General features: G+C 40.8%; 3 protein-coding genes and 2 long non-coding RNA genes across 6 annotated transcripts; 2 read left to right on the top strand and 3 right to left on the bottom strand.

Annotated features, from left to right (window-relative positions):
- Window positions 1-20,160: 20,160 nt before the first annotated feature.
- On the bottom strand, window positions 20,161-51,368 carry Tcea1 (transcription elongation factor A1). Its single transcript, XM_027398934.2, has 10 exons — window positions 51,162-51,368; window positions 42,352-42,414; window positions 36,082-36,187; window positions 32,061-32,148; window positions 29,482-29,627; window positions 28,361-28,417; window positions 27,272-27,426; window positions 24,546-24,692; window positions 22,825-22,896; window positions 20,161-21,174 (listed from the first exon to the last, which is right to left on the bottom strand). The coding sequence occupies exons 1-10, from the start codon at window positions 51,222-51,224 to the stop codon at window positions 21,166-21,168; spliced, it is 906 nt and encodes a 301-aa protein (XP_027254735.1). The 5' UTR covers window positions 51,225-51,368; the 3' UTR covers window positions 20,161-21,165.
- A 12,968-nt stretch (window positions 51,369-64,336) lies between these two features.
- Window positions 64,337-93,087, bottom strand: Lypla1 (lysophospholipase 1). 2 transcript variants are annotated; one of them, XM_027398931.2, is made up of 9 exons: window positions 92,929-93,082; window positions 92,388-92,419; window positions 77,425-77,490; window positions 75,805-75,852; window positions 75,043-75,113; window positions 71,698-71,771; window positions 68,888-68,989; window positions 67,542-67,718; window positions 64,337-66,048 (listed from the first exon to the last, which is right to left on the bottom strand). In XM_027398931.2, the coding sequence occupies exons 1-9, from the start codon at window positions 92,995-92,997 to the stop codon at window positions 65,995-65,997; spliced, it is 693 nt and encodes a 230-aa protein (XP_027254732.1). In that variant the 5' UTR covers window positions 92,998-93,082; the 3' UTR covers window positions 64,337-65,994. The 2 variants fall into 2 exon arrangements, with proteins under 2 accessions (XP_027254732.1, XP_027254733.1); XM_027398932.2 differs by lacking the exon at window positions 68,888-68,989 and having other exon boundaries at window positions 92,929-93,087.
- A 3,193-nt stretch (window positions 93,088-96,280) lies between these two features.
- LOC103163036 lies at window positions 96,281-107,965 on the bottom strand. The gene is made up of 3 exons (XR_003481942.2): window positions 107,795-107,965; window positions 103,571-103,666; window positions 96,281-96,778 (listed from the first exon to the last, which is right to left on the bottom strand). It is a non-coding gene; the product is annotated as an uncharacterized LOC103163036 (long non-coding RNA).
- A 43-nt stretch (window positions 107,966-108,008) lies between these two features.
- On the top strand, window positions 108,009-117,422 carry Mrpl15 (mitochondrial ribosomal protein L15). The gene is made up of 5 exons (XM_027398930.2): window positions 108,009-108,171; window positions 109,626-109,780; window positions 110,447-110,612; window positions 115,132-115,255; window positions 115,865-117,422. Exons 1-5 carry the CDS (start codon window positions 108,061-108,063, stop codon window positions 116,200-116,202), a joined length of 894 nt encoding a protein of 297 aa, XP_027254731.1. The 5' UTR covers window positions 108,009-108,060; the 3' UTR covers window positions 116,203-117,422.
- Window positions 117,423-139,008: 21,586 nt separating this feature from the next.
- Window positions 139,009-141,078, top strand: LOC113833793. Its single transcript, XR_003481941.2, has 2 exons — window positions 139,009-139,865; window positions 140,444-141,078. It is a non-coding gene; the product is annotated as an uncharacterized LOC113833793 (long non-coding RNA).
- Window positions 141,079-144,179: the final 3,101 nt, after the last annotated feature.

The raw sequence follows: 144,179 nt of genomic DNA, 5'->3' as shown, positions 1-144,179 counted from the left end.
AATTAATAAAATTCTAATTACTTAGACTCCAGAAGCCCAAGTAGAAAAAGGAAAACTCTTAAGCCTCTCTGAGTTCCCCAAAAGGCAGCCCAACAAATATGGCTAAATAAAGAGCTGGGTACAGAGATCTGGGAACAAATAAATAACACACTCCAGCTGTGTCAACATTTCTCTGTCCTAAAGATCAGATAGCTGTCAATTCACAGTTGTAAAAGTCCCTGGCCCAGGAGATAATTAACAAATTTATTTCCTCTACAGCTTCCTGCTTAATTGTATCCTGCCTAAACATACAGTTATTGTTTCATCCTATGTAAACATAAAAGCTTTGTAATCTCAAGACATCCAGTCTTTTGAATTTTCCTTTTTAAAAACCCCTCTCAGCCAAAAAGCAGAATTCTGCCTGTTCCCAAATGGGCAGGATCCAAGCTGCAGCTCATAATAAAGAAACTTTTGTTTTTGCATTTGGTGTGTCGCTTTCTCGGTAGTGAATTTTTGGGGTTCCACGATCTGTGCATACAGTGTGTGTGTCGGGGGTGCAGACCATAGCACAACTGATGCCTTGATAGAAGTACCATTCAGGTTGTAAAACTCAGTACAAAGACTAACCCACCTACCAAAATGAAAAAAATATGCCTACTCTAACAAAGTCCATAGTTCTGTGAAAGTCTCAAAATATACTAACCTTGCTTTTCAGCTTTGATAGTTCTGCTTCTAGCCAACTGTTCTGGTTAACTGAAGTATATCAATACAGAATGTGATTTTGCTTAATCACCCTGAGAATGGCTTGGTGCTATACTGGCATCCCAAACACCCAGTGTAGCTTCAGCCAGCTAATAAAGACTTTCCATTAGCTTAAACCCATGACCAAACAGTCTTTTCTGGTTGTCACCCCAAAACAACACATGTGTGTGAGTGCATATATACACATTATATATAACTCCATAACACAATAGCAAGTAAAGCACCTGGCTAAAAGTGGGTTAAGGGTAAAACACCTGAATAGTCATTTCTCCAAAGATGAACACATAAAAAGAAGCTCATTGTCACTAATTAGAACTGTGAGCATCTCACACATGGGAAGATAAGCGGCTCTCAGAAAAAAAAAAAAAAAAAAAGAACAATCAAGTGCCAAGAGGAAGGCTTGTAATATAAGCTGAAGCAGGAGGATAATGAATTTAAGGCCAGCCTGAACAGATCTGCTCTGAAAGAGAAGAAAACCAAAGAACAAATAACAGGTTTTGGGACAAATGGAGGAGAGGATATAATCTGTACATTGCTGGAAGATATTGGAAAACATCACAAGATTTACTCAAAAATTAAAAATAGGATCACTATGAATATAGAATTCAGCAATCCTATTTCTGAATATTTATCCAAAAGAAATAAAATTAGGATATCAAAAAGAAACACAAACATCCAATTATGACATTAGTATTACAAGAATTAAGCTGTGAAATAAATATTCAATGGTTGTGTAGTGGAAAAAGAAAATGTAGTCTGTAACACAGAGAGAGAGGCTGGGGAGACGGGGAGTATTCATGCATAGAAAAGGAAATTCTGCTATGTATCATAATGGGTGAAACCCAAAAATGAGATGCTCAGTGAAACAAGAGAGTCATGGGACAAACATTGCATAGTCCTGTGGCAGGGTCTTCAGAAGTGTCAGGTCTCATAAAACTGGCTCCCTTTTATCTTGACTTAAGGTCAGAGAGTTCAAACCCACTATTGCTCTTTCGAGGTTAAACAACAGAACAATTGGCCTAAGGTGTCGCTATTGTGGGTCTTGCCTTGACAACAGGATATTTGGCCTAACGAATAACTAATGGATGTCTTGCTTGGACAACAGAATACTTGGTTTAGAGTGAGGTTACCAGATGTTTGGGGTATTGAGAAGGTAATTCCACTTGCTTGTTCTTTGTATCATGGTAAGGAAATCTTTTACCTCCCCCCCCACCCCCGTCTTGATTGGAGTATATAAGAGCTTTGAGTAATAAACTTGGGGCTAATCCTAGTAGTCATCAGGTGTCCTCCTGACTCTACCTCTTGTCTTTTGCCTATTTCTTTCCTCAATCCATACTCTCCCTCTCAGGTATAGACCAGATAAGTCGGCTGGACCCGACAGATACTCCACAACCTGGGTTACTACCCAGAGGCATCACAGTAAATACAGGAAAGAAGTCAGCTGAAAAGAAGGCTAGAAACCCTTCTCTATCAGGACTGCACAAGGGACAGAGGCCACGCCAGAAAAGCCCACACTCCAAATGTGGGAGAAAGTAAATGGCCTGTACAGACTCATCACTGTCATTGAGCCCTGATAGTGTCTCAGGCCTGCTGCCAGCCTCTGAAGTAATCTCTTTAATAACTGTCTTTCTTTCTGCCTTTATCTAAGTGTTCCTGGTCCAGTTTGTCTCTGGGCCCAAGAATCTGCATGTTTTAGAGAGTTCCCTCCAGAAGTAAGCCACACCTATAACTTCTGGCAAGACAGCTAGCACGCAAGATTCAAGTCTCTAATCTCATAAAAATAGCAACTTGAAAACCATGAGTGTATTCCTTTCCTTGTTTCTTTAACAAGGGTACCCATCTCACCAGCCAACTTATTTCTTCCTTCTGTTCTGCCTTTTTCTTTTCTCAGAGCACTGGAAAATGCTGGGCAAGCTCCAGTGGACAGCAGCCTGGAGCACCCACTCCAACCTGTCGCTTTTTACCTTTTCCACCTTGATGCTTGTGATACTCCATGGCCAACAGCCAAAGATGCACCTGGACCCCCCTCTCTGGTGCCCTACTGGGATGATGGTGGAGTTTGTGCTGGATTTACACTGTGGCAATGAAGTATGTGGTTCAATTGCAGCCAAGTAAGGCCACATAAAAACTAGGAGGCAGCTGCTGAGCAAGGTCTATGTTTAGATTGGGAGGCCTGCATGAATCCATGGGCTTGGCTGACACCGAACCAGGCTGAAGACTATGCATTAGGGGGGAGGGGGGTAGGAGGGTTAACGCATGCGCAGATCTGCTTGCTGACCACAAGCAGAGGTCAAATGCATTGACTAAAGATGGCAGCGACCAAGTGGGCAACCAAACCACAAGAAGACATGATGGTGTTGATAAAAAGTGATGGCACACGGATGCTGCATGTCAACAGCACATCCAGCCACTGAGTTCCCCTCCCACCACCACATTTGCAGACTGCCTGTGCTGCAGGACATTTTCTCACCTCCTTACTTCCTTCTTTCCTGTCCTTGCTTTTCATCTTCCTTTGGCCTTCCAGGATGCCAGGGCATGATGGGCCTAGGCCCAGACTGCTGTAGTAGCAATGGCAGCTCTCACCCATGCCCTTCTGTTGGGAGCACAAATGTCCTTGGGCCCACAAATCACCAGGAAAATAAGGAATATTATAAACAGCAAGGTCGTCTTTTCAAAAGAAAAGATGAAAAACCTGTTTTTTCTATCCAGAAGACTGGAAATCCATATCAAGCTCCCACAACCAGGACTGGAGACACCTAATGGCCTAAATGATCCTTACATTATCTGTAGAGCCAGCGGCTCCCCCAACCCCCGACAACCAGGACCAGGGGTGGCTAATAGCCTAAATGACCTCTATGCTATCTGTATGACCAAGACTATGCCAGAGCCTTCCCTAGGCCCTTAAGATAATGCAAGTAGCCTTTCTCTAGAACTCATCTTCTTGGAAGAAATGACATGTACTTTGAGTTTCGATGCAATCATGCCTAGCACGCAAGATTCAAGTCTCTAATCTCATAAAAATAGCAACTTGAAAACCATGAGTGTATTCCTTTCCATAAATCCCCTAAATCACTGGGGATTTATGACACTGGAAAACTTTTTTCCAAATTGTATTATGTTTAAATACGATTGCTATAAACTGCCTGGCAGCAGACTCCAGAAAATTTTGATCCAGCCTAAGTCAGGCTGAATCAAGTTTTCCTTCTTGCCTCTTTGCTGATCATTTTCCTCCTGGTCATGATGCCTGCAGGGACCCCCACATCCTTCTCTCTCTGAGGTAACTTCCTAAGAGAGAAGATTGACTGATGTGAGCTGGGATTGAGGGAGACAGATGCTACCCGCAGTCCCAACACCCACAGGTTTCTTATGCTCTCACAGTCCTAGAGCACCAAGTCCTGGTTGCAATGGGGATTTGAGATCTATGTCCCTGTCTCAGTAGGATAGCAAAACTGTAAAACTGGTATGGCTGGCTGGCTGGAAAGCCACACACCCACCAGTGTGCAGGGCTAACAAGAGCTGGCATCCCCATATTACTGGAGACAGTTTTGGAAGAGAGAGAAAGCAAACGTTTGGTTCAACCCCTGGACATGGTAACAACAATCAGAGAGTTGAGTGTTCAAACTTGTGTTCAAATATATTGTGGTCACCTGAAGGCTTGCCAAAGGATGGCAAGCCTCCTGACCTCAATGCTGCAGGTCACCTAGAGGACTCTGAAAATGGAAGGGAGGGATGCCTCCTTCATGCTAAAGGCCTCTGTTCTTTTCTCTCCTATAGAACCCTTGGACTTCTTGTTATCAGGTGTAACAGGCTTTCTTTTTCAGGCCACCAACCTGCTCTCAAATCATGACAGGGAGACCGATTATTAGTTAGTAATGATCAGTCTTACCTTAGGCAGGTCTCTTGCTAGCTCTTCTAACTTAACCAGTGTCTCTTCATCTATGTTTTGCCTCAGGGCTTTTTGCCTTTCTTTCTCTCTGTACATCTTACTTTCCTGCTGTCTCCATGTCTGGCTGGTGGCTGCCTGGTTTCTGACCGTGGGTGTGGCCCTCTTTTTCTCCCATGTTCTCTTTCTCTCCTTTCTAAATTCCTCCTCCTATTTATTCTCTCTGCCTGCCAGACCTGCCAATCCCTCTCCTGCTTAGCTATTGGCTGTTCAGTTTTTTATTATACCAATCAGATGCCTTAGGCAATCAAGGTGAAATAAATGCAACATATCTTTGCATAATTAAACAAACACAGCATAAGCAAATGTGACACATCTTTACATTGTTTTTTGTGTTTTTTATTTCTTACATTCCAATCCCAGGTCCCCTCCCTCCTCTCCTCATGCTCTCCCTACTCCCCCCTCCTGGCCCTGCCACCTCCCATCTGCTCATCAGAGAGGGTAAAGCCTCCCCTAGGAAGTCTACTAAGTCTGTCAATCCTATCGTTAAGGCAGGACCAAGGCACCTCTCCACCCCCACATCCCTGTTTCTAGGCTGAGCAAGGTATCTCTCCATATAGAATGGGCTCCACTAAGTCAGTTTGTGCATTAGAGTTAGATCTTGGACCACTGACAGTGGCCTCATATACTGCCCCAGTCACACCATTGTCACTTACACTAAGGGAGTCCAGTTCGGTCTTATGCAGGTTCCCCATTTGTCATACCTGAGTCAGTGATCTCTCACTAGCTCTGGTCAGTTGATTCTGTGGGTTTCCCCATCATGGTCTTGACTCTTTTGTTCATATTATCACTCCTCCCTCACTTTGATTGTACTCTAGGAACTTGGCCCGATGGTTAGTTATGGATTTCTGCATCTGTTTGCATCTGTTTCTGGAAGAGGGTTCTAGCTTCTCTGGGGTTGTAGATTGTGGTCTGGGTATCTTTTGCTTTATGTCTGGTATCCACTTATGAGTAAGTACATACTATATTTGTCTTTCTGGTTTTGGGTTACCTCATTCAAGATGCTTTTTTTTCTATTTCTGTCCATTTGCCTGTGCATTTTGGGATGTCATTGTTTCTTACCTCTGAGTAATGCTCCATTGTGTAAATATACCACATTTTCTTTATCCATTCTTCAGTTGAGGGGCATCTAGGTTGTTTCCAAGATCTGGCAATTATGAATAGTGTTATGTACATAGTCCTTTCGGTATGAAAGTGCCTCCTTCAGGTATATGCCCAACAGTGATATTGCAGGGTCTTGAATTAGGTTGATCCCTAATTTTCTGAGAAATTGCCATACTGAGTTCCACAGCAGCTGTACAAGCTTGCACTCCCTCCAACAATGGAGGAGTATTCCCCTTTCTCCACATCCTCTCCAGCATAAGCTGTCATTAGTGTTTTTGATCTTAGCCATTCTGATTGGTGAAAGATGGTATCTCAGAGTGGTTTTGATTTGCATTTCCATGATAACTAAAGATGTTGAGCATTTCCTTAGGTGTCATGCTGCCATTTGAGATTGTTCTGTTGAGAACTCTGTTTAGATCTGTACCCCATTTTTAATTGGATTATTTGGTAGTCTCAAGTCTAGTTTCTTGAGTTCTTCATGTATTTTGGAGATCATCCCTTGTCAGATGTGGGGTTGGTGAAGATCTTTTCCCATTCTCTAGGGAACTGTTTTGTCTTGTTGACTGTGTCCTTTGCCTTACAGAAACTTCTCAGTTTCAGGAGGTCCCATTTATTAATCATTGCTCTCAGTGTCTATGGTACTGGTGTTCTATTTAGGAAGTGGCCTCCTGTGCCTATGTATTCAAGGGTATTTCCCACTTTCTCTTCTATGAGGTTCGGTACTGATGGATTCATATTGAGGTCTTTGATCCATTTGGACTTGGTTTTTGTGCATGACAATAGATATGGATCTATTTGCATTCTTCTACATGTTGACTGATAGTTCTACCAACACCATTTTTTGAATAGGTCTTCTTTTCTTCATTTTATATTTTTAGCTTCTTTGTCAAAAATTAGGGTTCATAGGTGTGTGGGTTGATATCAGGGTCTTTGATTCAATTCCTTTGATCTACCTGTCTGTTTTTATGCCAATACCAAGCTGTTTTCATTACTATAACTCTATAGTACAACTTGGTTTCAATACCAAGGTAATTGTAGCCTTGTAAAAAGAGTTTGGCAATGACTCTTCTGCTTCTATTGTGTGGAACAATTTGAGGAGTATTGGTAGTAGCTTGTCTTTGAATTTCTGGTAGAATTCTGCACTGCATTCTCAAGATTGGGACTGTGGGGGCTGGAGAGATGGGTCAGCAGTTAAGAACACTGACTGTTCTTGCAGAGGACACAGGTTCAATTCCCAGCATTCACATGGTGACTAACAACCATCTGTAACTTCAGTTCCAGGGGGCCCCACGCCCTCTTCTGGCCTTCATGGGCACTAGGCACATATAATGGTGCAAAGTTATACATGCAGGCAAAATGTCCACATACATAAAAGTTGAAATATATAAATCAAAAAAAGGAATTGGAATGCTTTTGGTCCTGAGAATCTAAAGAATAAGACATTGTCATTGGCCTCAACGTGAACCTGGTGATGGAGAAGTTTAAACTACTATGCCACCCTGTAGCTCTACTCATTTTTGTTTTTGTTTTTAAATCAAATGAAATAGTCTGAAGTACCTCTCATTTAAGCCTTCATGGTTCTCTACTGGGATAAGGGGTTATTCTATAAAAAGTCAAAAGAGGGCACCTCTGATATTCTGGATGAGCCCTGTTGTAACTTTTAAAATTGGCTCATAAGAGAAAGACACCGTGTGACAGAGCTTGGCTGGAAGGGTTTTATACTGTGAGAAACTGAATGAGATAAAGAGGAAGAGAGAGGGGAGACTGGCCTCTGGGGACAGGAGTGGCAGGAGAGAGAGAGGGAGAGAGAGGGGGAAAGAGGGAATGGGAGAGAGAGGGAGAGAGAGGAGAGAGAGAGAGAGAGAGAGAGAGAGAGAGAGAGAGAGAGAGAGAGAGAGAGAGAGAGAGGGTGAGGGAGGGGAAGAGTTGGAGAGAGGAAGAGGGAGAGAGACAGGCAGAGAAACAGCGAGAGAAAAATGGGAGGTGGACAGAGCCCTTTGAAGGGAAGGTAGTGACTGTGCACAGGTGGTACTCTCAGTGGCTGCAGCTGAGGATGTATCCTGTCAGAACTCCAAAGGCAGGCCAGTACAGATGCCTGAATACTAACAAGCACAAATTGTTCCCAAATGCTGCTTTGCAAATGGAAAGCAATGCACAATGGGTCTCAGAAATGTCTTCTACTGTTTACAGAGTTCATCCAACCTCCTCACTTTCCTCTTTATCCAAGATACCAGAAAAGGGGGGCACTCAGCTCTATGAGGCATACAGGAATTGGAATTTCCTGTCATCTGTCTACTGCTACTCCTCAATACTCTCCTTTAGTAGAGGTGCATGAACAGTTAGAGTCCATGCCCCCTTTTCAAAAATGGACCTTCAAAAATGCAAGATGGAAGGGAGCTTGGCTGAAGGTTCATCTAACTTTCCTGTGGCTTTTAGACCTTACTCTGGTCTAGCTTTTCCATGGAAGGGTTTAGAGTGGGTTGTACTTGCTGTAACCCCTATTTAACAGAGGCTCAGAGCAGAATTAAAAAGCATGCAGATACAGAAGCTATTTACTCAATACTTCTACTGCCTGTTTGCCAGGAGTGTGTAAGTTCTCCTAGATCAAGAACTTACTGCCTGAGACTGTCACACACCATAAGGGAAGTAAGACATGTGATAATGACAGGCTCATTACAGGAATGAAAATTGCATTAAACATGTTCACAACAAGACCAGAGAGATTCCTCAAAAAAAAAAAAAAAAGAAAGAAAGAAAGAAAGAAAGAAAGAAAAAGAAAAAGAAAAAGAAAAAGAAAAAGAAAAAGAAAAAAGAAATCTCTGCCTTATTTTTCAACAGGCTAGCTGAGGCATTCTGGAGAGTTACCAACCTGGAGCCCTCATCTCCCAAAGGCAGTCAGCCCTTAACATCTGTAGAGCTTCAGCAGGTACAGATGGGATCCCAAACAGACTCAGCTGTGAGACACTGAGTATTCAGCATGGAGGAAGACTATGAAAATCCTTAAAGGCCGCATCAGCCAGGCCCATCCAAGGGATCTCTCTGATAAAACTGGGACCAAAGAAATCGGCTTGCTTCAAACATAAGAACCAGGCAACAAAACACATAAATACTGTTCCATCCCCTCCCATGGCCTTGTCTGATATCTAAGAACCCTGATCCTAGCAAAGAAAGATGATTGTCTCTGTTCCTAGAAAATGAAGGGGCCACCCTCAGACGTGACTTCATTAGAGGACTGAAAGCAACTGGCTAATAGCAAAACAAAACGGACGTTTACAGACTCCCCAAGTTAACCTATTCCCTCCTTAGATAAGTCTTTTCATTTTGTTGATGGACCATGTGTTCATGGAAATTGTTTCCATTTACATCAATCTGTGTCTAATACATGAGACAAAACTCAGTACTCCCCTAGAATTCTCTAAAATAATTGATAACAAAACTTGTAGCCATATTGTTTTCACATTGCTTTTATTGTGTGCTAAAATTATTCTTGGTATGCCTAATTTAAAATGTGTGGTGTGTGTGAATATCTTGAGGATATATTCAAAAGCCTGAAAAATATAAACAGGTACTGTTAGCTTTTAAAAATCTATTAAAATGACATGGGGGGGTCTGTTAGATATGTTTCAAAAGATCTTAAAATGATAGTTGCTGGTTTATGTAAAACATTATTCACTGGACTTATGAGCATCCCATCAAGCTATGAAATAATATAGAATACATAGTGTTAGACCCCCGGAAAATTCAGGTATCCAGGGTCCCAGGCCACGACTGCGGTCCCCCCAATCACCAGGCGGATTCGAGAGCTTGCTGCAAACTGCATGAGGCTTTATTGTAATTTAACGAGCTAACCCCATGTTAGCTCGGGTCTTTCACCCACCCGCCACGGCGGATGGCTCGCAAAAGACAGCTCCTAGGGCCTCCCAAGAGATCTTATAGGGCAGCGTAAGGGGAGTGTCTAGGGGTACGCACAGGCTCACGATTGGTGTGCCTCCAGGCTTAGAGGCCTTGCCCTGTGTTGATTGGCCAATTGGTTGTTATGGCCCATAGGCCCTCCCAGGGTGGTTGCTATGCTTTGTGCGTCATTGCTGTGTACTTGTCCGTAAAGCACACCCAGGGTCATAAAGCATAGCGCCACCAGCTAACTTCTGATTGGTTCCTTGTCACGAGGCAGGCATCTGACTTTCTAGTGTCTAGGACAAGGTCATAGAAGCACGTGTTCGGCTGCTATGACTGCCGAAAGGGGAGCTGGTCCCTTCAATAGAATTTGATAAAATTTCCTTCCAAAATAGGTTTTCAATTTTTTTTTCTTTTCAAAAACAGGGGTGGGGAGCACGAGGCATGGTGGTGCACATCTTTAATCGCAGTACTTGGGAGGCAGACACAGGCAGATCTGAGTTTCAGAACAGCCTGAACTACTTAGTGAGTTCCAGCCCAGCCGGGGGGGGGGGGGTGTTGCACTGGACTTGTCCCCTACAGGGTCAGGTATTTTAACAGTTGGTCCCAGTTGGTGGTGGTGCTTGGTGTGGTGGTACAGCCTTGCTAGAGGAAGTATGTCCCTGGGGGCAGGCTTTGAGAGTTTATCCCCTGCCCCACTTGCAGTTGGCTCTTTTTGCTTTGTGCTTGTGGTTGACGATGGAGCTTCCTGTTCCAACCACCTATGGTCATGCCTCCCTGGAATTCAAGGGCTCTCCTTCGGAAACAAAATAAATTCTTCTATCGTTTGCTTTTGGTTGTGGTGTTTTATCACAGGAACAGAAGAAACTAATACACAAAGATACTCTATCTCCAAAAAAAATTTTTTCAGAGGCAAGGGTAACAAAAATAAGAGGACATAAAAGTACTGTGTTAAAAAAGAAAATCCAATTAATGTAAATTAAAAATGCTTTTACTAGGGCTGGGGTGACAACTTACTTAGTATACTGCTTACTGAGCAAGCCTAAGGATTTGAGCTTGATTTGCTTATGTGGAAAAAAAAAAAAAAGAAATCGTAAATATGTGCTTGTGAAGCTGCTGAATCAGCAAGCAAGCTCAAGTGAGACACCCTATCTGAAAAATAAAAAATGGCCTTAAGAACAATAGTTAAGGATGACTTCTGGCCTCTTTGTGCATTCACATATGTGTACATGCACAAATAAATTCCTTCTGTTAAGATTAATTGCTACAAATTTCTTTTCCAGAAACATTCTTAACATACAAGTGATGAGTGCAATATCTATCAATCTAGCTTTCTATCTATTATCTATCTACGTGTGTGTGTGTGTGTGTGTGTGTGTGTGTGTGTGTGTGTGTGTGTATTTGTTCTTCGAGACAGGGTGTCTTTGTATAGTCCTGGCTATCCTGGAACTCACTTTGTAGAACAGGCTGCCTTCAAACTCACAGAGATCCCTCTGCCTCCTGAGTGCTGGGATTAAAGGCATGTGCAACCATTGCCTGGCTAAGCGCAATATTTTTAATATATTATATTAAGGCTGTAATACATGTAAAATGATTGATATAAGTCTTTATTGAACATTTTTATGTGCAGCTGGGTCTGGTGACATACACCTTTGATCCTGGCTCTTGGAAAGTAGAGGCAGATGGATTTCAGTGAGTTCAAGGACAGCCTAGTCTACCTAGTAAGTTCCAGTCCAAGGCCTACACAGACTATTCTTAGAAGACACACCTTTAATTCAGATCTTTTGGGATTGGGAAGACCCACCCTCAATCTGGGCCTCACCATGGTGGACATGGGATAAAGAAGCTCTCTCTCTGTCTCCTTATTCCCACCCTCGATAGCCAACCCATTCCTTCACTGATATTAGAGCTTATTTATTTGGAATCCCAACATCTACTGAAGACCAGCTGAGACATCCAGCCTTGTGGACTGAGCAACTACTGAATTCTTGGACATTCTATACAAAAGCAGTCATTGTTTAATTAGCTGAACCACAGCCAGTAAGTCATTCTAGTAAATCTGTCATAAGCAATTCATTCTCTAAGTTGTTATTCTAGAGAACACTGACTGATACAGAGACCCTGTTTCAAAACAACAAAATAAAAACAAACCCACCAAAAAACAAATCGGCAGACTCAGAATCTGGGTAAACTTACTTTACACACACACACACACACACACACACACACACCCCACCACCACCACCACCACCACCACCACCACCAAAAAGCTAGTATCTTACTTTTAAAGAGAATTTTAAATTTAGAATTATGACATTAATGCATAGCAATGGTTAGTCAACTTGTGCTTTCCTCTTTTATCACCACTATGACCACCACCAAAAGTACTCCTTAATAACAAAACAGTCCACACTTTCCAGGGTCCTTTTCTGCCTACTCCAACATGAAAGAGGAAAAAGGTCATTTTAAAATGTTGTTGATGCCTGTTAATCCTACTTCTCACTGACTATCAAATTAAAGCTACAGCCATTGAGGCACTTCAGGTGGTTCTTTTATTATTTGAGATTTATTATGTATATGTATGTGAGACTATGTGCACATGAGTGCTGTGTCCACAAAGGCTAGAAGATATTGGATCCCCTTGGGCTAGGGTTAGATAGTTCTGAGCTATCTAACATTTGTGCCGGGAACAGAACACAGGTCCTCTGCATGCAGTCAGGACATGCTCTTAACTGCTGTCATCTCTCTAGCCCCACCTTGGTGACTGTCGATATGACAAGTTTAAAAAAAGTGGTTTCTCTCCAATAACAAAACTTCAATAACTGAGGAACTTCTATAGTGACTAGTGTTAACAAGCATGCCCCAAAGCCAAAGAAATGATAGCTGTCAATCCCAGGCTTGGAATTGCCACCATGTACAGCCCAATATAAAGCATAGCTTTGGGGAGTCCTTGCCTGAAAGTTAGAGAATGTTCCTAAACCAAAAGTTTATGTCATGTCTTAGTACTTGTGTATTGCTAGAATAAAAAATTTATAAAAGAATGTAATTTGAGGCTCACAGTTCCAGAGGGTTAGAGTTTATGACCATCATGGCAGGTGAAGGTGAGGATGTAATTATATCACTAGACCCAAGAGAAATGATAAATGGGTGCTTACTGGGGACAATTACACAGAAAAATACATAGAACTGCTGGACCATTTTCCTGCTCTTCCTACCAGATCCGCTGACCCAACAGAAAGAGCATGAAAAGGAAAGCCATGCCTCAAGCTCCTCTTTCGGCTTCAGTCTGCCTGGAGCCACACCCAAAGGGGTGTGGCTGCCGTTTCAGGTCCACAGACCAGATGCCTACAGGTAAGGACCATGGCAGCAGGAAAGCAGGCATGGAACTAAAGCAGTATCTCTGGGTTCACATCTTGATCCACAAGCACCAGGCAGAGAGAGCTCACTGGGAATGGCATATGTTTTTTGAAACTTCAAAGCCCAGCCACAGTGACATATCTCTTCTAACAAGGCCACACTTCTTAATCCTTCCCAAACAGTTTCACCAACTTTGGACTAAGCATTCAAAACATATTAGCCCATGGGGGCCATTCTCATTCAAACCAGCACAGTTCTCCAGCCAAAAGTTGTAATATGTGGCTAACCAGGATATTTATAGTAGCTAAAGCAATGACAGATGAGCCTAGTCAAAAACATACATATTCTAAGGTTTGCTGACACTGTCTCAGGGTAAAGGACTATTCCACTTAGACCAAAAGAACTCATTATGTTCTAAAATAACCACCTTTATCTTTGTGAATCTCTACAACCTCAAAAACAAATTAACCTGTTGAAAGGCGGTGGTGGCACATGCCTTTCATCCCAGCACTTGGGAGGCAGAGGCAGGACAGCCTCCAAAGCCACAGAGAAACCCTCTCTCGAAAAACCAAAATAATAATAGTAATAATAAATAACCTGAAAATTTATTCATGTATATGGTTCTTTTGTGCATATGACTATGCACTGAGTATGCAGCAACCTCAGAGGCCAGAGGAAGGAGTCAGATCCCTCAGAAACTGGGGGGTTACAGAAGCTAATGGCCACGTGGATGCTGACACTCAAATCTGGATGGACTGAAAGAGCAGCCAACTGCTGGGCTATCATTCCAGCTTCTGTCTTAATTACAAACATAAACCTTTCAGTAGTTGTTACTCTTTTGTTTTGGCTTTCTTATTTTGCTTTTGGCACTGTACTCACTGGTTACCACCTCACAGGTCTTCTTTAATATACTCTACCACTGAATTCCTTCTTAAAGTTCTTTTGCATTTTCCCTTATTCTCAATACATAATCATCAGTATGCTCAGTATGTTTTGTGTGTGCATGCATGCATGCCGCTGGATGAGTTACTTGGACTTTGTGCACACAGGTACTTGTAGCGGCTAGGAGAGGGTGACAGATGCCCTAGATCATGTTAGAGTTATAGGCAATTGTGAGCCACCACCCAGTGTGGGTGCTGGGGATCAAACTTGGGCCCTTTAGAAGAGCAGCAAGTAATCTTATCCACTGAGCCATCACCTCAGATCCACACCAATGTTCTTTAATTAAGCTGAAATACTCAACTTATTTTTTAAATTACCTGTGACAGAAACCTATGTGGACTTATTTTATACTAGAAGGAAGTCTACAGAAGCTCTAATTCTATGCTCCTGGCCTGGGTCCAGGCATCCTCAACTTCCCGTTGCTTCGTCACAAAAGGTTCAATTTTCTTGCCAAAAGGAGCCCTAGATAAAAGCTCATGTTGGCTTGGTCATCACTGTTTTTCAGCAATCTCAATATAGTGGCATGGGGTGGGACAGTGAATGTGACTCTTGAGGGTTACTGATGCCTCAAATAAATCAGAAAAGTGTATAGGAACCAATGCCAATGAAACAAAAGCTAGGTACTTGCCATTCCAACTCCAGGGTTCTTAATAGTGTTTTTTCTTCTCCAAATGTCAACTAAGTTTCACATTGCATCATTACACAAATAATTTTCAAAGCAAGCAGGTTCAATTTTCCAGCTAAGGACAAAACCCAGGCTAATTCTGTCAGAGTGTGTCACTTATGTACCTCTAGCTTTGAGGTCACCAGAACAGGTGACTCATTCAAGACAATTTCCTGTGTTTTCATTTTCTGTACTGTAGTTGGACACAAGGGTACAAAAGTTGATTTGGGGAAAACAAAACAAAACAAAACTTGGATATTAATACTGCTGCAACACTTTTTAGAATCAAAGCACCCAAAAGGGGTTACTTGCCCCTAGACTCAAGCTCATTTTTTCCTTGGGTGTCTAAAAGGTTACTCAACCAGTAGTTCTCAGATTCCCTGATCCGTAGAACACTTAAAATCTAGACCTAACTTCGACACACTGGCAGTACTATGACAGTTCCTTCCAGGAACTCCTACTTTGTCAACAGGAATTCTAGTTACAAAGACACAGAAAACAAATCTGCTCCAGGACTTCCTGAATCCTACTTGTCAGACCTCAGCTACTGGTCCTGGAAACAGTAATGGTCTTGATGTCAGTCACTCAACACTGCTCAACATACATCAGTTATTCTCCTGTTTTCGTCTAGGAATTTCAGTGGGCTTGGCACTTTGCTTATTTCTCCATATGTACTGTTCACCTTTTAGTCCCCTACCAATGATTAGTGTATCACATTTCTTGGTAGGACACGCCTTTATTTTTAACCTTTTTTGGAGATAGGGTCTCCTGTAGCCCAGGCTGGCTTTGGACTCCTTATGTAATCCAAGGATGAGCTCCTGACTCTGCCTCCTAAATGCTTAGATTAAAAGTATGCATCTCAATTTCTGCCAAATGACGAATTTTCCTTGGCTAAATAAGGGTAAAAGGCAGGAGATATTTGTTGATTAAAACTTCTCAAATGAGGAGGCTGGAGAAATGGCTCAGTAGTTAAGAAGCACTGGCTTCTCTTTCATAGGACCCAGGTTCAATTCCCAGCACCCACATGGAAGCTGTCTGTTACTCTTGTTCCAGGGGACCTAACACCCTCACACAGACATACATGCAGGTGAAACATCAATGAAAATAAAATAGAAATAAATAATTTAAAAAACAAAACCTTCTCAAATGAAGATGGGCATAGTGGCACACACCTTTAATTCCAGCACTTGGGAGGCAGAGGGGCAGAGGGGCAGAGGGGCAGAGGGGCAGAGGGGCAGAGAGGCAGAGAGGCAGAGAGGCAGAGAGGCAGAGAGGCAGAGGCAGAGGCAGGTGAACCTCTGTGAGTTTGAGGCCAGCCAGGACAGCAAGAACTACAGAGACCCTGTTTCGAAGGAAACACTAAACACTTCTCAAATAACAACTCTTCAATTGTAGTTTTTATTTTAAAATTAAATCCCCAAATCACACTTTTGAGTTTTCCTCTTTTACTGCCCCATCACTCTCTCTCTCTCTCTCTGAAGCAGGGACTTTCTACATAGCCCAAGGTGGCCTGGAACTTGCCATGTAGACCAGACTGATTAGTGCTGGGATTGAAGGCATGAGCCATCACACCTTGTGCTGATTTCTTTTATTGTTTTGTTACTACTTCAAATACTTATCATTTCTAAATTATATATACAGGTTTGGATGTTGAGCTTATATAAATATTTCATAATTTTTGTCATGGTCTAGCAAAATTTATAAACCAATGCTCACCAGCACTCTGAGAGGCAAGGAGGATGTTGTTACTTTGTCTTTGTATGATGGTTATGGCTCTTCATTATATGCAAATGTATTTCTCCAAGTCACTTTCCCATGTTCACTTCAGTTACTCTGTCTAGGAAATAATTATAAGATCCCTAAGATATTAGGATTGCTACACCAGCTTGTTTCTTGGGTCCATTTGATTGGAAAATCTTTTCCCAACCCTTTACTCTGAGGTAACGCCTGTCTCTGAAGTTGAGGTGTGTTTCTTGTATACAGCAGAAGGATAGATTCTGTCTTCGTATCCATTCTGTTAGCCTGTATCTTTTTATAGGCAGGCTAAGACCATCGACATTGAGGGATATCAATGTCCATTGATTATTGGTTCTTGTTTGTTTTGGATTTATTGGTGATGGTGTCATTGTGTGTGGATTTCACCCTCCTGCTTCTTTTCCTGTTTGGTAAAGTTGGGTTACCTATTATTTCATATGTTTTTGTGAGTGTAAAAGGAGGGAAAAGTTTTCCCTCCAACCCAACGAAGATAACATCAAAAGAGATGAAGAAGGGCATTTCATACTCATCACAGGAAAAGCCCATCAAGAGGAAGTCTCAATCCTGAACATCTATGCCCCAAATACGAAGGCACCCACATTTGTAAAAGAAACATTACTAAAACTCAAACAACAAATAAAACCACACACAGTTATAGTAGGAGACTTCAATGCCCCACTTTCACCACTAGACAGGACCACCAGACAGAAACTTAACAAAACAAAGGATCTAACAGAAGTTATGACCCAATTGGGATTAACAGACATCTTATAGAACGTTCCATCCAAACACAAAATATACCTTCTTCTCAGCACCACATGGAACCTTCTCTAAAATTGACCACATACTTGGCAACATAGCAAACCTCCACAGATACAAAAAAATTAAAATAACCCCCTGTATCTTATCAGACCACCACACTTTAAGATTAGAATTCAACAACAATACAAATTGCAGAAAACCTACAAACTCATGGAGATTGAATAACACCCAATTACACCATTCCTGGGTCACGGAAGAAACAAAAAAAGAAATTAAAGACTTCCTAGAATTTAATGAGAAAGTAGACACAACATACCCAAACTTATGGGACACTCTGAAAGCAGTGCTAAGAGGAAAGTTCATAGCACTAAGTGCCCATATAAAGAAACTGGAGAAAAGTCACACTAGTGAATTGACAGAACAACTCAAAGCTTTAGAACAAAAGGAAGCAAACTCACCACGGAGGAGTAGACGCCAGGAAATAATAAAACTGACGGCTGAAATTAATAAAGTAGAAAGCAGGAAAACATTACAAAGAATCAATGAAACAAAGAGTTGGTTCTTTGAGAAGATCAACAAGATAGACAAACCTCTATCCAAACTAACCAAAAGGCAGAAAGAGCATGCTAATTAACAAAATCAGAAATGAAAGGGGGGACATAACAATGGACACTGAGGAAATACAGAGAATCATCAGGTCATACTTTGAAAACCTGTACTCCACAAAATTTGAAAACCTAAAGGAAACGGACAATTTTCTGGATAGATATCACCAAAATTAAGCCAAGAAGAGATAAGCAGTTTAAATCCACCTATAACCCCCAATGAAATAGAAACAGTCATCAAAAGCCTCCCAAAGAAAAAAAGCCCAGATGGCTTCACTGCAGAATTCTACAAAAAATTCAAACAAGAGCTAATACCAGTACTACTCAAACTGTTCCACATAATAGAAGCAGGAGGGACATTGCCAAACTCTTTACGAGGCTACAATTACTTTGATACCCAAGCCACACAAAGATACAACTAAAAAAAAAAGAAAACTACAGACCAATATCCCTCTCATGAACATTGATACTAAAATTTAATCCAAGAAAACATCAGAAAAATCAGCCACTATGATCAAGTGAGCTTTATTTCAGGGATGCAAGGATGGTTCAACATATGAAAATCCATCAATGTAATCCACCACATAAACAAACTGAAAAAGAAAAACTACATTATCATCTCATTAGATGCTGAAAAAGCCGTTGACAAAATCCAACATCCCTTCATGATAAAGATCTTGGAGAGAACAGGAATAACAGGAACATATCTAAATATGATAAAAGCAATATACAGCAAACCAACAGCCAACATCAAACTAAATGGAGAGAAACTCAAAGCAATTCCTCTAAAATCAGTCTACATACCTCTCCAATGTTGTACTTGAAGTCCGAGCTAGAGCAATAAGACAACAAAAGGAGATCAAGGAGATACAAATTGGAAAGGAAGAAGTCAAACTTTCACTATTTGCAGATGATATGATAGTCTACATTAGTGACCCAAAAAACTCTACCAGGGAACTCCTACAGCTGATAAACACCTTCAGCAAAGTAGCAGGATACAAAATTAACTAAAAAAAAATCAGTAGCCCTACTATATACAGATGATAAACACAATGAGAAAGAAATCAGAGAAACATCACCCTTCACAATATCCACAAACAACAGAAAATATCTTGGGGTAACGCTAACCAATAAAGTGAAAGACCTGTACAGTAAGAACTTTGAGTGTTTAAAGAAAGAAATTAAAGATACCAAAAAATGGAAAGATCTCCATGCTCTTGGATAGGTAGAATCAACATAGTAAAAATGGCAATCTTGCCAAAGGCAATCTATAGATTCAATGCAATCCCCATCAAAATCCCAACACAGTTCTTCACAGCCCTTGAAAGAACAATACTCAACTTTATGGAAAAAAAAAAAAAAAAAACAGGATAGCCAAAACAATCCTTTACAATAAAGGAACCTCTGGAGGCATCACCATCCCTGACTTCAAGCTCTATTATAGAGCCATAGTCCTGAGAACAGCTTGGTACTGACACAAAAATAGACAGATAGACCAATGAAATTGAATTGAAAATCCTGATATTAACCCACATACCTATGAACACCTGATTTTTGACAAAGATGCTAAATCTACACAATGGAAAAAAGAAAGCATCTTCAACAAATGGTGCTGGCACAACTGGATTTGGAAATGCAGAGGATTGCAGATAGACCCATACCTGTCACCATCCACAAAACTTAAGTCCAAATGGATCAAAGATCTCAACATAAATCCAGCCACACTGAATCTTCTAGAAGAGACATTCTTACAGAAAGTCACATGTGTAAATATGTGCATCTAAGTTGAGATCATGTGCCTAAAAGCCACTGTTCTTCATCACCAGGGGTTCAGGCAAAGAACAGAAAATAATAAGCTCTAACCACTGTTTAATACCAGTTATGACCTGTATGACCAAGCTTAAGTAGAACAGAACCTAAGAGTACTGCTAATAGTTGGGGAAGGAAAGGAAAACAAAACTTTTAAATAAACTTTCAACAGCTAAATAAAATGACAAAGTATGATACACATTTAACAACAAAAAAAATTTATTGATTTACAAATTTTAAAATGGATCACTTAAAAGTGGGACTATTTTAATCTTATTATTGTTAAACTAATTCTTTCAAAATGTACTTTATTTTAAAGTGACAGAAATTACCCATGGACCAATCTTTTTTAACATGGACCTTTAAGTGTTTTCTATGTTATGTCAAGCAATCTGCAGAGTACAGCAGAGTGCAAAGATTGTGCAGTGGTCTTTACACAGACATCTGACCAGATGCAAGCACATAAGTTGTAAGCTTTGCAACAGTGGCCTTTACTATATTTATCAGAATATCTGTATCAAGAAAGCTATGTGAAAACCACTGCTTATTACCAGCAAAACAAGTAGGACACACTTAAACAAAGGTAAAACTTAATTGTGACATATGTATTGTAAAACTACTTGCTACAGCCTACATTTCAGTGGGCTCAACATCATCATGTAAGAAAAAAAGCACAAAAGATTCAGACTAAAAGATTTTCTTTTTTCTTTTTGCAACCTTCATAAGCAAAGAGCACAGCTTAATGATTAACACAGTTCTTAGGCTTAGTCCTTAGTCAGTAGATTCCCAAGTGCAAGTCCAGTCATGCTGCCTCAAGGAACTCTACAAAGATGCTGACATTTCCTTCCTAGCATGTCTTCTTATGGGGGAAAAGTCACCAGAAGTATGCCTGTGAGTGGCTTTGTGAGAAGCCTAGAAACTTTAACAGAGTTCTGTGAAACTAAAATAGAGTGCAAAGTCAAATAAAACCAAACTGATTGCAATTAAGTCAATTCTCAAAGAAAAATCTATTAAAAACAGTAATATACATAAATGAGAAATACAAGAAATGATCACTGCTGTTAGTCACAGATGCAAATCTAGGGATCCGAGGCTTTGTGAGCACGGTAATTAAGAGCAATTCAAATACTATTTCAAATAGCATACACAATTTTGATAAGCTTGTCAAGTACTACTGGAATACATATTTTGTAACTCTGATGTTTATATTACTCCTTTTCTTCTCCATTAATATTTTAGGTACATACCGATGAGAAAAGCAATTTGTCTTTATGCATTAATGAAGAACAACAGAATTTTTGTGTGTTCCAGACTCAAAACATTAATATTTAACAAAATGTAACATAAGCTTACTTATAAAAATAAAAAAATGCGACACATTATCTAATTCTTCTATGGTCTCCTGGCTGAACTGAAACCACGGAACGCCTTTAAGAAAGATGTTAGGCGAGAAACAAAAACCAACCCATGGGATGTGTACTGTTTACAAATATCATTTGCAGGGAAATAAGTTGCCTGGCCTAATTTTAAAGCTAATTATAAAATCCCATTTTTCTTAATGGTCCAGATACCTTGCCGATTCTTCCAACTCAACAGAACTGCAAAAACAAAAGAAATAGATTTTAAAAATACAAGTAGTGAGTATATATCTCAGCTTTATGTACTGTGTGAAAGGAGTACCTTTGAAAAAGACTTTCTATACCCAGTAGTTCCTTATTTTAATTCCACCATAAAATTACAAGGACTATGTAACTAAAGAACAAATGCAACATTTTGAGCATTTTTAAAGTACTTCTCTTAGTGTTTCTAGGTTAAATAACACTTCTTATCAGCTTTCTGCATTAAATTGAACTGTCTTAATTTCATTAGGTATCATATGGCACAACCTGTTTGGTGAACTGCTTGTAGTAAAATAAACAACTATATCTGCTCATTGCAGTGATACAACTATCCAGCATGTATAACAGACCTAAGAGAGCTATCTAGAAAAGTCAAGTTTGTTCAACAGGACTGAAAAAGGAAGGGATGACAGAGGGGGAGCTCAGGTATTATTCATGCCTACTACATGAGGAAACAATAGACCAGTGAGGGTAAGATGCAAGGGATTTCCAATCATTGTGTGACTCCAAAGAGTTAACCCTACCATGAACATCTATCTCCCAATCCCACACTACTAATAGCTTCCTCATTATTAATAATAAAAGTGACCTTGGGACTTTTACTAATAATGTGCAATCCTAATTTTATATTTTGTTTTTTGGAGCTCAAAAAAAAAATCATTCAAAAATTAGCTTTCCACTGGCCTGTACAGAAATGGGACTGGCATCAGAAGTTACTCATGAGTCAGGAGGGTTTCATTGCTCCACTCGTTGCTTAACTGTTGGAAGGTTGTTGAGGAGGACCAATGCAAACACCAATGGACAGTTCACAGCCCTTAGTCACACAGACTGCTCTGGTTAAACTCATTGCATTACAAAACACAACAGGAATGTGAGAAAGGGACTTGTAGAGAAGGGTGATTGCCAGGTGTGGGGAGAGATACATGTGAATCAGCAAAGAAAGCATACAATAAACATCATAATAAAAAAAAAAAAAAAACACTTAAAAACAGGTAACTTGGGGCTGGAGAGATGGCTCAGAGGTTAAGAGCACCAACTGCTCTTCCAGAGGTCCTGAGTTCAATTCCCAGCAACCACATGGTGGCTCACAACCATCCGTTATGAGATCTGGTGCCCTCTTCTGATGTGCAGATATATATGGAAGCAGAATGTTGTATACAAAATAAATAAATAAAATCTTAAAAAAAAAAAAAGCAAAAAAAAAGAAACAGGTAACTTAAAAAAAAAAAAAAACAAACTTGTAACCGGCGTTGGTGGCACATGCCTTTAATCCCAGCACTCAGGAGGTAGAGGCAGGTGGATCTCTGTGAGTTTGATACCAGCCTGGTCTACAAGAGGTAGTTCCAGGACAGCCTCCAAAATCACAGAGAAACCCTGTCTCGAAAAACCAAAAAAAAAAAAAAAATTAAAAATAAGTAATAAACATACACAACTTTTCTGGAAGAACAAAATTGGAAATAATTTAATTACTATACATATATGTGTAAAGGTAATTTAATATTGTTTCTTGCCATTCCTGCATTAAAACACATGTGTTGTTAAGATCAAGCTTAGGAGGGTACATGTTACTATCGTAGAAGGCTATGAAGAGACAGTAAATTATGGTACACAACCAAGGGGGTGCCATACCTTCCATCGATTTCCACATTCATTACATACAACAAACGTTGTCATTGGTTCATCAGCACTACGAGTCTGCACCTGTAGCAAAATTAATTGAAAAAAATACTACTACTTACTACTTTCCCACTAAAAATAAGCCAACTTATGTAAGACATACTACATAAAGATATACAGTAACTCCAGTGACATCATCCTAAGATGTATAAGAGCATTATACAAGTTCAAATATACTACTGGCAAAGGAGCATATATTTTCAAATGTCATTTTTCTAAATCCTTCTGTTTTATCTTTCATGTGTAATTTTATCCAATTAAGTGAAAAATCTTCTAAAAGTCACCCATTACATTAATGATTAATAAATACCATTAATTAACATTTTAATGACCTAAAGATGTTAATAAAATCTAAACCATTTCTTTATGACACATAATTGACACAACCACTGTAAAAGCAGGTTAAATACCCATATCTCTGCCATAGGAACGTGGCATTCTCATCTACTCTGATATGTAATTAGAAATACAAAGATCTCAGCCAGGCAATGGTGGTGCAGGCCTTTAATCCCAGCACTCAGGAGGCAGAGGTAGGTGGATCTTTGAGATCCAGGCCAGCCTGGTCTACAGAGCTAGTTCCAGGACAGCCAAGACTACACAGAGAAACCCTTTCTCACAAAGCCAAGAGGTGGGGGGACGGGAAGAAATACAAAGATCTCTGCATACGGATATTGAAGAATTTCATTTAAAAACAGCATTTATATTGGAAGCAACACAGAAGAGTAAACACATCTGATTGAAAACTGTGCACTGACTAAGATGTTTAAGAAAAAGCTGGGCATGGTACAAAAATGCCAAAGAAATGAAGCCACCATCTCAAAGACTTACTGTTCACTCAAGTATCATTCAAAATGGTCAATGGCTACCCAGTTTAATGGGAATGGAGTTTCACTTTTGCAAGCAGAAAAGTAAAACCAGAAAACATTGAGACCATGTCTTAAATGCCCCTCTCCCTGCCCCCAAATAGAACACTTAGGAAGAACGGGGCTGAGGATGTAGCTTAGCTGTGAAAGTGCTTGCCTCACATGGACAAAGCCCCAGTCTATACCAGGTATGTTGGTACTTGCCTGGAATCCCAGCGTCTGGCAGGTAGAGGCAGGAGGACCATAAATTCAAGGTCATCTGTAGTTACTTAAGAGGCAGACATTGTGGGAAATGTAATCCTGTAATCCTAATACATGGGAAATGGAGGCAGGAGGATGACATTTCAAAGCCAGCATCTATTTCACCGTAGGCCCTGTTTCAATGCTGCACCTCAGCTATTCTTAAGTTTATTAAGTTACAGCATGAACAGGGATACCAACAATATTGCATTGTGAACAAGATATATTTAAATTTAGCAATGATGAAATGCTAATTTAGCATCACTTCAAAACCAGAAATTTCTGATAAATCATTAACATGATTTTAATTCAAAGCCCACGAAATAAAAAACATTCTAAGGGCTGAAGAGATGACTTGACTCAGCAGTTAAGAGCACTGTTCTTGCAGAGGACTAGGGTTCTATTCCCAACACCTACATGCTACTTCACATCCTTCTATAAATTCAATTCCAGGAGATCTGACACCCTCTCCACATCTTTTCTTGAACAGTATCAGGTTCTGTAATTATCTTTACTCTGAAACAGGAGTGAAACCTTAATGTACACACGAGACCACAGTCAATCACAAACCTGTGTATAAGTGCAGTTCTTCTTTTTACATTTGCCACACGTGAACAAGTCAGTCTGGGTCCCACCTGTCTTGGCCATCTGATGCTCTCTGATGGCTTCTTTGGTCAGGTTTTTCCTCATTTCTTTGAGCTCATCACTAGCCATTTCCTATGACAGAAATAGCAATATCAATGAGTTACAGATACTTTTGGCAGCTGCTCTATATACTGACTGCTTTCATGTTCACAGAGTTTAACAAGAGTCAATAATAAAAGTAAAACCAGCTTATAAAATTTCAAGTTTGAAACTAATATTTTTCCCTCGGGAGATTAATGTTTCCTTTCAAAATCTCTTTAAAGACTCATAATTTTTTATGTGAAAATTAGGTGTTCATACTGTTTATAAACTAACAATGAAAACCTAGAGCAATCAGCACCTCTGGTATCCACAAGGGGATCTAAATATTACCACCACCATCCTCAAAGAAGCCAGGGGCCTTTGGACGAACATTTGGATTTGTTTAGTGAAGGCAGGGTTTAAATGAGTTCACCAGACCCAAGATAAATGATAATTAGGTGTTTATCAGGGAAGGACTTACACCGATAAGAGTAAATTTACTGCAGCATTCTTCCTGCTCTACAAGATGCAGTCTCTCCCGATGCTCTCCACAACCCAAGAGAGCTCCAGCCAGCCCCTCCTCTACCTTATAATGGGTCAAGTCTGTACCAGATAAACCATGCCCAAAAGGTGTGGCCACCACTACAAGTTCACTGGCAAGGCAAGATGCCACTACAGTTTAGAGCCAAGTACACAGAATATGCCAGGGTTATTTTTGACACCAGAAAGCACAAAGACTCTCATGTATGGTCAAATGGGCAGAAGACTAGCACCAAGCAGAGGATGGTGGTCCAAAATAAGACAGCTTCTTCAGTCACTGAAATAATTACTGCAAGGAAAAACCCTACAAGGGAGATAAACAGCCAAATCCCTGATAGTACTTAGTAGAGGGAATGTACAAATGAAAGCAAACAGCAGCTAACATTCTGATAATGGTTTAACTAACACAAAGAATTTTAAGTTTATCCTTTCTTATTAAACCAACCGGGTAACTACAGTTAAAAGAATCCTAGCTATAATGATATTTTAGAAATTGCTCTCTTACAGTGATTATTCTACTCATGTAACACATGATCATCTCACTGATGAACTCACTGATGGAGTACTTTACAATGGAAAAACTAATTGACATTACCCAAAGCCACTAACAAACCTCAGCATGCTACGAGGAAAGCAACAAGACACTATGTGCCTTCTCACAGAATGTACCTGAAGCAAAACCCATCACTTAAGTAAAAGGAAGCTTGAGTATAATCAAATTATACAGGAAATCAGGGGAGAGGAAATTTAAGGAATACGACCTAATGCAGTATTCACAGACATTTATAATGGGGGGTGGGGGGTGCTGCTGGTCCTTCAACACAGCAGCACCAAAGAGGAAAAAGGTAGAGGAGAGGAGAGATGTGAGAGGCAAAAGAGAATGCCTTAAGCCAGGTGTGGTCTTTAATCTCAGCACCCGGGAGGCAGAGGCTGGCAGATCTCTGTGAGTTTTGAGGCCAACCTGGTCCACAGAGTAAGTTCCAGGACAGGCAAGGCCACACAAAACCCCCACACACCCAAAAGAAACTGCTTTAGCTTAAAAATCAAAGGTATGTGCTGACTTCAGCTCCTGGTACACCTAATGCATAATCAGGAAAAGGTGAATATGAGTTTCATAGCATGGCAAGGGCTTATTGTTAGCATTGTTGGCCATGGTGATAACAATTTAGTTATATAAGGAAAATTATTTTAAATATATTTAAAAATATGCATACACATTCATGCATATAGAGTTGAAAGGATAAATGCCTGGGATTTGCTTGACATAAATTCAATAGAAAAGAAGAAAATAGAAGTATAATTTAAAAAAGGATGACAAGTCAGGCAGTGGTGGTGCACACCTTTAATCCTAGCACTCAAGAAGGCAGAAGCAGGCAGATCTGTGCTTGAGGTTAGCATGGTCTACAAAGGGAGTTCCAGGACAGCCAGGGCTACACAAAGCAACTCTGTGTTAAAACCCACCCTTCTAAAAAAATGATGACAAATTCCCAAAAGTAGGTGAAAATGAAACTCATGACAGACATATGGATCTGATTACACTGTGTTCTCTGCTTGCTCTGTGGAAGTTTTAGATTTTTTGTTTCTTTTATTTTTGAGTCAAAGTTTCTCTGTGTAGTCCTGGCTGTCCTCAAACTTAGAAATCCACCTGCCAATGACTCCCAAAGGCTGGGATTAAAGGTGTGCCACCCCTGCCTGGTAGTTATGGATATTTTAGTATGATTTTAAAACAAAATTTCTTAAACACAGCACATTTTATTAGCAATGAAAAAGTTATTATTACACTGTTGGATGATTAATAAAATAAACAGATTGTAGGTATAATATAGCTATTGTTAACCCCCCACCCTCCAGACAGGGTTTCTCTGTGTAGCTTTGGAGCCTGTCCTAGAACTCGCTCTATAGACCAGTCTAACCTCAAACTCACAGAGATCTGCCTGCCTCTGCCTCCCAAGTGCTGGGATTAAAGGTGTATACCATCACCACCCAGCATCTTGAGTGTTTTCTAGTATACACAATATATCATAGTTATGTTTGTAGACATTTTCCACACATGAGATATTTATACAGCACTTATATACAGACTTGCTCACCTCTGCTGTCATTCTAGCAAATAGGTCAGGAGGAATATTCCCACACAGCACATTTTTCCTTAAATTTGGATTCTTTGCATCTTTAAGATTTGATATCCTACTCCGTACTCTGTTTTTGTATTTCATGTCTGTATTCCGTATTTCTTGATATATAGGTACTTGGCCATTAAGGAAAAAAGATTGTTATAAAGATAACTTTTTTTTCTGCCAAATTCATAATTCATTCTTAAATTTTTTGAACCAATTCATGAAAATGGTTTCCAAACTAGATAAATAAGAAAAAAAAAAAGTATTTCTTTCAGATTCCTTCATCTATAACTGGTCAATAGTGCTAATCTTTACAACCATGACTAAGTGATGCTTTTTTTAAATGCTTAATGTCAGAAGCATGCATCAACATGATTTCAAAGAATAACTCTGGCACAACCCAAGTAGCAGATGTTTGAAAAGGCGTTCTAAAATCAAACAAGCTTTAACTCGCCCAAGTCTGAATCCCACTAAGGACCTCAAAATCTATGGCATAGATAGATTTGGCCATAGCTCCCTCAGAGGTCTTATGAGAAGAGAGCATTTGAGGCAGCACTGGAGGCTCATCTCATCTACCAGCTCAGCGAGAAGACCACAGAAGGCCTGGTCAAAGCAGAGAGCAAGGCCCAGAGGGCTCACTTTTTACAAAGGCCGGTTCTTCAAAAAAGACAGTCCCACTTTATACTGCCATGTAGGTACATTCCATGCAAGACCTCTCCTGAAGAGTCTTTTCTATGGTGCCAGGCACGAACACATGTCCTGGCAGAAGGACCAGGGACTGAGTACCCTGATGAGGCCCTCCTCCTGTGTGAGCTTCACATCTTCCCTGCCATTTTACGTAACTTAAATTCAGATTCTACACTCCCAATATGCAAAGGCAGAAAGACAAAGCTACCATTAACCATAGGCGATTTAGTATTGAATGAAATGAAAACTAAACATGAATGCCCTTCTCCTTCCTAAGAAAGTACAGATAAACCTCCGACTTATGTAGCAGAAGGAAAAGGACAATTAGCCTCACAGATTACTACACACAGTTTTGGATGTGAACACAAAGGATATCTTCCTCAATCTGTGATCCCAGTTCTTCCTCATCGGCTCCAATAGCAACGTAGTCATCTACAAACAGGAATGAAAAACTCATTATTGTAAAGTGTAAGTAAACCACTCCTATTTCTTCAACCCCATTTGCCTCTTCTACAAAATCTTTGAGTTTGTTAGGACCTCTTATCTTACTGCCTACTATTCCTTTGCTCTGGGATTGGTCTAAGATCTGTGCCACAGTATACTCTTGTCTGATAACTCCTTTTCCTGAGGAAGTAATTCATATACTAGGCAATTCCTCACTTCACAACACTATCAATTCTGGGTTCTTCATCTGAGAAGAGTAAGAACAGACATTAGGAAGAAATGCCTTCCCTCCTGTGACACAGGCTTCAACACAGAGAATGTACTCATTTTATCTGCCAATCACATACACAGATGCACTCGGAAAACTATCACAGATGCTCAAAAGGACAGGAGAAATAAATAGAACTGCCAGATAGAAAAAAGAAAAAATGCAGACAGAGGCAGTAAGAAAATTCAAGTAGAAAGGGCCAAGTAAGTAGCAAAACTGGTCACCCTAGCTATGCATAGTTCAGCATAACTGAAAAGAAAAAGGGTTAGTTTGTGTCAACCATTCTGCCTTTCAAACTTACATTTTACACATTTTAGGGATACTATGTGGTGTTTCACTATATATGAAATCTTAAAGTCAAACATTTGCATGTTAAGTCTAAGGATTAGTATTTCTTAGATTTTCCCATGGAAGTGTAAACTGTAAATTGTATATTGCTTTTAATTATTAATATAAAACTTAAATACTGTATATCACACTAACATTTAACACCTCATGTTGTTACGGCTCAACCTAAGTTCAAAGTAATGAGTTTACAGATCAAAGATTTATGTGGGAAAAGCTTAAATTAGCATGAATCAGGAGAAATATTAACACCCTAGAAGGCTCTGCTTGTTGGGAGTCCCAGTGTCCTGTTTCTTACTGCCCTCCAAGAACTGCTACTGGAAACAAACTCCTAAGCTAAACAGTGGGAGCTACCAGCAAGATGATACTATAAAACACCAACATGAAGGTGGAGATGGCATGGGAATGCAAAAGGGTAAAGAGCAAACACTAAACTTACCTCCCGTCCGGAGAGCTGCAGCTAGCATCTCCCTACATTTTAACCGCACAGAATCAGAAGTGCTTGGTGCCCGAGGAAAAGATGAAACATAAGTGTCTCGAGCATTTGTCTCATCCTTTCTGCTGCTTACATTGCTGCTGGAACTACTAAAATACACATATGGGGTACACGGATCAGAAAACAATCAGGAAAACCTTCTAAATAGATTTATCATTGCTCTCTAAAAATAAAACTTGGGTCTAAATGAGATAGTATTTCAGTCACTACTACATTTTTAAAAATTTCAGTTCAATAGCTCAATCTCATGTCTTAAAAACACAAAACAACCACAAAGTGGTGGTGCACACCCTTAATCCCAGCACTCAGGAGGCAGAGGCAGGTGGATCTCCAGGTATAAGGCCAACCTGGTCTACACAGTGAGTTCCAAGACAGCCAGGGCTACCCTGTCTCAAAAAACCAAATTAGAAACAAAAACAAATATTCTCATTTTATTTCCCTCTAAACATTAACAGCAATTTTTTTTTTCTTTTGTGAGAAGGAGTCTAACTACGTAGCCCTGAATAATTTGGAGGTATCTATGTAAACCAGGCTGGCCTCAACTCAGAGGTCTTCCTGCCTCTGTCTTGTGAGTGCTAATGATTAAAGTGAGCACCATCACAGTCAGCCCTACACTATTTCTAACAGGAAAAAATATACATTATAGTTTAGCACACTACACAGACATCAAGGATCTTGGCTTGAGGAAAGGGATGAGGCATGGAGCCAGAAAACAGGGCAATGCAGCCAAACTAGAAAGAGGAAAAAATTGTTTCAAAACCTCCATACTAGTTAAGACAACAGCGCTCTAGTGAAACTTTAAGAACAAGAGCAGGTAAAAAGACTGTAAAAAGATTTCTTCCTAGAAATAGTACCTTAATCTGAATAGTCTAAAAATTTTCTAATCTTTCAAAACTTTAATTACATCTGATTAACTTCTTATACCGGATATTCACCCAAACAAGTTCTTTTCAAAATGTTTCTGTGAAATCTCAATTAAGTGTTGCAACATTAATGATATCTATCACAAATCTTTTTCAAAGATTTATTAAGCTGCCCATCCCTTACTATCTACCGTAGAACTAACTTGCTGTGTTTGCTGTCAAGAATACATGTCCTCCACTTCTCTCCAGGAAAAACTACTATTAAACATCAAAACAGGTCACTATGGACAACAGTCATCTGTGTCATCTAACTCTAGTTTTTTCAGAGGCCATCTCTTATGACCCCCTGAATTTAGAAAATATTGTCTATACAAAGGTTTGCACATAGCTATTCACATGCTCCCCTGCAAGACCAAGTTTCTCAAAAGCAAGAACTAGGATTTCATCCTGTGTGTATTTTTAACTGTAGCAGAGCACCTGTCTGTAGTAAATGAAAAAAGAATAGTTCATTTTTGAGATAGTTTTATGTAGCCCAGGCTAGCTTTGAATTCTCTATGACCTCAAATTTCTGATCTTTCTGCCTCTACCTCCCAAGTACAGGATTACATATGTGTGCCACTATGTCCCATTTTATGGGTTCTGGGAATTGAATCCAGGCTTCGCATATGCTCAGCAAGCACTATACCAACTAAACTACATCTCCAGCACCCAACCAATGTTCAAAATCAAAACAAAACTTAAATACTTTAAAGGCTTTTGCCTTTTTGCCTATGGACAACAATTAGCTAAAGCACTGAAACCTGCCTGTGTGTACTGATGGAGCCTAGCTTCACTATTTCCAACCCTACCTCTTAAAATGTAATGCCTAGGTTTGAAGTATTTAAATCAAAAGTTTTTCAAATTCTTCCAAAATGTAAACCCTTGCTCAACCTCAAGCCACTCAGATCTGACTTACAACTTCCTTTATATTATACATCAGACTAGTCTACTTTTGTAGACTTCTGTTTTTCTTCTAAAATTCTAAGAAATCTTGCTAAAAAATTTTTGAGGGCCATACATGTGTACTAGTTCCATCTGACTAGATAGTGGAAAGAGGAGTGCAGGCACAATCAGAAGACCAGAACAAAGTGATGGAGCAGGTAAACTATCTAGTTATCCTGGCTGCTTGTTTGTTTTTGTTTACTTGACACAAGCTAGAGTTGTCTGGCAAGAGGAACCTCAACTGAGAAAATGGCTCTACCAGTAGAACAGTCTGTGGGCATTTTTTGATTAATATTTGATACTGGAGGGTCCAGCTCATTGGGGATGGTGTCACTATTGAGCAGGTGGTCCTGGGTTGTACAAGACAATAGCAAGCAAGCCACAGGAAGCAAGCAAGTAAGCAGCATTCATTCCTCCATGGCTTCTGCTTCAGTTCCTGCTTTGGCATCCTTCAATGAGCTGTGTCCTGGGATATGTAAGCCAAAAAAGCCCTTTGGTTCATGTTTTTTTTAGGGTTTTTTGAGACAGGGTTTCTTTGTGTAGCCTTGGCTAAACTGGAACTCACTATATAGATCAGGCTGGTCTTGAACTCAGACATCTGCCTGCCTCTGCCTCCCGAGTACTAGAAACCCTAAAATAGCAACCTCAGCAGAAATTAATTTTTATAAAGTAAATTACCTTTCTTCTCTTGCTTCAGGGCTATTCTGTGATGAAATTGTAGGTTCTTTTTTCTTTTCTTCAGGGTCTTTATCAGTTGATGGACCATCTGAAAAATTTATCAAATGCCTAAACAGTCTACTTTTGTTAAAGATGAAAATTAAAAAGTATTGTACATTAATAACCTATACACACCAAAAACAAATAAATAAATGAAAATAAAGACTCAAACCTGTTCACCATTAAAATCTTCAATTTCCCACAACTGTATATAAAGTATAAGCAAATTACTATGTTAGCATATGTACTGGAGTATTTTTCACAACAGCTGTACAAACAACACTCTTAAATTGTCACTTGCAAAGAAATAGAAATTCGCATGCCAATGGTACCTGCAAGTTTAAAAGGAAAAAATAAAAAGGAAAGAGTGTGGACGAACACACCCATCCTGAAAATGAGAGCCCAGGCACAGAGAACAATAGTATTTGAGTGACCTTTCAAGAGGTTAAAAACTTTAAAATACTACCTAACGCACAGTTTATGTTTCTGGGCCAGTAAATGAAGAACATCTTCATAGAGACCATTCCAGTATCAGGATGGTACATCCAAAACCTCCTTTTACTCAATAATCTATGAACAGAGCAGAGTCTGCACCCTTTAAGACTTGGAACAGTGATTCTCAACCTGGGGTGTCATATCTCAAATATCCTGCATAACAGACACTTACATTATGATTCATAACAGTAGCAAATTACAGTTATGAAGTAGCCACAAAATAATTTTATGCTTGGGGTCACCACAACATGAGGAAGGAAGTGTATTAAAGGGTCGCAGCATTAGTATGGTTGAGAACTACTGACTGAGAGGAAAGTGACCAGACATTGTAAACAGATATAACATGAGTTAATGCAATCATTGCCCTGACAAGAAGCATTCATCTTATGCCAGTCAAAATTGTCCCTGAGCTAGGTTTAGATAACATTTAGGTCCACTGTAGAAATTATTTCACTTATCTATACTTTGCTCTCTGGGATATCTCACTTTCTGTATAAAACACTGCAAATACATATGAACTGTAATAGATTGCATCCCATCATACAGAATAAGAATCCACCAAAGAATATGTTTCCTAACAGTTTAATGATGACTTGAAGAATAAAGAAATTAAAATTTGTAACCATAAATATAAAGAGGGGGTTAGGGAAAAATTATGATACTAAATTGGAGGAGGAGATCTGATAAAATGTAAGACAGTTTTGGGATCTTAAAACATCTCTCATAGACTGTTACAAGAAGGACAATAAAGTATACACTTTGACTGGGTATGAGACGTAAGAATCTAATACACTTAGGGAGTATTCCAACTGTGGATGTAAAACACGATCTAATCACGAGAAAACAGTAGATAAAACAGAATAAGGGAACATGCCAAAGAAGCAAGAGAGGCGTTAGGTCTTAAATCTAGGACAAATGGCTGAGGTGCCTATTTAACATACTCTGATAGTTTGATATAATTGGCCCCCATAAGACATAGGGAGTGTCACTATTGGAGATGTGGCTTTGTTGGAGCAGGTGTGGATTTGGTGGAGGAAGTGCGTCACTGTGGAGGCGAGCTTTGAAGTCTCACATATGCTTAAGCCACACCTAGTATCTCAGACTACTTCCTGTTGCCTACAGCATCAAGATTTAGCTCCTTCTCCAGCAACATGTCTGCCTTTATGCTGCTATGTCCAGCCATGATAATGGACTAAACCTGTGAAAATGTAACCTACCTCCAATTAAATGGTTTTCATTCATAAGAACTGCCACGGTCATGGTGTCTCTTCACAGAAACAGAAACACTAAGACACATTATCAAAATGGACCTGAACGTGGGGTTCCCCCTGCACCTCTCAGTTTGTTCAAAACTGTTACAGGACCCTCCTGGTTGGTATAACCCATTCCCTATGCTAAATTCTCCAGCCCAGAGGCTGGGCTGTCCTTCCTCCAGATGCTCCTCCCTATATAATCCAGTCATTTTGGTTAGCCCTCCTCCTTTGGGCCTCATTTTTCTCTCTCCCCTCCCCTACTCCTCTCCACACATGGCTTAGGGTCATGACCACTCTGGACTCTCCCAGATTTCTCTGCCTCTAGCTATGTGTCCTGTTTATCTTCAATAAATTACCTCCACCAACATACCTAGGAAAAGTCATGTACTCCCTTTCCTTCCTTCCTTCCTTCCTTCCTTCCTTCCTTCCTTCCTTCCTTCCTTCCTTCCTTCCTTCCTTTCCATTCATCTGGTGCCAAAACCCAGGAGTGGCATAAAGGAATTCCCTCCCAAGAAACTTGGCTGCTCCGTAAGCAAGTTGCTGATCTGAGTCTTCTAAGTCATGTACAGATCATTTGTTTCTGATGGCTTCTGTCACCCACAAAATTTGATTCCAAATTCTACAGTTCTATTTCCCAGCTGCTATTTCTCTCTACCTGCTTTCTCTGGACTCTGCTATGTCCTCCATGTGGGCACCTTTTTCTCTGGCTCTTGTAGCCTCTCACACCTCTGGCCTACATGCCTGTCATCTTAGTACTTGAGAGGCATAGACAGGAGGATCAGGAGTTTAGTCCTTGGCTACACTGAGTTCAAGGTTAGCCTGGATTATATGCTCACCTAAATAAATAAATAAATAAATAAATAAATAAATAAATAAATAAATGGATAAATAAATAAATGTCAAAACAGAACAAGAGAAGGCTATTATGTTCTCTAAAATGCCATCATAGATGAAAAATTGAAGGCTTAAAGAATTGTTCAGTTTAGAAAACTAAACATGATTCTAGACTGGATATTAGAGGAGGTAAATTTAGGACATTATAATGTATCCTAGCTTGCTTCTCTGTTGCTGTAATAAAACACCAACCAAAAGCAACTTGGGTAGGAAAGGGTTTATCTGGCTTACCATATATCACTGAGGGAAGCCAAGGCAGGAACTCAAGCATTGTAAGAACCAAGAATCATGAAATGAAGCAAAGACTATGGAGGAATGCTTGCTCCCCAAGGCTGTTTGATATCTTTTATAACCCAGGATCACCTGTTCAGTGGTGTCACCAACAGTGGGTCAGACCTTCCCACATTAATTATTAATCAAGAAAACATCACACACAGTGGCATACAGGTCAATCTTATGGTGGCATATTCTCAGTTGAGGTTCCCTCTTCTTAGATAACCCTAGCTTCTATCAAGTTAGCAAAAACTAACAAGTACATAGGGAGAGTAACAAACTAGAGCATGGACTCTAAACTAAAGTATTACACCGATGCTTGCTTTCCTTTATTACAACTACATGAGAAAATATGCTTGTGCTGGGAATGCTAGCACATGCCTATAATTCTAGCTACTCTGGCGACTGAAGCAGGATCCCAAGTCCCAGGCCAGCTTATACAACATAGTAGGAGCCTATCTCAAATAAATGAAGGGTACTAAGAGAGGTATACTTAAGTATTATAAGACATATTTAACCTACTCTCAAATGATTTTTAAAAAAGAGATCATTAAATATGAAAAAAAAAAAAAAACACTGTGTGGAGGTAGCACATGCCTCTAATTCCAGCACTCAGGAAGCAGAAGCAGGTAGATCTCTGAGTTTCAGATCAGTCTGCCCTATAGAGTGAGTTCCAGGACAGTCAGGGCTACAAAGAGAAATCCTGTCTTCAAAAACCAAAAACCAAAAAAAAAAAGAAGAAAAAGATGGAAAATAACAAAAGCTGATCTGGACAAAGGTATTATATAAAAAGTGTTATTTTAAAATCACTTCAGAAAAACAAAATCACTTCAGAAAGCATGCACAACCTTTCCCTTGGAAAAAAGCCCTGAAAGAGCTTATCTACACTTACAACTGTCAGGGACCACTGAGTTTATTTGCCACTTTCATGCAAATTAAACCAGGCCCCTCATCCTTACTGCAAAGCACTGATTTCACTAGGTCTAGATTCATAGACAAAAAAATGCAGCAATCATTTGAACAAAACCAGGACATCATAAATATATGCAAGCAAAGATCAATTTTACCTAATAATTTTTTCCAGGATTTGATGAGTGATTTGGCTAAAGATGTGACTTCTTCATCTGTACTCTGCTTACGAATAGCATTGACAGACATCCCAATTCTCGTGGACTGCAAGGCAACAACAAAGTGTCCATCAATGCTGTTTCAAACAATTCAGCATATTAATCACACTTGTTTCTTTTCAGACTTTTTTTTTTCTAGTTCAGATTTTAAAATTTCAATTGTTCACATTCTGGTCAAAGCACACATTGCAAACATGAAGTACATACATCTTTAGATCAAACATGGAACTCACCAATGCTTCATCACTGAGACAACAACCTGTAATGTGGTATCAGGGGGAAATGAGGGCGAGATGTAAAACGTATGTGTACAGAAGGTAAGCTGAGATACTCATGGCCAGCATCTGCATGATCTCTCCTACGAAGATTACCCCCAAGCACTGCCTGAAACTTATAACAAAGCCAGCCAAACACAAACTACCACCAAGAGAAGATTAAGAGGCATCTTTATTTTTTGATTCTATGTAAGGAGCACATAATTAGGTATTAAAATGGATTTCAGAATACAGATAAAATTTAACGTGCAGTAATATTATATTAAGATTATACTAGAATAATTAGGTATATAAATCTTCCCAAGAACCTTTCAACACTGAGATCATTATACCTATTTTTAAAGACAAAGAGACTGGAAATACCAATATAACCTGCTCAGCATTATACGATTGCTCACTGGCAAGACTCGAATTTTCATCTGTGCTTGACCACTTCTAGAATGAATGTTCTTTCCAACTCAGTAGAAACCATAAAAGCTATAACAACTCAATTATGAACAGTAAATAACAATGGTAAATTATTCATTAAGTTCAAGTTGTTATAGACAATCTTTCAAAACATGGTCTATGAAAGAAAAACACAATAAAAGAAATTCTTAGTTGCTTAAAAAATAAAGGAAAATCCCTGCTGACACCTTTGAGGTACAACAGTCAGTAGGTACTTAAAGGCTTCCTTCTAAATTATTAAATGTTCAGCACAAACATTGAAGAATTTAGAATAGTAGGTTGCAGTAGCCTGTGTTAGTCTCTCAGAAATCTAAGAAAAGCAGGTGAAGTTCAACAGCAGAAGAGTGAAAGGGGCCCCAAAATTTCCACACCTACCCCCAATATTTAGGGTTACAAAGCGAGTTTTCTAAAGAAAAGCTAACTCTGGATGCATGGAGGAAATAACTTGAATTATTCAGTTGTTAGAAGTGTGGACTGACACACAACAGTGTTGGAAAATGCATCCTAGAAGGTCCTGCAGGAGACCATAATATAAGGAGAACAAACTGCACTGTTAAGTGATGGCTGTTTAATGATCACAGGATGCTTTCGTTATTAAAACCAACCATTCCTTGCTTGACTCCTTTTCTAAGAATGCAGCTGTCAACAATAAACATGCTTCCTTAAAGAGATTATTGAGCTGCATAAGGAGAACAGGACGCTGAGGTGGAGTGACAAAAAGACCACAGCTTGGGGAAATGGAAGGAAGCAGAGGATGGAAACAAATAGGAAGCTATTTACTTGGGCAACTAACTAGGTTTGCATTTCTCTCACAAGACTTAAACTGGTATGCTAAGATTTAAAAAGTGGCTTATGATACTATAGCAATTACCTAACTTCTACCAAGGTTTCTATTTAAAATCAGGCATGCAGGAGAAAAGGCAAGGAGGAAAGAAAGGAGGACTAAGCTGAAGACAAGAGTGGTGGAGCACAGTAAGCGCACTCAGGAATTGAACTGCACCTAGACCAAGTGGCTCCAAATCAGCTTGTTTGTTTCAGTTTCTGGGGACAGAACCCAAAGTCTTGTATGTGCTAGGCAAATGCTATATTCCTAATTGAGTAATTAAATTTTTTCCATATAATTTTTTGCTTATCTTTTTCCCTTATCCTGCAACTTCTCCCAGATGCTCTCTACCTCCCTACCCACCTAACTTTATGTTCTCTCTCTCTAAAACCCAAAAACTAAACAAAAATTGCACAAAATCCACAGACGTGAAAATCAAGACAAATAGGCAAAAGACTAATAAAACCAATAATGACAAACAAAATGTAATAAAGAGTACACAAAAGCACCAGAGATCATTTTCTATTGGCCAACTACTTTTAGACAGAGGGCCTGCTCTGGAGTGTGGTTGATGTACCCAAGTCACACTCCATTGGGAGGGACTGACTTTCCCTTTCCCTCCAGGTACCAACTGCAGATAAATTCTTGGTTAAAGGTAGAAGACTGTGTCCACTTCCCTTTCTCAGTGCTAGGATCCCACCCACCTGGCCGGAACCTGTACATGCTACCAGTCTCTTTGCGTTAGTATGTGCATCAGTTCTGGTATCTGAAAGACACTGTTTCCTTAGAGTCATCCATCACCTCTGGTTCTAACAATCTTTTCACTTCCTCTCTCAAGTCTTGAGAAGGATTTGATGAAGACAACTGGTTCAGGACTGAGTACTCCAAAGTCTCTCGCTCTACATACTGTCCAGTTGTGGGTCTCTGTGTTAACTAACATGTATTACAAAAAGAACCTTATCTGATGTAGGTGAGTCATGTGAGGAACACATATAAGAGAAAACATGCAATACTTGTCTTTTGGGATCTAGGTTACCTTCACTCGGGATGATTTTTTTCTAGATCAATACAATTACTGACAAGTTTCATTTTTCTTACCATCTGAATAACACTTCATGTGTAACTATAACACATTTTTATTACCCATTTAATGAACATGGACTGTGATCAGGAACTGCAAGCTGAATTAAATCCTTTCCTCCCCAAGTTGTTTTAGGTCACAGTGTTTGTCATAGCAATGGAAACCCTAGGACAAGCAGCTCCCAGTACATTGCAAGGATTTTCCTATCATTAACCATAATGAATTTCTGAACATTTCTGTTACTCTTTACTTTCCCACCCCCCAAAACCCTGCCTACTTTTTAACAGTCATTCTTCATATCCCCTTATATGGGTCCTTCCATCTGCCCTATACAACCAATACCTGCTGTATAGAAGAGTTCTTATAAAAGCAATCATGTAATACATGACTTTATATGTCTGGCTTCTTTCATTCAGCATGTTTTCAAGATTTGTCTGTGTTATAGAATATATCAAAACTTTACTCCTTTTCACAGGTGAATTAATATTCCATTGTTAGACACACACACACACACACACACACACACACACACACACACACACACACACACACACCAGTACGTAAATAGCACATTTATCTGCTCGCTAGTTAATGGACATTTGAGCTTCTTTTGGACTGTTAGGAATCATGTTCTATATACATGCTAATACATAGATTTGTGTGAATTTTTTTTGTTGTTGCTCATACTCATACACACACACACACACACACACACACACACACACACACACACACACCCCTAGGAATAGAATCAATACATCATTAGAAATTCTATTTAACATACTTTCTTAGTAGCAGTATGTAAGGGCTCCAGTTTCTCTATATCCTTGCTAGCAGGTGCTAGGATCTTTGGCTATATGCATTCTAAGGAGCATGGAGTAAGGATTTAAATGTGGTGTGGCTTTCCATGTGGCTAAGGATCCCGTGATGCGGAGTATCTTCTAACGTGCTAGCTGGCTTTTCCTTCTTTGTTTTTCTTTGAGTCAGGGTCATCCCTATGTATCCCAAGCTGAACTTAAACTCAGAAACTCTCCTGGTACCACGGCCTTCATGTTGGGATTAGTGTCTTTTCTCCATTTTATTTGGAGGAATGTCTTCCTTTGCCACTTTTAATCTGGATTGTTTCTTACTTAGTGCCATGTAGTAGCTCTTAATATAATCCTTGTTAGGTAAGATTTGAAAATAGTATTTCCCATTATCCTCCAGGCATTGAATACAGGACCTTATACATAACTGAGCATGTAACACCGCCCCCAAACAGTTCTGTCTCAGCCCTGAGTTATAGGCATGAACCACCATGTCTATCTTTTTACTTTCTTAATGATATTTTTAAGCATAAAAGTTTTACATTTTGATGTAAATTATTTACATTTATGGTTGCTTGTGTCTTAGGTATCATATTTAAGATAACACTGACAGAAGCTGTCCATGGTGGTACATTCTACTTGGGAGGCAGAGGCAGGAAGATTCAGAGTTCCAGGCCACCTTGGGCTACATAGAGAAATATCTCACAGCCTATAACCCTCTTAAATCCTCTTCTCTCTACTTTTACTGTCAGTATCTGTTGACTTCCCTATCAGAGTTCACCTGAATAACCCCACTAGTCAGCCAGTCTTCTGTCTTTCAAGGTGCAGATCTGGTTATATACTCTCCTAACACCTTCAGGCAGTACTGCTCTTAAGAGTATATGAAGCTCTATGCCAACCTGCCTCTAGCTTTTCCTTGCCCTGTACTACCCAACATGCCATATTGCTTCCTCATGCTACTTCTGCTGAGGGAGAACCTGAATGTTTTTGGAGACCACCTTCGTGAAGGCTTTCTGGAGCTTCTTTCATTAAGCCAAGAAATCAACTTCTAGGGCTGGAGAGATAGTTCAGTGGTTAAGATCGTTTGTTGCTTTTGAAGAGGACCCAAGTTCAATTCCCAGCATCCACAAGGTGGTGCCCAAATATTTGTTAACTGCAGTTACAAGGGATCTTAACCCTCTCCCCCCAACACTTCTGGCACACAGTGCACAGACAAGCATGTAGGCAAAACATCCACACACATAAAATAATAAAACTTTATAAAACAGTAAACTTCTTTCTACTCTGACCCTATCCACGTATTACCTGGGTACCTAGGCTGTTCTTTTTAAATACAACTTCTTCTCCTAGGCTTTGAGTTCAGAGGGAGAAAGATTTTAATTTACTGACATTCACAAATCCAGCCATAATAAAACTTCAAGTATGTGTTATATAATTAGACTGAAGAGAAAAAAAAATTAGACGTGGATAGAAATGCAAACCCTACCTAGTCTCCATACTTTTACAACTCTACACATCTCTTAATTACATGCTGAGATCACTAAAATTGTTCAATGTATTTTCCCCACATGAGCCTACTAACTCTGCTAAGAAGGGTTACACCTAGGTAGGAGGTAAGGTAATAGCCAAAAGGAAATGGCTGCTGATCCTAGAACCCAGAATTTCAACTTCATGGGCAGCTTCCTCTTCCTTGAATCTGCATATAAAGTTCTTTTTATTTGGTTTTGTTTTCTACTCTAGATCTTTTTAGCGATCAGGTGAAACATTTTCTTCAGAAGTGCTTTAAAGCACATTAAATAAAACATACAAGACTGCAAAGGAAAGCAACTATAGTAAGTACAGTAATACACTCACTTCCTTATTAAAGCATTAAGATGGAGTACGGAACATAAGCAGCCATCAGGATGAGCAAATGAATTTTAATACATCTGTAATAATGTAAATTAATGGAAATGAAAATATTTTGTGATTTCTTTTACAGTCGTAAATGGCTTTAGTTTGATCATCTTTATAAATGCTGTTTCAGTTAGACATTCCTTAACATAGATTTTCCCAGTGAGGTTCACTCACCGTTCTAATTCTTTCTTGAATTCTGACTTAATGAAACAGAAACATCAAGGAAGAATGCTCATGAACAACAAGGTATGTCTATTGGAAAAGGCTACATTCATGTTTATTGCCCATACTTTCCTCCCCCCCTTTTTTTTCCCTTGGTTTTTTGAGATAGGGTTTCTTTGTGCAACAGTCCTGGCTCCCCTGGAACTTGCTTTGTAAACCAGGCTGGCCTCAAACTCAGAGATCCACCTGCCTCTTTTTCCCGAGTGTGAGCCAACAGCACCCAGCCTTACTTTACTTTTTAACATTTTGACTTACTTTTCTACATTAGAATGAACACCTAGACTTCAGTAATCATTCTAGTGACATTCAGTTGTTTGCATGTATGGCTGAGGCTGTAAATGGAAGAGTAGTGATTCTCCATTATCCCTATACTAAGCTATAGTGAAATGCTGAAAGACCAAACCACGGTCAGGAATCCAGGGGCACCCCTTATAGTGACATCTCATGACCACAAAACCTTGGAAAGTTCTTTGAGAAACACATAATTTGTTTTATTATATATTTATTTATATATAGGTATATATAATTTATGACAATTGGCTGATCTTAAATAATGATCTATTCTATAAAATAGTTAAAAGCATGTTATTGATAATGAAGATGATCCATTATTTTATGGCAATTACCAATTTAAACACTGTGATACATAGAAGCACATACCTGTAATAATTCCAGAGTCATGGGAATATTCTTAAGCTCTTTCAGCAAATCCAATGCACCAGCCTATTAAAAAAAAAAAACAGATTCATACTGAATTCCCATGGCAGTAAAGCAAGCACTAGGACAATTAACAACTTACAAAGGCTCTTCTGCTCACATGAGTACAAAGATACCTGTACCATCTTACAGTGGAGATTAAAATGTCAGAGGTTCATAACATCTGCTTTCTGAGATATGGCTAGCACTTGTGAAGTCATTTTGAATTGTATTTTCAACAGTATTTGCTCAAATGTGTCTTCGAGAAGAAATGTAAAATTTCTTACTATAATAAAAAAACATACCTAAGACTTCCATGAGAAATATCTACATGAGGGAAAAGCCAGACTGAGAAAATGGGAGGCCCAACAGCTGCTACAGCCCTTCTAGTTCTTATCTGTGCTCAGAGTGAGAAGGAAAAGGCATTGCTTTATGAGAATTTGTATGAGGTCTCTGCATTTCAATGTCCATATCTAACAATCTATCATAACACTGCCATCTACCTTGGTCTTACAGAATAGTAAAGAGCAATTTCTGAAAGAAAATTTAGAATTTTTATCTATGTTATGCTCCTAAGACTATCTACTGACAATTACTATCTGGAGTCAAAGATCTACATGAGGCGAAAGAATCAACAAAACCCATGGGAGTGGGGGGGGGGAATAACACTAATTCTGGAATAGAGGTGCAACAGTGCCACCTATAGCTTTTGGCCAACTACTACCCCCCCCCCCACACACACACACACATCATTTTGTTTTTGGTGAGGCAGGGTTTTATTAGGTAGCTATGGGTGGCTTGAAATTCCCTATGTAAACCAGGTTGGCCTCAAGCTCAAGGAATCCACCTGCCTCTGCAGGGAGTAAAGGCATGTGCCACCATAATGGGCACAATGGTATTCATTTAATCTCATTTCATTTAAAACAGTCACTTAATCACTTTATTAATACTCTGCATTTCAACATCGCACACGAGTATACACACACACAGGAAAGTTTGTTTTTCCATGTGTATGGGTTTGTCTGTGTGTGTGTCAGAGCACTGAGAAGTCTAAGGTCAGGTTTCTTTCCCCAGTCCCTCCCCACTTACATATTCAGGCAAAGCCCCTTGCTCAACTCAGTGGTTCAGCTTGCTCCAGAGACTGCCTGCACCTTCTGCACTGGGATCACAAAGCAGCCAGCAAACCCACCTCCAGTCTTTTATGTGGGTTCTTAGAAAAAGAACTCCATTCCCTGTGCTTTACCCAGTGCCTCTGCTCAACAACCAACCAACCAAACAACAAACACTTAAGTTATGGTACATTTTCTTTTAACTTTGTTTTCTTCTGCTTATTGAAAAAAAAATCCTTTTGGCTATGTACAGTAGTGCACACCTTTATTCTCAGTACTCGGGATGCTACAGCAAATGGATTTCTAAGAGTTGGAGGTCAGCTTGGCATAAATAGAATTCCAGACCAGCTAGGGCAGTGATATACTGTTAATCAAGCAGCAGCAGCAAAACCAAAGAATTCTTTTAGACATGGAATTTTTATTTCTATTATACACTGCCTCTCATATATATAAAATGGAAAATATGAATAAGACAAATCAGCTAAGGTATTATCAAAGTACTTCATATTCAGAACCAGGCATTTACAAATCGATTTTTGACTCAGATCTGATAATGTCTGTTTCTACAGAGGGTTAGGTTGAGCAGCACATAACTTGAATCCTAAAACCTGGGAAGCAGACAGGCAACTCTGTGCAGGTTCCAGACCAGCCAGGATTACTTAGTAAGCCCAGTCTCAAAAAAAAAAAAAAAAAAAAAAGTATCAAGAAATGGGAGGGGGTAAGGGACGAGCAGAGGGAAATGGGATTGAAAAATCTTGTTTCTAATTTAAATAAAAAATGGAGAGAAAAAAAAGACACAAGTTCCTAGTTAAACCTCAAAAAAAAAAAAAAAAAAAAAAAGACTAGTAATGGGGTGATGATGCTGGTAGTGTGGTGACATTTGCCTGTAATCCCAACACTGGGAGAATGAGGAAAGAGCATCACAAGTTTAAGGCCAGTCTGGGCCATACAGGAACACCACCTTGTCTCAAAATAAATAGACATGAACGTAATGAAACACTCTGTGAAAGAATCCGTAAGCAAACTAATACCAGGCTGGATTTGCGACATGGAGAACCGTATTTTACTTCTACTTTTCTGTAACTATTTACTTCCTCAGGGTCCAAAGGGTATTCCAATGTATCTCTATTTTCTTTCAAGCTTAAAATATTGAGTCTGCATGTATGCCACAGTGCACTTGTAGAAGTCAGAGGAAGACTTTCAAGAGTTGGTTCATGATGTTAGGCCATCTCACCAGCCCTCTCTCCACAAGTTTTGACATTCTGCTGTGAAAGTACATAGTACACTACAAAGAGCCAACTATATATGTAACTCATGCTGCCTTCCAAACTCTTAAAACATGAAAAGACGGTCCCTTACAAATCAATGAAAACACAGCATACCTTGGAACAATAAGAATTCCACACAACAGTGCATGCTATGGAAAGAAGGAATTTCATTAAAAAAATTTTTTAAACTAAATTAAGTTTAATATTTTTTATACGTGCATGGGTATTTTCGCTGCATATGTGTCTGAGCACTACATGCATACCCAGTGCCTTTGGAGGATAAAAGAGCCTGTTGGATTCCTTGAGACTTGAGTTACAGCCAGTTTTTATCCACTATCTGGGGTACTGAGAACCAAACCTGGGTCCTCTGAAAGAGCAGCCAGTGCTCATAGATGGAGCATCTCTCCAGTCCTTTGTACTGTTATTAAGAAACAAAACAAAAGCTGGGTGTTGGTGGTGCACCCCTTTAATCCCAGCACTGGGAGGCAGAGGCAGAGGCAGAGGCAGGCGGATCTCTGTGAGTTCAAGGCCAGCCTGGTCTCCAGAGCGAGTGCCAGGATAGGCTCCAAAGCTACACAGAGAAACCCTGTCTTGAAAAGAAACAAAAGATTTCCAGTCATGATTATTTAAAGTCATCCAACATCAGACCTTGACCTTCCAGAATAAAATGGTATCAACATCTTCTAGCAACAACAATATAAACATTTTAACTTAATCACAAACTTGAAAGAAAACACAAGAAAAATGATGAAACAGGTTATTATAAAGGATTTGAACAATTTTTGGCCTACAGATCTTTTATGTTAAAATTCTGTCTACTTCATATTTACAATTAACTAAATACAGTCACACATTGTTAGAGAACATTGGTCTAAAGTTCAAAATTAATAAAAAAAAATCTAGGGACTGGAGAGATGGCTTGGGGGGTTAAGAGGACTTACTGCTCTTGCAGAGGACTCAAGTTTGGCTCCTGGGACCCACTCAGGAGGCTTATAAGCACCTGTAATCCAGTTCCAGGGAACCTAACATTCTGGTTTTCTTTTCTTTTTTTTAATTTTATTTATTATGTATACAACATTCTGCTTCCATGTGTATCTGCACACCAGAAGAGGGTACCAGATCTCATAAAGGATGGTTGTGAGCCACCATGTGGTTGCCGGAAATTGAACTCAGGACCTCTGAAAGAGCAGTCTGTGCTCTTAACCTCTGAGCTATCTCTCCACCCCCAACATTCTGGTTTTCACGTGCACCCTCATGTACACATACATACACATATATGTAAAATAAATGAATAAATACATCTTAAAGAATTTCTACAGCACTTTTTTTTAGTAGGAATGAGATCTAATCATTTATGTGCATACATTTCACCTCCCTCCAAATCAAAAACTTTCAAGGCTATAAAAGTCTTAAGAAATTAATTTGGCAGCAAAGGCTAGTCTCAACAGATGTAAAGCTAATAGTTTCTCCATTACTCACTTAACATTTTTTTTTTCCTCCTCACTTAAATGGTAAGGGTACTGTACTCACTGTATTTATTAGAGAAATGTTAATGTCTGGTTACTAGGAGCTACCCAAATCCCTTTTAGGGGTATCACATAATACAGCATGTGATATCACAATATCTTATCAATCTGAAAAATTCTGGAATTCTCAAGAGTCCAAAGGTTTTTAACAGATGGTAGATCTATCTGTATTCTCTATTTATGATAGCATTTTTCTTCTAGTTACATCTCCATAGACGTTCTGATCCATTTCAGACTAAAGATCAATAAGAAGTTAACAAATCAAACTTATAGGTAGTTCTTAAAAAGCTGTAAGTCCTCTAAGGCACACATGCCATGTCACATGTAAAGCTGATTTTTTAAAAAAACACATCAGTAATACAACACATGATTTAAGTCATTTTTCAAGTAGAGGTAACAGATTTACCTTATCTTGACTTTCCTCTGGTGAAAATAGGTTTAGGAGACCCAGGCCCTGACAGGAAGAAAATGCTAAGTGACTCGGGATGCAGCAAGTATGCTTGTTCTCGACAACTACCATGTGTTCAAACCAGTTTAGATGAGTACATCACTGGAGGTTCTCTACAAAGTAAACTAAGATGAACTGAATGAAACTAGCAAAAAGCATGATTATATATATACTCAATGACAACTTATCTTTGAGAGTTACTGTGTACCAGGTATTGTGTTAAACACTTCAAAAATTTATATATTTTATATGTATGTGTATGGTACCTGCAGAGGTCAGAGAAAGTGATCCTCTGGGACTGGAGTTACAGTTAATTGTAAGTCCCCAATGTGGGTGCTGGGAACCAAACCCAGGTCCTTTACAAGAGCAGTAAGTTCTCTTTACAGCTGAGCCATCTCTTCAGCCCTCAACATATACTCTTTTTTTTTTTTTTTTCGAGACAAGGTTTCTCTGTGTAGCTTTGGAAGCTGTCCTGGAACTCGCTCTGTAGACCAGGCTGGCCTCAAACTCACAGAGATCCACCTGCTTCTGCCTCTCGAGTGCTGCGATTAAAACACCCGGTGTCAACAGATACTCTTTTTTTTTTTTTTTCAACAGATACTCTTAATGCCATATAATAAGCTCCATTCTGTGTGAGCACATAGCTGTAAACAAGACGACAATCCCTTAGGATTTCAGAGAATTGTATTTTATTTTGATGTTGGAGATTGAACCCAGAGCCTCATACATGCTAACCTAGTACTCTATTACACCAAGCTGCATACCCAGCCCCAGGAATTAAAACAAAACAACAAAAACCTCTACAGTTTGTGATCAAGCGCAACTGTTTTCCATTCCTTTGGCCCACCACTGACAGTTGTGCTTTCTGAAGTTACTTCCAAACAAAAGCTGCATTCTATCCCTTCCCAGTCATCTACCTCCTAGTGTCAAGTCCATTGCAGCATCTTCTATAGATAATGATGCAAGAGAAAGAAAGATTTGACTCTAACTTCCAAAGGCTCATTTAAGTTCACAGAAATGACTGAAAAATCAGCTGTAACCATTACACTATTTTACTACATTTTTAGCACTCCTATCTATTAACAGAAGTGCTTTTTACAAAATACAGTATCCAAATTTGCAGGCAACCTAATTTATATACAACTACAGGATTCTAATATCTTCTTCTCCACATGCAAAAAGAAGAGGTACAGGGGACTCAAGAGTTAAGAACATGTGCTGTACTTCCCCCTGCCCCAGATTCAAATCCATATTCTTGTTTCCTAATTTTAAAAGTCCTTTTCAAGCATTTCACATTCTGATGAGAATAACATAGCTCCTGTGTTGAAGTACTAAAACGCAGAAAGCACCCCAAACAAGAGGGGGCGGGGTTAAAGGCCCCATATAGATGTTCCTCCAAAACAGATTACACAGACATCCAGTAAATATAGAAAAGATGCCCAGAGCATTTCACTAAAGACTGATTTAAAGGACAAATATCAGCAAGCATTGGAACAATAAGATGAGATCAAAACAGTCAAGCACTACTGATGGCAATGTAAAATGGCATGAGCCACTTTGTGGAAGGAAACAAACAAATTACATTTTTTTTGACAGTTTCTCAAATGGTTAAGTAGGTTTGGGGTGTAGCTTAATGATACAGTGTTTGCCTAGGGGTCCAGACCCAGGATTAAAAAGAAACGTTACACATAGGCACTGTGTGGCCAGTTCTACTCCTAGGTATATACCTAACAGAAATGAAAACATATGCCAATACAGACAGACACAAGAGTATCTTAACAATAGTTTTATAGCCTGGAGTGGAAACAGCCTAGATGTACATCAAAAGAGGAACCCAAATGTGATATATGTGCCAGTACAATGAAATACTATTGTGTAATAGAAAAGAATGAAATATTAACAAGATATGATACAGACTGGACTTTAAAACACATATAGTAAGCTGAGCATAGTAGTATGTGTCTTAGAGTCCCAGCCAGCTAGCTACTCAAGATCCTAAAAAAAAGAAACAGAATTCTTTTTTTCTTTTTTTTTCCCCAGACAGGGTTTCTCTGTGGCTTTGGAGGCTGTCCTGGAACTAGCTCTTGTAGACCAGGCTGGTCTCGAACTCATAGAGATCCGACTGCCTCTGCCTTCTGAGTGCTGGGATTAAAGGCGTGCACCACCAACGCACGGCTAATAGAATTCTTAACTAATCCAGACAACACATTGAGACCCCGTCTCAAAACAAAACAAACTGCAAAACATCACAGTAAGCAAAAGAAGCTAGTTATAAGATGTCACATAAGATTTCATCGATACGAAATTTGCAGATGTACATATTAATTCCAAGGCTGTTTGACATTTCCAAATTCTCCTTTAAAGAATGGGAGTACTAACCTAACAAAACTATCTGAGTAAAAACAAGAGGTAAGATTGGTAATTACTGGATTAGAGGAATATGTGGCTTCGAGAACCAGCTCAATAACTGGTAGCTGTTTTTAATTAAGTGACATTTACTCTATAGCTTTATTAAAATGAAATAATATAAAAAGCAGTACTTAGATTTGTCTATTAGTGATAACTATCATGCTTCAAGCAGTTTCCATTTTTATAGTCTAAAATAACTTGAAAGTAGCTCCTATCGACAGGGGCTGGTGGCACACGCCTTTAATCCCAGAACTCTGGAGGCAGAGGCAGGTGGATCTCTGAGAGTTTGAGGCCAGCCTGGTCTACAGAGCAAGTTCCAGGACAGCCTCCAAAGCAATACAAAGAAACCCTATCTCAAAAATTAAAAAATTAAAAAAAAAAAAAACAGCTCCTATCACAGTTCATGCCTGTAATCCCATTTATGAGGAGACAGAATCAGAATCAAATGAGCCCAGGAGTTCCAGCTCAGCTTGGGCTACATAGCAAGACCCCATCTTTAAAAGAAAACAAACACACACACAAAAAAGGGTGGTGGGATGGGAGTGACCATGGTTATGGCCCAGGATATTAATCTCAGGAGACAGAGGCAGGCAATCTCTTGATTTTGAAATCAGCCTGGTCAACAGAATGAGTTCCAGGACAGCTAGAGCTACACAAAGAAACTCTCAAGATGTCCTCTGACGTATGCACCCTCATATACAAATGTCAATGTTTTTATATTTTAGAATTCATGGAGAATTGTCATTCTGACCTTTCTCTTTATTTCATCAGCCCGCATGAACTTCAGAGGACAGGAAAATGAAAGAAAAAGCAATGAAAAGAACCAGCTTTTCTTTCTTTTTTAAGGCAAATTTTCATACTGGTTGTGTGTTTACTATCAGAAAAGAGACTCGAGAATTACTTCAAGTTTGTCTTGCTGGATCAGGTAAAAGAAATTACTCAGTTAATAACTTTTCCCCGAGAGCTTCCAGTGTGACAAACTGGGGACCTCCAGGCAGAGAGAGGTTTCCCAATTTAATCCAAAAAATAAGAATGTTCAATGTATCATATAACCAAAACTAATGTCTTGCAGCAAGGAATGAAATAGCTAACATCTAGAACAGAAAACAAACAGGAAATATTTGAGAAGACCAAAATTGCAAATGCAGATTAACAGGGCATGAAATTAAATGCTGGGCAACGCACCTGTTGAAGAAAAAGAGGAACAAGGGATGTCTGAAGTCTTAGTTATTTGGTATTAACACTAATTCCTAAGCTGGCAGTGAGAGGAAAATCAGCCAGCTCCTGGCTCAACCAAAACTACACAGCACTTAAGTATAAGTACTCTGACTCGGTCTCTTGACTTATAAGAGAGTATTCCACGCACTCACAACTGTGCTCTAGTTACAAAAGAACTCTGCAGAGGTTTGTAACTAAAGCGCTGCACAAATTGTAAGCATCCCTTTACGGCTTTGATTTCATAAATGGGAACAAACTGTTTCTAGTACTTCGATAATGAAAACGTGCTCGGTACGGAAGAACAAATTCAGGTAAAGCAGGCCAAGGAGGGCTAAGTGTGAAGTAAAGGGATGGAAAGGGGCACACATAGGTGGTCTCATAAACACAGACGATGTCACCGGCCCGCCACTACTACCTCAGCACCATACCCACCTACCAGCAGCCCGCTGGTGAGTGTGGTTTTTAACCACGGCTGACCTGCACATCGCACCCAGGCCTACTTGCTAAGAGACGGCGGATTTTGTTTTTAATTACGACGCGGGTCTGCGGCAGAGCACACACACTTTACCGCCCGCCTGAAACGGGCCGCGGCACCCAGTACAACCGTCCTAAGGAGACCGCGGCGGCCGCCGCACATTCTCTCAACCGGTGAGGGCTTTGATCTGGGGCTCGCTGCGGACGCTGCCAGCACCGACGTTGAAACCCGGAGGGCGCGCGGCCCGGCCCTGACCAGCTCCGTCCGCGTGGGCCGGTGTCGCGGTCTCGGCCGCGGCCTGCCCGGGGCCCGCCCGCTCACCGCGTTCTTCTTCTGCACCATCTTGTCCATCTTCTTGGCAATGCGAATCACCTCGTCCTCCATGGCTCCGGAAGGCCTCCGCTCGCCCGGCCGCAGCGGACGGGAGGCGGGAGAAGCTGCGCAGACGCTCGACAAGCTGTGAAGCAGACGGCCTAGGCCTTCCTCAGCGACCCGGCCCGCGGCGGCGGCGGCGGCGGCGCCAAACGCTCCGCCCCCTAGGCCGTGCCAGTCGAGCGCCGCACACGCCACGTAGGCGCTATCAATCGATTGCGGAGGACTGGGGAGCCGCACGATTCCGCGCGCTGCCCTCCTGACCTGCTTCCGGCCTCAGCCGTCTAGAACTTCTGGTCTCTCGCGTTACTGGAGAGTTGTAATGGGACTTGCACGAGCTTTTCCGACATGGGAGCCCAGCCCTTGGAGGTACACAGCTACCGGTTCCCTCCGGCCCGGCTCGTGTTTTAGTCTTTAGAATGCAATTATAAGCCGGACGGTGGTGCTGAAGGCCTTTAATCCTAGCACTCGAGGGGGCAGAGGCAGGTGGATGTCTGTGAGTTCGAGACCAGCCTGGTCTACAAGAGCTAGTTCCAGGACAGCCTCCAAAGCCACAGAGAAACCCTGCCTGGAACCCCTCTCCCCCCCAAAAAATGCAATTGTAAATGGAATTCTTTCTTGAGGAGCTCTTCAACTTATTCTTTGCTAGTGTTTACAAATACAATGCCTTTTCTCATACTGATCTCTTATCCTGCAAATTTGTGTTTGCTTTAGTAGGTTTTTTATTTGGTTGGTGTTTAAAGACAGGCCATGGTTGGCCTCTGTTGCCATTTTCATGAGTTCAGTTGTGCCTTCTTGGAAAAGCTCATCAGAGCTGTGCTTGTTGACTGTTGAAAGCCATACATGTGGCCAGCCACCTCTCCCAACTAGTTGTATAGGCTCTACCCCAATTGCAGATGGCCTCGGAGTTCTTAGGAAGGGCTAGTCTGTACGTTGGAAAAGACTGGGGGCAGAGCTTCATCTGTGTATCCACATGGGAGTCACTATCCAGGTGAAGCAGGTGGGAAAGATGCAGACTTTCTGCCTTAGTGAATAAGTTCCCCAAACTGACTCTTTTGTCATTGGAACCTTAGGAGTGGGTAGAAAATAGCATTGGTTCACCCCCAGGTGAAAACACCCCTAATTTGCTGTGAAATTGAGGTTGACCTTGAATTTATTTTCCTGCCTCCACCTCCCAAATGTTAGGATTACAAAGCCTGTATCACCGGGTATCATCATTGTTTTTGAAGAGTGTTGTGTTTCTAGCCATCACATCCTGGGCCCAGTGTACTTAAATCAAGTGCTCTACCACTGAGACACATCTGCACCTTAGGTTTTTTTTGTTTGTATGTTAGGGTCTGTGTAACCCATGTTGGCCCACTGGCAATCATCTGGCATCAGCCACTGTAATGGTGGGGTAGGAGACGTGTCGTCAGGCACGTCTTGGTCTACAAGAGCTGGTTCCAGGACAGGCTCCAAGGCTACACAGAGAAACCCTGTCTTGAAAAAGCCAAAAACAAATAAAAAAAAATGAAAACCTGTAGTGCAGCCATGGCACCTTGTAGGGAGCCATCCCTGTATTCTCCATTACAATAATGGTGCCTGAAGACACCAAAATGTAAATTACTTCACAGGCGCTGGGTAATTTCTATTCTTTTGATCTCTGCCTATCCCGTGGCTCATTTGGCCTGAGGAGCTGAAGCCATTTATAGGGTAACACGTCCCAGGTGGCTTGCCAGCCTTTATTTAGGAATGGGATTCTTGGTTCAGGGTCTCCGCTCTGGTAAGCTTATGCTCTCTCCCAACTCTCAAGATGCATTAAAGCTTGTCTGCAGAAGGATCCGAGTGTCCTGCGTGTATTTCTTGCCGGCGAGAACATACAGCGCTCGGGACATATGGTGCTCGGGACAGCGCTCCGGCACTGTGGAGACCCCTCTAACGGGGCGGATTCAGAACTGCAGGATGGTAAATTCGGAGAGGTATGTTTTTTCTGGACTTTGGCTTGGGAATGTTACTATTTTGGGAGGTTAATATAGAGGCTTCTATGCTTTTACTAGGAGCTATTTTGACCTTTCTCACTGTTGTAACAATCTTAAAGAAGTCCAGAATTACATATCAGAAACCGAATGTGATGAGAGATGAGGCGCGCCCAACAATAAAATATAAGAAAAAAGGACCTCCCGGGATGTCTACTGACAAGGGAATGTATAAGGAAAAAGGACCTCCCAAAATGTCTACTGACAAGGGAGTGAATAATTTGTTAGATGATTCTGTAAATAAGTTTAAAGCTTTAAATCTTGATAGCTCTGATGACTCTGAAAGCTCAAGAGATAAAGTTTTAGAGGAAACAGCTCAGCTAGATGAAAAAGAAACAAAAAAGGAGGGAGAGAAAATAGGGAATAACCGGTCACACCCCGGTAAATTTAAGAGAAATAAAGACTCAAAACCTAGCCTCTGCCCTACAATGAAACTAGAGGCCTTGGAGCTGAGCAGCTCAGACTCTGAGATTTTAGACTCTAGCAAGGAAGCAGAGCTAGAGGAGGAGGCAGCACGATACCACCCCGATAGATATCGGCTGCCAAAAGTGAAAGCAAATATGAGGCCATCGCCTGTTAATTCAGCGGGTGTACTTCCATCAGCACCCCCATTATTTGGTACTGACTCCTTCTTACCATTAGAGGAGCGGAGAAAATTACAGATGGCTTTCCCAGTCTTTGATAGGGGAAAAGGCCATACATATTAGGCCTGGAATGCCTGGGGCTTTAAAGCCTCATAAACATTGACGCTCGGGCCAAGCGTCTCACCTCAAAACCTAAAAGGCCAAGGAAATGGTAAAATGGAAAGATATCTTAACTGATCTTTGGAGAGGCCCGGATCCTATTCTCATAAGATCCAGGGGAGCTATTGTGTTTTCCCACAGGATGAAGAAAATCCTCTGTGGATCCCAGAAAGACTCACCCGAAGAGCCCCTTCGGACCTTCAAAAGTTGAAACTCCACCCTCTCCCCGGGAGTTGAGAGCCGCTATTGTTATCCAGATTAACTCCTGTCCTTGACAGAGAGAAAGGGGTGGGGATGGGATTGTTTGATACAGCCGTTTGCGGATTGCTGTTACTTCTGGCTGGTCTATGAGAAAGGGGTGGGGGTGGGATTGTTTGATGCAGCCGTTTGCGGATTGCTGTTACTTCTGGCTGGTCTATAAGCTCTAGGCTCAAAACTAAAGAGAGATCGCCCAAGCGCTTCCACTGATATTTGGCTAACAATGCTTAAGCAATAGGCCGCCGACCAGACAGCTCTTGCACACCCGGAGCCTAGGCTCATTGCACAGGGTAGAGTGTCTGGTTTGAGCAGCCCAATGAGGGTGTTGAGCAAAGGCATCGCACAGAGTTGCCTAATATGCAGGCTTCTCTGAGAGGTACGTTGACCTGCATAAGGGTTACCTGCCCGAGCCTCCCTTTCCCAGAAAAACAGCAGAGGACAGGTCGAAAATGCTTCGGGTCAAGCTAACAGCCTAGTCTCGACTCTCATATACAGTCTTAATGTTTGATTTTGGGAAGGTACAACCTCTGCCTCTATCCCTCAACATATGGGTGACCTATTTGCTTGTAAAAATATAAAGCCTTATCATTAATTAATAAAAAAAGGGGGATCTGTAGGGAACCATCCCTGCATTCTCCATTACAATAATGGTGCCTGAAGACACCAAAATGTAAATTACTTCACAGGCGCTGGGTAATTTCCATTCCTTTGATCTCTGCCTATCCCGTGGCTCATTTGGCCTGAGGAGCTGAAGCCATTCATAGGGTAACACGTCCCAGGCGGCTTGCCAGCCTTTATTTAGGAATGGGATTCTTGGTTCAGGGTCTCCGCTCTGGTAAGCTTATGCTCTCTCCCAACTCTCAAGATGCATTAAAGCTTGTCTGCAGAAGGATCCGAGTGTCCTGCGTGTATTTCTTGCCGGCGAGAACATACAGCGCGCGGGACAGCACCTGGTAATACTGGTTTCATAGACTGCTACAAAGAGGTGCTCTTCCATGTAGTTTGATAGAGTTGAAAAGTATTATTGTAGAAAAGACAGGATTACAATGTGAAGATTTTAGTTGACAGCAATACCTTTTTAGTCAATAAAACTCCATTCCACTGAGGGGAGAAAAAGCATGTTCTGATGGGCTAATCACAAGAGCTGTTAGATGACGGGGAAAGCTGAAGAAAGCAGAAATTAAGCTAAGGCAAAGAACAATGTAAAATAGAAATCAACAATATGTGGCTTTTGTGTGAGGGTTAAGGAGAGTGAAGTTCATTATACAAACTGAAGCTGGCTTGTTTGGCAACATTGACTTAACCCCTGATAAGGTCAGATAAACAATTCTCATTTTGGTAGCTGAAAACTATGGGAGAAGTGGCTCCATTTTGATAAGATATATAGCCTGGTATACGAGGCTAACATGCAATTTGGAATTGTAAGGAGCCTTGTAACCAGGCAGGCAAAGGCCTGGCTGAAGAAAGATTAAAAAGAGAGTATAGGCCCACTACCCAGCCATTGTAGGTAAGAGTGAGAATGTGTGGAGTGTGGCAAAGTGTGATTAGCAAGATTTAGCAAACTATTTAAGTTTGGGAACTTTAGAGTGTACCATGACTCTATGTCCTGGAGCTCTCCTCCGATAACCTGAAACTGAAGGGACCAGCTCCCCATTTCGGCAGCTATAACAGCTGAACACGTACTTTCCTGACTTTGTCTTGGTCACTAGGTGGTCAGATGCCTGCCTCATGGCAAGGAACCAATCAGAAGTTAGCTGGTGGTGCTATGCTTTACGACTCTGGGTGTGTTTTACCAACAAGTGCACAGCAATGATGCACAGAGCATAGCAACCACCCTGGGAATAACAACCAGTTAACCAATCAACACCAATCCTGAGCCTGTGTGTACCCCTAGACACTCCCCTTACGCTGCCCTGTAAGATCTCTATGCAATGGCTTCATAGGGTCTTTCCTAGCCATCCACCATGGTGGATGGATAAAAGGCCCGAGCTAACATGGGGTTAGCTCGTTAAACGACTACAATAAAGCCTCTTGCTGTTTGCATCAAGTTTCTACCTCTGCATGGCAATTGGGGTGGCCGAGGTCCTGGACCGAGATCCTGGGGGCATGAGCATGGGGGGGGGTGGTCTTACAAAACAACCAGTCCATCAAGCTGAGTGCTACCTGTTCTGATACCAGGACACCGGGCCCTTAGGAGCCTGAACCACAGAGGTACCCCCTGCTATGAGCTTATAGTCTGTGGTTCTTAGGATTGTTTGCTTATGATTGTGTGTTACTTTGACATAAGTGTAAAGTAAAACTTATATACTCAAAACCAACTCCATGAGTTTGTCATTCCTCCCAGGTCAAGAAAGGAATAACCAAAAGCCTCCTATAGTTGTTCTCTTTGTTTTTGATGTTATTTTTCCAGAGACGGGGTTTCTCTGTGGTTTTGTACACCAGGCTGGTCTCTCAGAGATCCGCCTGCTTCTGCCTCCGAGTGCTGGGACTAAAGGCAGGCGCCACCTTGACCCAGCCTCTTTAGTTTAATAGATTGATAGAATTCAATAACCTCTTTAACCATCTGTGTTTTATTTTTTCTAATCCAAGTTCATTGTTTCCATCTTCGTAAAGCCAGTCTGGACAGTTTTTATGTTTATAGGGATTTCTTTCATTTTTAACTAGGCTACTTAGTACTTTTATAGTACTGTGGATTGGACCCATGGTGTCATATGTTCTACTCATAGCCCACTTTTCTCACATAGAGTTGTTCATAGTATTCTAATTATTTCAGTAAGTATGCCAGGTAGTTTTGTCAACTTGACACAAGCTAAAGTCACCTGAGAGGAGGAAGGATCAATTAAGAAAATGCTCCCAGAGGATTGGGCTGCAGGCAAGCCTGTAAGACATTTTTATGAGAAGGCCAAGCCCATTCTGGGAGATGTCACCTGGGCTGGTGGTCCTGAGTTCTCTTAAGAAAGCAGGCTAAGCAAGCCATGAGGAGCAATCAAGTAAACAGCACTCCTCCATGGCCTCTGCATCAGCTCTTGCCTCCAGCTCTTGCCCTATTCGAGTTCCTGCCCTGATTTCCCTTAGTGATGGACTGTTAACCTGTAAACTATAAGTTGAAATCAAACTTTTCCTCTCCAAGTTGCTTTGGTCATGGAGTTTCATCACAGCAATAGTAACCCAAACTAAAAGAGTCTTTATTTTATTTAATTCAAAGGCTTAAAACAAACAACAACAACAAAAACCCTTTGGTTTTATTGATTCTGTTCTAATAGCTTAATATCCAAACTTTTTTTAAATGACTACCATTTTATATTCTCATCAGCAATGTATTAAGAGTCCAGTTTCTCTACATGTAGTACCTGGCATTATTACTAGTTTTTAAAAATTTCCATGTATTTCTGTGTATGTATGCATATATTCACATGCAGTGGCACATGTACAACAGACAACTTTTGAGAGTTAGTTTTCTCCTTCCAGCAGGAGGGATCCAAGAATTGAACTCAGGTCAGACTCAGCAGCAAGTGCCTTTACCTTCTGAGCCATCTCACTAGCCCCATTATTATTATCATTTTAGATGATCTAATGCACATGTAATAGTCTTACTGTAGTTCTAACTTCTAATTCTTTTTTTTTTTTTTTAAGATTTTACTTATTTATTATGTATACAGCCTTCTGCCTGCATGCCAGCAGAGGGCACCAGATCTCATTACAGATGGTTGTGTGAGCCACCATGTGGTTGCTGGGAATTGAACTCAGGACCGCTGGAAGAACAGTCAGTGCGCTTAACCGCTGAGCCATCTCTCCAGCCCTAACTTCTAATTCTTTTAAGGTTTGTAATATCAAATCATCATTCATATAGCTCCCTCAGTGAAATATCTCATGATTTTAAAGTTAATTTATTTTTTACTATTTAAAGAACCATTTACTTAATTTATATAATTACTTATCAATGATTTGCAAGTATTTTTTTTTTTTTTTTTTGGAAACAGGTTCTTACTATTTAATTGTGGTCTGGAACTTGGCATGTAGACCAGCCTGGCCTTGAAAATTCAGAAATCCATCCACCTCTCTGGGATTAAATGTGTGCTACCTCACCTACTCCTGTTTGCTTTCTGCATAGGCTCTTTGAAAGAGCCATTTTTTTGGGATGGGGTTGCTGTCTACAGTTATCCAATTGCTCATCCCCTGTGCTTTTATTGAGACTTTCTCAGCACAATTTTGCCATTTATCTGTATGCTTATCCCTGCCAATATGAATTTCTAGCACTCTCTAATAATTTTCAAAACATTGCTCATTACTTTTACATTTCAGCCTGTCTATTATCTGATTTTTCCACATAAATTTTAGAGTAACTGTGTTGTCGGGTCTAGAATATTGAATATATTTTGGATACAGGCCTCAAACTCAATCCCAGGAGCTCAAATCTCCCATTGTCTTTCAGATGCAGGCTGATTACCTCCTGATGCCTGGCCTTGGTAGGAATGGTTCATAGTTTGTGTAACAATAGACCTAGACCCCTGGGTGGATGCACACCCATCAAGGGGGGTGGTGGAAAGTGCCTGGAAACTAGTGAGGGACTAATGAGGACATGTAGTTTTAGGGGTGTCTCTAGGATTAAAGGAAATATTTTATATCAGCCTTAAACATGATAATAGATGTCTTCTGCTAGTACCTCAACTTTTGGAAGGCTATTTAAGAGGATTCTTGAATAAACCATGGACTCCAGCATGGACTGAGAGCCCTCCGGGTATGAGATGATGTCTCTGTCTCATTCTTAACACTACTGGGTAGCTAGGAGTTTCCTGATCCACACTCCCCAACTCATGGGTTGGACTCAGGGCTGTTTGGCTGGTTCTGACTACAGCCCCAAAGGCATCAGTCCAGAATGGATGGCCTCTGTAGCGTGGGACTGATACAGGCTGGACCCCGGCACTGTGTATAACAGTCTCACTGGGATTGTAATAGGAATCGCATTAAACTTGAGCATTGATGTAGAGAGAATGAACACATTTACTATACACAAATCTTTCAATTTCTGTTAGTCCATTTTTGATACAATAAAATACAGGATAATATATGAAAGAGGAAGTCCATGTGGTGACAGCTTCCTTGGTTGGGAGTGCCAAGAGGTGCAGGACATTGTATATCAAGAGATAGGGAGCATGTGACTGAAGGGACCAGCTCCCCATTTCCGCAGCCTTAACAGCCAAACACGTGCTTGTCTGACCTTGCTTTAGTCACTAAGAGGTCAGATGCCTGCCTCGTGGCAAGGAACCAATCAGAAGTTAGCTGATGGTATTATGCTTTACGACTCTGAGTGTGCTTTACCAACAAGTGCACAGCATTGACACACAGAGCATAGCAACCACCCTGGGAGGGCCTATGGGCCATAACAACCAGTTGACCAATCAACACAGGGCAAGCCCTCCAAGCCTGGAGGCACACCAATCCTATGCAGATGCTTCCAGCTGTCTTTTCTACCCATCTGCCATGGTGGATGGATGGAAGGCCAGAGATAACATGGGGTTAGCTCGTTAAACAACAAAGCCTCTTGCTGTTTGCGTCAAACTTTTGACTCCGCCTGGTGATTGGGGTGACTGCAGTCCTGGGCTGAGATCCTGGAGGCCTGAGCTTCCGGGGGACTTACTTATATGACTATTTTCTACTTATAAAGCCATTGTGATTACGTCACAGGGTTTCCACCCTAATGACTAAACCTGACCACGTCCCTAAAGTTCTTTGTCCAAACATGGGTTGTTTATGATCTTGTGATTGTTGATAACCTGACAGAAGTTCGAATCACCTGCGAGACTGGCCTCTGGGCAGAGGATTCTGAACTATATAATAAAGTGGAATAAACTACTGAGCACTGAATGCAACATGACTTAGCCCCCTTTAAACATCTGTTGTGTTTTCACTACTGCTGTGGACTGCAACCTAGAACTGTGAACTACAATAGTCAAAGCCGTCTATCACAGCAACAGGAACCTAAGACAGCTCTCTTAATAGCAAAATGAGTTAAGTTTCACTGTATGAACGTCAGGGGATGCATTCAAACCACACTTATCCATAGCCTGATCTACAAACACCATTTACTTAGACTTTCATGTCTTCTGCTGTTACTTTGTAGAATTCTTTTTTCCTCCAAATCCTGTAATTTAAATTTACTCATTTGTAAACAATTATGTTGATTTAATTTTTATTTCCACAATTCAATTGCTAAAATGGCAAAGTTTAGCTTCTAACACACTAAAAATACCTGGTTTAATAATCAGTGTATACCAGGCTGGAGAGGTGGCTCAGCTAGCTGTTAAAGGCTAGGCTCACAACCAAAAATAATCAGTGTATGCCAAGGGCAGGTGTCTTTTCTCCCACTCCCATTCACTTCTACTCTCTCTTTTTTTTATGGTTTTTTAAGACAGGGTTTTTTCCGTATTGTTTTGGAGCCTGTCCTGGAACTGTTCTGTAGATCAGGCGAGCCTGGAACTCAGAGATCCACCTGTCTCTGCCTCCTGAGTGCTGGAATTAAAGGTGTGAGCCACCAACGCCCTACTCTCATTTCTTTACACATGCTCCACAGACATATTTGTGTGTGTTTGTGTGAATGAATGTGTGTGCAAGCTTGTGAGGCCAGCAGAGGATGCTGGATCCCCTAAAGTTGGATTTAAATGGAATTATGAGCTGCCAGTCATGGAGTACTAGGAATTGAATTTGGGTCCTCTGGAATAACAAGCACTTGTAATTGAGCCATTTCTACAGTCCCCATTTTGTGTATTTTAAATATTGTTTGAGTATAACCTGAATCAGTTCCAAACTAACACATTACATGTTCATTCTTTTTTGAAAATCACTTTTTGTACCTCAGTTCATTCTATGGTGTAGATTATTTATCTGGTCCACTTTTGACATCTGAGTCATTTCAGGTATTTTTGCTACTTCTCTAGAGATCTTTCATTGGAGTGGCTAATTTTCATCCCCTCCCCCAAACTTGAATTTTAATGCTGTTTTTCTTTGCTGTCTTTAATAATCTCATACACTATCCCCAGACTCAATTTCAAGGTTCTGGGAGTAATCACTCTCTACTCTTTCATCACTGGTGCTCACTCATGGCAGGTTGTTTGGTTTGAGGGTGCTCACTTCTATAATAGGGCTAAACAGATAGAACTCCAGACAAAGCATTTTTAAATGTCTACCTCTCCTGCATGCCTCAGTGGCAGCCTGACCCAGAGACTGCAAATCCGAGTGTGTCTCTCTCTCTCTCTCTGTGTGTGTGTGTGTGTGTGTGTGTGTGTGTACATATATAGTAAATTTAAGACCACAATTCATGTGAAAACAAGTTTCTGGCTAAAAAATCTCAGTAAGATCATTTTTCCCCTTTTAAAACTCAGTGTACAAGCCGGGCGTTGGTGGTGCACACCATTATTCCCAGCACTCGGGAGGCAGAGGCAGGTGGATCTCAGTGAGTTAGAGACCAGCCTTGTCTACAAGAGCTAGTTTGGACAGCCTCCAAAGCCACAGAGAAACCCTGTCTCGAAGGAAAAAAAAAAAAAAAATCTCAGTGTACAGGCCCAAAGACACGGGCTTCCTTTATTATTCTTTTTTGTGTTGAAAGCCAGGCCATTTTTCTAGTTCACCTTGTATGCAACCCCTACAAGGTTCATGTTTTTATAGTGGTAGATTATTTTCACATATTTCCTCATCGAGCCTAAAGTTAAGTGTGCTACAGGAGCTGTTTCATTAATTCTCTTTGGCTCTGGAGATTTCAATTTCTGCATGGTGCAATGATTTGCATTATAATCTGACTCAGCATTTTTAAAGTGTTTTGTAGTATAGGAAATTTATTTTTGTTTAAAATACAATTACTCTACAAGGGCACAGAGTAAAATGGTAATCACCATGGAATTAGGCAAATTGATTTGAATTCTAAGAACTTTGGTCCTAGACACATCTTACTTCTGCTCTGTTTACTCTTTCAGTTTTAGGAACCTGTACAAAAATAAAATGTTCTACGAGTGTGACAAGGCTCTCATACATCTACTTTCAAAAAGTAGCAAGTCCTACCTACTGTAAAAGCAAGCAAAATTCTGTTATTTATGACTAAAATTAATTAAGCATGCACTGGATTTTTTGATATAAAGCTGATGCAATAGTTCATTACTCAGCAGACTGTCTAGTGCATATACAAGAATCTTAGCACTGCATGAACTGTGTATGATGCCCCATGCCTGTAATCCCAGTGTTTTAGAAACTGAGGCAGGACTACTGTGAGTTCCAGGACAGCCAGGGCTATACTATACAAGACCATACCTTGACTGACAAATAAAAACCATAGGAAATGTGGTGGTGCTTTGCAGGAAAAATCTGCAAGAGAAATGTTGGAAATGACAATATTTTTGTTACACATCTCTGTATTACTTTTTCATTGCTATGATAACAGTGACCAAAATCAATCAATCAATCAATCAATCAATCAATCAATCAATCAATCTACCTACCTACCTACCTACCTACCTACCTACCTACCTACCTATATAATTTTTAAAAGCTTCTTTTGGCTTACTGTTCTAAAGGGATGAGTCTATCCAGGTTCCAGGCATGGTTGGCACATGTCTGTAACTCCAGCACTTGGGAGGCAGAGGCAGGTGGAGATCTCTGAGTATGAGGCTAGTGTGGTCTACATAGTGAGTTCCACAACAGCCAGGGCTATGCAGAAAAACCCTGTCTCAGACAAAACAAAAATAGAGTCCATCTTGACTGGAAAACAGGGCAGCAATTAGTGGGCATGGTGGCAGGAGCTGGAAGCTGAAAGATCACATGTCAACCATGAAGCAAAGAAAGCAAACTGGAAGTGGGATAAGGCCTTAAACTCCCAAAGCCTGACTGTAAGCCTCCGGAGTCACACGAGTGGCCAGGCCCCTCCCAAGGACCTCTAACTGCCAGGTTCCACCCACAGAACTCCAACTGCTCTAATTACCAGACCCTGCCCCTATCCTACAGAGTAAAAAGCCCCAATCTCTGGACTTGAAATCCCACCCTGAAAAGTTCTAACCCCTTCCCAAGAAACTCTATATAAGCCTTGTATCCTGTTGAGTTTGCTGCTGTTTCTCACCAAACCAAGCAGAGGCAGCCACTCTCCTGGATTTTTCCATCTCAATAAATCTCTTGTGTGAGGTTTGCTGTGCAGTGTCACTCAGTATTCCTTGGCTCCCAGCTGCCAGAATACCTTTCCATCTGAACTGCAATGCTTACACTGACTACAGAATGTGCTTCTTCCAGCAAGCCTGTCCCTCCATATAACCTCTTCGGACATTCCCACCAACTGGGGGCGGAGTCTAGGGGGGATATTTCTTCTTCAGAACATCACAAAATCAATTGCCACTAGCACTGCCAAAATCAAACAAAGCAGAATCACAAAAGGGTGAGCTGGTCAACTTTAATTATTCAAAGGCAGAAACCAAGAGTAGACCCCTGTGCTGGCCAAAGTTAAAACTCAGTAATAAATACATGGAAGAAAATATTTGGATAACTGACATATATACTGATTTAAAATTCCTAGTGATAACTACATTAAAAGAAAAGATAAAAACACCCAGTAGGTTTCTTAAATAGGTTAAGACACTGAACATGATTTTTTTAGTAGATTAAAATTAAGTAAATTTTTTTCTCCGTATTGATAGTTAAATTTCAAGCTAATCATATCACATCAAAAATTTTTCTCCCAATACATATTCGTATCCTCCTTTTCAACACAGACGGCCATTCCTACACCTGTAATTCCAGCAATAGGGAGACATTCGGGAGGATTGAGACTTTGAGGTCAGACTGGGCTGGCTAGAAAGGAGACCTTGCCTTAAAAAAAAAAAAAAAAAAAAATCAAAAAACTTGGAAAAACAAGCATGCCGTGGAAGTACATGCCTGTATATCAGCACTTGGGAGGCAAAGGCAGGTGAATCTCCATGATGTCCAGGTCAGCATGATTAGTTCCTTTGCTTTGCTGTTGCTGTGATACAACACCATAACCAAAAGCAACTTAAAAGAGTTTATTTAGGAAAGTTCCAGGCCAGCCAGGACTATGTAGTAAGTAAGACCCTATCTTAAAAGATGAAACAATGCTTCATAACCAATCCAAGAAAGCAAGAATTAAATTTTATTTCACACTGATAGAAACTGTGAAAAACATGACATATTCCAACATTATAGCACAAGAATTCAATGGGATATTTCTTACCACAAATAAAATTTTACTGATGGTATAACTGATGTAAGTTTATGTTCTTCAAAGTAAAGCAAAACAGTAAATGATTGTTTGAAATAGTTTTAAGTTGAGACATAAGCATATGGCTTCATTATCAACATCCTATTTAGTCCATACCCAATGATCTCCAGATCAGTTAGCACCCATTCATAATGATGCTGCTTAGCATGGTGATGGTCAGTTAAGCAGCAGGAAAAGAAACAATTCAGAAATGACCATAATTTTTGCAACAGATTCAACTGTATGGTAGCTACACTATATATATAACTATATATATATATGTATATATATAGTCAGTCTTTATTACCTATAAATTCATTTTAATAATTTTCACCAGCCATTTTGAACAGTTGATTTAAAATCAGATGATTGCTATCTTAACGTTTGTACAGGAAACTAATTCTCAAAAATGCCTTTACCCAAGATGAAAATTTCAATTTAGTTACTAGATACAAATAAGTTTCTGATTGATCATCTTGAACAGTATTTGGTTTTAAATATAACACATGTACAGAAAATGTAAACTTAAAGTCTGCTATAAGATGTAACTGTTTTTGAAGTTAGACTTCAAAACTGGTCTTAAATACTTATTTTTGAACATGCCAAGGTACTATTTACCCTTCAAGGTTTGTTTTATTTTGTTTTGTGTTTACATAGAAATAAAAACAGATTATCGGGACTGACGTTTCTACAGTCTAAAGTAGGACTGAGGTGCAGTTCATTGAAATATGCAAGATTAAATAATGTTTGATTTCTTTTCACATTACCTAGATTTGAAATACAATATGTCTATGATTCTGAATGTCAATTACAGTATATATTGACAGGTTTTTTTAATGGCAGAGTGGCAATATTGGTCTCTATGATAAAAAGAAAACCAAACTTTAGTTTCCTGAAAGGAGAAAAATTAAATAGAAGGAAAAGAATAGCCTGGTCCCTCAATAAAAGGGCCATTAATTGGAGAGAGCAGTATTACTTTTCTGACACTTAAAAAGCATTATCCCTAGTATCAAGGATAATGTAATACCATCTACTTTTTATGTATTACAGTCACGGATATATGAACACACATATAAAATACAGACATTGCATGGTGACTAAAGAGCTGAGGAATAAAACCATAGTCTAACTCACAGCATTTACAAGTCACTTACAGATGATCTTTAACAGCTTGTTTAGACCTGAACAAATTTCAGTGAGCATACTAGTAATTTTCAAACAATGTCATAAAAACTCTGGTTGTGTTATTTTTTTTTGTTGAATTAATTTGAGAAAAAGAAACTAGCTGCTTCACTTCACTGACTTTAATACTAGTAATCTTATGGATTGCTTAATACAGATACATGTATAGAAACTTAAAAAAATCATACATTTCCATGAGGGAGATATCATTGATCATATGCATAAGCAAAACATTTTAACACTGTGAACACTAGAAGTTTTATGATCAGGCATGGGGAAAGGTTTATACTCTACAACAGTGATGCTGGTGACCATCTACACAAGGCCTCTTAGTGACGTCAATCAATTGGAGGTAGGAGTTTATCAATGAATTGCTTGACATCCATCATTTCCTGTTTAGAAAAAAATGTTTTAATGAACAGCTACATAAATTAGAAATTACATTTCCAAGAATGCCAGTAATAAAATCCATGTAGGCCAGGATGTTTTACTACTCCAATAAAAAGGCATGTAAGAGAAATGAAGCTCCAATAGAAATTCTGTAACCTTTCTTAGGATTATTATTTTACACTAAAATAAAAGCTCCCATACTATCTAGTTCAATGAAGTCTGCATTTTCTGACATGCAAATAAAACACCGAGAGTCAGGAAGTTCAGAATGACAATACCTACACCAAGAAGTTTAGTAAGGTCTACTTACTGCCAACTGAGCATCATGAGTTTCCTCCTTAGAATGAAATGATACATAGATAGTCTCCTTTGTGTGAGTGCATTTCATAAAGCATTATATAACAGCTCCTCTTTGGAAAGAATGTGTGTGTCAGACAGTCCTTGGGAAAGAAGAAGGTAACTTTCTCCAGGAAGCTCCTAAGTCAAAACCCATTCTCCTTTCCTCCAGTCCCTGGCCCTCACTGGTCAACAAGCTAGCTATGCAGTGCACTTCCCACCTTGTATCTGTTCACTGAGAAGAGCTATTTTACAAAACTCTAAAGCCCTACCTCACAGTTTCCTGTACTATCCCATCCCCATCCTCCATTCATGCTCACTCAGCCCGAAGTCCTCAAATGCCGGCACAAACTGTCATTTATGCGCTCAGGGTCTTTAGCCACCCAAGTCTCTAGGATGACTCCCTACTCTTCTAGATTCAACAACTCCTTTAAGGGTGTGGGGAGATGGAGGGGTTACTAGGATCCCAGGCACGCTGGTCTTTTTGTGTACATTGTATTACTACCCACTTCCTTTGCACCTAAAGCAAATGATTTAAACTTACTTAATGGTTGTACAACAGTGTTAGCTGAGATTACACCCAGAGATTGGCAATCAAATTTTATTCTAGGTCATTACAAACACCCTAAACTCATCCAGGTCTTTCTCTTCTAAGTAAATATCTCCTACTTCATCAAGAAGACAAAAAGCATGAAATATAAACTCCCAAGAACCTTGCCTCTTTCTTGCCATCTCTTGGTAATACTCACCCAATAATGTTCCATCTTAATGCAAATGTTCTCTTTTAAGGTAGCACAATCCAGCTATTGTCCCAGATGAGCATATGATCTAAGTTATCCCCTCATCATATACCTTTATCACCTCCTACTCATGTCTTTCTCCCATTTCATTAAAGAAGGCTCTCACTTATAACAACTTAAATTTTACTAAGTAAAAAGGTTTATTTATAAGTTGGCCTTTGGATTATATACATTGCTCATTTATAAAAGGTAATCCGATTTTAAAAATTTAATTGAATAAGCTATCATTGAAAATTGTGTTACATTGATTCAATTATGAATTCATTTTAAATCACCTATATCCAAGTGTTACTTATCTTGAAAATATAACATGGAAAATGTTAAAGTAGTAGCTATATTCACTCCTTCCAGACACTTACCTGCTGACATGAGCTGTGCATCATGCCTTCATAGACTTTGAAGGTTACATTGGATGGATTTACCAATGATTTTAGTTTTTCAACAGTAAGAGAACCAAACATTAGGGGAACTAAAGGGTCACAATCTCCATGGCACTGGAGAATAGAAATATCTCTATTAGTGCTATTGATAGGACCCTGCAAAACAAATATAAAGGAATATTATTTATCAAATATAAAAAACACTGTTCCAAACTCCTAAAAACTATAGATATACATTCATATGCTATTACTCATAATTCAGTCAAATATTTTGGTCAAGTAAACCCTCTATCTTTATGTTCCCCCAACATCTTTAATTTAAACTTCTATGGGATACAATATTATTTTGCCATGTATTATAATACGTTTCCAATGAATCAGTTTCCTTAAGCCGATTACATTTTAATTCATATATGAAAATAAATAAAAAATTGTTAGCACACATTAGGTTATGTTCTCCTCAACTTTATAACTGAGTTAAATAAGAAGAGTTAACAATCTATTATGTACAGTACTCTGAAAATTTACTACATGGGAAAAGGACTGAACTCTGAAATAGGAAATGAGCTGAGTGTGACAAATTACTACACCTGCAATCCCAGCACCTGGGGGCTGGTGTAAGGATCACAGATTTAAGGTCAGCCTCATCTATATACTGTCAAGAGAAAACATAATAGCAGTTTAAACACAGCACTAATGTACTTAATTAGTATGTTCAAGGTGCTAGGATTAATCCCTAGCACTGAAAACAAAAAGCAAAGTAAAATAAAGAATCTGAAAATAATCTCCACAATTCTTATGGTGCATAACATATTATGCCAGTGTTAAAATAATTTATAATTTTATAGTAAAATTCTGCAGTAAAATGACTACATTAAACATTTGAAACTCGAGTCAAAATGTGTGTGAGTATGTGTCTTAAAATGCACCGAATGATTAAATGTAAAGACAGCAAGCTTCTTATTCTATCCATATAATCGACAGGATTTTATATACACTTGTAGTAATACACCAAAGGTCTAAAGAAATACTTTAGAAATAAGATGACTGATGTAAATCATGAACTTTGGGTAGTAATGATGTTTAGTGCTGGCTCATCAACTGAAGCAAAGGTACCACTGTAGTGTGGATTGTCTACTGTAGGGGAGGCTGTGTGTGGAGTTGAAAGGAAGACCCTTCATTTCCCACTCCATTTTCTATAAACCTAAAGCTTCTAAAAAAGATAAAAAAAACCTCATTAATTAAAAGAAAAAATTACTTGCTTCTAAACATTATCTGCTATCTCCTAGCTCTGTAATCTCATTTATTCACACCATGTAAGCTACCTGCGGAAATGAAGCCCGGAGTGGAAGCCAGCAACTGAGCGCAGTGACGCCGGCCAGTTTCTGCTGTGTGGTAAGAGCGGTGTATAAAGATAAAGCGCCTCCCTGGAACAGAAGCAGGGAGTTAACTGGAGCAGTTCTGCCAAAAGCATGTGAGAGGATACTTATTAGTAATGTCCATAAGAAAATACACTGTGTTAAACCAGGTAAGCCGGGTGTGCTGGTGCACTTGGGAAGCAGCGACAGGTGGATCTGTCTTGAGTATGAGGCCAGTCTGGTTTACAATGAGTTCCAGGACAGCCAGGGCTACACAAAGAAACTATATCTTAAAGAACCAAAGGGGGTAAAATCAAACCTGGTAAAGAATGAAAACATATACTCGTAATGGATAGATCACCACCTCTAAGGAAACACACCAATATAAGATCTCTACTTACAGCATGGCTTAAGAACAGTCTCATTTTCTTCACTGAAAAGTCTTAGATATAAACTCCAAATGAGATTTAAGTTATTTTTCCAAAAGAAGGATTTAAGATAATACAGGTGGAATGCCAGACACCTTTAGTTAGGGGTTTGCCCACCTAGCTCATAACACACTGTGTGTTGGGAACTATAATTGTGTTAGTCATCTAGATGCAATTCCCTGACCATGCCCATACCACATAAGGACATGAGAGACTTTCTGATCCCAGGAAGTGATATTCTGTATCTCAGGACTGTGGGATTGGAATTCAGTTACTTTTAGGTCATCTCTATGTGGTTGGAAATCAACCATATAAACCCTAGAGTTGTAAAAGCAAATATAGTCAATAGTTGGTGGAAAGTCAAATAAACAGATAAACAAAGTAAAGAAATAACCATGGAGAGAAAGTCCTGATGGCTTGCCAAGTAATACCTATTTCCTCCGGTGTAGTTTTATTTTCAGTTTCCTTGATATAATGATACCACAGACTTATAAGTAACTTATCATTTAAAGTATTTGGAATGTGTTTCCTTAGGTGTATGGAGTGTTAGTGTGGCAGTTAGAGGTTGAAGTCAGGTATCTTCCAGTTGTTTTCTACCTTATTTTTTGAGGCATGATCTCTAGTCTCTGACTGAACCTGGAATTACTCAAGGCTGAGATGCCAGGTAGCTCAGGGGATCTGTCTGTTGCCACTTCCCCAGCACCAGCGCTATGATGTTTGACATCACGCTCAGCTTTTCACACAGGTTCTGGGGAGCCAAACTTGGCACCTCATGGTTGTGTGATAAGTGCTATACTGCCTGATGCATCTCCCCAGTCCTAGGAATTAGTTTCTGTAGGCAATCATTATCAAATAACATCACTATGTACACATTATCCTTTAAGTAAAGCATTAATTTTTGGCCTTATGCTTGTATGGGTATGTGTATTTTGTATTACCTAGACAAAGGCCACATATCAATAACACCTTTTTATTTATTTAAAGTTCTTTTTATTCTTTTGTTTTTTCTTTTTTAAAACAAGAATTTTTCTGTGTATCTCTGGCCGTTCTGGAACTTGCTCTGTAAACCAGGCTGGTCTTGAACTCAGAGATGAGCCTGCCTCTGCCTCCTGAGTTCTGGGATTAAAGACATGCATTGCTGTTTTGTGTGCATGTGGGTGTCAGATCCCCTGCAGTTAGAGTTACAGACAGTTGTGAACTGCCATATGAGTGCTGGGAATTGAACCTGGGTCCTCTGGAAGAGTAAGTGTTCTTAACCACTGCCCCAACTCTTCAGTTCCCCATCAGTAACATCTTTTTAAATTTATATTAACCACATTTTCACATTCCATTGAGTTTTATTGTCTCAACTGACATTTCTCATAGTTATTGACTTAGGAGATTAGAAGCTAGAACATTCTGGGGACAGGTTACTTGGAAACTGGTGAGTAAGTGTAAGTTCAATGTGGGGATATAACTTAGTGATAAAGAGCTTTTTCTTCAGCTTGTGTAGGACCTAGGGCAATCACGGACACCACAAAACAAACTAGGAAGGATGTTAAAGACGCTGGACATGGAGGAATTACCAAGGCTGAAGAAAGAAACCCAAGTAATACTGTACTTATATCTTAGAAACCTAGGCCCTTAACACCTGTTCTCTTATAATTCTGTTTCACCCAAAAAAGCCTAACTAGTATATTGTGGTTACATTAAGAAAGTACATTCTAGCTGGGCAGTGGTGGCGCATGCCTTAGATTCCAGCACTCAGGAGGCTGAGGCAGATGGATCTCTGTGAGTCTGAGGCCAGCAGGGTCTATAGCATGACTTCTTGGACAGACAGGACTACACAGAAAGACTCTGTCTCAAATAATAATAATAATAATCATAATCATAAAAAAATAAAAAAGGAAGAAAGAAAAAATACATTCTAGGTTCCAATCTATTTTTTAATGATTGAAAGCAATCTTTCATGTGTCTGTGTGTATGTCTTTCCAAGACAGAGTTTCCCTTTCTCTCTCTGTAACAGCCTTGGGACTGCCCTGAAGCTCACTTTGTAGAACAGGCTGGCCTCAAACTCAGAGAGACCACCTGCCTCTGCCTCCTGAATGCTGGGATCAAAAGGTGTGTCCCACCACTCCAGGCCATCCAGAGGCAATCTAAAAGAAAAACATGACTATGATAAGAAACTAGAAAATAAATAAAATGAAGTCTAGGAGGCAGAAATTGTCCATCCAGTCCAATTTTAACTCAGCAGCTATATCATCTAAGATTCTGTAACAGCTCCAAAAAAGAGACTATTCCAAAGAAACACAACTGAAGGTAAACTTGTAGATCAATAGGCTGATGTATGGACAAGCCAATCAAGCTTACCTGAGAAAATCCTCCCAGAATAATTCTGTTAGAGGGAATGCCATTCTTCACCTCTTGTTCTATCAAAGCTTTTACTGGAAACAAGAAAAGTATCATAAATACTTTCGGAGTTAAGCCCCTGATAACTAAAAATCTGAGGAAAATAACAGACTCACGGAATATTAAAGACACAAATGAATGAAAACTTTGAAGCATTCTATTTAAAAACACAATGTGGCACGTATGTGACTCCTTAGGCTCTCTAGGGGTTGCTGAGCTTAACACTCCTCTAACTTCCTGTGACACAGCTTCTCCCCACAGAGAGCTGTATGTCCTTTTATTTATGGTAAGTTCTAGTATACATTTTATATTTCTGTCCAATAAACCAAATGGAAATTAGGTAAAAGTTGTCATTTTAAAATGGAATATGTTTAAAGAATATGTAATTTGTGGCTCACAGTGTCTAACACCATTAATGACATTTTTAAAAACTGCATTACTTTTTCCTATAATTCAAATGATTATAATTTCTGATGGGGGAGGTCCTTCTGTGTATATGTTTGTCTTATTGGTTGATAAAGCACTGTTGGCCAATAGGAAAGCAAGTTAGGTGGGACTAGGAGAGAAAGAGGATTCTGGGAAATGTAGCAAAGGGCAGAGTCGCCATGTGAAGAGAACACATTCTGCCAGCATCCTCGATAAGTCTTTATAAAATATATAGATTGATGATTGTGGTTGATAATTAAGACTGAGCTAGCAGATAAGAAATCCTACTCATTGGCCAGATAATTAAGACTGAGTTAGCAGATAAGAAATCCTAGTCATTGGCCAGCAGCACTGTAAATAATATAAGACTCTGTATGTTATTTGGGAGCCCTAATGTGATGGTGGAAGTGAGCGGCTAGCAGAAAGAGTTATCGTTACAAATTTCTGTTTAAATAGAAATAGTAAATGATGAGGGAGTCATTTGAAATCGTGTTCCTACCTGTTTATGCCTGGTCCAGAGTCCATAAAGGGGTATTAGAATCCCTGGACCTTCAGTTATAGACAGCCACGTCCAAATTTAGTTACTTTTAGTTTATTAAAAGTTTAAGCTGGGTGTAGTGGCTCCAGCCTTTAATCCCAGCACTTGGGAGGCAGAGGCAGGCAAATCTCTGTGAGTTCAAGGCCAGCCTGGTCTACAGAGTGAGTTATAGGACAGCTCTGTCTCAAAACAAACAAAAATTAGTTTTTAAAAAATTAGTTCTTAAAGTTTATATGAAAAAGAAAAAGCAGTCCATAGTATGAACAGCATGTGACCGTGGTTTGACAGCAGGAAATGAAAGAATTATTGAGACAAATGAGCAGAGGGGCATAGACAGTCCAGATGTCAGGAAGGGGCGGCAGCTGTGGGCTTGAGGAATGTCAACTCCATCCAGCCCAGGAGCCTGAGATGGTTTAGTGTTACTTTCTAGATTTCACCAACTGATGGTATAATCTACACAGTATAAAACAAAAATGTTTTAACAAACCACAGTGAAAGCAGCCATTTGTAGAGCAGTGGGTTCTAAATTCACATTCTAAGAGCATAGGCATGATGCCCTTCCCAGAATTTATTCAGTAGCATATCCTCTCTATCCTTGTCTTCCTAGCCAACTCTCTGACCTTCATTCTCTTCAATATTCATTTGAGAGGAAAGAAATAACTACTGTTAAAAGACAATCTTTTACTCAGGGGCTTACTAACCAGAATAACTCTTCCATCTTCCACAGGTTCTAACACAGTTTTACCCAAATAAAGATTTTTCTCATTTAATATTAAGACAAAACCTTGGCTCTAAGATTCTGGCATTAATATACATTCGGATAATCTAAAAAGCCACTGGGCAGGGTTTCACATTCCCAGATAGTTAATGTGTTTTGGATATATTTTCTCTATCTCAAAAATTTAAAGATGTTTTTTAAAAGAGTAAGAAATTCTTTTATCTATTTTGGAAAACTTCAAATAAACATAAAAGTAGAAAAAGTAGCTTATGTACACGGCTCCAAGACTCTGCAGTTACCAATTCTCACCTGGACTGGTTTCTTCTAATGTGGCCCACAAACAGAAGTCACCATTTAAGGCTATTCTAAAGTCATTGCCAGTCACTGCATTGTATGAAAAACCCAAAGATATTTTAACTCCAACATGCACGTGAAAGAAAAGTTTCTTGTTTTTATGTTTTCACTCACAAAACAATACTTATAATGGAGAATGGAGTACTAAATTCACAGGAGTGTTAAATGAGCCAATTTATAAGAAATGGCTAGCTAGTAAGGAGCTAAGTAAAAAATAGTATCTATCATTATTTCATTAACAGTAACTATTTATATCACTTTTACTGTTAGTTATCTTTATGTCATTATCATTACTTCAAGTCTCTTTAATAACTATATACAACTATTAAGCAAAGCACTATTTTCTCCAGTGCCTATTTTTGTTTTGAGATAGGGTTTGCTGTGGAATCTAGGATGGAATCTATATCTTACAGCCATCCTCTTGCCTCAACCTCCCAAGAGCTGGGATTACAGATAGGTACCACAATGCTCAGCTTTGCTTATGTCAATCAAAACAAAATCTCTATCCAGCAGAGCTCAAGTATGTATGTATGCATATATATGCTGTTCCTTCCCATCTATTTGGCTGCCACTGACTATAGATAAGAGAATGTATATAGGTGGTTACATGGCTGCCACTGACTATAGATACAAAGAGTAATCAGAATGAACACTGTGTGCTTGTCTACTATTTGTGAGGCTCTAGGTTAGTCCCCAGCATGGCAAAGGGAGGAAAGGAGGGTCATGGGGGATGTCCTTATGTTTATGTTTCTCTTATTGGTTGATGAATAAAACACTGTTTGGCCAATAGAGGCAGGGAGAGAGGCAGGGATAGGAGACAAGGAGACTGCTGGGGAGAGATGCAGAGAGGCGCCGCAAAGAGATACCATGTAGCCACCAAAGGAGTTAACAGGTCTAGGCATTCTCTGGTAAGCCACGTGGAAATACACAGATTAATGGAAATGGGTTAATAATTAAAAACAGTAAGAAACCCTAGACATTGGCCAACAGTTTAATAATTAATATAAGTCTTTGTGTGTTTATTTGGGGCTAACAGCTGCGGGACCAGGCAGGAAAGAGATTCCAGCAATAGGAGGGAAAGAGGAAAAAGGAAGAGGAGAAGAGGAAGGCAGGAAGTAAGGGAAAAGGATAAAGCAATGGATTAGGTACTGTCACATTTAATCAAATTTAAGTAGTGAATCTACCAAAAACAACATTTACTCAATCTTTACTGAATCTACTAAAAACACTGATGAATGTGTTTGCCTTCATAAACACTTTTGGTACTCACCACTTTCTGCTGCCTGTTTAATTCCAGATTCATCCTCATGAGAATCTGGTGAAAGTCCAATAATATCAAACCTGGAAAATAAGGCCACAAGAAAAGAACTATTAGAGTCTAAAAGTCCATACTTAGCAGATACATTTACTAATTTCAAGTTAATCTGTAGAGAAATTGGGACACTCACTAATATTCTTTCTGACTGTGAAGGGTATAACAGAAATCTTGAGAGGACTGCAAGGGAAATGACCTTACCATCAAACCAGCCAGCCAGAATGGCAAGCAGCTGGCAGAACAAAGATGCTGTGATATAATCAGTGTGCCTGTCTCATGAATCAAATGTTTGATTAATGTACCCAACAAATACCAAGCAGCAGCACAGATTTCTCTTTATTACTCACTCTTGTTTTTCTACCTTTTATATAGCTTCTTAAGTTAACACAGTTAGCTTAATAAAGCATGAATACTGGAATAGAAGTTAAGTTTAATTGTTCTCTAGCAATTTAAAAAATATCTAAAGAAAACAAAAAACATTCATGTACACAAGAGCTCTTCTGAAAAGATTAAAATGGTTTTTTGTTGTTTATTTTTTGAGATAGGGTTTTTCTATGTAGCCCTGGCTATGCTGGAACTCACTCTGTAGACCAGACTCGCCTGGAACTCATAGAGATCTACCAGCCTCTCCCTCCAGAATGCTGGGATTCTAAAGATGTACGCTAGCACTGCCCAGTGACTAAAAGGTTCTTAATAAGAAAGTAAACTTTTACTTACCAAGAAGGCATAGCCATATTCATATTTAATGTTACAGGCATAACAGGACTATGTGGGAAAGAAAGAAACAGCACATCAGGATAACAGAGCCAAGTGTCACATTATGGCTTTAACATGCAGTACATGTCACATCTCCATCTGCAAAGCTCTGTTCCTTTTGTCCCACAACTCTTTTCTGAAGGCAAAGCAGCTGTTGCAGAGGACCAAGTTGGCTCAGGACTAAACTTGGCTCATAACAAGTACTTTTTGTCTCAATGGCCTTTCTTACTAACTGTAACTTCTAGGAACTGAGACAACTGGAAATATATATACAAGGAGACTCTGGTAAGAGTAATTAATTGCTAGATACAGTACTACCAATCCCCATATGCTGATGGGGAATGTAGTTCTGTGTATGTTCATTTTATTGATTGTTGAATAAAGTACTGTTTGGCCAATGAGGCAGCAAGTTAGACGGGACTAGGAGTCAAGGAGGATTCTGGGAAATGTAATAAGAAGTGGTGATCCAGGCAGGAAGTGACATAGCAGGGAGACCCATATTTAAGCAAGGACAAGCAGGAAGTGGTTCCCTTTCCCCTTTGTTCTTCCTCCTGCTCTCTGCTCTGAGCCACCATGTGATCCCAGGGATTAGGATGCCAGCAGAAGGCATCCAATAAGATAAGTCTTATAGATTTATGATAATTAAGACTGAGCTAGCAGATGAGAAATCCTAGTCACTGGCCAAGCAGCATTTGTACATAATATAAGTCTCTGAGTATTATTTTGTCCATCCATGTGGCGGGCACAACTCAAGCGGGTGGCGGAAAGATTTATTGTAACAATATGCCTGGATTATATTTTGCTTACTCCCTAGTTACATACCTGCTTGATTAAGAGACCTATAAATAAATATAAGTTCTACCCTAGTGTTCATTATGTCCAACTCAAATCTCACACTAGCTAAATCTCAAATCACTCTAGCTAAAGTATTCAGCTGTAGCCTACAGAGGTAAGTCAGACCCTCTGCCTCCAGACAAGGAAATCCCAGACTTTATTCCCCTTTCCACTGTCATCTCAGTTGTCCTGTTATTTCTGAAGTGTAAGCACTAACCTACCAGCATGGACCCAATGTTTTTAGTTCCCCTCTCGCTTTTTTTAGCAACCTTTCACCTTAAATTAGCCAAGCTTACTGGTTTTCGGAGCTAGCTCAAAACTTGCTAGCTTCCTAACACCAGCAAACATTTTCAGAGCCAGGTGCTAAGACCCCGTCTATGACAGTGTATCACACTGCCTCTAATTAATAAAAACCAAATTTCTTGAATTGAATGAAGATTTTTCACAAATCTAGCTCATAACCCATTTATAGATAACACATGATATCTTTGGAACTCTACAAGTACTTACATATCTGAAAGAATTTTTGTGGCTTTAAGTTCATCTGACCTTTAGAAGAATATCTTAAATTTCAAAAGAGGATTTCTTTTTCAATTTAACCAAGAAAATATTTTAGCATTAGTGTTAGTAGTCTTTTTTAACCTAAGAGAGAAACAATTATATTCATGTATTTTTCTGGAAAAGCAAAACTATTACAATTTGTTCTAGATTTTGAAGAAAAAAACCCTAAATATTAGAAATACTCACGCATGTGGACAGATGTATTTGATGTGGGAACTTCTGATACCTGCAAAAGCTTCTGCCCATCCGTGCCTGGTAGAAAATTATTAAAATCATGCTATTAATAACTTTTAAATTCTAATAAACTGATACAGAGCAGTACTTTATAACAAGTTAGCTCCTTACAGTACTGTAAGAGTAAGGGATAATCTCAAAACTTATAAGGAAATAAAAATGATTGGTGAGCAATAAAAACACTGCTGAGAAGATCCCCATCCCTGACCTCAAGTTACACCACAGAGCTGTAGTAATAACAACAGCACAGCCCTGGCATAAAAACAAACACATTGATAAATAGTAGAGAATGGAAGACTCAGATAAGCACATACACTAATTCTTGATGAAGACAAAAAAATACCGGAGAAAAGACAGTATCTCCAACAAATGGTGCTGATCTCACTGGACAACGACATACAGAAGAATGAAACTGAGCCTCATCTCTCACTCTATACAAAATGCAACTCCAAGTGGATCAAGGACATTAACATAGGATGTAATACCTTGTACTGATAGAAAAGAGGAAGTATGAATACACTCAAATTCATTGGCACAGTAACGGACTTTCTGGATACGACACTGATAGCACAAGCATTAAGACTAACAACAAATGGGATCTCAGGAAACTAAAAAGATTCTGTACAGCCAAGGACACTATCATTTAAGCAAAGAAGTAACCCACAGAATAGGGAAAAATCTTTACCAATCATACATCTGACAGTGAATTAGTTAACTAGAATATAAAAGAACTATATAACAAAATGAAACTCCAAAATACTGGAACATCAAGGAAATAATCTAAGATGGGTATAGAACTAAGAGTTATCAAAAGATAAAATACTAAAAGCTGAGAAATATTTAAAGAAATGTTTGATATCCTTAATCATCAGGAAAAGACAACTTAAAATTATTTTCAGATTTTATCTTAGCCCAATTCAGAATGTCCAATATTAATAAAAACAAATGGCAGTACATGTTGGTAAGGATGTGGGAAAAGGGGAATGCTTATTCATTGTGAGTAGGAGTACAAATTTGTACAGCCACTATGAAACTTAGGAGGCTCCTCAAGAAGCTGGGAATCAACTTACCTTGGGCATATACCCAAAGGATTCTACATCCTACCAAAGAGATTTGCTCATCCATGTTCTCTGCAGCTCTATTCATAATAGCCAGAAATGGAAAGCACTTGATGTCCATCAACAAATGAAAGTAAAATGAAAATGTACTATATTTATACAGTTGTACATTATACAATCCAGCTGATAAAATATCATAGGATTTTCAGGTAAATGGATGGAGCTGAAACAATCATCCTGCACTGTTTTCAACTAAGTCTTTGTGGTTCTATATCAATAAAGATGACTGGATGAAATCCTGCTAGCTCAGAGAGGCAAAGAAAACACCCAGCTGAGCTTTTTCCTCCACCAACATCCTAGAAATAGAGCTTTCTCCTACACTGTCTCAAACAAAACTCAGACTGAATGTCCCTCCCTTCTACTTCCTGTGCATCTCTCTATCCATCCTCCAGACTCTCTCTTTTTTTCTCTGCCAACTGGCTGTTCTACCTCTTGACCTATGGTTGACTTTATGTAACCCTGTTTACAATATTCAAGCAGAAAGTTCTTGGATTATGGGTGTGTACTAAGGCTGAGGCACACCACAACTAGAAACAGGTTTTTCCAGTAAAAAAACACAATCCCAGGGTTCACAGTGTGATGAAATATCCTGCAACACTGCATTAGGGGGAGTTAGCATTTATGCTTAAGATGTGTATATGCCATTTAGAAAACCCAGAGTTTAGGGATGGAGGGGTCTTCTAAGAAAGAGGATACAGAATACAGAGTTATGAAGGGGTAAAGGGAAATTAGAGCAGGAGGATTAAGTGGGGTGAGGGATGGTAATGCAGGAAAGAGGGAACGTGGTGAGGGATAACTAACACTAACAGCTTTTGAAAAGCCATATGGAGACCTGCTGCAATAGAAGTTTCCTAAAACAGGTACATATAAAAAAAGAATTTAAATCGACTCACATTATAATGGGTGGGCAATACCCCAACTTATCATAACATGCCACCAAATAAAAACTCCAATATCATGTACGGGTTACATCTTTTTGAGTTGTTGGCCAAAGGGGTCCCAGAGACTGCAGCTCCAAACTTATAGGCTAGTGGCAATGCTATTCTACTGGATATCCTCTATAAATTGGTGGTAAAGACCTTATTGTTGAAGACATAGCCTACTTACATCAAACATGGAGAAATCGAGCTTATGCCCAACTGGAAGTATAGGTGGCTCTCTTGGACTGCCAGCCCCCAAACATTGACATGGATATCTATTAATTATGAATGATCAGCCTTAGCTCTGGCTTGTTTCTAGCCAGATCATTTTTTTTCTTTAACATAAATTAACACATTTCTATTAATCTATGTGCTACCCTGAGGCTTGTTTACCTCATCTGCATACTGTCCATCATGCTGTCCTGCTTCACCCATGTCTGGCTGGCCCCCAGCTGGCTGGCTATGCTTTTCTCTCTGCCCACCAGGCCCAACTACTCCTCTTCTGCCTAGCTATTGGCTGTTCAGGTTTTTATTAGACCAATCAGGTACCTTAGGCAGACAAGGTAAAACACATCTTTAATTAGTTAAACAAATTCGGCATAAACAAGGGAAACATCTTTATATAGTGAAACAATTATTCTGCAAAACAAATACAACACATCTTTACATAGTTAAGCAAATACTCTATTCTACGCCATGGACGCTTCACTTCCACTGATTAATGTTCACAGGGATAAATGGTGATTGAGCAATACTCTGATTTATGAGTATAACAGTGCAGTGGTTTGAATGAGAATGCCCCCCACAGTCTCATATATTCGAATGTTTGGTTCCTTTATTTATGCTGCATTGAAACCCAAAAACAGATGGTTAGGGAAGAGAACATCTGGCAGGAGTTAGGGGACTGTCAAAGAATATGATAAAAAATATACTCTATGTGATGGGCAATGGTGGCGCATGCCTTTAATCCCAGCACTTGGGAGGCAGAGGCAGGCAGATCTCTATGAGAGGCCAGCCTGGTCTACAGAGTGAGTTCCAAGACAGCCAAGGCTACACAAAGAAACCCTGTTTTGAGAAACCAAAAATAAGTAAATAAATAGACCTATGAAATTCTCAACAAGTAAGTTAAAACATTTAAAAATATATGTGCTAAAATCAACACATGTTCAAAATAGAAGACAAAAATTCCTGAAAAAAAAAAAAAAAGTATGTAAGATGTCACAGTACTGCCTGTCTATGCATTCCTTTAATCCCAGCACTCAGGAAGCAGAGGCAGGCAGGAGGATCTGTGAGTTCAAAGCCAACCTGGTCTACAGAGTGAGTTCCAGAACAGCCAGTGCTACACAGAGAAACCCTGTCTGGAAAACCAACAACAAACAAAAAAATAAAAACAAAAAAACACAACCAAACAAAAGTCACAATCCTTCCAGCCAGAGGCTGTCCTCATTCTTAGTGTCTCTTTAGCCTATCAGGTATGGAATTATAGACTTGTGCCACCAAACCAACCTCAGCTAATCTTCTGATGTATTTTCCTTCTATATAGTTTCTGGCTTATTTACTCTTACATTATACTTGAACTTTTTACATATCACCTTTCCTAAAGGATTAGGCAGAAGTCATTTGAACCAGATTTCCTTTGTAAAACTGTCCACCATAACTTTAAAATACTTTTATAAACTTTTATTCTGTATTAATCCATTGTTCTCCAAGTGTTCAAGACAAAAAGATTTAAAAAGTATGATCCACGCTATTCTAGGAATTTGGTTTGTGCTTGTGTCTAAGTACAAGCTCATGTGGATTTGTGTTGTGTATTGTCAGAACACAGTTCAAGAACAGAGTTGTGTGAGGAGATTCTGAGGACTTGTGAGAAGGCACCAACAAACCAAGACAAGAGGCTTGTGATCCTAGTTTCTTCAATAACATGGAATGTTCTTGAGATGTGCTTTCCTAATCCTCCCAGGTGTAGAAGATAGGAGAGCTTTACTTCAGATTACTCATTACACCTGGCTATTATTATTTGTCTATGTGCCTCCATGGAAGAAACCATGATTTTGCTACATGCGGCTTATCTGCCACAAGTGGCTTGTCCTTGTGATTGTACACTCTACTCATGTGACTCTTCTTAACCCTCATTATAATTTGTCTGAGGCTCTGCATAAAGTTGGCTATTGCATGAAGCTTTAGTCCACCTCATTTATCAACTCTTCCCTCTCAGGTCCCACCACCTCTAGATAGGTAGACAGTTGGTGTGTGTGTGTGTGTGTGTGTGTGTGTGTGTGTGTGTGTGTGATTGTACTAAGATTTACTTGGAAAACTATAAAACAAAGAGCTACATAAATGGAAACAGACCTCAAGCTCATACAACAATATAAGAAAAAGTACAATACCAGGGTAAGGATAGAGCTATAAAAAAACTGGGAATCTGAAGGCGAGGATGTATATCACTAAACCCAAGATAAATGATAAATGGGTGTTTATTGGGGAACAATTACACAGAAAAATACAAAGAACCACGGGAACATTTCCCTGTCCTTTCTACCAGAGAAATCCATAAAGAAACAGCCACAACTGCTAAAAAACACCATGGCTAGGTAGTAGTGGTGCATGCCCTTGATTCCAGCACTTGGGAGGCAGAGGCCAGCAGATCTAGTGAGTTCCAGGACAGGCTCCAAAGCTTCACAGAGAAACACTGTCTCAAAAAACGAGGAAAAAATGACTATGAAAAAATAAACTATAAATCAGCAAAATTAAAAATCTGTGCTTCAAGGACACTATGAAGAAAGTAAAGACAATCTACAGAAGTGAAAATTATGTGCAAATTGTACATTTAATAGTACCTATTCACAATATATACAGAACACCTATAATTAACAAAGTGGCCACCAATTTACAAATGGACAAAGGATATTCTGTAAATTAAACATTAAAATATTCAATAAACACAAGGACAGATACTCATCACATTAGTTATTAAGGAAATACAAGTCAAAACCACCCATGGCTGATAGAATACACATGCTTGTCATCCCAGGAGGCTGAGGCAGGAAGAGCTGGAGTTCAAATGTAGCCTGTGCTGCACAGTTAAGACCCTCTTCAAACCCACACATACACAGCAAGCACATACAGTGAGATTCCATATGAATGCACTAAGATGGCTATCAAATTGGGGTTGCTCTTTGTTGAGAAAGGGTCACACTAACTGGATGGCTTAGTATTCACTAAGCAGCTCAAGTTGGCCTCAGACTCAAGGCCATCTTCCTGCCTAACCTTCTGAGTACTGGGTCTACAGAGGCATGTGCTACAATGTACACTACTTTATATGGTGTTGATATATACCTGCACTTCCAGATTACCAAACCAAGCCAGACATTATCAAGTATTAAGGCAATCCTTGCCTCTGAGCATTAACCTTTTAAGCCATGTGACCAAAGCAGCACTTAAAATACATAATGTAGGGCTGGAGAGATGGCACTTATTTGCTTTTACAGAGGATAGGTTTGGTTCCCAGCACCCACATGGTGCTGGGAATTAACTGTCCTTAATTATAGGATCCAGGGGATTAGATTACCCTCTTCTGATCTCCACAGGTACACATATGCTGACAAAGCACTCATATACATAAAATAAATCTAAAACAAAATAAAATACAAAACCTTCTGGGTCATCTCAGCACTCAATTAAATCAGAAGAGGTTATGAGTTTATAGCCAACCTGGGTTACACAGTGAAACCTTGTCTGAAAAAAAAATCAAGTAATTATTGTAACTAAATACATAATACACACACACACACACACACACACACACACACACACACACACACACACACACAAACACTGAATCCCTGTAAAAGGCAACACTCCAGCCACATTAGGAAAGGTTCTTTCTTTGCTCACTGCCAACTCTGTTTCAGTTTCTTTTTTGATTTCTAAGCATATCATTAGTGTATTCTCTATTTTGGGATTTGTTCTAATGACCTCAGGGATAACTAAATAAGCCATGATATGGTTTCTTTCAGTTAATTAGTGCTCAGGGAATGGACAGTCACCAAAAACCATGTTTATAAAACAATTGTCCACTAATTATTAAGAGTCCAAATGGAACACAGGTTCAATTATCTTCCTCAAAGTATTACTGCAAGCCTGGCCTGGCAACACATACATGTAATGTATAATACTTGACTGGCTAAGGCAAGAGGACTGTTATAAACTTAAGGCTAACTGAGCCATACAGGGAATTAAAAGCCATCCTTAAATGGATAGCAACACAGTCTCTTAAGGAGGAAAATGGCCACATATAACAAAGCTTGATTTAATATGCCTAACTAAAATACTTGATAGCCTCACTTCCCTGTAATCTCATTTTATTGAGAACTAGTGACAAACATATGGCAACTAGGAAAATAGGACTCAGACCAAAAAAAAAAAAAAAAAAATTAACATTAATTTTACCATGTTTTTTGATATACAAAGTCTTGGCCATTTTTTCCATATAAAATGATTCTACACTGCAGGCTTTTAACCTTATGACCATTTGTGGCTTGTATATTTATTCAAATTCAAGGATGAAGAATAAAAAAGCTGGAGTCATGGGGCTGGGAGTATAGCACAATTAGCAGAGCGCTTGCCTAGTTTACACAACACCCCTGTGTTCAATCTCAAGCACTACACAGAACAGGCAGAACTGTGCATACCTGTAATCCAGCACTGGGGAGGCGGAGGCAGGTCATTCCTGGGCTAAAAAAGGGCAGCCTGGGCTACACTGTTCTGGCCCCTACATCTGAATATGCAAGTGTATATCACCACCACCCAAAGGAAAATGTGGTGTTTATGTCACAACATACATGATCCTAAAAAACATTATGCCAAGTGAAAGAAGGCAGTCGAAAGTCAGTCTGGGTTCCATTTATATGAAGCATTCAGAACAATCAGAAGCATGGAAAATGAATAGGTGAGTAATGCCTGGGGAGTAAAGAGTCTGTCTTTTGTGGGATGTTAGAAATATTCTGCAGTTAAGGCAGTGAGGATTTTTACAAATAAACTAAAATCACCCAATCATATATTTTAAAGATGTGAATTTTATGGTATGTGAATTATATCTCAATAAATAATAACAGTAAGTGGTAAGCTGAATTCGGGTCATTTGTGTCCCAACCTCTGTCCTAGGCACAAAATAAAAACTCTTACATAAGAGAAACAAAAGGAGTGGGGCATGGTGGCTCATGCCTTTAAATACAGCACTCCAGAGGTGGGGCAGGGAATATCTGTGAGTTTCAAGGTCGGCCTTGTCTAGGTCAATTTGTATTCTGTCCTTTAAATTTTTTCACAGGTAGAAGAACTTAACACGGAGCTTTAAGAACAAACCAATATTCAAAACCTAATCACTTGTTCTATGACATCCATGCACAAGTATACACCTTCACCCCAATGAATAAATGTGTTTGTGTGTGTATGTGTAAGAGAGATGAATAAGTGTGTGTGTGTGTGTGTGTGTGTGTGTGTGTGTGTGTGAGAGAGAGAGAGAGAGAGAGAGAGAGAGAGAGAGAGAGAGAGAGCAAAGCCTAATAATAAACTTGCATAATGCAAGTTTGTGAAATGGCCTGGTTGGGCAGTGGCTAAGAGTACTTATGCTTTTGCAGAAGATCAGGTTAGATTCCCAGCACCAATATGGTGGCTCACAGCCATCTGTAATCCCAGTTCTAAGGGATCCAATAGGCATGCACATGATATACACACATGTATGCAGGCAAAACACTCATGCACATAAAATAAAAATAAATAATCTAAAAATTAAAAAAAACTAAGATAAAGAGTCTTGCTATGTAGTCCAGGCTGGTTTCAGCTATGTATAGTCTAGGTTGGTATGGAGCTTCCAAACTTCTTGCTTCAGTCTATGTGTGCTAGCAGGACTTAGTGTACATCATCACAACCAGCTAACGTTTGAGCATCTAGGGGAAAAAAAAAAAAAAAAACTTACATATCCACTCCAATCTGCTTATCTTTTAGAAGGGACTGTGAAATAAAGCACTGTTTCCACTATGTTCCCTATTCTGTAATAGCAGCAATGATTCTGGCCCGATCTTTGCAAGGAGTTTCCCTCAAACTATCTAAATTCTCATCAGTCTTTCCACCTAGCTGGCCAAAGGCAAAATGACTTAATATAGGTTGGATCTTGAGAATAGACATAAAACCAGACTTTCGATATGACATGGAAATGTGAGACCAGAGACTACTATGCAAATATATCAAAAGAAGCAAAAGTAGGAAACAAGAGGCCAGAGGAAAGTGGTGTGGATATAACCTTAGAAAGTTGGTTAGTTATAAATCCATTAGTGAGAATATGGTGAGGAAAAGATTAGCTTTAGTAATACCAAACACCTTCAAATATGAAACATGTAAGCATTTAGTATTTTTAAATTATTCATATTCAATTATTATTCATAATTACTAGGAACCATCTTAGCCAAGTGATAAAAATATAGTATCATCAATACTGGAACAAGAATGGAAATCATGTGTGCCTGAGACAAACAGCAACAGGGTCAGTCATCTGATAACTCAAACTGACTGAGGCCAGCCAGCCGGCCTGCCACTGTCACAAAAAACAAGCACCCACCACCCAAACTGAGGGACATTCTATGTATCAGCCTGCATTCTTAAATAGCATCAAGGACTAATCCAGATAAAGACTGAAGGACATAAGTAAATGTAACCCATAATCCTGGACTGGATCAGATCAACTAAAGGAAATAGGCATGGTGTTGGGAGATTACATGGTGACATAAGACAGAACTGGTGACTATACTGTTAGCAGGTGGGAATGTCCTGGTCCTTAAAAATTCACACTGAGGCTATCAAGAAAGCTCAGAGGGTAAAGAAGGCACTTGCTCCCAACCCTGATGACTAGAGCTTTGCCCTAGAACTCACAAGGTGTAGGGAAAGAACCAAGTCTCAAAAGCAAAAGTTGTCCTTTGGCTTCCACATGCATACCCCCTCCATAAATAAAAACACAATACATTTTGTAAAATACACACTGAAATATAAAGGACTAATGAGGCAATATGGCTGCAATTTTTTTTTAAATGTTTGTTTTTTGAGACAGGGTTTCTCTGTGTAGTCCTGGCTGTCCTGGAACTGCCTCTACCTCCCAAGTTTTGGGATTAAAGGAGTGTGCCACTGTGCCTGGCTAACTTTTTTTTTTTTTCTTTGAGACAAATCTTATACAGGCTAACCACAAATTCTCCAAACTCATTATATTGTTACAGTTTATGAGTGAACTTCACACAGGAATACACTACCTTGCTTGGTTTTATGAAGTACCAGTCACCAAGCCTAGAACTTCCTGCATGCTAGGCAAGCACTCTACCAACTGAACTACATCCCTCTGCAACTTATTCCTCAATAGTTCAGAGACATTTCCAATGGGTAACCTGGGTGAAGGATACATGAAGCTATAAATGCTATTTCAGAAACTTTTGCATCTGAAAACTATTTTAAAAGGAAAGGTTAAGCCAACTTAAAGCACAACAATAATGGAATATAATCCATTAAATTAGTCTTTGTCCACACACATATGTGCAGGAGCAAACTAACTGCTAAAAATATTGGGTGAAAGTTGGATAAAGAACCATATCTATAGTCTCAAAGTATTGTCACACACATAATTTGCTCTTTAGTTTTAATGGTTTCCTAAATAACTCAAGCCTTCTACACTCTTCTAAACATTCTTTCCTCTTCCACTTTTCTACCCAACTGTGCTGCTACCATGTCTCTCCTCTGTACAGAAGCCAACAGCTCACAGGGGGCTGGCCTGAGACAGCATCTGCTCAGGATGCTCTGAGTTTTTAATTTTTATTTTCCCCCACAAATGAGGTTTTCCGGTTTTGTACCCTAGTACCATCCATACTGACTGGTGCATTTGTTTCTCAGACCTACGCTGGTCTTTTTGGATGTTGTGCCCTTTGGACACCAGTGTCCTATGGGTTTCATATATCTTTCTGCCTCAATCATGGGAAACAAGCCAACAAAATTGTATCTTAAAACTTTACAGGACCTTTCTAACTTCTTCCAGTGGATGGGAACCTGTTTATGGCAGCTGCCATCTTGACTGAGGGCAACCATGCAGGTTAGCTGTAGGCTGGCCCACTCCATGGGTTACTCCCTTCCCTCAGCCTAGGCAGAGGGGCAGACTAGCCAGATTCTGCCGACAAACCCAGACACAATTCATTTTCTTTTTTACCTTTTATTTTTTTGTCTTTAATTTCTTCTTTCGCTGACTCTGTTGTGCATGGCTTGTTTGTAGAATGGTGTGCCTTTCTGGGGACCGGTAGGGCACACATTTCATGCAAAAACCCTGCCTGTTCCATCTGCAGTGGATCTGCTTTCTTGTCACTGACAGTTTTAAGTCTACTCTGTCTCTTTAAATGTCCTGTCTGTCATATATATGAATGTAAGCTAACTCTACATAGGCAACTTAAGTCTCAAATATTTAGTATGTCTAAAACTTAGGTTTTTACAAACTCAAAGAATTCCTATAAGTTTCAGGGAGCTGAATTGGACCCACCCAGGTCTGAGAGGCACCAGAGTTCCATACAGCCTGAACTTCGATGAAACTACCAGCTATCCCAGGATGTGGCAGCACCCCAGCTTCCCGCCCCCCAAAGATGGTCAATGCCCCAGGGTCAGCAGGAAGTAGTCTTGAGAACTCAATGCCCTCATTCCCTGTCCTGCCATACCTAACTCCTCACACCTTTTTAATAATAAAGGTGGGAATGTAAAGATTCAGGCATTATGCTGGTCTGCCCCTGTCACCTGGCAGAATGCACTCAGGCAGTACACTGCTAAGCCCAGGGTTCCATGGAGGTGCAAAGGACCCCTTTAAGAGAAAGACCCCACCCACTTAATGTCTTTCTGCCTGTTCATCTCTTTCTGCTCTCTTCTCTTTCCTGCTCCTCTCTACTATCTCTTCCTTCTCTCCTCTCTTTCCTGCTGTTCCCCTGGGGCAGACTAGACTTTTCCTGTCTTCCTCTTTTCTCCTGTCCTCTCTCTTTACCTCTTTTCTCTTCCCTTCCCCCTTCCATCTCTGTTCCTAGCTAGCCAACACCTTCACTCCCTTTCCCAATAAACTCCATGTGGGTTTGTTGAGTTTGGTGTTTCATCGATGCACAGAAGCTGGAGCAAAACAACACCACCTACCAACTCACCACAATTCTGCAACCACGTGTCACCACACCAGGCCATGACTTGCTTTTTAATTACAAAGAGAAAATCAATGCAGTAATGAAACCTGGGAAAGACCACCTTAATAAGTGCAAGTGACCTGTTAAAAATAATAGGACAGGGCCAGGCATTGGGGCCCATACCTTTAATCCCAGTACTTGGAAGACAGGGCAGTTCTTGGAGGCAGGCAGTTCTCTGTGAGCCCAAAGCCAACCTGATCTACAATAGTGAGGTCCAGGACAGCCAGGGCTATGTACAGAGACTATCTTAAAAACAGACAGACAAGCCAGGCATTGGTGGTGCACGCCTTCATTCCCAGCACTCGGGAGGCAGAGGCAGGCAGTCTCTGTGAGTTCAAGACCAACCTGATCTACAAGAGCTAGTTCCAGGACTGTCTCCAAAGCCACAGAGAAACCCTGTCTCGAAAAACTAAAAAAAAAGAGAAAAGAACAAAACAAAACAAACAAAGAATAATAGGACAAATGGCATCACTCTTTCCAAAAACAGAAACATTCTGCCACACAGAGACAGATGTGCCAACTAAATGCATGAGTGACAATGAATCGGATTGCATTACTGAGGCAACCTGGCAAAACCTGCACATGTGCTACATTAGATAATATTAAATGCCCTGAATTTGATAACTGTTCCATGGTTACATAAGACATCATCCTTATACAAAAAAAGCATTCAGTTTATATATAGCTTGTAAGAGTTACGTGGCACACAATTATCACATCTGCAACTGTGTGTGTGTGTGTGTGTGTGTGTGTGTGTGTGTGTAAAGAAAGATTAGTAAATCTAGATAAAGTGGACTGAGGGATTTATGTTATTCTTGGAACTCTTGTAAGTCTGGAAATATTTCAAAATAAAAGTTTTTATATGATCTGAAAATAAATAGGCTACATCTGGGTTGTGGAATGTCATGTGAATTGCATTCCCCTTTTAAACACTAACATTCTGGGGTTTTTTTTGCCATACAATTGTAACATTTTCAAATTACAAAACTGACTGTATGTAATACAGAACAAGACTTCCTCAATATTCATTTTAATGTATTACACGTTACACATGAGCACGTCAGATGTCTGTTAGAGTTTTCAACACTAAACTACTACTTTTAGACTGGCTGGTTTCACTGTATATTCATGGAATTAAGTTACCACTTCTCTAGTGATAATTCATGAGTTATTTTCATAATTGGCTATTTTTAATTTTTACATAAACAACTGTAACATGAAGCAAATAACTCATTTCCTATTGCATAAGTTTCTGGTATCTTTAGGCTGATTTTTTTTTTTTTTTCTTCACATTTTACTCTTTACCTCAGTGGTTAAGAGCACTTGCTGCGCTTGTTCTTCCAGAGTACCTGGGTTAGACTCTCAGCACTCACTGACAACTGTCCACAATTACAGTTACAGAGCATCTGATAGCCTTCAGGAACACGAACACACACAAGCACACACACACACAAACACGAACGCACGCACTCATGCACCATACCTACATACAGGCAGGCAAAACAAACACATAATAAATTTATCTTTAAAAAGCAAAAGCAGGGCTGGAGAGATGGCTCAGAGATTAAGAACACCGACTGCTCTTCCAGAGGTCCTGAGTTCAATTCCCAGCAACCACATGGTGGCTCACAACCATCCGTTATGAGATCTGGTGCCTTCTTCTGGTGTACAGATATACATGGAAGCAGAATGTTGTATTCATAATAAATAAATAAAATCTTAAAAAAAAAAAAAAAGCAAAACCAAAACCAAAAATCCAGGGCAACACTGGACCCTATCTCTAAAAACCAGCAAACAAAAATTTAAAGGAAAACAGTGGAGAACATTCAAGATTGTCTTCTAGCCTCTACACACACAAAAGAACTGTTGCTCCCCTAGGCTGTGTGTCATGGTGCTAAACACCTATAAACACAGCTTTGGAGAGGCAGGGCAAGAGAATCACAAGTTTGGAGCAAGCCTGGTCTACACTGAGCTTGGCCAGCACAGAGAGACTATCTCAACAAAAACAAAGACAAGCTGTGCATGCAGAGGAGAGGCAAAGGAAAGGGAAAGAGACATTATCCCTTCAAAGGGAAAATCAGTTGAAGATCAGGTGACAATTAGATGATTAATTTGAAGGTTTATCAAACAGAAGTGGAGGCTGGAAGATAGCTGTTAATTCTGGGTCACTCTTGGATACAGAGAAAAAAATAATAGTAATTGGGCTGGTGAGATGGCTCAGTGGGCTAAGGCACTTTCTGAATTCAATCTGGGTAACCCACCAAGTGGAAGGAGAAAACAGACACCTCCAAAATGTCCAGATGGTCACAGACAGACAGACAGACAGACAGACACACACACACACAGAGTAATTTTAAAAACTCTAGCCCTTGCCAGGCAGTGTTAAGACACACCTTTGGTCCCAGCACTCAGGATGCAGAGTTTGAGGTCAGCCTGACTTACAGGGTTAGTTCCAGGACAGCCAGGACCACACAGAAAGACTCAGTCTCCAAAAACAAGAATCTAGCTGAAAATCTAATCTCTAAAGTTAGGAGGGTAAGACCCAGTCTTACCTGAAAGGGACTAGTTCAGCTTAATGCCTCATTCATTCCAAGGCAAGGTCTCACTATGTTGCCCAGGTTCATCTCAAACTCCAGGGTTCAAGCAAACTGCTTGTCTCAACCTCTTGAGTATTTTTGGAGCAATGGGCCTAAAAACTCCTTGGAAAGAACATTTAATAATATTTTGGCTACTTTATAAAAATTTATCTTTGTTTTTTTTTTTTACCGATTTTTAAAAATTTAATCTTTTTATGTGTACAGGTGTTTTGCCTCCATGTATATCTGTACATCACATGCCTGAAGCACCTGTGGAGGCCAGAAGAGTGATCAGATCTCTTGGAACTGGAGTTACTGAGGGGTTCTAAGCCACCATGTGGGGGTTCAAAACTGAACCCAGGTCCTTTGGAAGTGCAGCCTGTGCTCTTAACCACTGAGTCATCTCCCTAGTTTCAATTTTAATTTTGGTAACAGTCCTATGTAACCCAGGTTTCAATCAGATCACTGAATTAAACACGAGAAAACCTCTCAACAGAAAAAAAGAATGAGTAACAGAAAATCATAACCTAAAGTTAGTACAGGGTCTGTCCAGCATATATAAGGCCTGGGTTTGGTCTCCAGAACCACAAAAACAAAGCAAAATTTGTTTGATAAAAATTAATCTTTGAGTTGCCCCCTATGCCTTTTCTTTTTTAAGAAACCATCAACTCTCGGATTTGGGACTCTATATGCTTAATGTTATCGTTATTTCTCTTAACAGACTTAACTAATCCTTCTCAACCTGCTCTGAAATTTTAATTCCCCCGGAACGCTCTCAATTGCACCCTGCCTCTGCAAACATTCCACTCCTCTCTGGTATCCAATACCCAACCAAAGAGCAGTTAACAATTTTAACATGTTCAGAGACAAAATCGAAGACGAAAATCTCAAGATAAAGGGGGAAATCTGGAGGTTTTGTAAGCAGAAACGCCAGTCTCGTCACTGGGCTATGAGAAATGCAACTAGCAACACTTGTTCCTACAATTTCGGCCTTCTTCCGCAACCTTTGACCAGTAAACAGCAGCATGACCCCATCTCATAACTGTTACTAATAATGGTACCTACCCAGTATCTCCCAATCCGTGAAGGAAAATAACCTAAAAGAGAAGAAAAAAGATAAGCCCACACTGAACTGTTACACACTGTAGCTTTGGCTAAGTTACAAAAGCGAATAGAGGGCCTAAAAACTTAGAACATTATTCCACAAGCTAATTAATTTCCATACGCCTTGCTTTTCGTTGCTAAAAGAATGCGGCGTTGTAGCACTTCGAGGCAAATCACAGTCTGATCGAGACAGCCGTCTCTAAAGTCAAGTCACGAAAGCCTCACATGCCCAGTTGAATTTTTTCCTCACAAAAGTTTCCGGGAGCAAAAGTTAATCTGAGCTCCTGCGGCACAGTTACACATGCAGGTCAGCGGTTTCAGTACCAGCCCTGGGACCGGCTTCTGGGGGGTGAGAGTGCGAGCCAGGAAGGCTGCGCCCGGCCGGCTCAGAGTCCCGGCCGCGACCCCGGGCGAGCCCGCGAGCGGCGCGGACGCATCCACGCGTGGCGGCCTGGGTCCCGCTGCGCCCGCTGGACCCCCAACTCCGGCCGCCGCCACTCACCGCAGCGGTGGCCTTGCGGGCGGCAGGCACGACGGCGGGCAGGGGGGCGGACATGTTGTTGCCGCACATCCACCGGCAGGCGGACAGCGCGTCGGAAGCGGAAGGGAGCTCGGGCGCCCGGGCGAAGGGCGTGCGAGCCGAGATTCCCTGCCCGCCCCTCCGGGCGCGCGCTCAGGCGCGTGCGCGCCCACGCACCGCCCTCCCCGGCTCGCTTCGCCCGCCTGGGCCCCGAGACCCCGCCCCCTCCGCGGACGCGCGTGCGCGTCACAATGCGGCTTCCCGAGAGCGTGGGACCCAAAAGCCGATGCGGCTGACTTCAGGTCACCCTCTCGCGCGCGCGCAGGCGTGAGCCGACAGCTGTGCGTGCGCTTGCTGTGGTCCCTACAGGCTTCACTTCCGAACCCACTTCCACTTCCCCAAACAGGTCAGCGTTATAAACTAATGGGCAGAGACTTATTGAGATACTAGCTGGTTTAAGCATGGCCACCTTTCTGTGCGGGGATTTGTTTGAGTTGAGAAGGGTTAGTCAAAGACAAAGATCTAAGGCCAAAATGCCATGACCTTCTGAAGTCTACAATTCAGTGAGGACACCAAATACACAGTTTTTAGGGAACATTCTTTAAGACTGGGAAGCTATCGGTGAACTAAACATTAAAAGACAGCCCACTTAAATAAATTCCATAGGACAGTCTCAGTGAGGGATTCGGAGGTCTTACTGATACTGTTTTAAATCATTCTTGTCCTGGATTTTAATGATGAAAATTTTGTAGAGTCTCAAAAAACGGTTAAATTGATGATAATTTCTCCAAAACCATAGGTAATGGAACACACAAGACTTAGTCTGCTATGTATTTTTGGGTTTTCGAGGCAAGGTTTCTCTATGTGTCCTTGGCTGTCCTAGAACTCTCACTTTTTGATTTTATAGAACTCCGACTGCCTCTGTCTCCTGAGTGCTAGGACCAAAGGTATGGGCTGCCACACCCTACGATGCCACTGTCCATTTAAGTCAAGCTGTTGGGTCTTTGTGACTGTAAAAGAAAGCACAACTGTCATCAGCTCTCAGTATGAACATGAAATGATACAAATCACTGTTAGGTGAGTTTCTCTATGATGAAATACGTAGATTTCCAGAGCCTACCATTATCCCACTAGAGAAAACAAGGACACCTCAAGTTGGGGTACTTGTCATCTATTTTTTCCTACCTCTGAATTCCTGCAATGTTTCTGGAGGTTTATATCCTCCAACGAGCTTGTTTCTGTTGTTCTGAATGATTTCTTTCTTCCCCAGGTAAGGGAAAGAAGTAAATATAAAAGTGTTTTAAAAGGAAAAAAAAGTTGCTGGGCATTGGTAGTGCACACCTTTAGGCCCAGCACTTGTGAGGCAGAGGCAGGCAGATCTCTGTGAGTTTGAGGCCAGCCTGGTCTGCAGAGTGAGTTCCAGGACAGCCTCGAAAACTACAGAGAAACCCTGTCTTGAAACTCCCCCAAAAGGAAAAAAAGTTTAAAATTATTCAGATGATATGATTGTACAAAATGAAACAAAGTCACCAATAAGAAAAATTTAGCAATATAGCCATACTAGGTCAGTAAACGTGCAGGAAAGTATAATTTTAGATATAAGCAATAGCCTGTTAGTTATGTAACAATACAAAACAGCCACAATAGAAATTTAAAAATATAAGCAACTTTATTGAATATCACCGACAAAATGCTGTGCAAGTCTGGGGATAAGTACATACCTGTGAAACCATGATTATCAAGATCATAAGCATCATCACCACCTGTAGCTGGAATTATCTTTGGGCCCCCAGCCAGCTCCCAAATAATGATACCAAGATTTCCTTTCTTTAATTTTTTATTCATTTTACATACAACCACAGTTCCCCCTTCATCCCCTCATCCCACTTCCCCCATCTCCCCCCAACAAAAGTTTCTGCCACCCCGTACTGTCCCACAGCTGTTTAGTCCCAAATAAACACACACAGGCTATATTAATTATAAACTGTTTGGCCGATGGCTCAGGCTTCTTATTGGCTACCTCTCTTAATTCTCAACCCATTTCTATTAATTTGTGTATCTCCACGTGGTCTTACTGAAAAATGCCTGGACTTCCTACCTTCCCCTTAGCTACATGGCATCTCCTTGACTCCACCTATTACCTTTCTCTACCCCTGTTTTGATTTCCCACCTGGCTAAATTCTGCCTGTTCATTGGCTAAAACAGCTTTATTCATCAACCATAAGAGAAACATATTCACAACATACAGAAGGACATTCTCCATCAACCTGCCATCCACTCCCCAGAAAGAGTAAGGCTTCCCATGGGGAATCAACAAAGCCTGGCACAATCAGCTGAGGCAGGAGTAAGCCCCTCCCGACTGCATCAAGGCATCCCACCATACAGAATGGGCTCCAAAAAGCCAGCTCATGAACCATTGATAGATTCTGGTCCCACTGCCAGGGCTCCCACAAACAGATCAGGCTACACAACTATTGCCCATATGTAGAGGGCCTACTGCAGTCCCATGCAGTCTGTGTCTAAAGTCCATGAGGTCCCAGTAGTTTGGGTCAGCTGTCTTTGTGGATTTCCTGACATGGGAAATTATTATTTATAAAAGCTTTTAGCTTATGCTTGTCCCACTACTCTTATAGCTTAATTTAACCTATTTTTATTCTTCTATGTTTTGTCTCAGGGCTTTTTACCTTTGTTCCATTCTGTGTCCTGCTTTCCTGCTTCCTTTATATCTGTATGGCTAGCTAGCCCCTGGAGTCTTCCTGGTGTCTCCCTGTCTTCTGTCTCTCTTAAGCTTAGATTCCTCTCTTCCTTACTCTCTCAGCCTGGAAGTCCCACTTATACCTCCTGTTTAGCTATTGGCGTTTAGCTTTTTATTAGCTCAATCAGGTGCCTTAGTCAGGCAAGGCAAAAAAATACAACACATCTTTACATAGTTAAACAAATATTCCACAGCATAAACAAATGCTACACATCTTTACATAGTTAAACTAATATTCTACAAAAATCACCCCTCAAAACTCTCCTCCCATCCTTTACATTATTACTGTGGGTTTTGTTTTTATTTTGCTTAGAATGCTGCTGGGGTCCAGCCTGTATCTGCCCTATGCTACAGAGGTCATCTATTCCTGACTGATGTCTTTTGGGGGCTACAATCGGAAACAGCCGAACAGCCCGGGGTCCAACCCTGAGTGAGGGAGTGTAGATCAGGAAACTCCTAGTTACCCAATGGCGTTAAGGATGAGACAGAGACATTTTGTCATCTCAGGAGGGCTCTCAGTCCATGCTGGAGTCCATGGTTTATTCAAGCATCCTCTTAAATAGCTTTCCAAAACTGGGGGTGAGAGCAGAAGACATCTATTATCATATATAAAGCTGATATCAAATATTTCTTTTAATCCTAGAGACACCCCTAAAACTGCATGTCCTCACTAGTCCCTTACTAGTCTCCAAGCACGTTCCACCAGCCCCCATGATGGATGTGAGTCCACCCAGGGGCCTAGATCTATTGTTACACAACTAGGAACCAGTCCCCACCAAGGCCAGGTATCCCAAGGTAATCAGCCAGCTTCTGAAAGAATGGGAGATTCGAGCTCCTGGGATTGAGCTTGAGGCCTTGCATCCGAAATATCATATTGATATTTGGACCCAGACAGAATTCTACATAAAATTTATCTTCTTAGTCATTTTAAGTGTTGTGGTGCTCTTAATCAAGTTTGTTGACTTTCCATGATGGGGGGATATCCTTCTGTATGCTGTGAATATATGTTTCTCTTATTGGCTGATGAATAAAGCTGTTTTGGCCAATGTACAGGCAGGATTTCTCCAGGCAGAAAATCTAAACAAGAATAGAAAAAGGTAGTAGGTGGAATCAGGGAGATGCCATGTAGCTGCTGAGGAAGTAAGAGACCTAGTCATTACTGGGAAGCCAAGACCAAGTGAAGACAGACATTAATAGAAATAGGTTAATAATTAAAAGAGAGCTAGCCAATAATGAGCCTGAGCCAGTTTATAATTAATATAAGCCTCTACGTGTTTATTTGGGACTAAAGGGCTGCAGAATGGGGCAGGACAGAAACTTCCATTAACATGTAGTGCCCAAATGTTTGGCAAGAATTTCCTCGTAAAATCTGACAAAAGCTTAAAAAGGAACTGTGAACAACAAAAGAACAGAATCAAGCACATCTTCTTGGTAGCAGAATTTTGTCAGGTGGGCTGTTTGCTAGATGATAAACGAGCAGGGTGTGGTGGCACATGCCTGTAATCCCAGCACTCCAGAAACAGGCAGGTGAACCTCTGTGACTTTGAGGCCAGCCTGGTCTACAGAGTGAGTTCTAAGCAATCATAGCCACACAGTGAGACCCTATATCTAATGAATAAATAAATAAATAGGATATGGAAGGACACTCTGGCTTTTTGCAGCTTGTCTTCATTCTCACTAGCAAGTTCATCTCCACTGCTGCTGAGCATTCCTTCACTGACATTAGATCCTACTTCTTTGGAAATCCAACATGGACACACTAGCAGAAATAGATTCATCAACCAAAGAAAATCTTAAGTCCAACAAATCCCTAACACAAAATATCCAGGAAATATGGGATACCGTGAAAAGACCAAACCTAAGAATAATAGGTATAGAAGAAAGTGAAGAAATCCAACTCAAAGGCGCAGAAAACATATTCAACAAAATCATAGAAGAAAACTTTCCCAACCTAAAGAAAGACATGCCAATGAAAATACAAGAAGCCTACAGAACACCAAATAGACTGAACCAAAAAAAAAGGTCTTCTCGCCACATAATAATCAAAACACCAAACATACAGAACAAAGAGAAAATATTAAGAGCAGCAAAGGAAAAAGGTCAAGTAACCTATAAAGGCAAACCTATCAGAATCACACCTGACTTTTCCCTGGAAACTCTGAAAGCCAGAAGGTCCTGGATAGATACTCTATCTACACTAAGAGACAATGAATGCCAACACAGACTATTATACTCAGCAAAGCTTTCAATCAATATAGATGGAGAAACAAGTTATTCCACGACAAAACCAGATTCACACAATACATATCCACCAATCCAGCCCTACAGAAAGTTCTGGAAGGAAAACTGCAACCCAAGGAAGTTAACTACAACCAGAAAATATAGGCAATAGATAACCCCACTTTACCAACAGCCAAAAGGAAAAAGGGATAGAATCCCACACATAATCTCACCACCATCACCAAATCAAAAACAAACAATGAACAGTCAATGGTCATTAATATCCATCAACAGTAATGGTCTTAACTCCCCTATAAAAAGACACAGATTAGCAGATTGGATAAGAAGACAGAATCCTTCCTTCTGCTGCATAAAAGAAACACACCTCAACTTCAAAGACAGATGGTACCTAAGAATTAAAGGTTGGGGAAAGATTTTCCAGTCAAATGGACCCAAGAAACAAGCGGGATAGCAATCATAATATCCAACAAATTGGACTTTAAACTAAAATCAATCCAAAGAGATGAAGAAGGTCACTTCCTACTCATCACAGGAGAAATCCATCAGGATGAAGTCTCAATTCTGAACATTTACGCCCCAAATACAAAGGCATCCACGTTTCTAAAAGAAACATTACTAAAACTCAAATCACAGACTTCAACACCCCACTCTCACCACTGGACAGGAACACCAGACAGAAACTTAACAAAGAAACAAAAGAACTAATAGAAGTTATGGCACAATTGGACTTAACAGATATCTATAGAACATTCCATCCAAATACAAAACAATTTACCTTCTCAGCGCCACATGGAACCTTCTCTAAAATCGACCACATACTTGGCAGCATAGCAAACCTCAACAGGTCCAAAAATTTGAAATAACCCCCTGTATCTTATCAGACTACCCTGCTTTAAAGTTAGAATTGAAGAACAACACGAATTACAGAAAACCTACAAACTCATGGAAATTAAGTAACACCCAATTGCACAATTCATGGGTCCAGGAAGAAATAAAAAAAGAAATTAAAGATTTCCTAGAATTCAATGAGAATGCAGACACAACATATCGAAACCTATGGGATACTCTGAAAGCAGTGCTAAGAGGAAAGTTCATAGTGCTAAATGCCCACTTGAAGAAACAGGAGAAAAATCACACTAGAGAATTAACAGCACAACTGAAAGCTTTAGAAAACAAAAAAGCCAATACACCCTAGAGGAGCAGATGCCAGTAAATAATCAAATTGAGGGCTGAAATCAATAAAATGGAAACTAGGAGAACAATAAAAAGAATCATTATAACAAAGAGTTGCTTCTTCGAGAAAATCAACTAGATAGACAAACCTTTATCTAAACTTACCAAACAACAAAGAGTAAACATGCAAATTAATAAAATCAGGAATCAAAAGGGAGACATAACAACAGAGGAAATCCAGAGAATCATCAGGTCATACTTTGAAAACCTATATTCCTCAAAATTCGAAAATCTAAAGGAAATGGACAATTTTCTGGACAGATTTCACTTTCCAAAATTAAATCCAGAACAGATAAGCAACTTAAATAGACCTATAACCCACAATGAAATTGAAGCATTCATCAGAAGTCCCCCAACCAAAAAAAAGCCTGGCGCCAGATGGCTTCAATGCAGAATTCTACCAGAAATTCAAAGTACAGATCACAAACCACAGATCAATATCCCTCATGAACATTGATGCAAAAATTCTCAATAAAATACTGGCAAATCGAATCCAAGAACACATCAGAGAAATCATCCATCATGATCAAGTAGGTTTCATCCTAGGGATGCAAGGATGGTTCAACATACGAAAATCCATCAATGTAATCCACCATATAAACAGACTGAGGAAAAAAAAAAAAAAAAAACACATGATCATCTCACTAGATGCCGAAAAAGCCTTTGACAAAATCCAACACCCCTTCATGATAAAAGTCTTGGAGAAATCAGGGATAACAGGAACATACCTCAACATAATAAAAGCAATATACAGCAAACTGACAGCCAACATCAAATTAAATGGAGAGAAACTCAGTGCAGTTCCTCTAAAATCAGGGACAAGACATGGCTGTCCACTCTCTCCATACTTCTTCAATATTGTCCTTGAAGTTCTAGCTAGAGCAATAAGACAACAACAGGAGATCAAGGGAATACAAATAAGAAAGGAAGAAGTCAAACTTTCACTATTTGCAGATGATATGATAGTCTACATAAGTGACCCGAAAATCTATACCAGGGATCTCCTACAGTTGATAAACACCTTCAGCAAAGTGGCAGGATACAAGATTAATTCAAAAAAATCTGTAGCACTACTATATACAGATGACACATTGGTGGAGAAAGAAATCAGAGAAACATCACCCTTTACTATTGCCACAAACAGCATAAAATACCTTGGGGTAACACTAACCAAAAAAAGTGAAAGACCTGTACCGTAAGAATTTTGACTCTCTAAAGAAAGAAATTAAAGAAGATACCAGAAAATGGAAAGATCTCCCATGCTCTTGGATAGGTAGGATCAACATAGTAAAAATGGCAATCTTGCCAAAAGCAATCTACAGATTCAATGCAATCCCCATCAAAATCCCAACAATTATTCTCAGACCTTGAACGAACAATTCTCAACTTTATATGGAGAAACAAAAGACCCAGGGTAGCCAAAACAACCCTGTACAATAAAGGAACTTCTGGAGGCATCACCATCCCTGACTTCAAGATGAAAACAGCTTGGTTGGCACAAAAATAGACAGGTAGACCAATGGAATAGAGTTGAAAACCCTAATATTAACCCACACACCTACGAACACCTGATTTTTGACAAACAATCCAGATTCATATGCTGTAACAAAGAGAACATCTTCAACAAATGGTGCTGGCATAACTGGATGTAGACGTGTAGAAGACTACAGATAGACCCAAGTCTTTTGCCCTGCACAAAACTTAAGTCAAAATGGATCAAAGACCTCAACATAAACCCAGCCACACTGAACCTATTAGAAGATAAAGTGGAAATACCCTTGAATTAATTGCTACAGGAGACCGCTTCCTGAACGTAACACCAGTAGCACAGAAACTGAAATCAACAATTAATAAATGGGACCTCCTGAAACTGAGAAGCTTCTGTAAGGCAAAGGACACAGTCAGCAAGACAAAATGGCAGCCCACAGACTGGGAAAAGATATTCACCAACCTCACATCTGACAGAGGGCTGATCTCCAAAATACACAAAGAACTCAAGAAGCTAGTCTCCAAAACACCAAACAATCCAATTAAAAAGTAGGGTACAGAACTAAAGAGACAATTCTCAATAAAGGAATCTAAAATGGCTGAAAGACACATGAGAAAATGTTCAACATCCTTAGCCATCAGGGAAATGCAAATCAAAACAACTCTGAGATACAATCTTACTCCTGTCAGAATGGCTAAAATAAAAAACACCAATGACAGTTTATGCTGGAGAGGATGTGGAGAAAGGGGAACACTTCTCCACTGCTGGTGGGAGCGCCAACTTGTACAGTCACTTTGAAAATCAGTATGGTGACTCCTCAAGAAAATGGGAATCAGTCTACCACAAGATCCAGCAATTCCACTCCAAGGCATATACCCAAAAGATGCACATTCATACAACAAGGACATCTGTTCAATGATGTTCATAGCAGCATTATTTGTAATAGCCAGAAACTGGAAGCAGACCCTCAACCGAAGAATGGATAGAGAAAATGTGGTACATTTACACAATGGAGTACTACTCAGCAGAAAAAAACAATGGAATCTTGAAATTTGCAGGAAAATGGATGGAACTCAAAGAAACCATTCTGAGTGAGGCAACCCAATCACAAAAAGACAAACATGATATGTATTCACTCATATGTGGATTTTAGACATAGAGTAAAGGATTACCAGCCTACAATCTACACTGCCAGAGAAACTAGTAAACAAGGAGTACCCTAAAAGAGACAAACATTGTCCCCTAGAAAAGGGGAAAGGGTCACGATCCCCTGAGCAAATTGAGAGCATGTGAAGTGTGGGGAGGGAGCTATGAGAATGAGAAGGGAAGAAGAGAAAGGATGCTGAGGTCATGAGGGACCAGAAAGGTTGCATCAGGTGTAGATTAGAAGAAAGGATATGTGATAGGTAGGATTTTAATTGGGCGGGTGGTAGGAGAGGAAGGGAGGGAGAAGGGAACTGGGATTGTCATGTAATTCAATCTTGTTTGTAATTCAAATAAAAATGATTAAAAAAATAAGAAAAAATGTGTTAGTCATTTGTGTGCCTTCGTTTGAGAACTATTTGTTCATTTCTTTAACCTATTCATTGGTTGGCAGGTCTGCTTGTGTTTAATAGTTGTAGCTCTTTGTAGTCTAGATATTGACACACTGTAGTGTAGCTTGCAAACACTTTCTCCTACTCTGATGATAGTTTCTGTTGGGTTGGAACCTATGCTGGCCCTTGCACAAGCTGGGAAACCCCGTCTGCCCTATTTCCTCCAATCCACCCTCACTGAGACAACTCTGAACAGAGGTATGGCACCTAAAGCCCAGTTCTGCATTTCTGGCAGCCTATGCAACCCTCCCTTCTGACATGGCCAGCTCACCCAAGTACCCGCCCAGGGACTTAGCTTCTGACATACTGGCATTCAGTCTCAGCTCCTGGTTGACATGTCATTACCCCTTACCTAAGGTCTATAAAACCTCCCTGGTTTAGCTTGGGTGTGTGACTTCCCTGGTCCTGTTCTTTGGGACTGGTAAAACCTTCCCAGTAGCAACTCCCAATAAACCTGCATTTATCTTTTTGATTGTTTGTTTTGGTTCTTTTTGTTGTTGTTGGTTTGGTTTGTTTTTTCTGAACAGGATTTCTCTTTAGCTTTGGAACCTGTCCTGGAACTCGTTCTGTAGACCAGGCTTGCCTTGAACTCATGTAGATCAACCTGTCTCTGCCTCCTGAGTGCTGGGATTAAAGGTGTGAGCCACTACTGCCTGGTCTGTATTTATCTGTTTTTAATCCTGTCTGAACTGGACTTTTTGCATCTGCAGAAACATTATCAGTTTCCTTGGTTTAATTTTGTATAATTTTGTTTGTCAGTTCTTAGGTTTACATTCTGTGCTACTTGAAAAATCACCTAGGCTTGTATCTTGGATATCTTGTCCCTATTTTTCCCTAGTAGTTTCAGCAGTTTGTTTTGTTATTGTTGTTTTCAAAATAGGGTTTCCCTTTTTAGCCCTGGCTGCTCTGGAACTCTCTCTATAGACCAGGCTAGCTTTGAACTCAATTTGGAGAATCTCCTGCCTCCCTCCTGAGTGCTGGGATTAAAAGACGAGTGCCACCAAGCCCAGCAGCAGTTCACAGTTTTATTTATTTTAGTATTATTATTACTATTGGTTTTTTTCAGGACATGGTGTCTTATGACCACAGCGCCTCTTATAAAAGAAAACATTTAGGGGTTGGAGAGATGGCTCAGAGGTTGACCTCTGGCTGCTCTTCCAGAGGTCCTAAGTTCAATTCCGACATGGTGGCTTACTATCATCCATAATGAGATCTGGTGCTCTCTTCTGGCAGGTAGACATACACATAGGCAGAACATTGTATGTCTAATAAATAAATCTTTAAAAAATAAATAAATAAAAAAGCATTTACCTGGGGCTTGCTCCCATTATCATCAATGGTGAGAAGCCTGGTGGCATGGAGGCAGACATGTTGCTGGAGAGGTTGCTGAGATTTCTACATCTGCATCTGCAGGGAGAGAATGAGAAAGCCACTGGGCCTGACTTAGGTTTCTGAACCATCAAAGCCCATCTCCCAGTGGTAAACTTCTTGCAACGAGGCCACACCTACTTTGACAAGGCCACAAATCCTAATCCTTTCAAATAGTGTCACTCCCTATGCGATTATGGGGGGGCATTTTCATTCAAACACCCCACCAGGAGGGTTTCATTTTGTAGCCTTGCCTGTCCTGGAACTAGCTCTGTAGATAGGCTGGCCTTGAATTCAGAGATCTGCCTGCTTCTGCTTCATAAACGCTGGAATTAAAGGCATGTGCCACCATGCCTGGTTTAGCAGTTCAGGTTTTAAATTAAGGTCTTTGATCTATTTTGAATTGTTTTGTGCAAGGTTAGAGATGTGGATCTAATTTCATTCTTTTTCAGCTGGATATGCTCTTTTGCCAGTTCCATTTGTTAAGCAGGCCTTTCTCCATTGTATCTTTCTACCTTTGTTAAAATTTAGGAGGCCATAGCTATTTAGATTCCAAGTCCTTTATTCTGTTTCATTGGTCTACATTTCTTCTTTGTGCCAATACCATGCTGTCTTTGTCATAATAGCTCTGTAGTCACATTTTTTAATACCTCCAGGAGTGTTCTTGTTACATAGAATTGTATAGCTAGCTATCTGTGGTCTTTTATGTTTCCAATATCTCTGATGCAGAATATATTCATTTGGGTACATGCCCAGAAGTGGTATAGCATTGAATCTGTAGATTACTTTTGGTAATACTGTCATTTTACAACATTTAATTCTGCTAGTCCAGAAGTATGGAGAGAGTTTCCATTGTCTAGTGCCATCTTCAATTTCTTTCTTTAAGGTCTTGAAGTTTCCAAGGAAGAGGTCTTTCAACCTCCTTGGTTAGGCTCACTCTTAAATAATTTTTCTTAATACATATTTACATAGTTAAAATAATATTCCACAACAGTTGTGAGCCATCACATGTCTGCTGGGCAATCAACTAGGGTCCTCTGGAATATCAGCTAAATGTTCTTAACCACTGAGCTATCTATCTCTCCCCACCCCCCAGATGATTTCTTTGAAGTGATTATACAACTGGGATATTTTTCTTAATTTCTTTTCAGAAAATTCACTATTGATATATATAAAAGCTAGTGTTTTTTGTATATTGTTTTTGCATCCTGTAAATTTACTGAAAGTATTTACCAGATCTAAAAGTTTTCTAGTGGAATCATTATGGATATTTGAGTATACAATGAGGCCATCTTCAAATAGAGTAACTTCTTCCTTTCCCATTTGTATCTCTTTCATATCATTCTATTATCTTCTTCAAACACTACATTGAATGAAAGTGTAAAGAATGCACACTTTTGTATAATTCCAGATAGAAAAAAATGCTGTCAGTTTTTTTCTCATTTAGTATAATGTTGGTTATATAATTTGTCTCATAAACCTCTCTCTCCATATATATGTGTGTGTGTGTGTGTGTGTGTGTGTGTGTGTGTGTGTGTATGTAACATTGTAACATACATACATATATACATTATTATGCTCAGTGTTCAGTATGTCCCTAATTTATTCAGGATTTTTATCATGAAAGTATATTTTTTGTTAATGTGACATGACGAAATCTAGGCTGAAAGGAACAATTACTTTCATCATAAGCCCCCTTTTATTATATATGTATTATAATATATATATATAAACATATTTCAAAAAATTAAAGCAAAAACCTATTTATGTGTGAAAGATGACCTTTAAGTTGAGACCATGACTTGGTGTTTTCTCCTTTTGTTTTTGTTGAAATAAATATATTTAATATTAATAAATTTAACTATTTAAGCAGAATTTAAAGTAATGCCCAAAGTACATGTGTGCATAATAGATACTGAGTGATTATAGAGCTAAAAGACTTGACCACATTCTTATGATACTCTTAATAACATAGATCACACTCTTCAACTTATTCTCACATTTTATATACTTAACATGTTGAATTTGAGGTAAACACATAGCCTACAATTAGCTATGGACTAATATTTCCATTGTTATTGTCTGATGAATATTAGCAACATTACATAACCCACACAACAAAGAAAATGTGTCCTTACAAGAAATGTAACAGAATATTATGTATTTTCTGACTCTCATTTACTCTATACAAATTCTTCTCAAAACAGAGAAGCCATTATTGGTATTAACACTCAACCAGAAGTTCATTATTTAATAATATATAAGTACAATTTTTAATTATATTTTGCAATTTTCTTCCCCACAGTATAAATGTTCTAATAAAAAAAGATGGAAAATAATTAAAAACAATTCAGGACTGAAACTGTTATGGGTCTGGGTTATTTTGTTATTGTTCTTGTAAACTGAGTCTGGACCTTACCTTTTTATCATTTTTAGAACTGATGTATCCATATTTTTTTTTTTAGTTTTGGTATTGGACAGGCAACCAGTTAAGGTATGAGGAAACAAGGGAAAACTGTGGTTGAATCTTGGCATCTCCATCTCACTATTTCAGATTGCCCTTTGTGGTTAAAGATTCTTGAAGCTGTCATATTCAAGCGTTATCAGAAATGAAGGACCAGGGTATGTTCCCACTTGTGTGCACTAAGGGAAGCTCTGCATCTGTAAGATGTTCTTATCACCCACTTAGGCTGTAGTTTTGAATTCCCCCCACTCCATGGGCTTTCTTAGAGAATCATGGGAAGAAATATCCTTCAGAGGAAATCCCATCCATCATGGGAGGTCAAAAAGGTTGTTCCCTTTTAAATGTCACTCACTCACTCAGTAACTATTCCTGAGAATCTTACAACCCCACAATGCAGAATCCACTAAACTGCTCCCTACCTTTGGGCAGCCCACTCCAGTGACTGTATTATTTGCTTATCTTTTCTAAATAAACTGTTCAAGTTACCTGTTTCTTGACTGATTTTTTTCCTTTCCTTCAAAAAGACAAAAACTCAGGGATCCCATAACACAGTGGTTCTTAATCTTCCTAATGCTGTGTACAGTTCATGTTGTAGTGACCCCCAAACATAGAATTATTTTTGTTGCTGTTTCATAACTGTAATTTTGCTACCATTATGAATTATAATGTAAATATCTGATATGCAGGATTATGCTTACCCCATGAAAGGGTTGACTTCCCAAAGGGGTTACAACCCACAGGTTGAAAACCCTGCAGTTTTGCTAATTAGTTTACAGGACAACAAAAGCCTATCTTATATAAAAAAAAACTAAAATAAGTTGATTTTGGATTCTTCAAGATTTCACACAATCTGGGAGCAATAGATAGACTTTCTCTACTGTGTTCCTATTGGTTTAGCCAGTGCCTTGCTCATAAAAATATTGTTTAAAGGCGTGAACTTGATTATGTAGCTGTTTTACAGTTATTTGGAGGCTGGAAAGATGGCTCAGCTGTGTAGTACTTACTACTTTTTCAGAGGACCTGCATTTGATTTGGGGCAGCTCAAGCTGGCAACCACCTAGAACCCGAATCCCAGAAGATTGGAGGCTCTCCTCTGGCCTCTGCCAGTTCTCAAAAATACACATACACATTAAAACAAAAACCTTTACAGTAACTTAATAAAGGTTTGGATTTAGAAACAAATGCCCATTACAAATTGTCTCACCTACGTTAATTGTTAGTAAGACCAACTTTTCTGGAAGACAGTGAAATGGCAAAAGAATAACAAAAGGGACACATTCTTTTCTGTATTACTTGTATTAAGACAAGTACTTAAATCATTTAGTATTGGAGCTAAATAGATGCTTGGCGTATAAGTTCATTAGCTGTGAATCCTGGCAGCACCGCAAGTTGTGAGAGCTGGGCCAATCTGATTGGCTTAGCTAAACCTTCCTTACCCCTAGGGTGGCTGCTAGACTCGCAGAAGGCTAACTTAATGTGTTTTGGCGCTCGGTATGGCTCCCATCAGGAACTGTAAGGAAAGTTAGCAATTCAGTGATAGACGGGGCAGGAAGATGAGCCAGGCACTGTAATAGTTGGATTACCAAAACCCCCAAACTAGAAACTGCTGACATTATTTAGGATTACTCTTGGCTTCATGAGACGCCGCTTTAAAAAAATCAAAATAGAAGCCGAATTTTAACTCAAAAGATCATGTAACGTACAGCATTCCCAGTCCTTTCAGGGTGGAAGCGAGCAGTTTTCGTTCATAACGTGGTGCAGAAGCCTAAGACAAAGCACGATCGCACAAGAATCGATGCCATTCCAAAAGATAAAAGCAGCCGAGTTTTCCCCTAAGCTCGGAAGCCGGAAGCGAGAGTCCGTATTCCGTGGACGCCGGCGCGCCGCAGCACGACAGGGGCGGGGCGAGGCCGTAAAGCAACGCCGAGCCGCGCGGCCTTCCAGGGCGCCCTTGGCGAAACCGTGGGTCATGGCTGGCGTGGTGCGCGGCGGCGGCGGCGGTGCCAGCCTGGACCTGCTCCGCTCCCTGCCGCGAGTGAGCCTGGCCAACCTGAAGCCCAGCGCTGACTCCAGAAAACGGGTAAGCGGACGGCGGCGGTGCGGGCAGTGCTGGGGCTGGCCGCGACCCACCCCCGCGGGTGAGGACGCGTGTGGTCTCCCCGGCGTCCGGCCCCCTCCCGCGTGCGCTCAGCTTTCGCACGGCTGCAGATGAAAAGCACGGCGTCTGCAGAGGGGCACACACTCGGGGACTGCACGAGTCATCCAGTGTCGCGTCTGCACTGAAGTCCGTTGGCAAAGTGCCTGTCAACAGTATAAAGACTCTAATTGACTTTGCTTCCGCTGTCTCAGGGGCAGCCCACCGCACAACTAGGAAAGCTGATGTCTCTTCTTACTGGAATCCAATTATTTACTGCTTCTGGGAGGTGACAAAGTAAATTAAAAGAAAGGCGTTTTTACGGAGTTAGAAAACACCAAAGACCACCCGACTCTGTCCAGTTGTAATTAGCCAAAATTTTATCTTAAACTGCAGCAATTATTCTCGGTTCCCGAGGTCGGATTTGGAACTCAGGCTTGAAGGGGAGGAGGCCTTTTGAAGGCAGGTCACAACTACATTTCTGTGGAACTTAACAGCTATGTAGGTAGTTTACAGAAACCAAAGCAAAGGCTTAATCAATTTTACAACAGTTTTCCAGTTCTGGGGAGGGAGACAAGGAGTCACAGTTGTCAGGAATTTAGAATAGGCATCTAGCACAAAATGAAGTTTTTCCTTAGCCATCTGTGATACAGTTACATATTTGCGATTAACTAAAAAGTAAAACTGGGCCGGGCATTGGTGGCGCACGCCTTTAATCCCAGCACTCGGGAAGCAGAGGCAAGTCTGATCTCTGTGAGTTCGAGGCCAGCCTGGTCTCCAGAGTGAGTGCCAGGATAGGCTCCAAAGCTACACAGAGAAACCCTGTCTCGGAAAACAAAACAAAACAAAACACAAAAAAACAAAAAACAAACAAAAAAACCAAGCCTCGTCTTGGCTGCTTAGTTCTAGGATTGTTTTGTTTTGTTTTGGTTCCAGTCGCTTTTTTACTGAAGACTGAATTTAGGTCCTTGCTTAGTCAAGCACACTACCACTAAGCTGAACCCCAACATCTTTCCTGCTTTTTAAATGCTTTATTCAGAGACACAGTCTCAGTGAATTGGAGGTGCTGCAGTTAAACTTGTGTAGCACAGGCAGGCTTTGATTCTTCCTGCCTCAACTTTCCAAGTAGTTGTCACTACAGATCAGCACAAGCCGACTAGCCTGGAATCCGGCTTATTGTAGAGTTCCATCCACCCTGGGAACTTTGGTTGCTAGAATTAGCTACATTCCAGTGTATATGCTGGTGGAGGGCAGAGAAGTGAGTAGCCAGAACAGGCTTGGCACACAGTACCTGAACTAGTATTGGGTGGTGAATAAAGGCTACATAAAGGAATGTGCTGTGGGGTGAAACAGTTTTCAGAAATGTATTTGAAGATCTTGAAACTCACTTCTCCTTGTAGGAACGACGTCCAAGAGATAGGAGAAGAGGTAGGAAATGTGGCAGAGGCCATAAAGGAGAAAGACAGAGAGGAACTCGGCCCCGGCTGGGCTTTGAGGGAGGGCAGACTCCCTTTTACATCCGAATCCCAAAGTATGGATTCAATGAAGGACATAGGTAAGTGTATTTTGCTTTTGAAGCACAAATCCCTAGTTTCCACCAAGAATTACACAAAATAATTTGGTAGAAGCCTTGTATTTACTTCAAAGCAAGCTTGTAGTACTGTTCCTCTGAATAATTTTCAGATAGGACACTTAGAGAGAGAGAGAGAGAGAGAGAGAGAGAGAGAGAGAGAGAGTGTGTGTGTGTGTGTGTGTGTATGTATGTGTATGTATGTATATGTATGTATGTGTATGTGCTCTTAGGCAAGCATATAAGCCCAGATATTTTGCTCCTACCAGCAAAATGGGGATGATAATGCTTGCTATCATGATTCTTTTGATGTTTAGTAATTTAAAAGTAATGTGTATCTTTGTATACCCCCCCCCACATATATAGCATATTGTAGCTACCATTATTCTATAATCTGACCATTATTCTATAATCTGTTATTTTGGGTTAAACTTTTTAAAGTTTACTTGTGTACATGAAGTAAATGTTTAGAAAGGTAAATTGTTTTTAGTAGAACAAAGGAAGCACCAGTGTATTACGTTTTTGTATTGTACTCATACGTTTATTTTAAACCATGAGAAACAGCAAGGAAAACAGAACAAAGCTGTTGATTTGAAGAGGTTACAGGAAGACTACTTGGTGTTTTCTGACTATTATGTTCCTGTTTTACAGTTTTAGACATCAGTATCAGCCTTTGAGTCTCAGGAGACTGCAATATCTCATTGATTTAGGGCGAGTTGATCCAACACAACCTATTGACTTAACTCAGCTTGTCAATGGAAGAGGTGTGACCATCCAACCACATAAAAGGGATTATGGGGTCCAGCTGGTTGAAGAGGTAACTCTACGTTTGTTTTTGTTTGTTTTGTTCATTTGAGGAGGTTTTGGTAGTATATAGCTACTTTGCCATAATAGTCCCTCCTTACCTGTGAGGGGCACATAGCATGTGGATGCTTCACTGTGGTCATCACCAAACTGTATAAACAGTTTTTTCCAGCTTTCATATAAACATCAGATATGAATTAATTCTTAAGTTAGGCATAGTGGGAAGTTAATAATAATTTGCTACAGTTCTTAGTAACTTTAACTTATTACTTTGTTAAATGGAGAACTACCATCTCTTTACTTCATGTATACAGTTTTTAGTTCCTCTTTGTCATATCTGAATTGTCAGTATCACTGCTCTTGTAGATTGGGGCCATCATTAAGATAAGGGATACTATACAGTATTGCAATACTATGGCAATACTATGGGTGGGTAGCAGATAGAGTGTGAAAATGATATAGAAAGGTATGATTCATGTTTGGGAGGGATGGGCATTCGATTTCATGCTGTGCAACATAGTTTAAAACCTGAAGTGTACTGGAGATGCATTTCCAGCCTGCACAGGGTCTTGGTTTGATTCTCAGCTCTGCAGAACCAGTATCTGAAACTGTGAAGGTGAAACTGAGGGACTACTTAATCAACCTGTAGCCTTCTTGGGGCCTGAGAGATAGATCAGTGATAAAGAACATCAGGTGTTTATCTAGAAGACCACCTGTAACTTCAGTCCCAGGAGACCCACCACCCTATGCCAACCTTGATGGGAACTGCATACACATGGTGCACAGACACTCATGCAGACAAAACACACAGAATACATACAAACATACTTCATATTAGCTGTAGTTATAGAAAGCTGATGTATATTCAGGGCACAGCTCTGTCTTCTGCTTCTGTGGGTCTGTAAAGCTTTCCTCCCTTGTTTCTTTGATTTTCACCTGTCAGCATAGAAATTATTTGTGTTGTTTGAGGCAGGGTAGCTCTGGCAGGCTGTCCTGGAACTCACTATGTAGACCAGGTTGACTCCTGCCTTTGTCTCTTGAGTGCTGAGATGGCAGGCCTGTACCAGTATGTCTGTTCACCTACCCCATACTTTTAACAAATAGTTTAAGTACATTGCAAGATGACAAGAGCCTGCAGTAGCTCAAGTGCTGCCTGTGGCCCTGTTCACACTCTTAGAAGCACACTCTATGCCTGCCTTTTCCTGCCCAAACCATTTCCCTTTTTATTGTTTTTATTTTATGTGTGTGAGTGTTTTGCCTGCATGTGTGTACCTTTTGTGAGTATGGTGCCAGCTGAAGCTTTGGATGCCCTAGGACAGGAGTTATAGATGCTGTGAGCCACCATATGGGTTCTGGTAATAGAATCCTGACCCTCTGGAATAGCAACTAGCTCCCTTGACTGCTGAGTCATCCCTCCAGCCAACTAATTTTTCTTACTATCTGGTACACAACTGCACTTTGGTTTCTTTTTCTTTCTCACTATCACCTAAAACTTGTAAAAGGTAGATACTTTGTTATAGTTTCAATATCAGCAATCTTAGCTCTGAAAGTTACTTAATATTTATGGAAAAAAGGAATGAATTAAATCCCTTTCAGCTTTAGTAGAAATTTTTGTTACACCTATTGACCAACAGCAGTTCATATTCATAAGCAGATTATAACTACGTAGCTGAGTAGTAACTTGGTGTCCACTAGAGGGAAGCATTTGTCCATGAAAGAACCTTGTAAAGTCCTTTGAGAATGTGACCCTAGGTCTCATTTGGTATCTGATATGGTAGATCATGCCTGTGATCCTAGCACTTGGAAGACTGAGGCTGGAGGATTCTTGAAAGATGAGGTTTCCTTGAGCTGCATAGTGAATTCTAGGTGTGCCTTGACTGCACTATAAAACCCTGTCTAAAAGAAAAACAAAACAAACTGTAATAAAACCAAACAGTTAAGTTCATTTGGAAAAAAAATACCAAAGACATGATTGAGCTTCAGTATTCTACTATGGATATGTAAAATCCTCGTCCTTGGCAGTATTTAAATAGCATGTCTCTGTTTAGGTATGTGTGTATTATGCTAGTGGACATTATACTGAAAGTTCTATGCTGGGACAATGATTAAATACATGTAGTCACACACTTAAAGTTTATACATTGTTTGCCTTTTCTGAGTTTAGATTTGCAAGTAAATAGTGGATAATAAGATGCTGTGGTTAGTAGGCACAGAATTATTTGGGAATATGTATTTGTTGCTGAAGTTTCTTTCCAGCCTGGTCCTGCAGCCGCCTTGCCCCAAATAGACTTATATTAATTTATAAACTGTTGGCCAATGGCTAGGGCTTCTTACTTGCTAGCTCTCTCTTAATTATTGACCCATGACTACTAATCTATGTATTTCTACATGGCCTTATCTTACCAGAGAACGCCTGGCTTGTCCTATCTTCCCAGTCTCTGTGTGGCACCTCTTGCTGGTGGCCTCCCTCTCCTTCCTCTGCCCAGCATTCTCCTTGTCTGGTAGCCCGCCTATCCTTCCTGTCTGGCTATTAGACAATCAATATTTTATTCATCAACAAATAAGTATATATATAAATATATATAATATATATAAATAAATATTTGTATATATATAAATATATATACAAAAGGGCATCCCCCATCATATATTCTCAAGGAAATTAAAAGAAACCAGATTTGTAGACCTTCCTAAGATGGCGATTTATAATACTTAAAGTACTGGAACTAACACTAGAGCCAGAATAATGAAATGGTTGAGCAGATTACAGAGTAGTAACAGTGGTCATTTGTTTGTTTGTTTACTTAGTTTTTTGAGACGGGATTTCTCTGTGTAACAGCTGTTCTGGAATTAAGTAGATCAGGCTGGCCTCAAACTCAGAGAGATCCACCTGCCTCTGTCTCCCAAATGCTGAGATTAAAGGTGTGTGCCACTACTGACTGGCCTCAAAGTAGTAATTGATAAGAAAAGAAAATCAGGGCTGGAGAGAGATGGCTCAGAGGTTAAGAGCACTGGCTGCTATTCCAGAGGTCCTTAGTTTAATTCCCAGCAACCACATGGTGGCTCACAACCATCTGTAATGAGATCTGGTGCCCTCTTCTGGACTGCATAGATATATACAAACAGAACACTGTATACATAATAAATAAATAAGTCTTTAAAAAAGAAAAGAAAATCACAAATTAATACATCAAGTTCCTAATTCTGAATTGACAGTCTATTGATTATAAAAATGCACACCATTATCAAATATAAAAAGAAACTACATCTTATAGTTGATAGAATAGCTAGAATATTTTGAAATATATGAAATGTTCATAACAAAAGGAATCAGACTAGAACTAGTTTTAGCCATAGTAAAATAGCAAAAGCAGTGTTTTGAAGTTAGACAGGACTTTAAGGAGTCCATTGCTCCATCTTCTAGTGTTAAACATTTTAGGGAAAAATAGATGCCTCCTCCATTTTAGATAGTATAATAAAGTTGGCAGTGAATACAAAATGGGTCCTCCCCCCCCCTTGTTTCTAAAGACAGTTAACCCCTTCAGTATTGTCAGATAATTTTGTTTTCAAGACTGCTCCAAATTCTTGCCTCCTCTATAACCTTCTGTTGCTTGCTTAGGGATAAAGAAGACTTCTAAAAACAAAATTTATATGTGTTTTACCTGCTTGTATGTCTGTGCACCCCATATGTGTCCATTGCCTGGGGAGGCCAGAAGAGGGCGTCAGCATTGGATCTCCTGGAACAGGAGTTACAGATGGTTCTCAGGCACCATGTGGGTGCTGAAAATCAGACTGACACCCTCTGGAAGAACAGCTAGTACTCTTATGTGCAGTGCCATCACTCCAGCCGCAGGAAGATTTGGTTTTAGTCTATATAATGGACCATAATATTGTTAAGAAATGGCCGGTAAAATGTCTTTGTGGGTAAAGGCCACTCAGACATGGAGACATGTGTTTAATACCTGGAGTCCACGTAAAGGTGGAAAGGGAGAACCACAAAACTGTCCTTTGTTGCATGCTGCAATCACACAGGGGTGTCGGGGATGGGGTGGTAGGGTGGGGGGATATAGTTTTTTAAAGATGGTGCTGGGTATGTAGCTGACTGACCTTGACTTTCCATTCTCAGCATTGGAAAAAGGAAAGTTGCAACTCAAAGGCTCTGGCTACACTCTGGATTAATATCCTGACTTTGTGTCTTGGATGAGTTACTCAATAGCCTGTATGCCTTCTCATCCCCATCTGAATTTGGTGTAGTATTAATCCTGGCTAGGATTAAATAGTGTACTTACTACTAATGGAGTATGGCCCATGGATGCTTCTCTCAGTACCTACTGAAGGCAGAAAATGGAAATCAGGCAGGCATTCCTACTTTCAGGGCTTGAGAATTGGTGAAGCATTGTGTACCCTGAGCCAAGGTAGTTAGAGATAGGATTGCAGGTTCTTTGGAGGGGATAGCACAGCTGGAAATGGACCTTGTGCTGGTTGCCTTCAGCTAAGCTATTGACTAACAGGCCTTGTGTTAACTATGACAGGGTGCTGATACTTTTCAAGCAAAAGTGAATATTGAGGTGCAGTTGGCTTCAGAATTAGCCATTGCTGCGATTGAAAGAAATGGTGGTGTTGTTACTACAGCCTTCTATGACCCAAGAAGTCTGGGTAAGTCTATCCTGTGGTCAGTTTCTTTCTTTATCTAGTATTGCCCACTGTTTGCCAGTTTTTAATGGTTTTGTTGTGCTCACAGCTGCCCCCTTGAGGCCCCCTTGTACATTGCACTCATGTACACATACCTCCATAGACATAAATGTGTACACATAACTAAAACTAAAAAAAGTTAAAATACTTTTTCAGAGGGGTGTTAGCTCATCTGAAGTGTTTACTAACCTTGCTTCACTCCCTTCTCCTCCCCTCTCCTTTCTGTCTGTCTTCCTTTTTGAAACTATAAACTATTAAAAATGACTTTTCCAGCCTGGCTTAGCTCAGTAGGCAGGAACCCATGATGTGCAAGTCCGACCTGAGTTTGATCCCATGGTGGAAGGAGATAGCCAACTCCTGAAAGTTATTATCAGATCTCCATATGCAGCACAGCACACAGGATAATAATGAGAAAATAAAAAATCTTTATGAGGAGTTGTTTCTATTTTATTACTTAAGCCTATTTAACTAAAAAGTTCTTGGAATTCAGTTCTCATCTCAGTAAATTAATAATGTTGAACATAGTTATGCATAGAGCCAGTATTTACATCTCTTTTTTAAAATTCTTTTTAGAAATCCTGTGCAAGCCTGTTCCTTTCTTTCTTCGGGGACAGCCCATTCCAAAGCGAATGCTCCCACCTGAAGCACTGGTGCCCTATTACACAGATGCAAAAAACCGGGGGTACCTGGCTGACCCTGCCAAGTTTCCCCAAGCAAGACTTGAACTCGCCATGAAGTATGGCTACGTTCTTCCCGATATCACAAAAGATGAACTTTTCAGAATGCTCAGCGCTCGGAAGGATCCAAGGCAGATTTTCTTTGGTCTTGCTCCTGGTTGGGTGGTGAATATGGCAGATAAGAAAATTCTAAAGCCTACAGATGAGAATCTCCTCAAGTATTACAGCTCCTAAACTCTCTTCCAGTAAAGCAATCAGGTTGAGAGCCACTAAGGCTGAATCAACGAGGCTTCTTGAGGGTCTCAAGTCCTCAGGTTGATCCCCCACATCATTGTGGTCACATCTGAAGTGAAATCCCAGGCATCGGAACTGAACCTTTCTGGTGTACACCTTAAAAAGTCAAATGGTGATGGTCTTTAAGAAGGTGATTTTTTAAAAAATTACTTAAAAGCACCTTCCCCCATTTTTGTTTTTTGTTTGTTTGTTTTGAGGCAGGGTTTTTTTGTGTAGCCTTGGCTGTTCTGGAACTCACTCTGTAAACCAGGCTGACCTTGAACTCACAGAGATCCCCCTGCCTCTGCCTCCCGAGTGCTGGGAACTAAAGGCATGCACCACCACTGCCTGGCTGAAACATTTTTTACTGTCCGTCTTTTCATGGTCTTTCTTTCCCTTTTTGTCAGAGTGAAGGGCAAGAGTAGAGGATTGATTAGTGGGCCTGGGAGCGGGAGCTAAGGAGCTGTGGCTTCTTTTACTCAGTATCCCCAGGGAAGCTCTGCTACCCACTGTTAGGATAGTGAGTCCCTGCTGGGATTGGGATGCTCAGAATGACGGACAGCTGCTGAGTATTCTTAAAGGAGCATATCAGCAGTGGAGCTAGAGAAAGGAAGATCATGAATTAATTTTCCCAGCATTCGTAAGTATAGATAATGGTCAAGCCATTAGCATTTCTCTTAAAGAAAGCGTTCCAATTGATAAAAATTTGTCTCATACTTCAAGACATTTCAGTTTAAGAAAACGTATTCAATGGTTACATAAGCTATATAAACAAATGGAAATTAGGGTTTGTATTTTGCTCTAGGTGGTGGTTTTGAGGCTGGCCTTGAGTCCTGAGCTCTAGCTTTCCTGGCAGGTGGGACTGCTGTGTCCAGCTTAAATTCAGTTACTGTAAAAGATTCAGAAATTAACGAGCTTTTCAAAGAGAAAGTGTCCACATCTTGCAAAGGCTTAATTTACTTGAAGTGGTTATAGTTTTTGGTTGTATGAAGCATGGTCACGTGCATCCCATACTGTCCTTGAATTCCTGATCCTTCCCATGTGTTGAGATTACAGGCATGAGCCTCCATGCCTGGCTGAACAATTAAACATTGATCTTGAATAATTCATAATAATTCTCCCACTGTTAAAATGATTCCTAGCTGGTTATCTTAAAATAAAACCCCCAGACTCATAAATCATGCAATGTGTGTTTTACTGACTTTTATACCTTATGTTTGCTGACCTGGGATCTAGTTTATAAAGTGATGCATGGGCCTAGAGTGAGTTTCAGTTTTTATCCAGGACTGTGTAGTTGTGTTTGGTACAAACTCTAGTAAGAACTCGGAGATAAGGAAAATCATCCTTAGACCAACTTCTGTGATTGAATTTGAAATCCATTTTTTCCCCTTTTGAGACAGGATTTCTCTGTATATCCATGGTTGTCCTGGAACTCTGTAGACCAACTGGCCTTGAACTCAGAAATCTACCTGCTTCTGCCTCCCAAATTCTGGGATTAAAGGCATGTGCCGCCACCACCCAGCTGAAATCAATTCTTAAAACATGTTTATATTTTTTCAGAGACCTGGTTGGTTTTAGCTCTGCTAGTGGAAACTCCAAGTCCCAAAGCTTGAATGAAGCAACACTAACTCACAGGTGAGCTACCAGGCTCTGTGGCAGTTGGTGGCAGCTGCTTCTTTTTGAACTCCTTTCTGACAGTGAGGTCTAAATAGAGCCAGCTTTTCCTGAGCAAAGTTAGAAGCTGCCACATAAAGCTTCTGTTGTTTGCTATTGGCCTGACCCTGAATACAGTCCTGTGTTTGAAGGGGTTAGAAGTTTGTGGCAGCTGGTGGTCTTGGGTGAAAAGTCCTGTTAAAAGTGACGAGTAAGCGAGGTGGTAGTGACCCATGCCTTTCGTCCTAGCACAACTGGAATGTTGAGTGCAGTGCTTTACATAACTATCAGTAAATTGATTAATTCAGCAATCCTTTTGTGGGTTGGGGTCCTCACTAAATCCCTGGATGGCCTAGAACTCTATATAGACCAAACTGGCCTCAAACTGAGATCTGCCTGTGTCTGCCTTCCTAGGCATGTCCACAATACTTGGCCTTTATTATAATCTTTTTGCAGAGGAATGATACAAAACCAGGGAACTGTCTGTGGAAGCATTGTCTTCTGTATCTGCTTTTTTTCTCTCCCCTGTTTTCTTGAGACAGGATTTCTTTGTGTAACCCTGGCTGTCTTAGAACAGGCTGGCCAAATTCACAGAACTATCTGCTTCAAGGCACACACTACCACTGCCTGGCAATATATACCTGCTTTTAAAAACATTTTCACTTTAAAGCTATCTTATACTTCCAGTATTAGATATTTTAAAAGATACATTTGAGGGATTGGGGAGATGGCTCAGAGGTTAAGACTGGCTACTCTTCCAGAGGTCCTGAGTTCAATCCCCAGCAACCACATGGTGGCTCACAACCATCCATAATGAGAGCTGGTGTCCTCTTCTGACATGCAGCCAGAACATTGTATACATAATAAAAAAAAAATTGTTTTTGAAGGTACATTTGAATAATCTAAGGCAAAGAGATAATAGGATTGCAATGAAGACTGCACAGAATGCTCAGGTACAAAGAAAATGTTTCAGTTGTCAAAGGGAGTCCCTATGGGTTAGTAATTGATACATTTCAGGATGGAGAGAGATCTCAGCTGTTCAGGGCTAAGACATCCAAAACTTCAAAAATTGAGTGCATTTTATTCTGTTTAAGTCATTGCTGGGAAAAGCTCTTAAAACTTCGTATCAGAACAAAAGTTCTTGTTTTGAACATGATGTAATATTGAAGTATTTTAGTTTTGTGGTTCAGCATAGTTTGAAACTTGGCATGTAGTGGAGGTCAACCTGGAACTTCTGCCTCTACCTCCTTAGTGCTGGGGTTACAGAAGTTCTGCCTCCATGCCCAGCTGTTGAAGGGCTAATAGGACCAAAAATCCACATTCTGCTGCTGTTGCACCTGTTTCTCAGAGGTCCCAGAGCTAGTTCTGTTTAAGTGGAAGGATAGATTATTGCTAATGTTGGAGCGCTTCTTGCCTCAGGTTTACGTCATTTATTTTTGTTAGTGGAGGTTCAGTCCAGGGCTTGTGTGCTGAGCATGGCTGCTGAGCTGCACCCCAGCATACAGCATCTATTGTAGAGAGACTCCCGAGCACTTCACTGCTCAGGGATTTAAACAGCCTTGATGTCCTTATGCTGTTTAAAGTGGGGTGCATCAGACAGGTTGCTTCAGCTTTCTTAACCTGAAGGACCCTGCCGGTCTGTAAGCAACAAGGAGTGAGTGTGTGCAGGCACTCTGCAGTCTTTCAACCTCCTGTGCACCAGTGCTTCACATGCCACTGCTGGGAGACTCTACTCTCCCTCTGCCTCCAGCGCCAGCTGCAGCTCCCCAGTGACACAGATGCTTCCTTGATCTGAGGAGAATTTTGACCTCAGATTATATCTGCATAGAAATAAATTTCCTTAAATGTAAAGACATCCTGTATTATAGCTGTGTATGGGGTGTGGAAATAAAAGATCCTGTTTGGTGTGTAGCCCTAGGTAAGTTACTGCCTTGCCTTATTGTGCACGACTTTCCTTTGGTGATGCAATTTACCATTGTGGGGCTCAGACACTGCCTCCACAGGAAAACTTCTTCACAGGAAGTGAGAGAGGATATTAGTCACCTCAAGGGGGACCACACTGCTGCCTTCCATCTCAGAATGTGCTCTGAGGGGCCTTAGACTCTCCTCCCCCATCCCTCCAAGCAGAATGACTAACTGCCCTCCCAACATTCATAGGAGAGCTGACAGCCAACATGGCCTTTTTTCATTTTGCTTGTCTTTGGTGGCCTACAGGTGGAAGGAAATCGGGATAGAGTGATAAAGGGAAGAATAAAAACAGGAAACAGATGTTCGGTGAGGTAGAATGTTTATTTGGTGACAGGGACTTTGTCACAAACAGCTGTGTCCGGGTTGTGATACTGTAGACCCCCAGCTCTTTCTCAGCCAAAACAGCACGTTTCATACAATGCGTCTCATATACTCCAGCTCCAGTGCCATTTAAAGGTGTCCGGGAGGAAATGGTAGTGCTAGGGTTCTGATGACTTGAGAATCTACCTTAAAAAGCAGTAAGGTTTCAGTTCAGATGTGTCCTTTCCCAAAACGTAGCTTCAGCTCTTCTCCCATGGGTTGTGGTGGCCAAGCCCCAAAACCCTTGAGTTAATTTGTGTTTTAAAATGATTTTTAGGGCCAGGCATAGTGGTGTATGCCTTTAATCCCAGCATCCAAAAGGTAGCGAAGGTGGATCTGAGTTCAAGGCCAGCCTGGTCTACAAAGTGAGACTGTCTCCAAAAGTCTAAACATAAAAGCAAAACAAAAAACCCCAAACGACTTTAGGACTGGGGAGATGGCTTGAGTGGGCACTGTGTGCTTCCGCTCCAGAGTCTGTGTGAACCATGTGAACAGTAAGCATGGGTGTGGAGGGTGAGCAGTCAGATAGAGCCCTGCAGGCTCCCCAGCAGCCACTTAGCCAAATGGAGAGCTTCAGGCTCAGGAATGAGAGGCCTTGTATCAAGTGGAAGCTGTAGGCTAGAGAGTTGAGTTGGCTTAGCAGTGCCCAGAAGAGCACTTGTTCTTGAAGAGGATCCAAGTGCAGTTCCCAGCACCCACATGGTGACAACTACCTGTATCTCCAATTCCAGGGGATCCAATGTCTCTTTTGACTTCTGTGGGCACCAGGCACACATGTGGTGCTCTTACATACATGTAAACAAGATAGTCATATAATAAAAAAAGCTATTGAGAAAAGACATCTGAACAGCATCTGCCCCTAACCCCCACCCCATTTCTAAACTTGGAGGGGAAAAATTGCTATGAGTTTCTGGTTTTTGTTTTTTGTTTTTTGTTTTGTTGTTGTTGTTTTCTAAATTTAAGTTACTATTTGGAAAGTAGAGGGTCCTTTACAGGGTGGAAAGTGTCAAATGCCAACAGTACTGCCTGTTTGACCTTGCGTAGAAGAGAGTGGGCTCTGGTGTTAATGGGAGTCCCATAAGGGTTGTCTTTCTGGAGATCTTGCTGCAGGCAGACGGTGGCACAGTGTAGCTCTCCTGTTTCATGCCTGGACCTGCAGAGCCGTCTGGATGGAACACTTGAACCCTAGTTAAAGTAGGACCAGATGTAGGACTTGGCATGCAGTTGATTCTCTGCCTCATTCTCACCATTTGAGAAATGGAAGCTAAAATACAGATAATCTTAGGATTACTGCTGTTACAATGAACACCTTGACCACAATGATGTTGGGAAGAAAGGAGTTTTTTTGGCTTACACTTCCACAGCACTTTTCATCATTTAAGGAAACCAGGACAAGAATTCAAACAGGGCTGGAACCTGGAGGCAGGAGCTGATGCAAAGGCCATGGAGGGATGTTGCTTACTGGCTTGCTCAGCCTGCTTTCTTATAGAACCCAGGACTGCCAGGCAACCACTATGTCCTAGGCCCTCTCCTATCAATCATTAATACCCTACAGGCTTGCCTAGCTGGATCTTATGGAGGCATTTCCTTTTCTTTTCTTTTCTTTTTTGTTTTTTGTTTTGTTTTGTTTTGTTTTTCAAGACAGGGTTTCTCTGTGTAGCTTTGGAGCCTATCCTGGCACTCGCTCTGGAGACCAGGCTGGCCTCGAACTCACAGAGATCCTCCTGCCTCTGCCTCCCGAGTGCTGGGATTAAAGGCGTGCGCCACCAACACCTGGCATGGAGGCATTTTCTTAACTGAGATTCATGTCAGATGACTCTGTGACAAGTTGACAGCAAACTGGACAGAACAATTAGGAGAATTGAAAGTAGTCTGTAAGGCATGGAACCCATGACCTTCCTTGTAAGGCCTCCTGAAGTATTGGTAAATTAGTGTCTTCTGATCCTTTAATAGCTGCTATCCTGTGGATGCTACCTCCTGTCCTCTTTTTTCTTTATTTCTTTCTGTGTCTCTGCATAGCCCCTGCATAGCCTCAGGCTGGCCTCTAATGCAGAGATCCACCTGTCTCTGCCTCCCGAGTGATGGGATTGAAGGCATGTGCCAACACTACTGGACTAAAGATTTATTTTATGTCTATTAATGCTCTGTATACCTGCACACCAGAAGAGGGCAGCAATGGTCATTATATAGCTGGTTATGAGCCACCATGTGGGTGCTGGGAATTGAACTCAGGACTCTGGAAGAGCAGCCATTGCTCTTAACCTCTGAGTCATCTTTCCAGCCCCTTCTTTCAACTTAAGATTTACATATAGCCTGTATTTAGCCTTTTGTAAGTCGTGCTTGAATCTCACTGATGAGAAGAAAATGCATGACAGACTTTACTACTTTTAGCAGGAAATACTTTGAAGGGGCAGCATAGCAGAGGCAGAACCTGATGATAAAGTTAAATTTCTGACTTGATCACTATATAAAAAGGCAGCCACGGCAGCACACACATGCTTGTGACTCCTGCACTGTGAAGAGTGAGTCCAGGAAGATCTGAGGCTCCAGGGAACCAGCCTAGTGAGAGAGATATGTCTAGAGGAGAAAAGGTGGAAATGAGTAGTGCAGGCACCAGACATCCTCATTTGGTCTCTGCACATATGAAAATGGGTGCAGTCACCCACATATGTGCATAGACATCTCACACATGTACTCCCTATCAAAATAGCCTTTTAAAGGAATTTACTTTTTATTAATTCTTAAAAAAGCTTTCACTTTTACTTAAAAGAAATTAATTTTCAATAATGGAATTTTTGTTTGAATTTTTAAAGCTATGCACATGTTAAAATAACTTTAAAAAGTGTTGCCAAGGGATTTTGTTTAAAGTTAGGATTAAGGGTTGCTTTATGAAACGTCACAGGACTGCACAGTCATCCCGAAGGCTTGATGTTCTTGCTTCCAAATCTTGGCAGAGTTAGTAAGGACGGCTCAGGTTCAGAGGTGATCATACTTCAGGGTTAGCATGAGAAAGCTAGGGAGATATTCATGTGTTCCTAACGGAAGGGAAAATCCACCCTGAATCCAAATTTCAACCTGGAATGTGATGGATCTCCACAGGACAGGAGCCCAGGCATGGCCGGTGTTGGGCTGGTTAGGATTTGCATCTATTTGGTAGGTTTAGTACATCTACCGAGCCTCTTCCATTCAGAATGCAGAGGGTTGAAGCCACAGCACAGCCATCAGGTCCAGTGTTCTGGTGGAGAGCTTAGTTCTTCTACGGTTTGGCATGTTCAAGGACATAAGAATAGCCTCCCACCTGGCTGATGGCCCTGCTCTCGAAGCTTTGCTCTCCTTTCATTGTGAGCTTGCTCATCTGCCACTGTGGCCCATGAGCCAAATGCTGGGATCCTCTATTGCACTCTAAACCTTTTGGGCCAGGGACCCTATTTCACTGTGCAAATCTTGCAGAGCCTGACTGGCCAGTTACAGATCTCTTGTCCTCTCCCTTGATTGGTAGACTGGTGGCTGCCTGCCTGGAGTAGCAATTGAGAATGAAATGTTGCTTTCTGCTTAGACAAACTCTGGCAAGGTGCCAACAGGAGTTACCTTTGAAACACCTTCATATGAAAACTTAAAAACTTGAGACAGTTTCCATCTCAGTTTCTCCAGGGGCAGAGTTGATACTATTTCCAAGTAGGCAAGGCTGCCCCCTCGTGGCCAAATGTGAACATTCTTTGGGGAGCTTCCAGGTATTAAATATTAATGAGTTTCTACCTTCAGCAGTCCTCAAGTGTACACACAAGACACAATGCCAGAGACACAGAAATTAGAAAAGCAGCCACGTCAGAGGCATAGGCACTAGGAAAATCAAACTATTAAAACACAATATGCAGAATCCAAAGTAATCGGTCCTATGCTCTGGTTTGCCTTTCTTTTCAAAGGGATTCAAACCTGGGTCTAGTAGAGCACACCCAAGTTCTGTATGAGAAATAGATGGTGACCACAAAACATGAAGGAAAGGCAGTCAGATCCCAAGCTGTAGTAACTGGTTTCACACGGACTTTCCTTGATTCCCCAGAAACTGTATTGATCCCATCATCTCTATTTTAGATGTTGCTGTTTTCAAGTTTTCTAAACATATACAGTAGCAACCAGCATGTTAAGGATACACACCTGACAAGCTCCTACTTTTGATATATTACGAATACAGAGAAGTCTCAGAGTGTACATTCACAAGCCAGTGTTGAAACCAGGGAGCAAAATATTTAAGGAAGGAGTTTTGAAGGGGGTTGGTCCTTGATTCGGAAGCCAGGTTAGCCAGGACTGTTGAGCTCCAGCAGGCTTGCCAGCCGAAGGGTGTGAATAGCGGCACCTTTCTTAGGGCTGGTGCTGAGCATGCAAGAAGGGACATGTGAACCACTGTGCTAAAGGACAGATGCCCACTAAGTGTGGGAACTTTTTTTTTTTTTTTTTAATTAAAGGTCTTTCTGGGCTGGAGAGATGGCTCACCGGTTAAGACTACTGGCTGCTCTTCCAGAAGTCCTGAGTTCAATTCCCAGCAACCACATGGTGGCAGACAACCATCTGTGACATCTGGTGCCCTCTTCTGGCCTACAGGCATCCATGCAGGTGGAACCCTATATACACAATAAATAAATAAACAAAAAAAAATGAAAAAAAAAAAGCTGTGTAGTGGTGGTGCACACCTTTAATCCCAGCACCCAGGAGGCAGAGGAAGGCAGATCTCTGAGTTCAAGGCCTGCCTGGTCTACAGAGTGAGTTCCAGAACAGCCAAGGCTAAACATAGAAACCCTGTCTCGATTAAAATAAATAAATAGAAGTAAAAAAGGAAAAATGTAGTAAAGATAAAGGCAATAAAACACTCTGACATATTTTAACATAAAAACAGGAAGAAATAGAAGGCAGTTAGCCAAACAAAACAAAACAACAAAAAAAAGAAAAGGTCTTCACCCCCCCACCCCCGACATAGGGTTTCTCTGTGTAGTTTTGGAGCCTATCTTGGCACTCACTCTGGAGACCAGGCTGGCTTCAAACTCACAGAGATCCACCTGCCTCTGCCTCCTGAGTGCTGGGATTAAAGGTGTGCACCACCAACGCCAGGCAAGAAAAGGTCTTTCTATAGAGCCTAAACTGGACATGATCTTGATCCTGTCCCAGCCTCTGGAGGGCTAGTATTACAAACATGCCTCACTAAGCCTGGCTGACATCCACCAGCAAATTACACAGGGCTAGTGAGATGGCTCAGTGCATAAAGATGTTTTTCAGTGACACCTACTGATCTGAGTTCAATTCCTGGAACCCATGTAAAAGGTGGATGGAACACAGGGCAACTCCAGAGGTACTTCTCCCACATCACGCAGACACAAGATAAAAGAGTTAAAAGGACTTATTCAGGGAAGAATGATGCAGAATTGCAGAGGGGGTACTAACACTCTGGGTACTGGAGTCTCCCTGGGACACAGTTGGAGGTGAGTCTCAGTGCCCACTGGCCTCTGTTTTCATTCCTGCTCAGTAAAGTGATCTCCCCAGACCATTAGGCTGGACATTCTTTATCATTTGATCTATGCCAGTCACTAAGAGGTAAACAGAATCCAGAATTTAGGGCTGTTTCAAAAAGTAAGGCAGGAAGCTGGGCATGGTAGCGAACACCTTTATCCCAGCATTTGGGAGATAGAGGCAAGTGGATCTCTGTAAGTTCAAGGCCAGCCTGGTCTACATAGTGAGTTACAGGACAGCCAGAGCTAGGTAGGGAAACCCTGTACCAAAAACAAATAAAACTAAGGCAGGGAATGAAGGAGTAAGTGGATAAGTTCTTAGAGCCTGATTAAAAGAGTAGAGGTTAAACATTCAAGGAAGGTTAGGTGGGCTTTCACAACAGTTAATTCAACATCCCTGATTCATTTAAATCAATGTCATGTAGGAAGGCAGAAAAAGAGTTTAACTTGTCAATCCCTGCCCCCTTTTTTTTTCTTTTGTTTTTTTGAGACAGGGTTTCTCTGTGTAGCCTTTGGAACTCACTCTAGACCAGACTGGCCTTGAACTCACAGAGATCCACCTGCCTCTGCCTCCCAAGTGCTGGGATTAAAGGTGTGTGCCACCACCTGGCTGTGAATTACTTTTTAATGTGTGGTTCTGGGGCTCAATTCACAGCCCACATGTTAGGGAAGATCTCTACCACTGAAGCATACTGTCAAAGAGCCTTAATAGTCTAAAGTTATCTTTATGTGTGGATAAACCTTTCTTTCTCCATAGACTATACTCATTGCATTTTGCCATATGCATATTAAATTAAGCACCCCCCCCCCACACACACACACAACTCAGTTGGTCTTGGGACAGCAGCTGGGATCTTGTTGATATAGAATGTTTGTTGGAGACAAAGGAACTGCACCTATGTTGAACTGAGGCCTCTGCAGCCTTGGATGTTGGAAAACATCGAAATAAGGTACACACCTGTCACTGTTAATGGACCTGTGGTAGATATGGCTACCCTACCAAAGCAGAAAGCAGCACTAGAGTGCCAAGACTGGCACACACTCAAACTCCTGAATAAGAATCTTTCTCAAAATGATTCCCAGACACTTCAATTAAAGGTTAAAAAGCTCTGTTAATAGACACCATGCGTTTAATAAAAGTGTATGGAAACAAAACAAGGCACCATGCTAACATGACTGCAGTGTCACAAGTGGTCACTAGGTGGCAATATTTCCTAAAATTTCATATACTTAGGTTGTTTAGACTCTGCTGTACATGTTTTTTTGTTTTGTTTATTTGTTTTTGGAGACAGGGTTTCTCTGTGTAGCCCTGATTGTCCTGGAACTCACCCTGTAGACCAGGCTGGCCTCGAACACAGACTGTCTCTGCCACTGGAGTGCTGGGATTAAAGGTGTGTACCACTATGCCTGACCTGTATTGTTTTTATAATTAACCTTTTTAAATTGACAAAGCATTTTGCTTTTAATAGAAAAAGAAACAATATTTTAAAATGTGACATATAATAAGCAAATTTTTCCTGATACACTATTATGGAGAAAAGGGTTTACAATTTCCTCCATTATAATAAAAACAATTAAAACAAACAACACAAAACCAACAGGCAAAACTCTTGAAACAACAGATTATTCTACAAGTCCAGGTAAAATATTTGAGAATAATATCTCACTACTTGTATTATAGATTGGGGTGAAGCTGCAATAAAAAAAAAGAAAAGAAAGTAAGCCAAGCTGAGAAACACTTGCTTTAAACTGTGTTTGTGTGTGGACTGATTTCAGGGAGCACACTCATTAAAGAGATGTGGAAACTATAACAAGGATGGCGTCATTGTGTAATGATATAAATAAACTGCTGAACCTTCAGCCTGTTAAACATCAGCATCAAAGACATCTAGTCAGGGTCACTGGTAAAATGAACTTCCTGCTTCTTTCCTTCAGAATAAACAAATGTATAAATTGAGACTTCAAGCCTACAGCTACAGGGAGCGCCAAGCAAAAGCAGCAACAGGATATACAGTGACAAGCCCCTCAAGCCTTGCTCCTATGCCTCAGGCTATTACTGTTATGGGGGGTGGGGTGGGGGGGTGGGCTGCACAGAAGTAAGATGCCAAGCACTCCCATCTCTAGGTTTTAGTGGCAATTTTTCTGAGCTTGTGTCAAGCCAAATGTCCCTGTTTCTTCCACCAGCCTGTGGGCCTCCCTCAGTCCTCAGGGAGGAACCTAGGGTTCCTGTTGTGAGTTCCCTAGGATTGTGGGTGGATGGAACACTCAGAGGGAGAAATGAGAAATCCAGAGAGGGACCACTCAGCAGGAAGAGGCACACCCATGTTAAACCTAGCATCAAAGCTCCAGGTGCTGAGAATGGCAGGCACTCTCCTGTAATGTTTTTTTCAGGACTGTGTTTTGTACAACCTTGAAGTAATACTTGAGAGTATTTTCAACAATTTAGAACCCTTACATCTTTTGGCCCAAAGTCATCTTCTAAGCTACACGTGACGTTGCTAATACTGAAAACTGGAACAAGTGCCTCCGGCTTCTGCATGCCTGCCTCCTGGAGCACATGAGAACTGAAGCTGTGTTGAGCTGTCTCTGCAGCCTTGCACTTGCCAAACTGAGATTTCAAAAACAGTGCTTAGATTGTTCCTTTAGAAACTCCAAGTTTCTGCTGGTTGTTTCAGTCTCATCTGCAGAAGTAAGATGCCAAAGAGGATACCACTGTTTAGAAAACATTGAAATGACATGCATGCATGAGATTGCTGTGGCTCTACAGCTTTCTACCTTCAGAAGTCGTGGACCTGCAGTAAGCATAGCTACCCTACCAAGCTCAGGCAGAAGTAGAACTAGAGTGCACCACCAGGACTGGGCTAAAGAGGCACGTATGTGACAGATTCAGATGTGGATTCCTGGAAGGAACAGTATCTGAAACCGAGAGGGTGCTGCTGGGCAGAATCAGGTCATCATGAAGGCTCCATTGATCTGTTGGAAACAAATGTTCTGCTTTCAAAAACTAGAAGAAAAAACTGGCAGAACTATCAAGCTTCATCAACAAGGATGGGGGGGGGGTGAAGGGAAGCACAATGTCTTGTGTTATTAGACATGGTATTCAACAAAGATAGTGATGTAAAAAGTTTCCATCTGGTAACCTCACACTCAGCAGAGCCATGGCTTTCTGAGAACTCGTGTTAACGGGGAGAGCATGCCCTTCTCTTTGTTCTACTTCTTATTCTGGGGAGAACCTTTTCCCACCTCCTGCCTGGCTCTTCCGAGGTGAGAAATGTGTGGTCCTATCAAGATCAGAACTAGAACTCAGTGTTCCAAATCCTATCACAACACAAAAGAAAACCAATGGGACTGCTTCTGGCTCCTAAGTACAGTGTTTAATAATAACCACACTAATTTGTTAGAGGTGGAGAAAGTGAAGAAAGACAAAGGCTATTTAGACATTCTCACTGAACCGTAAGGAATGTGTCCTGTCCTGTGTGTGGCAACTCACTGAGCAGATCTGGGTCTTAGCTCAGCTCTGTGTCTCTGAACATGGACAGCCACTGTCAAAAAAAGAGCAGATCTTCGGGCTCTTGGGCAGAACCTAAGAAAGGTCACCTGGCACCTTTGCCCGCTCTTCTTGGTCTTCCTGAGCTCTAAGTTACTTTTACAGCTTTTGTGCAGTGATGGTACACTGTACTCACAGACCACCTAGTCTCCAAAACTAGATATCAAAGTCTCAGCATTCTCTAGATACTCAATTTATTACAAGCAAAGCCAAATAACTGAGCTGGAGAAATGGCTCTGTGGTTGAGAGTACTTGCTACTCTTGAGGGAGACGTCAGTTCAACTCCCAGCACCCACCTCAGGTGGCTCAGAGCCACCTGTAACTCCATCTCAAGGGGATATGACACCCACTTCTGGACTCAGTGGGTTCTGGAACTACAGAGTGAGTTCCAAGTGAGACCCTGTCTCAAAAAATATTTTTAAAGAAAATCAAATTACTGACTTTTAATGCTTGCCAATATGCTGGTCCCAGTCTCCTTTATATGATCTTTAAATGCTCTCAGTCCCACCACAGCCTTCTGGGGCTGTTTAGAGCACTTGCCCATTATTAGCTTTTCTCTGGGGAGCATCTTGTAATGAGCCCAGTGGGCAGATGACCACTTCCCAGGGTACTTAGTTGTCTTCCTGTTAACATAGAAGACACCCACACACATTTGCTGCTTCAGATGAAAACAAAACCAGAAGACTCTCACAGGCCATTTGGGCATGATGCCGCTGTATTCTAAAAGCTCCTAGACACTCCAGGTGGAGGGAAGCAAGCAACATCTCACACAGAGGCTGCCAAGGCTTCGGGAAAGTCTGGGGAAAATAGTTGAGGGAGGCAAGGTTTCATTCTAACTCTGGCTGGCCAGGAATTGCTGTGTAGACCAGGCTGGGTTCAAGCTCACTCTGCCTCCTGAGTGATGGGCCACTTTGTCCAGCATGGGGTCACATATTTGGAGCCCAGTGGTAGAGACGGCCCAGAGAGCAGCACCCTTGCCTGTGGAAACCTGAGTGGACGAGGGGTGTGTTGACAGGCAAGGTAGACCCTGACTGGAGAAGGGTTCTCTCTTCTTGTTTCCTTTTCCCACTCCATTTCTTCTGTTTTTCTTGCAGGGATCCCTGCCACATTGCCAGGCTGACAGAGCCCTTTCCACGTTAGCTTCTTAAGTAGTTGAGACTGCAGGTGTACCACCATGCTCATAACCCTCTTTCTCCCTCTCCCCTTCTCTCTCATGCTCTCTCTCTCCCCTTTTCTTGTCTCACTCCTCGATCTGGATGGACTAGAACTCACTATGTAGACCAGGCTGGCCTCAAGCCCATAGAGTTCCATTTGCCCCGAGTGCTTGGAGTAAAGGCTTTCACCGCCACATCCAGCCATTCATTTACATTTGAAAATAAGTTTGAACATTCCTAATCTTAAAGTCATATATGACACACTCCAAAGCCTGAAACTTTCTGAATGATGGCATCAGTAAAAAATTCCACACTTGAAAAATTGCTTTATATATAAGATCATTAAAAATATTATATAAGCTGGGCAGAGGTGGCACATGCCTTTAATCCCAGCACTCAGGAGGTGGAGGCAAGCAGATCTCTGTGAGTTTGAGACCAGCCTGGTCTACAAGAGCTAGTTCCAGGACAGCCTCCAAAGCCACAGAGAAACCCTGTCTTGACTCCCCCCCACAAAAAAAATGTATAAATATAATTATCTTAAATTTCTGTGTTTAAGTATGGATGTGCTTAGACTTTTATTTCCTCCGGAGCATCTCTCATTACGTATCTCCAAATCTGACAATATCTTGAAATTCTGAACACTTTTAGTTTTGAGCTCATCTGGTAAGGGACACGTGACCTGTTTTCTTCCATCTGTATCTGTATAAGCATGATATGATATATCTATAGCTAAGTCAAACCTAATAAGCATTTTATTCAGTCTTGGTGATGCAGACTGGTCATTCTGGCTACTTGAGAGTCTGAGGCAGGAGGAATGAAAACTCAAGGCCAGCCTAGGAAACGTACTGAGGCCCTATTTCAAAAAAAAAAAAAAGTAAAAAGAGGTATGTGTAGCTCAGTGGTAAAGCCCTTGCCTAGCAGGCACAAGGTCATAAGTTCAATTCCAAGTATCAGTCCCAGAGTATAGAGGGATTTTAATGATCCACAAAACAAAAATTTAAAGCAAGAAATCATTGTCGTAGTATCAATTAGCAGTGTCTTCTTCATGTGTCACAGGACATGAATATAACCTAAAATTGACAATGTATTACTTGTTTTATTTTATTTATTCAAGGCAGGGTCTTACTATGTAGCTCAGCCTGACCTTGAGCTCACTAACTAGTCCAGGCTGGTCTGGAACCCTGCCTTTCTGCCCTTTTCTTCCTTCCGGAGGGCTGAGCTCCGTACATGTGTCTCCATGCTCAGCTCAGGGTGCCCGCAATCTTACCTTATCTTAGACTTGTCAGTATGTAGCATTTAAAAAGTCAGTTACACACTCAGGGAAACACCCTCAGGCTGACTAGCTATGAGCCCGTGGAGTTGAGATGAGCTAAAGCAGCGTGACCGAAGTGCCTGTGTCTGAAGTGTCCTGTGTACACACGGTGCCAGGCTCCACCGTGTGTGTTGTCTATGTTTCCCGCCCTTACCTCTGCTTGGTTCCTCAGCCTACCCAGAGCATCTGAGTGGCTCAGAGCATGCTTTCCCCTTCACCTGCTGGCATCCATTTCTGTTTCGAGGAAGACACCAGGTACTATAAGATGAAGGACACTCTGGGGCTTCAATACGTTGAGAACGAATGAGCTCTGTGGGAGGAAGGAAAGACCCAGGGGCCTGATGGGTGCCTTGTCCTGACAGTACTGCGGAGATGCTCCCAAGACTCATATGCTGCAGAGATGCTCCCGAGGCTCAGGTGTTTTCTGCATGTGCTGCAGATATCCTCCCGAGGCTCCCGTGTCTTCTGTAAGTGCTCTGGTTCCCGCTCCTGAGCCAAGCAGATGGCTGCTGTGGAGATGGGAAGGTTTAGGCCGTTATGCTACCCAGACGGCTATACTCATCTTTAGCGCACTAAAGTTGTTTTTCACTAATCAAGACACTTGGAAGTTTGTTGTTATAATTACTTGTTCAATCTACCTTTCCTAACGCGCCAAATCCACAGTTTGTTTGTTTGTTTGTTTGTTTGTTTGTTTGTTTGTTTGTTTTTTCCCCTTCGAGATTGGAGGCTGTCCTGGAACTAGGACCAGGCTGGTCTCGAACTCACAAAAAGCCTCCTGCCTCCGCCTCCCGAGTGCCGGGATTAAAAGGCGTGCGCCACCACAGCGCGGCTCCACAGGTCTTTTTACACCTGGCACTAAGTAAATGCTCAGACATCATCTTGATTTGAAGTTTTCCAGCCTGGAGGATCCTCGAATTGTACTCTTATTTTGCAAATGATACTTAAGGGTGTGGGTCCTGAAAGACTAAGTGTCCTGTTCTCACTCAGCCAGAAATGGGCTGTCAGCACTGCTACTCCAGCATCCATCTCAAGGCCAGTGTCTCTGTGTCATATGTACGTCCAAGAGAGAATCTGGAGCCACTGCACACCTAGAAGTATGACTTACAGGAGTTAATTCACAATGCTTGGGTCATGGTAGGAGACTGGATGGCCAAGCAATGGATGAATGCATGCACTCCAGGAGGGAAGGTGGGTGAAGTACAACAGCCTCAGGAGGTGGGCCGCCACACATGGGAGGGGTAAGCTTGTGAGCACTCGGGGCAAATGGATCTCTATGGGCTTGAGGCCAGCCTGGTCTACATAGTGAGTTCTAGTCCACCAGAGTGCCAGTGCCGCAGTCCCTGCTGAAAAGCAAGCATCTAAGTGTGACTTCTGTACCCAAACCTGTCTGCCTATTCGTTCTTCCTTCCCCCATGGACAGATCTACCTTCTAGGGCTCCTGAATGGAGACATTGAAAACCTAGGATTCTTTCAAAATACAGTGGTGACTTGGATGTGGAAGGGGTTGCTTCGTCTCTGTGGGTGAGGGCTCCAAGCTGGCTTCCCTGCCCTAGGAACAGGCTCCATTCCATGCAAACAGGATCACAGGTGTCCCAGTGCAGACCAGCTGCAATCTCACGTCTGGCTACTGTCCTTGTCGACTGGCTTTCAGAGGGTCAGCTGTAGAAGCCATGTGTCTGCTTCCATCCTTGGGATGCTTAAGGGCTTCAAGCTCTCTGCACAGCCTTCATCCTGCACTTGGAAGTGTGAATTGGTGGCTGCCGTTGGGACCCCAGCTACGTCTTGGAAAACATGTTGAGCATGTTGAGGCTCTGGGTTTGATTCCCAGCAACACACACACACACACACACACACACACACACACACACACAGAGAGAGAGAGAGAGAGAGAGAGAGAGAGAGAGAGAGAGAGAGAGAGAGAGAGAGATCCTTTGTCTTTTTAAAAAATTATTTTAAGGTAACCCCCCTTTGGGTTTGTTTTCTTTCCTCTGTCTCCCCACTTTTTATAGGCAGGTGATTCTTAAACTCACAGCATCTGCCTTGCTTTGACCTCCTGAATGCTGGGATTACAGGTGTGAGCCACCACAATTCACTGCTTTTTTTGGTTTGCATAAAGATAACCTATCCAGACCCCCCCCCCCCCCCGAAGCAGGTACTGTTAGAACATGAAGACAGTCTTTCACAAATGGTTTCATTTCTTTCTCTGGATGCTTGGCTGGTGTCAAGATGACAAGTGGCTGTTAGGCGTGGGGTCTGTGTGGGAAGTCTCCGACATGGCCACACTGAGAATGTTTATTGTAGAAAGGGACCTTTTGCCCTGTGAAGTCACCTCCTCCGAGTCACCAGTAGCTTTCTGATATTCTATCACAGGAAATTCCTGGTGGTCCACAGAAGCAGTCTCTGGAGTGCAGCTGCAGGGAGAGAAATAATGGCTGAGAGAGACAGTCTAGGGACCCTGTAAAGGTAGCTGAGCACCTGGGTCCCGGGTGATGCAAGCTGGAAGACTCTGAACAATGTCAAAATGATCCAAGGGGATAAAGGTCAGTAGAATTCTTATGTAATGTGCTCCATCAGTGGGCACTACTATAGGATGTCTCTTATGTCCTAACAAGGTAGTAGAAAATTGTTGGTTTTTAAATTTTCTTCTTGGGGAGATTATGTTTTGATATATATTTCATAAGTGATTTAGCCTGGTGTGGTGGTGTACACCTTTAATCCCAGTACTTGGGAGGCTAAGGCAGGTGGATCTCTGAGTTTAAGGCAAGTTTAATCCACAAAGTAAGTTCCAGGACTGCTAGGGCTGCTAAACAGAGAAACCCCATCCTAAAAACCATAAACAAATAACTAATAAAGATAAATGATACTTTAATTTTATGTGTGTTTTGCCCACTTATATGTCTGTGTACCTTTCTGCAGCACCTATGTGCCTGGTGCCCATGGAGGCCCAAAGAGGGCAAATGTTCTGGATGTGGAGTTACAGCTGGCTGTGAGCCATCATGTGGCCTTCAGTGCTGAGCTATCTCTCCAGCTCCTGGATACAGATTTTTTGAAGCTGTGAAACTGAACTCATCACTGTCTCATCTTGTACTCAACATTCATCATCAACACATCAGCTCCGAAGTTTGGATAAGACAGTGGCATGCATGAAATAGCAGATCAAGTAACTATCAGCAAAGCCACCAAACAAGTAATTGATTAACTTTTCAGGGCTGGCAATAGAATTCTACAATGGAAGCCGATCCCTTACCTAATGCACCAAATTGTGACTGAATGAAAACTGATTCAAACAAGTGATTTCAACTGAAGACATTGGCAGGACCCATATCCTTATAGATAGCTCTGTGTTATGCCTGTTAGCTGGCCGCCCAAGTCTCCTGATTCTCTGGCCCCCAATGTCTCTTCTTTACAGAAGATTTTCCTTAATCTTTACTCATTCAGACTCAAGATCCTGGGATTGTATGACTACTCGTATCCCTATCTAGGGAGGAGCAGACAGCGTCTGCCACACTGTCTGGGGGCAGGGTTTGGATGATGTGATATGTACCTAAGATGTGTCTTCAGGGTATGCTGAGGACTGGTGGATGGTGTGTGCATGCTGTTTCCTGAGACTGAGGAGTATGAATGAGCAATGCCAGTATAGAAGATCAGCTCAGGATGAAGTAGGTGTTGCTCTCTGTATGGTAATGATAACCCATCATTATAGATTGTGTCTGGCCTTTCTGAAAAGCCAATAACTGTCCTTTCTGGAGATCCACATCACAAGGCTAGACTTTGCATTAAGTGTGTGTGTGTGTGTGTGTGTGTGTGTGTGTGTGTGTGTGTGTGTGTACATTCAGGTACATGTGTGTCTATGTATGTGGCAATTAGGGGACAACTTCAGTTGTTGTTCCCCAGGCACTGTCTACCTTGTTTTTTCAAGACAGGGTTGTTTTTCACCATCCCGGAAGTCACCAAGTCGGCTAGATAGGTTGGTCAGTAGGTTGTAGGGACCTACCAGCCTTATCCTCCAGCACTTTTATGTGGGCTGTGAGTTCAGCAGTCACTTGACGTGGCTGCAGCAGCTCTCTCCCTCACCAAACTTTTGTCAGCCTCCTCTGTCCTCTCCCACACTGGGCTTTGGCTTTTTGAGTTCTGTGTCAACTCTGTATCACACAATTGAATCCAGAAAACTTGGTGTGGCCACATTCTCCCACCCCATGTCTCTGATCACCTGCTTCATTTCCATGGGAGATCTGGCCTCTTTGCCATGTCTCTAGTAAGACTGTGGGCATTCTATTTTGGAAAGGACCCCACTTTCCAAACTATGGTGTTTCCACCAAGGTTTCCCCCCACCCCCTGTTGCTATAGTACTGATTGAATTCTGTTTTTATTCACCATCTTCTCCAGCTCTAGTTTTCTCTGAATCACCCTCAAGGCAAAAATTTCATTTGATGTCTTAAAAATTCCATAATAAGTGTGGCTTAAAAGGCACGGGTGTGCCCTTGGTCTTCTGGGCACTAAGGTGGAAGGTCGAGGGCTAACACAGCTTCACAGGGGCCAAGGCAATTCTGAAGTCAGGAGGACAAGCTCTGTGGCCTTCTCCTGGCAGCCTGTACTTTCCAGTCACACACCTCCCACCAGCCATAACAATTCGTGGAAATTAATAAATTCATTTATTGGGAGAGGTCATGGGTAAGACAGGAAGATCAGTGCCCAGTTTCCCAACAAGAGCCAGTGGCAGTCTTCACAGCACGGAATATTTGTAGCAAACAAAAGTGGTTTGAGTTATCGAGGAGCTCAGCAAGGCTAAGGCAGTTCTTGCATTTGTTAACAAATGTTTGTCCCACAAAAGAAGTAGTCCTGGAGGTTGTGTGAAGGGAGCAGACTGAGCTCATGGTCCTCATGGTCCTGACTGTCCCCTCAGATTGTGGCCGTAGAGGAGTGGAATTATTTCTGCTGAAAGTTAACACAGCTCAATGTGAGAAAGAGCAGCACTTTGACCAGCAGTGCTACTAGAGGAAGTGGGTATCCACACTCCGAAGAAGGCAATCAAACCTCCTTGTACACAAAGTCAACTCAATGTGTAAGGGTAAAAAAAACCCTTCAGCATTTCAAAGAAAATGCATAAGTAAGTCATAGTTCAGTCATGGTACCAAAGCACAAGCACAGATAGGAAAAAAAGTAAGTAAAATATAAAATCTAAAAATGAAAGTCATTTGTGGTGTAAATCAGGAAAGTGAGAAGGCAGATTACAGAATGGGAGAGAATATTGTAGTTACAAATCACTTGTCTTATAAGAAGCTGATGTCCATAACATGTAAAGAACTCTCATCAGCTAACAATAATAATGAAAAATGAAAACAACAAAAAAGTTTGAACAGACACATGTTGAAAGAAGAGCTAAGCATGGCCACTTAACAATGGGAGATGCTCCTTGTTAGTCATTAGGGAATTATAAGTCAAAACTCCACTTCCAGCCCTCCAGAATGACAGCTGTCCCAAAGACAACCTAAGGACAGATAGTGCACTGGACCTTAGCCAAAGGGCTGAGAGGACAGGAGGGAAGAAATACTGACTGATGATGTAACCAGTCGGAGTTACAGTCAGATCAGCACCAAGTGCTGGCTTCCTTACATACCTAAAGGGGACTGTAGGTGGTAGCACACATGTATTTCAAAGAACTCAAGATTTTAAATGTTTTCATTGCAAGGAAGCAGGAATTATTTGAGGTAGTAGATAAGTTCACTCTAGCTTCTACAGGGATGTTCTTAGCAGTAGTCTTTCTAAGCATTACTTATTTTTATTTTATGTGTATGAGTGTTTGCTTGTATATATGCATGTGCATGATGTGCACCCCTTGGGCCCTTAGGAGCCAGAACAAGGCTGTGGTGATATTTTGTTTATGATATAACAAATACAGCTTGCCTGAAGATCAGAGAAGCAAAGTAGCCAGGCACTAGCTCTTACCTCTACCTCAGACCAAAGGGGCGACCTGTCCTCAGACTCCTTCTCCAGACTTCACTGCTCCTCAAACGGCACTGAGCTCCTGTCTTCTACCTTATACATTCCTTTCTAGTGCTGGGATAAAAGGCGTGGGATCCCAAGTGCTGAGATCACCTTTGTGTGAGTTCTGTTTCTCTTTTGGACTGGATCAGTTTCGTGTAGCCCAGGGTGGTCTTGAATTCACAGAGATCCGCCTACCTCTGTGTCTCTAATGCTGGGATTAAAGGTGTGTGCCACCACTGCCTGGCCTCTATGGCTAGCTAGTGTGGCTAGCTTTGCATTCTGATCTCCAGGCAAGATTTATTAGATCATAAACAAAATTCCACCGTACATTTGTGGCATGTTGTCAAGACACCAGGTGAATGCTTGGAACTCAACCCCCAAGAACTGAACTCTAGGCCACTGCAGGAGCAAGAAATGCTAACTACTGAGTCAATCTCTCTAGCTCCAGAAGTATTATTCTTTTTTTAAAATATTTTATTTATTTATTATGTATCCAACATTCTGCTTCCATGTATATCTGCACACTAGAAGAGGGCACCAGATCTCATAACCGGTGGTTGTGAGCCACCATGTGGTTACTGGGAATTGAACTCAGGACCTCTGGAAGAGCGGTCAGTGCTCTTAACCTCTGAGTCATCTCTCCAGCCCCCAAGAAGTATTATTCTTAATAGCCAAAAAGTAGAAATGGATTACATAATCACCAAATGATGAATGAGGGGAATAATATGTCTACCAGTGCAGTGGGGGTCTTGTAAGTAATAGAAAAGGATGAGGCACTATATGCTACAACACTACTATAACAATCCCTCAATGAGAACATCCCACTAGTGAATACAGTCAATATTCAGGCCACACCCATGGTTCTCTTCACCTGCATTGTCCAAAAGAACAAAATCTCCAGGGACAGTAAGTATATGGTGCTTTTCTAAGGACTGATGATGTGTGCCCATGTATATCTGTCTATCATTGTGTATGTTTGCACATGTGTTTGACTGTATTGTATCTGTGTGCATGTGTAGGTACTTGTGTATACATGTGTAAATGGGTGTGTAAGTGTATGCATTCATGTGTATCTGTATACCAATGTGCATATGTGGTATGTGTATGTGTGCACATGTGTTTGACTGTATTGTATCTGTGTGAATGTGTAGGCACATGTGTATATGTATGTGTAAATGGGTGTGTAGTATGTGTGTATCTGTATACCAATGTGCATATGCAGCAGTGTGTATGTGTAAGTAAGTGTGAATGCCTACATATGTGCATGTATATGTTTGAGTGTACTGTAGCTGTGTTATGTGTGCATATATGGTGTGTATGTGTGTATGCATGTGTGAATATATATACATACATATATGTGTGTGTGTGTGTGTGTGTGTGTGTGTGTGCGTGATGTTTGTGTAAAATTTTTAGGAAAGTGACTGATAATGAGTTTCTATTTGGAATGATGAGGATATCCTAAACCTAGCTCATGGCAATGCTGGTAACTTGTGTGAAGAATACTAAATTAAGTTGTGCCCTTCAAGTGTGTGAATAACTGACACATGGGTGGGTAGTGGCAGGGTACTAATGATGAGCTTTCTAGACTCAGCTAAGCATGCTGTTCTTTCCCCCCTTTACTGATGTGAGCCCTGGGCAATCTGTCGGAGGTTTTATTCAGCTATGAGAAGAAGGGAGCTGCTTCTCCTCCCTTTTTCTTCTTTGTCTGTGTCTCATAGACAAAAGGATCCCAAATGACATCCTCAGGCTGGAGTTTTGGTCAGGGAGAAAAACAAAGATGATCTAATACATTGAAGAACCTTACAAGTGTTGCTTTGGCTGAGGTCAACTGAAAGACCATATGTACGTATGATTGGACTTTGAGAGTTTTTAAGAAGGGGTTCAATTGCTCAAAGTGTCCTTTCTGTTTGTTTTTGAGATAGGACCTTGCCATGGAGTCCAAGCTGACCTGGAGCCCTCTAAATGCTGGAGTTAGAGGCCTTCCCTACCATGCCCAGGCTGTGTAAGCTCAGAGACCGCCTTGTTCACAGCCACAATTCTCTGGAGATCCATCCATGTCACCGCCCTATGTCTCAGGAGTTTGTTCCTTCTGAGTGGTGTTGCACAGTGTGGCCAAACCAGAGACACCCAACCATTTATATCTAAAGGTATACAGGGTGTTTCCAAGTTTCTTGTATTCAAGTTTTTCAATTCTTCCTGCTTGGCCCATGATAGCCTGAGATTCTCATTTGGTTTATGCCTCTGGTGCTGGGATTACAGGAACAGGCCACCATGCTCAGCTCACAAAGAATCCTTTTTATGTTTTTGTTTGTTTGTTTTTCGAGACAGAGTTTCTCTGCAGCTTTGGACACAGTCCTGGAACTCTCTCTGTAGACCGGGCTTGTCTCAAACTCACAGAGATCTGCCTGCTTCTGCCTCCTGAGTGCTGCAATTAAAGGTGTGTGCCACCAATGCCCAGTTAAGGATCCTTATTAAAGCATAATTTACAGGCTGCCTAGTTTTTTTCCTTGAATTTATTGAAAACACACACCCCCACACACATGCAGGCATGCATTAGCAGTTCTGCTTTCTGTTTAGCCATGCAGACTCTGCCTCCTTTGTTTCTTTCCTGTTCCTGTGGCCAGGGCACACTTCACCTCCTTTGCTTTTGTGATGTATCTAAGTTGCCACAAGATCTTGTCTACTAATCACATCTGCTTGCATTTCTCGGATTTTCTGTGTGTAGTCCACAATTGGATGTGTCTCTTGCTGGTGGACCCTGAGCTGAGATCTGCTGCTTCCTTCATGCCAAGGACATACTCTCCTGGTGTGCCCCAGAAGTGTCTGTGATCTCCTGTTATGCTACAGGAAGTGGCTGTGCTCTCCTGGTGTGCCCAGGAAGTGGTTGTGCTCTCCTGCTATGTTCCGGGAAGTGGCTGTGCACAGCAGATTCGCATCTTGTTTCAGGGATGCCTCTGGGGTGGGTTGCTTTTGTCCTGGAAATCCCTGTAATGTTGATGAAACTGTGCAGAGCTACACTTTGGTCATGTCTTCCAACTGTCTGCCCTTCCTGTCCTCTCAAGGCTGACTAAGTTTCAGAGAACAGTACCCTCAACTGATTCCAGCACCCATGGTGTTGCACCCTTGACCTTCCTGGAGCTGGTGCCTCACCCTGTTGACATTTTTCAGGTTCTATTCTGATCCATCAACTCATGCCAGATGCTGTGGTCTATGAAGCCACAGATGCAGGTTCTGTTGGCTTTTGTATATTCACATTGGGACGATGGGAGCCCATTTTTCCTGACAGTTAGTGGTAACCTGATAGTCAAGCCTCCGATGGAACTTTATCTCTCCTCACAATTAAAGGCTCTCAAAATTCAACTTGTTTTTAGACTATTTATTTATTTATTCATTTATTTGTTTATTTTTGAGTTTGTCTGTGTAGCTTTGGAGCCTGTCTTAGCACTCACTCTGTAGAGAAGGCTGGCCTTGAACTCATGGAGATCTGCCTTTCTCTGCCTCACGAGTGCTGGGATTAAAGGCCTGCGACACTACTACCTGGCTACTTATTTTTATTTAATGTGTACAAGAGGCTTTTGTTTCAGTCGTATGTGTACCACATGTGTGTCTGGTATCCACAGAGATCAGAATAGGGTCTTGGATCCTTTGGAACTAGAGTTACAGATGGTGTGAACACCCTGGTTCCCTGCAAGAGCAACAAGTGCTCTTAACCACTGAGCCATCTTTCAAGCCCTGGAACAAGACATTTCTGACTCTATTATTTTCACCTTTTCCCAGGTTCCACAACTAGCATCCTCCCTTTGATGCTTCCTGAGTAATGGTCAGGACAAAAGAGGAGAGACTGCTCAGAAACTGTGGAAAGTTGAGATTTTTTGCTACTCACAAGCTTTCAGATGATGTGTCCATGAGTGTTGTGGAGGTTCGAGGCATGAGGCTCCTAAGCCAGAGACAAAGAACTTCATTACTTATGGAATGGCATGGCTTGTTTGGGTGGAGTAGGATTCCACCCATCCACCAAATCCACCTGATTTCTATAAGCCCAACTCCAAGTCCCTAAGCCCATTTCCTCCAGTCCCACTCTGGGGTTTATCTGAGCACAGGTGGCATGTCTAAAGGTGATGTCTTTAACAAGGCTCCCCAAATTTGAAAGGTAATACCTGGGTCTGAGAAGTTCAGCAGTTTTCATGGCCTCTAGGTGGGTGGTTGTGTGGACATCTGTAACCAGTCACCTTCCCAGACTTGTACAAAGGATGGTCTGTGATTGGTAGCATCCTCCATCCTTGTTTGTCTGTGTGGCTAGTTCTTTCTTTGCCCAGTCATTCTCCCTTTGGCTGTATTCTTGATGATCCATAAGCTGGGATCTGGAAGGACTACCAAGACTTTGGGAGGCCCCATTGATCTTAGGACTATTTCCTTGGTAGCCAAGTTGCTTCTGGCTCCTGGGGAATCCTCTTTTTGGTATCCTTAGAAACAGATAACCATCCTCTTTGGGTAACCAGACAGATTCCAATGGGGCTAAGATTTCTTCTCTATTTTTTGCTTTCTTTTCCTGATGCTTTCTTTTCCTCTTGCCTTGTATAGAGCCCCATGAACATGGGCTGTGGCAAATCATGTTGGTTGTCAGTGTATATGGTAACAGCTTTGTTTTTTTCTAAGTGGAGTGCTTGAGTAAGAGTAAAAGCTTAGCTCCTTGAGCTGAGGTCCCTGGCTTAAAGATTGTGCTCAGATAGTCTGGATCGGGTCAGTCATCTCAAGTCATGCAGAGGAACCATAAGATCCTTGTCTGACAGAAGCTTGGCAGGATTGAATAACAGAATGTGGTATTGATAGAGAAGAAGGGCTTGGTATTGGGTCATCTCAACGTTAGACATCCATCTCTCTGGTGTCCCCCTCAAGAGGGCCTCAACAGAGTATGGGGCCATCAGGAACTGTTTGTACCCTAAAGTTAATTTGTCAGTTTCTTTTTATCAGCAGGGTGGTGGAAGCTATGGACTATATACATGGTGGCCATCCAGCTGTGACTGGGTCAAGTCTCTTGGGCAGATATGCCACAGGTCTTTTTCAGGATCCTGGGGTTTGTGTGAGGATGCCATTGACAATGCCTTTGGCAACATCCATGTACAAATGGAATGACTTAATAATGTCCTGAAGGCTCTATGTTCAGTCCCAGTTCATTCCAAAGACTATGTATCCCTGGAATAGAGGGACTTGGCTATCTTGGCAAATCCCATTATCCATAGCCAGCAATATCCAACCACCCCAAGGAATTCTCATGCATGCCCGTTTTTTTTTAAGATTTACTTATTATGTATTCAGCTAGTGGGAGGGTTTGGATTAGCCATTAGTGTCCACCATGCCCATTAAGGTTTTCTAATTGCTTGTTAATCAGTTCCGGTGGCTTGCATACATTTAAGAATGTGTTCATCTCATTAACATTATTTGGTTTTATAACTTTCCACCATAGTTATTTTTGTGGTTTGTCTATGTAGTCTACAATGGCCTGATCCTCCTGCCTCAGTCTCTCAAGTTCTGAGATTACATGACTGACTTGGAATAGTTTTTGAAGAGAGTGTGAATGATATATTCTAAACACACAATTTCTACTATAGCCATTTGTATGTGTCTAGCTCAGTGGTATTATTTATAGTCAGACACTGTGACTCACTACAACAACCCATCCAAGGAAGTTCCCAACCTGCAAATTGAATCTCTGTAACAATAACCCCTCTCCCCGGCCAGTCTTCATGAGTTTAACTATTCTGGGATCCTCATATAAGTGGAATCAGCCATTGTCTGTCTTTTCAGACTGACTTATTTCACCTTGAGGAACTGTTAGGTTTGGAATACGGTCGATATGATGATTTGAATGTAATTGGCCCCATAAGTTCATAGGAAGTGGCATTATTAGGAGGTGTGGCTTTGTTGGAGGAAGTATGTCACTGTGAGGGTGGACTTTGAGGTCTCCTATGTTCAAGCTATGCCCACTGTGGACACAGGTTCCTCTTGCTGCCTGTGGATCAAGATGTAGGATCTCAGCTCCTTCTTCAGCAACACGTCTGCATGTATGTGTTATGTCCCATACAATGATACTGGACTGCACCTCTGAACTGTAAACATGCTACCCCAATTAAATGTTTTCCTTTATAAGAGTTGTCATGGTCATAGGGTCTCTTCACAGCAATAGAACACTGACTAAGACAATCAATAGGCCAGATCAATGAATTACAGAGTTGTTATGAGGGGAAGAGAGCTCAGGGAGAGGCAATGTTGTGGGGGCAGATCTATTGACTCTGATAATGGGGGAACAGCAATGGTAGGTCTGATTGGCAAGGTGGCATGATCAACTTTACTTTTTAATGGGATACCTCTGATTCCATCCATAGCATGGAGAAGGTGAAAGCCACTTTAGCTAACGTGAGGAGACAGAAACAGTCCTGTCAAGAAGTGGTGGGAATCTCCTA

This window comes from Cricetulus griseus, chromosome 2 (genome assembly GCF_003668045.3).
Source record: "Cricetulus griseus strain 17A/GY chromosome 2, alternate assembly CriGri-PICRH-1.0, whole genome shotgun sequence".
NCBI classification, from domain to species: domain Eukaryota; kingdom Metazoa; phylum Chordata; class Mammalia; order Rodentia; family Cricetidae; genus Cricetulus; species Cricetulus griseus.
Note: the sequence above shows the minus strand (reverse complement) of the source record. Positions and strands in the feature narration are given on the sequence as shown.

Bases quoted from the DNA above. Each gene is read 5' to 3' on its own strand.
- Tcea1 (XM_027398934.2), bottom strand. From the start codon at position 51,224: ATGGAGGACGAGGTGATTCGCATTGCCAAGAAGATGGACAAGATGGTG. The intron at 28,418-29,481 runs GTAAGTTTAGTG...TCCTGTTTGTAG, and splicing joins TGCAGCTCTCCGGACGGGAG to ATGACTACGTTGCTATTGGA. The intron at 24,693-27,271 runs GTGAGCAAGTCT...TTTCTGTCATAG, and splicing joins TTGCTAGAATGACAGCAGAG to GAAATGGCTAGTGATGAGCT.
- Mrpl15 (XM_027398930.2), top strand. From the start codon at position 108,061: ATGGCTGGCGTGGTGCGCGGCGGCGGCGGCGGTGCCAGCCTGGACCTG. The intron at 109,781-110,446 runs GTAAGTGTATTT...CCTGTTTTACAG, and splicing joins GGATTCAATGAAGGACATAG to TTTTAGACATCAGTATCAGC. The intron at 115,256-115,864 runs GTAAGTCTATCC...AATTCTTTTTAG, and splicing joins CTATGACCCAAGAAGTCTGG to AAATCCTGTGCAAGCCTGTT.
- Lypla1 (XM_027398931.2), bottom strand. From the start codon at position 92,997: ATGTGCGGCAACAACATGTCCGCCCCCCTGCCCGCCGTCGTGCCTGCC. The intron at 77,491-92,387 runs GTAGGTACCATT...ATTTTCTACCAG, and splicing joins CACGGATTGGGAGATACTGG to GCACGGATGGGCAGAAGCTT. The intron at 75,114-75,804 runs GTAAGTAAAAGT...CTTATTTTCCAG, and splicing joins AATATGGCTATGCCTTCTTG to GTTTGATATTATTGGACTTT.